At 48.7% G+C, this 112,456-nt stretch overlaps 1 protein-coding gene across 2 annotated transcripts; it reads right to left on the bottom strand.

The window, feature by feature from the left end:
- Positions 1-6,792: 6,792 nt before the first annotated feature.
- Positions 6,793-86,007, bottom strand: LOC144937228 (alpha-actinin-1-like). 2 transcript variants are annotated; one of them, XM_078864605.1, is made up of 21 exons: positions 85,655-86,007; positions 55,544-55,658; positions 50,498-50,617; positions 37,039-37,125; positions 33,755-33,842; positions 31,933-32,011; positions 30,918-30,999; positions 30,057-30,142; positions 23,868-23,960; positions 23,311-23,541; positions 22,515-22,662; positions 21,868-22,018; positions 21,237-21,345; positions 20,248-20,388; positions 18,417-18,599; positions 17,994-18,128; positions 13,795-13,974; positions 12,759-12,905; positions 12,150-12,230; positions 9,239-9,397; positions 6,796-8,812 (listed from the first exon to the last, which is right to left on the bottom strand). In XM_078864605.1, the coding sequence occupies exons 1-21, from the start codon at positions 85,751-85,753 to the stop codon at positions 8,654-8,656; spliced, it is 2,673 nt and encodes an 890-aa protein (XP_078720731.1). In that variant the 5' UTR covers positions 85,754-86,007; the 3' UTR covers positions 6,796-8,653. The 2 variants fall into 2 exon arrangements, with proteins under 2 accessions (XP_078720732.1, XP_078720731.1); XM_078864606.1 differs by lacking the exons at positions 30,057-30,142; positions 30,918-30,999; positions 31,933-32,011; ... (3 more) ...; positions 55,544-55,658; positions 85,655-86,007 and adding an exon at positions 24,875-25,014 and having other exon boundaries at positions 6,793-8,812.
- Between the last annotated feature and the right edge of the window lie 26,449 nt (positions 86,008-112,456).

The raw sequence follows: 112,456 nt of genomic DNA, 5'->3' as shown, positions 1-112,456 counted from the left end.
CCAAGCCGAAACATAACATGTAAAAAGATTGTTTAAAAATCTTTCTTTTTTATGTTTAATGATAGAATGTAGTATTTTCATCAGTATGACATAAGTATACCAAGTTTGCAGTCGATACCACATTGGGAAGTGGGTTAAAATTGAGTTACAAGATTTGAGGATATGACAACATCAACAGACAGAGTGAGTTCATAGAAAGCGTAATAAAATATTATTCGTTGACCGTATTGAAACGACTGTACGCCGTATGGACAAACTCAATTCCACTGGTAAAGTCACGTAGAAGGGAAATACGTGACTTTACCGAAAGAACCAAGAATATGAATCCCTGCAGTTACGAAAGCTTTAAATCGAAACTCAATTCCACTGCACAAGAATACGGGTAAACCGTACGGGTTGACAGGTGTGAGCACCTATGAAGGCCAGCACGGCACGAGAGGGGGTGGGTCGCCAACACCACGCCCGGCCGCCTTTGTCTCCCCACTGGCAATGTTTAATCACCTCCAGTGGCGATGTTGAGGCTGAGTTGACCTAGGGGAGGCCCAAGGCTGGTTCAGATAAATGTCACTAGTGTTGGTCGTGAGCGGGAATCGAAGTCGGGTCGCCAGGTTCGTAGCGCAGTGTGCTGACCACTACACCACCGCTCCCCACAAAGGTCGCAGTATCACACACAGGTCGTGGCTTATTGCGTGAAAATGTATCGCAGCCGAATACTCTGAACGCATCTTTTTGAATGTGGAGTGAAAAACCGGAGGATCCGGAGAAAAATCCACACAACAACGGAGAGACACGCGAACTCCAAATATACAGCAGCAGGCGTCAGGGTCGGGATCGAACCCACGACCTCCTGTATACCAGGCGAGGTAGTTAACATCTCCTGGCCACCGTGATGATGATGATGATGAGAGAGACTCTCAAACTCCAAATATACAGCAGCAGGCGTCAGGGTCGGGATCGAACCCACGACCTCCTGTATACCAGGTGAGGTAGTTAACATGTCCTAGCCACCGTGATGATGATGAGAGAAAGAGAGACACGCAAACTCCAAATATGCAGCAGCAGGCGTCAAGGTCGGCATCGAACCAACGACCTCCTGTATACCAGGCGAGGTAGTTAATATCTGGTCACTGAGAGGCCCCAATAGTGGAGATTTGAACCGAGGTTTGGAATTGTAGTCTGTAAGTTAGACAACTCTGGGTAAATTTCACCACTGTTTAGTGAGTGTAGGAATTGGCCACAGAGCATGGGATGAATGTAGACATGTTGGGTGGTTTTGTGACAAGTTCAGCAAACTTGATAGCTTTTGGAAGTTATGTCACAATCTGAATGTTTAATAAAAATGTACTGGAGATATTTTAACTCGGTGAAATAATTTTAGGTGTCTCTCTCTGCTTGTGTGTCTGTCTGTGTGTCTGTGTTTTGTCTCTCATCGCCTAAAAGATTTGTATTCCTATTAAGTCCACAGTGTTATTGACGAACCATCGGCGGCAAGACCTCCGAACCATCGGCGGCAAGACCTCCCAGACTCTATGGTCTTCCCAAAATCCATAAGGAAGGCACCCCGCTACGACCCATTGTGTCGACGATAAACTCTCCTACGTACAAACTAGGCCCGTTTTCTATCAGATACGCTGCTCCCTTTCACAGGCAAGACCTCTTCGGCAGTACTCAACTCAACCCAATTAGTCTCTATGGTTAAGGACATGGTACTATCTCCTGATGACATCCTCGTCAGCTTTGATGTAGTATCTTTGTTTACCAAAGTCCCAGTACCGGACACCCTAACAATAATTGAGGACTTAGTCCAACATGGATTGAATTCTGATGCACCTGCGCTGGTTAGGCATTGCCTCACCAACACCTATTTTACCTGGAATGGCACCTTCTACAAACAGAATGAGGGTACCCCTATGGGCTCCCCTTTGTCACCAGTTATAGCCAACATGTTCATGGAAAAGTTTGAATCAGACGCCATCCAGACATCCACCCTGCGTCCTTCCCTGTGGAAGAGGTATGTGGATGACACTTTCGTCATCTGGCCACATGGCCTCTCAGCATTGAACCACTTCTTGGACCACATCAATTCTAGACACCCATCCATCAGATTCACCATGGAAGTGGAGAAAGACGGTAAACTACCATTCTTGGATATTCTGTTTGAGAGGAGGCCTGACGGATCCTTGGGACATTCTGTCTACAGGAAAGCCACCCACACAGATTCCTACTTGAAACCGGATTCCCACCACCACCCATCACAAAAGAATTCTCTCATCAAAACGCTATACCACAGAGCCCATGGCATTTCTGACAAACACCACCTGACCGGTGAATTAAGACATGTACATCGGGCCCTCAGGATGAACGGATACTCTGACCGTACTATCCGCCAAGCTGTCTCTCCCACCACACAGAAACAGCCACAGGAAACTCCGACCAAAACCATCACGTTACCATACATAGCAGGCGTGACCAAAAATATCTCCAAAATTCTAAACAAACATAAGATCCAAGTCCGATTCAGTACTGTGCATAAAATCCGTGATCTGATTCCATCTGTGAAGGATGTCGTTCCTGACTTACAGTATCCTGGAGTCTACAAATTGAGTTGCATTTGTGGTGATTGCTACATTGGAGAAACGAAACGTCATGTTTCTGATCGTGTCCGCGAGCACAAGTCAGATCTGAAACACGGCAGAACTGATTCTTCTGCCGTTGCCGATCATTGCTACAACTCGGTGGGCTCTCATGAAATTGTCTTTTCCGAGACCAAGGTTCTCTGCAAACCTCCCGGCTACCATCAAAGGTTTGTACACGAAGCCATACAAATATACAAACACAGACATAATTTCAACCGTGATGATGGGTACAAACTTAGTAATCATTGGAAAGATGTTATCAACCACGCAAAAAAGACTTAATTACACTTTTTTGGACCATCTTATCTGACAGGCACTATTTTACTTTACTTTACCGAGTGTTAATATCCCCAGTTATTTTTTAACAGTACTCTCTTCATTGTTCAGCCAGCATTGGTATAAACATGGGCATTTTCGTTCCTTTGTTCTATCATGTGTATCAGACCTCCCCTCCCCCTCTCTGTCCATTGTGTTGGCGTGTGCAGCAACCGCGTCCAAGCTGTCGTCCATTTTTTTGGCCCCGCCCCTCCCGCCCCCCTCCCTCCCGATACGTTCCATTCATTGGCTACCACATTCTGATGAGCTCCCCCCCCTCCTCCCCCCTCCAACTTGCTTATAAGGGATTACATCTTGAATCATTGCCTCACTTGATGCAGCTAATCTGGCTGTGACGGTCCCACCTGATGACGGAGACTTGTGTTGACTCCGAAACGTCGTGATTTTTGTTTTATTTTCATTAATTTTGATGTTTTACCTACGTGACTTTACCGAAAAAACCTAAGAATATAATGTGTTGAGTTTATTGTCTATTACTGCACTAACAGTTTTAGAGTACACCATTGCTGATGTCTTCGAATATGAATCAGGAGGCATGCTGTGCAACCAGCCAATAGCCTGTCTGTATTATGACATATTTTTAAGCCTGGGCTGGGAAATGATAGGTGTATTATCCCTTCAGGTTCAAGGATGTTGCCAAATATGTTGGTGTTGCTATCAAACATTTGCCATGTCACCCAAACTTTACTTCACAGATTTAAACCCATTGGCCATTGGATGTATTTCAAAATTGACAATTGTAGCTAATGACCTGCATTAAATTGTACTTACATTCACATTGCCTCTGTTTATAATTTTACATTGTATTTTTAAGTCACAGTACAAGACAATGTGTATGATAGCATTTTACTGGTAGGAACCTCCTGGTTCCACCAGCCCACAGGGGGTTATTGTGTCCGTCCGTCCGTCGTGCAGGGAGGGGCTGGGTGGGGGGTGGGAGGGGTGGGGCTGGGTGGGGAGGGGCTGGTCACCCCGTGGTGCCCTTATAAAACTCAACGTTTAACCTACTCACGCCGGCTTGTGCCCGCCCTCACAGTCGGGCATATTTGCGGAATACACCACGCCGCCGTTGACCCTGGCCATTGACCGAGCAACCCAACGTTCCTACCAGCTCCCTCCGCAGGAATGTGTTGGACCTTACCTTGTCTCGTTCACATGCAATTACTATATATTTACAGTATATACTGCCAGCATATCTAGATGTATACACTTAAGAGCATTATTATATCTGAACTAATTGCTATTATTTAACGTAACATTTCAAAGTCTTTAAACGTTGTAACATGTCTAGCATATCTCTAGCATCTCCGTTCCAAACTACGTGTACTGCCAAGTAAGCTCGTTATATACGGAGAGTCAGAGGTATGTAAAGCTGAAATTAATTATATGGTGCATCTTTGTTGCATGTAGTACTGTTGCTGTCTCCGTAAATTGAGCAACAGCCAATTGGGGTGAATCTTTTCAATTATTGAGTCGAGGCTGGGATGGGCCAGACACTTTCCACCACCCTGCCCTCCTCTGTTACCTATAGGGTGGAGCCCAAAGCCCTTTCGCGATTTAGGAAATGAGTTATGGCCTATAGAAACATTTAAAAAAGATAAATAAAAAATAAAAATGAAAAATGTTACATAATTTGTGAAATATATAATTTACGTTGAAAAAGTAGTTTTTTATTATCTGCATGCCAACTCACATTAAGACACGACAGATGCCATTCCCGTCATTGTTGACATGTTACCGTGACAACCGTGTCAACATGAGCCTACCGACCTTCACAACGTGAAGGAAGATCCGGTAGTGTGGCGACGTGACAATATCCTCTCGCCTTGCCAAAGCATATTTTAAGGCTCGTCTGAGCGCAGTTGAAATGTTGGGAGCCCAAAAGCATTGCCAAGATCACACTTTTGCCTTTCGACAATCGGATGGTTGCCGACAGTCTTGAAGACCAGGACCCAGTCGGCCAAGCCGAAAACAAGGCTGGGAGGAGTCTCTTTTTGGTCGAGGCCAGAGTCACGGCCAGAGTCACGGCCGGTCAAGGTCAGCCAAGAACGAATCATCTAGACCAGTGCTCTTCATTGCAAGGCCACTGGTGGCCCCTGACGTGCGCCCCCCCCCCCCCCCCCGACAATACACAAATGTGAAAACACCCCCCCACCGTGCTGTCAAACCCCAATGGTTTCAAATGCGGCGGCCCTCACACCGATGTCGAACAAAGTCCACAACCCCGGTGCCAGTCAAATACCTGAAACGGGAAGATGTCCTCGAGCCGGCCTAGGGACCCGAGAACTGGTCTTGAGGACCCATCGCTGGTTACTGATAAAAGAGACCGTGTTGAGTGATTCATTGCCGAAGCTTCAGCAAGGATACCCCAAGAATCATGTCAATCAGGGCACAGGGGACTGGTGCAATTGGATTCCCGTGTTTGAACACAATTTGGACAAAGTCATCGCCTGAAACAACTTATTGGCTTAAGTTGGCACAACACGGAGCAGCTGCTGTATGGCGAAGCGCCAATCAGCCATAAAAAAAACTGACGAATGCTCTGGAATGCAGTTGCGTTATGACCACAGCAATAACGCTGCACAGATGGCAGGAGTTCTAACATTGTCAGCGATAGAGCTCTCAAGTCTCGAGTCTCAAAGCTTTCACTCTCACGCTTAGATGACAGCAGAACGGAATGCGTGAGAATTGGAACTTTGAATATGGAGAGCATAGTAATGTTTCCACCGAAATTTGTTGACCTCATGCCACCAAAGTCAACATGAAAACACCACAAATCTTCATTTATCCTGTCCCATCACTGCTGGTTTCACACCACCACCACCACCAGTCAGGTTAATGATGCAGCACTCACCAATTCACTAAAGTATCTCACTCTACATTGAAAACTAATTTCTTTAGAACTGCTTTTTGTATTTAGTTTGTCCTTCCTCCGTACCTCCGATTAGCACGGTTAGCTACATACGGTGCAACAGAAGTTCGACATACACTCAATCTGCGATCATTCGCCTCCTTATTACTCTTCTATCACTACTATGGTCATTGTCCCATGAACGTCACTCATTGGTGTACCCGACTGTTTTGTCTCACCCATACGGTTCAACCACCACACTGCTGGACAACACACTTATTTTTTCCCATATTTCCTTGCACTGCTCAACTTGGGAATTCCCTTCCAAGTTCTGATATAACTTTGCTCAATTCAAGACACTCATTCACCGCTATCTTTTATACTTTTAACAGAGTTATTTGCTGATGGCCACTTGGCATTCTGGGCTTTTGCTCAGTAACTGTAAAAACAATATTCGGACCACTTTCCGGCCATGACCGCATTGACAAACTTCCCACTTGAGAAGGGCCATTGCTCGAAACGTCACCTATTGCACGATTTCCTTTTCAGGCCAGTGTTATTGACGAACCTGTTGAGTCTGCAGTGAAGGATCCGAAGTGCGTGCAGTCCAGAGTCTTCAGCATCAAACATTAAATGTATGTTGAACTTCTTTTGCACCGTACGTAGCTGACCGTGCTAACCGGTGGTGCGGGGGGGGAAGAACAATTCCAGTTGACTATTATGGTGCTTAACATTGCAGTAGGGTCAACACATTGCACATTAAAGCTGCAATAGGGCACAATTTTTATATAAAGGATGGCAGAGCTTGGGCAATTGTTGGTGCCGGCTCATGTGGATGCCCCCCCCCCCTCTCCCTGTGGTTTATCCTCAGGCCTTTTGAGTCGTTCTCTATCTTCGAACAGTGTGTGGCGGTGGTGGTGCCACGTTACACGTTGAAACATGTTTCTATTACATTAATATTGACAATGTTTTTTTTATTTCGTGCGTGTTGCCCGTTTGAACAATGTGTGATAATCATAACTTACGAAAGTCCACTCGAGTACGCTCATACAAGACATTCCAGCCCGTTTTGATCCAAAAATTATATTTAACCCACAGTTGAATACACGGTTTAAGGAGCATGATTGTTATGGATAGCAATTGCATGTAGAAATCTTTTTAACGACTCAAAAAAAAATACGTCAGATTCTATCACATGCTCTTAATTGTGGATATGCAAGTACAATTACAGTAAATTGTTGCCCAAGAAGCTCAAAAAAGACAAATCCTTAATAAAGAATCAGAAATTACAGGAGTGCAACATCTTTTTACCACATGCAATGTCACCATGATAAAAAAAAATCTATCTAAAAGAAATAAAACTGCTCAATATTTTACAGTTGATTGTATTGACTGCAAATAACAAAATTACCATCGATTAGGGTTTGGGTGGAACAACCACTTAGAGCGTGACCAGGTAAGAGCACTGTGGAGCAGTTGAAAAGAAAACATCTAAAGAATGCGTCGGTAACGCTTGACACCAGCAGTTGAGCTCCCAAAACGGTGTGCGTCAGTCCCACCACCTATGTACATCGTGTATGAAAGTAAAGCAAGAAAATAATTGGCATAAAAACGGTGTTCTACACACAAAACAACGGTTCGATTTCAATGTGTCCCCCCCCCCATTTTTACTGCAAGCGCACACTTTTGTTTATTGTGAATAATCCGTTGTGAAGCTGAATATATAGTGTTCAAATTCATTGCATAGTAGAAGAAAAAAAAATACAAAACCACGAGCACAGCTAATGCCCCGTTTTAATTTGGTTAATGTGACCCCCACCCCAGCAACCACTCCTGTCTGAGCCCAGCCCGGCAAGCGGCCAATGAGCTGCCTGAAGCCTCTGAGAAGCACTCCGAATCGGGACTAAATCCGTTCCAAACATTTGCTAATATGATCGGTAGTGTTGTTGTGACGAAAAACTACACATAAATTTGCTCAAGATGTCGTTGTCCCAAATATAAATTTACAATAACTGGTGTCAGTCACAAGCCAAATCGTATAGATTTCTACACAATACATGCACCGTTAGCATTTCGATAAAGATACATCATGAGAATACAACAATCTGCGAGCAGGTGTTCAAGTGGTGATAAATAAAATTTAGGAAGGCTGGCATTGGCTATGGTTTAGGAATATATTAAACCTGTGACTTCCATCAGTGTGCTTGAAAAGGTGCTTGGATTGTTTTTTTTATTCTCTTTCAATTACATCAGCTAAAGATTTGCAAATGCGCAGGCACTAAGTGTGTATTGCTCTCGACTGAGAATAAATCATGTCCATGCGTTTGTATGCGTCCATGCATTTATGCGGGCCTTTCATAATAGGTGCTCAATAATAGCACTTAGCCCTACAGTCAACAAGGCTAACCGGCGGGAATATTTGTCTTTGTGCTTGCGTGCGGTAAGTGTGTCCGTGCATTTGCGCAGGTGTATGTGTGTGTGTGTGCCAGAAAATACGCGCGAGTTCATACATTTGTATGTAGTGTGTTATGGGATGACCCATAATGCCTGGGTCCATCCCATGACCTTCCTCCCAGCGGGCTTTCGACACTTCACCCGACCTCAAAGTGCACCCAACCTGGCAGCACAAGCGGTGAGGTGACCTCACCATCACTTAGCGGCAAATGGCGGCTGTCGATGCCATGCGTGTGCGTGCGTGCAAATGCGTGTGCGAATGCTGGCGAACCGTAGGCAAGCGCGCGTGAGCCTGCATGTATCTCTGTGCGCGCGTGCACGTGTCTGTGTGTGCGCGCGTGCACGTGTCTGTGTGTGTGCGAGCGAGAGCGCGAGCCTAGAGGTCGCTCTCCCCGTAGAGCGCCGTCGAGAAGGACATGTAGTCGAGGGCGCCTGGGACGCCGTCAGCCCCGCGGTACGGCGCCATGCGCGCGATGCAGTACTCGGCCTGCTCGGGGGGCAGCTCACGCCGCAGCTCCTCCGCCGTGATGAAGGTCTGCGATGGGGGAGGGAGAGTTACATACCGCACGCGGAGAGCATCCGGGTCTCATGGATTTGACATTCCTCCAAGAGACTGGGGTAACCATCTACCACGTCAAAACACCAACAGGCCGACGCGCACATCTTCACGAATGATTGTGGCCATGTATCTCCTGAAGCCATCTCACCGTGGCTAGCAGACCTGCCATTTAGCTCCTGAACATATTGCCACGTGCAAGAATCAAATATTCAGTTAATCTGCTCATCGTTGAAAACATTGGTAAGAACGAGAAGCTGAATTGTAAGTCCAGGAGGGCTGCAGTTTAACACATTTATTAACCAGTTAAGAAAAAGCAACAAGAGATTTTCATTTTGAAAAGCGTTTTGGGACATACGATCGCTCCTTGGGAATTGCGCACATCACAACCATAATAACACTGACCTTGTCTCCTGCCAGGATCTTGAAGGAAGCGATGACCTGGTCGGCCGTATCCGTGTCGGTCGTTTCTCGGGTCATGTAGTCGATGAACGACTGGAAGGTGACGTAGCCGGAGTTGTTGGGGTCGACGATGTTCATGATGCGAGCAAACTCGGCCTCACCCTACAGACGTCAAGCACAGCGGAGGTCCCGCCCAGTGAGTAACACAAACGTGTGATGTGACACACAAATCCACAAATCCCCCGTGTAGCCTCAAATAATTGTTGGGGCAAGTGCTGTTAGCAAGTACCTATGAAGGCTGGCACAGCAAACGAGGGGGTGGGTGGCCAACACCACACCCGGCTACCTTGGTTTCCCGAGTGGCGATGTTTATAGGTACTTATTTGAGGCCGAGTCGACCTAGGCGAGGCCCAGGGCCGGTTCAGATAATCATCACTGGTGTTGATGGCCGTGAGCGGGAATCTAACTCAGGTTGCCGGGTTCGTGCAGCACGCTAACCGCGACACTACCGCTCCCCACGCAAACGGACACACACAGCTACGGGTACACAGAAAACTCGTGAAACTTTGGCGGTTTTCGCGGCACTGTTGTACAACTCTCCGATGTGTCCGCGCGTCGTTGCTCGCTCTGGCAGATCGAGAACGACTCGGAGGCGCAAAGAACCGCAGTCGAGCGGGAAAGGAAGGCAGCAGCCACACGGTAAGCCAGCACTACCAACAATTGGCCAAGCGCTGTGGTCCTCTATCTATATATACAAGTAAATCCGTAAAAACAAAGTTTCTCACTCTAAATCCTTTATATGCGTGGCGGCTAGAGTCCTCTCGTCCTCTGGCTTGAGATGGCTGCCACCTATGGGTCAGATGATTGTCTGCCAGTATTAAGCAATTGGTAATTAAATATTTAATTTGTTTTCCCTAAACAGTGTAAAATTTTGGAAATTATTTTTCACGAAAATTAATTGTCACACACAACGAGTCTGTGTGGAAAATGTCAGCTCGATTGGATCATGGGAAGTGGGTTAAAAAACGAGCGAAAGATTTGCATGGTCCTAAGCAAGCAAGCGAACTTAATATAAAGGATTTAAAAATATATTCGCCTGTGCAGGACGTGGGGATCGATCCCGCGACCTTTGGCATGGGAAGCGAGGGCGCTACCAACTGCGCTACTCCGCCACGGCCTGTGGAGGGGTTACGCTCTGGGCTCCTACACTGTGACGTTCAGCCACAGCCATGAATGAGTTCTATTTGAATAAATGTAAAATACATTTTTTTTGCCTAAAAAGTGTAAAATTTTTGGAAAAAAATTTCACGAACATTAATTGTCTCGCACAACGAGTCTGTGTGCAAAATGTCAGCTCGATTGGATCACGGGAAGTGGGTTAAAAAACGACCGAAAGATTTGCACGGTCGTCAGCAAGCAAGCAAGCATGCAAGTAAGCAAGCAAGCCAACTTAATATAAAGGATTTAATAAAAGGGAAATTTGTGAATATGTGCCTGTTCAAAATGTTTAGCATACTTCCCGACATGCAACAAGCTTGAAATTTGGCATGTGGGTAGCTTCCAGACTGTACACAATGCAAAAAGTATAAAAATAGACTTTTGTATTTTGGGGGGCGGGGGGGGGGCGCAATAATGGATATATTTCGCACGCAAGTGAGCGGTGACGTCACATCTGTGATGTCACCCGCATGCGGCAGCGTCACGCAGTGTGCCTGCTGACGTCACGCATCCACCCCCCCCCCACCCGCCACGTAGGCCGTGTATTAATCCAAGACAAGAATCCAAGTCTCGGGCGAAGCCGGGCAGTAAAGCGAGTATATTATGGTGCGATCGGCCAATAAATGAGTATTCTTATTCTATGGTTCTTTCGGTAAACTCACGTAGATAGAAAAAAAAACCGAGTGTTTTTTGCATGTGGGAGGAAACCGGAAGAACCAGGTGAAAAGCCACACGGGTGAGAGGGGAAACTATGAGGAGTCCACATCTTTGCCGCACTGCCTCAACGTCCTTCAAAGCAACACAACCCGAGGGTACATGGGTAAACTGTAGCTATCAGCAGGATTCTTAATCTCACGGAAAAAAAATCACAATAAAATAAATATTTCTCACGTTTGCCCTGACAAGAGTACACAATGTGTGTATTTTAAAAAGTCAACATAATTCGTCAATAGCAATTGCATAGTAACACTTGGCAAGCAATGTGTAAAATGCTCCTTCTATATGAACTCGTACGGAAAATAGAAGAACAGTGAGCAACGGCACGTGAAGAGATGCATGATCATTAGTTGATGACGATAATGCCAATGATGATGATTATAAGCACACCTGAAAGCAGCACTCCAATACATGTGTGGCTGGTGGATCCTGCGAAGTCTCTAAAACCCTCCAGAGATGTGAAGGTGGGAAACCCTGAACTCGGATGCCATCGGGGTTTTGGGGACTTTGAGCACTCTCAATTATTTGAGCCGAGGAGCCATTCCCTCCCTCCACCCACCCACCCGGTTCATAATTCCCCCCCACCCCTGCCCCCTTGTGTGATATTGTTCTTATTTTATTTATTCAAGAAGCCAATATGCGCAACGCAAACATCAAAGAGCAGCTCACGAGCACGCAAACGAACCCGGAGCGACACGCCCTCAAGTTAGGGAGCGACTGGAGGACACTTGGGCTCACTGTCCTACCACCGTAGGGGGGAACGATCGGGTGCGGCACATTTGCAGGAGAAGGGAAGAAGGGGGAAGTGGGGGGGGTCTTGCGTGACATCCGTAAACTCGTCAACGCTTCACACTAACAAGTGTCCCCTCCGCGCGCATCCCAACCAGGTTTTGCGAACTTGCAATCCGCCAACTGCGAGTCGAACGCTAAACGTCAGCGCCGCGCGAGAAACTACTCCCGCATGTACCACCGGGCCCACCTGCTGGTCGTTGCCGACGTCGTAGCCAAGGCTGATGAGGCAGGCCTTGAACTCCTCGGCAGCCAGAAGACCAGAGTGGTCCTGGGAAAACAGAGACATACGGATTTGCATTTAACCACCAAAGCACGAGGGAATATGCATGTTTGTTAAAACTTCTTTCGCACCGTACGTAGGCAATATAGGACTAACAAAGCCAAAGATCACCCGTGCAACCTCTGACAGACTGTTGGGGCAAGTGCTTTTAGCGAGCACCTACGAAGGCACACGAGGAGGTAGGTGGCCAGCGCCACGCCCGGCCGCCTTTGCTTACCTCATGGAGATATTTACACATCACACTAGGCACTCAATCGAGGCCGAGTCGACCTAGGGGCAACCCAGGATTTGTTCCGAAAATCGTTACTGGTGTTAGCCGTGAGCGGGAATCCAACTCGTGTCTGAAGGGGTTCGTAGCGCAGCTCGCTGACCGCTACGCTCCGGACTAAAATGCACAGGCGTGGAGGAATGCCGCTCGCTCGTGCCTGGCGTGAGCATCGTGGCAAAGAAAAACGACCGCGTGTCTCGGCGCGTCCACGCGACTGCGGCGAGAGCGCCAGGCTCACGCGCAGGTACCTTGTCGAAGTGGTTGAACGATCCGCGGAACTCGTGCATCTGTTCCTGGCTGATGCCCTTGGTGTCACGAGTCAGGATCTGGTTCTCCACCTCGTTGATGGTGCGCGCGATGGTGGTGAGCAGCTGCTCCCAGCCCACGCGGATGTGCTGCAAACAGAGAAGAAAAAGTTCCCGCAGCTCACACCAAGAACACTCACTCTGCCCGAGTCTACACGCATAGCGATTCCCGGACTCGCCTGTATGTATATTTAACTTTTTTCGCACCATATGTAGCCAAACGTGCTAATCGGAGGTGCCGGGGAAGGACAACTAAACACAAAATGCAGTTCCAAAGAAATGAGTTTTTAATCTCGATTTAAATGCACAGCTCCAGTGGCTTCCTAATATTGGAAGGAAGAACTTTCCAGATGGCCGCAAAAGCGCATCTGAAAGCGGGCGATGCGGTGACCGTCTTTCTTCAATGGTGAGCTAAAATCCACTGCTGCGAGGATGACCGGAGTTTGCGCGATGGTTAATGCTCCTGGACGAGATCAGCAAGGTATTGTGGTTCATTTGTGGCAAGCACTTTGTGTAATGAGTGGGACCTTATAATGTATTCCTTCGGCAAATGGAAGCCAATCCAGCTCAGCGTGTGATGCGTGCATCGAGTCATGTGTACAAGAGTGAATTTTCCTTTTTTTTACAAGTTATATCCACAACTCTTCTGTAAAGCGTAACGGAACAAACAATACCGTACAGATCAGACAAAACAAATGTGACATGCAATGCAAATTAGCCAAAAGAAACCCACAAAGAGGAATACATTCTTAAATGTAAACGCGGTGGACAGTGTACGCTGTAGGCATGGTATGTGTGATGCACTTGTGGAGTATGTAATGTGTGTGGTGAGCGTGATGTGCTTACCTCCACGGTGTAGTTGGCATGGTGAGCGAGATGTACGTGGTGAGCGAGTGAGCGGTCCTCACCTCCACGGTGTAGTTGGCGTGGTGAGCGTGATGTACGCGGTGTGCGTGGTGAGCGAGTGAGCGGTCCTCACCTCCATGGTGTAGTTGGTGTGCTTGTTGTCGAAGATGAGCGCCTCCTGGATGAGCTGGTGCTCACTCTCCAGCTTGTCGATGTTGGGCTTGTAGTTGATGATGTTCTGCTCGTACTTCCTCAGCTGGTTCAGCTGGTCCTCCAGCGTGCCGTGCATCTCGATGGAGATGTGTCCGATCTCCTGCGCGAGGAATGCGGAGGGAGCACGCGCGTGCCGTCAGAGCGTTCCGACGCAGTGCTCACGACGCGGTTGTGCTGCGGAGTAGCTATCCGTCGTTGCTGTCGGGTTGCGCAGAGCGTGGTTCGGTACGATGTCCAACGTTCCGCCCCCGCTCGTCGAGAGCTTCTTCAGGAACGGAATTGAAAGCACTTTCTCAAGAAGCTCCCCAACAAATAGTTTTTTTTCTTTTTAACTTGTATTTGTAGGAATCCATACTCTTTGGTTCTTTCGGTAAAGTCACGTAGGTAGAAAATAAAATAAAGTCACGTGACTTTACAGAAAGGACCAAAGAGTATGTTTGTATAAATGTCAGTCAGTCATCTGACTGACTATTATTATTGGCCCTATCTTCACTATGCCTGATGTACCATCGAGTATAATCCGACTGCCACTTACCCACCACATCGCTCTGAAAATGTTTGTGCCCCATGCTCGTAAGACTAGGAAGTCACCGCTAATATTTGTTTTTCAAGTGCATCTTTTATAATTGTTTTCGTGCATAACAATACTATGCAGGTCAGTTACAAACACACGGGCCACTGCATTATCTTATCTTGTGTAGATGTACACAGCGCCTTACTCTGATGCGCTTTACAGCAATTGTAAAATTATACATAAGATGATAGTGGTTGAGATAAAGTGTGGGGTAATTAAAAGTGGTTGTGTCGTAATGGTGACAGTTATGAGACAGGCAGGAGAGGTTAAAGAGGAGTTGGGGTAGTGATAGGGGTTAGGGTAGTGATCAAGGTTGTGATAGGGGTTGGGGTTGTGATAGGGTTAGTGATTGGGGTAGGGGTAGTGTTAGGGGCAGGGGTTGGGGTAGTGATAGGGGTAGCCCTGGTTGTAGCTAGGGGACGGGGGGGGGCAGGGAGTAAGAGTAGCAGGATAGGCAGGGGAGAAGAGATGAGGGTTGTTTTAAGCGAGGATCAAAAGCAGGTTAGTGAAGATTATTGTTTCATGTGCAGTCGCAGTTGGTTCCAGCGAGTGGGAGCAAGAACAGCAACGGAAAGAGAGCGAGACTGGGCGCAGGGTGAGGAAGAGAGGGACAGTAGAGACTGGGCGCATAGAGGACGGAATAGGACAGACGATTAAAGCAAGATAAGCTGGAGCAAGACCGTGGAGGGATCAAAAGACTCGAGTGAGACATTTAAACGTACAACGATAGTTGACAGGGAGCCAGTGGCGTTCGGATAGTAGAGCAGAAGTGTGGTCAAATGCACCGCAAACGTGTAACCTGACGCTTGAATCTGTTCATTCTCGTAGCGTCAAGCAAGCGCGCATTTCTCTTCCAGGAGTACCTTGTGCCTCGTGGCGGGGCTGCGATTAAACGTGCCACAGCACGCGATTCCCGGCCACGTGAGAATCTCGACAGGCGATGGCCCGTGGCTAATTCTTATGTAAACCAGCAATGGAATGCAGATCTTGCTTCAGCAACTGAGCACTGTACTACACCGCAAGGCCGTAGCCATGGAGTCAACATTGGGGGGGACCAAATCTTCCAGGGGGTCTGGGCTCCCCCCACCCCCCCCAGAAAAAAAAAATCCAAATTTGAAAACGAATTTCCTGCCTAAAATATAAAAAAGTCACTAACACAATGGATGTACTTTTTTATTTATTTTTTACAATAATGTCTAATGGTGTATTGTATTACATTGCTCTGTTTTTTCTTTTTGACCTTTTCTTGTTTCATTGTATGTAATGGCAGAGATTAAGGATTAATAAAGTACAACCATAACCACAATCATATAAACAGAAATCTATTTTATAGTAATACATTGGGGGGGACATTTTGAGCATATTTGAATATTGCGGGGGGGGGGGGGGATGTCCCCCCCCCCAATATATATTATAATTATGGCCTTGCTACACCGTGGGTAGATTTGATTCAATAAACCAAATATTTCCAACCCACACGCGCAATGCAATAGGATTCACACTGCATTCTTACCCAGACACGGGGCACATGCCTTCAATGGAACCACCTAAAATAGGGAGGGGATACAGATGTATCATGGCAACTTTTTTTTTGGTCCCATGATTCCTTGCAAAGGGTTTCTATTTGGTGTTTGAACATATTAACACCTGTTTTATTTCTAGAAAGTGTAAAACCTATCCTTATTATTATACACATATGCTCTAAAGTAAGGTGTTCGATTATAACACTTTGGAGAAGAGAAGCCATAGGCAGAGGACAAGAGGAAGGTCTTGAGCCTGGACATGAACAGGGGCAGGGAGTTAGCAGAAAGGATGGCTGGGGGAAGGGCATTCCAGACTACGATGGTAGCCGAGAATGAGTAACTTTCCACTGACCCAGAGTTTGATAGAGGGGTTTTGCAATGACTTGATTATATATGTAGAACTTCTTTCATACCGCACGTAGCCAACCGTGTTTAATCGGGGGTTGCGGATTACTGAAGGTGAGGACATGTGGAGGGCATTAGAGTGAGATGAGATGTGAGAGCATGTGTGGAGGGGAGAAGGGTAAGATTAGACAGGATAAGGAAGGCAGGGGAAAGTAAATAATGGAGTATCTCAAAGACAGTGAGGGCGATCTTGTCGTTGGCTTAAGGTTGGGTTGGGAGCTTGTGGAAGGATCCCAGGATAGGGGGCGATGTGGTCTAATTCACTGTTAGTGTAATCACCACACATTCTTCGTGTGTATGGACACACTTCAGCTTGGATTGCTTAAAGTGATGAAAGAGAAACTCAAAATGAACCCACGCTTACAAAACGTTAAATGCCCCCGTGTGAAAATTACAGGGCAAAAAATGGTTTGAAATTTTGAAGCCCTCATCACCTTTAAATGCAGTCTTTCGTTTCTTCCCAAGCCACGGGAAATTATAACCGCACGGGCGGGCGAGTTGCAACGCCACCAATTACCACTGCAAGTGGACTGAGGCCAAAGAATTCACGTCCCTGCGTTGTTGCCTTAGAATGCATCTCGTCCCTTGCAGACAATGTAACATGTAAGAATATGCAGCATTGTTTTTGTAGAATAGCCTAACCCTACCAACATCACCCCATAACTAGTGAAATGTCAATTAATTACAGCAACTACACACGCAATCGAACCAAGCCACAAGGCGGACCAATGCATTTGGCACAATTGCTCAGAAATTGTTTTTTTTTCCCACGCCAATTGCTCAAATTATGGCCGATTGGGAGCTGTGGGTGAGAATGCACATCTCGCAATCAAGAAAGGCGCGAGTTAATACCCTGGGTCGGCTCGGGGTCAAACTCGATTGATTATATCCCTCCCCAGGACTCGTGCTATGGACAGTACCATTATAGAAAATCCAATGGTTGTCACACCGACAGTCGCCCGCAATGGTAATGTGGAATTTTCATCGCTGGACAAGGCCGGCTGCGCCACTGGACATGAGTGCTCTGCCCCATGACTAGAGACCTCCTCTTTATCCACGGCACTACTACCCGCAACTCGGAGTGTCGCTACCTCCTGCGTAAGCGTACGGGAGCATTATTACCCCGTGGCGCACCACGGGAAAAGGAGCGACAACAAAGAGGGCACCGTTCAAGATGAGCAGCAGGAATGAACCGCCAGGCAAAAAGGAGAGGAGGAAGGGGAGAAGGAATAAACAGGCCAAGATGAAAGGGATGTATGTTTATATGTACGCTGAATTTATTTCGCACCGTGTGTAGCCAACCGTGCTAATAATCGGAGGTGCGAGGGATCAGAGGGTGATGATGAGAGGGCTGGGAAAAGGGGGAGAGAGAGAAGGAAGCAGGGAACAGAAGTGAGCTGGACGGGGCAGCGTCTGTTTTCATAGGTGGGAGAGGGGAGAGATTCAGAGTGGAGGTCGTCAACACACAAGCCATGTGATTGATGGGAGGCTTGAGTTGACTGAGATCGAGAGACAGAGGGATTCAGTGTGGGGGGTGGCCACACAAGCCACGGTGATTTTTGAGGAGGCCCGAGTTAATTTCGATGCACAGACAAGCTTGCTTGACTCTGCCCTTACCTCCATCTTGGTCTGTATCCAGGGCCCCACCGTGTTGGCGGACGTGGCGAACTGCTTGCGCAGCTTCTCGTTCGCCTGCTGCTTCATGAGCTCGTCGTGCAGTGCGTTGTCGCGTATCGGCACCTGCTGCTTCATCTGCATGCGCGCGCCACGCGGGGGTGAGGGGGGGTGAGCGTCGGAGGGCGCTTGCGACGGTCGTGGCCGTCGCTGCTGAACGTGTAACACGGCACTCCGCTTGGGTGTTTTACGCTTAAAGTAAATAAAATCGCGCATGACGTTTGCGCGTACGTACGTACGTACGGGTGAGCTACTTTTGCACAGAACGTAGCCAACCGTGCTAACCGAGGGCTGTCGCCATTCGTGTCGTGCCGGTCATGGAGGGGTGGGGGGGGGTAACAACACGAGTGGTGCACGCGCGCTTACCCTGTCCCACTTGCTGGAGATGTCGTGTGGGGTGACCACGGTGTAGGGGTTCTGTCCGCTCAGCTTGATGTTGTGGGTCTGGGCCACCTGCTGGATCTCGTTCTGGACGCCCATGATGGAGTCCTTCTCCTTCCCGGCTTCCGGCAGCGTCTCCTTGAACTGCTCGTGAGCCGTGATCAGCCCCTGCAATGCACACGGAGTGGTGCTTAGTCGCTGCGCCCAGAGCGGACCACTGGCGCTTGTCGGGACCACGCGTGGCGGGTAAAAGTTACGAAAATAAATGTGCTTTTTTTTATTTTTCCTCGCTAATAATTTCAACAAAAAGATGTATACGTGCCAACTGCTATCTGTAACAATCACTGCTCCTTAAATCGTGTACTCAACTGCGGGTTAAATTACATTTTTGGCTCTAAATGGGCTGGGATGTCTCGTGTGCACGTATTTAATGGCCATTCGTAATTTATAATTATCACACATTGTTCAAAGCCAGCAACACACGCACGAAGTAAAAACATTGTCGATGTTTTAATGTAATTTAAAAAACGTGTAACGTGCCACCACTGCACACACGGTTCGCTCGTTCCCGGAGAAAACGAGGAACCACAGACAAGCGGGAAGGGCAGCAGCCAGGCGCTGAGCCGGTGCTGTCAGCAATCGCCCAAGCTCTGCGGTCCTCTATATATCATGTCATATATATGTTAAGGTGCTTTTAACCAATTAAGGAGTGTTTTACATGTGGGAGGAAACCAGAACGCCCAGAGAAAACCCACAAGTGTGAGGTTGCAACACATTTCGGACGAATCCCACATTTGCTCGACCGCCTTAAACTGGCGAACCAGGGTATGGGACCCCGACGCCCACCGGAAGGGAGTTTGGCAACATTTGTGTGGTGATCCACCAACCCTCGCTGCCTCCACAGTGCTGGATTACAGGCCACGCTCGGCTCAACCGATTGCTCCCGTGCCATAAGATTCACGCCATGAGAGACGAAGTGTTCATTCAGAACTCTCGCACAGCAGTGTGAAGAGGACAGCCCACAGAAGTGGATATCATAGAGCTACCTCTGGGATCCCTTCGAGTGACTTGTGGTCCACGCAATAGAGGGCAGCACTTGCCTACCCACTGTGCCACTGAGAATCATGTTTTATCACCCGACGGTCAGACCAACATTTTAATTCTTAAGTGATTACATTTTGCCAAATCAAGTGCAGAACCAAATCCAACACGATTCGCGATCGGTATGAGACCATCAACCCGCTACACTCGAGAACCCGGTTTAGTCACAGGGCGGCTAAAACCTGGATTCAAACCCAGGTTCTCAGCCTTGCCAGCTCAGCGCGTGTACTCTGACCTCCGAAGCCAGCCGAGGGATGGCAAAGCCCTACACCAAGGTGACGCACACGCCTGTGATCCGGCATGTTGGAAACGAGGGTTGGTGGAGTCATGGAGATGTGCGAAATCTCCAAACTCACTCTGGGCTTGTGGCAACAATTTGGCGCTAGCTATTGCAGAGCGCGGTCACGATGCCGCAGTTCTCTGCGGCGAGTAGAGTACAAAGAAAGTCTTTTAAAAATAAACGGCGCTATGCTTCTCTTAAATAAAATTAACGCCGAACCGCTCACGCGTTGCGAGATTCAGGCGGTGAAGGGGACCCACGCCCGGCGACTTGCAGACCTCTCGAAAACGGGAAAGGGTTGATGTTGTTATTGTAACGTCCTGACCTGCGCCTACTGGACATCTGTGAAAAAGAGCTTCATAGCCCCATTGGATTCCTCCAGCGTGAACAAATATTCTGATTCTTGTACAAGGTGGCGCGGCGCCGCGACGGCACCTGGATCTCGTCGATGGTGTGCACGATGAACATGTCCTGCAGGTCCTCCGCAGCGCCGTCCATCCAGGTGTTGAAGGGCGCAGCGCGCTTGGCGAACTCCAGGTACAGGTGGTCGATGGTCTCCAGGACCTTCTCCGTCCTCTGGAAAGGCACACAGGAGGAGGAGATTCCGTGTGATTGCTGGGTCCCGCAAACTCACAGCGTGCGTGTGTGTCTTTGTCCTTGCGTGGCTTTGGCAGCGCAGTGGTTCACGCACTGTGCTACGAGCCGAAATCGAAAGTTCACTTCTATAGAATTGCTTTTTGCGTTTAGTTTGTCGTCTTTCCCCCGCAGCTACGATTAGCACGGTTGGCTACGTATGGTGCGAAATAAGTACAACATACATGCCTGACGACCAGAGTGTGATTCCCACTCATGACCAATAATAGTGGCATATTTGAACTGGTCCTGAGCCTCAGACTTAAATGAGTACCTGGTGCGGTGTGAAAACATCAATACAAGATAAAGGTTGGTCGGGTGTGGTACTGGCCACCCACCCCCTCTCGTGTGCCGTTCCAGCCTGAAAGAGGTGCTCGTTAACAGCACTTGCCCTAGTAGTCTGATGAGGCTATGCAGGTGATCTTTGTCTTTGTGCATACAACTGGGGAACGGTGGCACAATACATGACGAATCTGATGACCTGAATTTAATTGCCAGCCATGGCTCGAATCAGTGGCAATTATTAATCATTACCAATCTGATCTGTTGTCTATCGCCTAAAGACTATCATAGGCCGGTCAGTCTACTGTCTAGAGACCCCACCAGAGAGCTCTTTGTCTATAGACTAAAGACCTCACCAGAGACCAGTCAGTCTATTGTCGAGAAACTCTGTCTGGGTAGCGTCTGCCATATACTGCTGCGGCTTCTCAACTCTGAGACGTGGCCATGCCCCGGTGTGGTGTCTGCTGAGACAGTGGGCGAGCAAGCCAGCTAGAGCGAGCGAGCCTTGCCTCGAGAGAATCCTTGCGCGTCTGAGTCCACTCGCCCAGGTCGTCCCACTCGTCGCAGATCTCCTTGCACTTGTTGTTCACGCTCGCCACGTCGTGATAGTTCAGGTCACTGCACGGGGGGGGGTGGGGGGGGAGTGGAGGCGCGAGAAGGTTGGGGGGGGGTGATGGTTGGGTAAACGGCTCCATCAGTCCCAGCTCAGCTCTCACAGAGCGGCGCAGCATAACTGTGCCGACGCACGGTGCGATTTACAATCGGCTCACAATCCACACCTCCCCACCATGAGCCTCCGGATAGCACGCGCACCTCCGATTATCACGGTTGGCTACGTACGGTGCAAAAGAAGTTCAACACACATACAATTGGTCATCGGTGGTGGCAAACTGAATCGCGATTGGGGGAGAATCGTAACATTCTTACCAAAGTTCCCATCAGAGACTGGTCTATCAAGTCCATTGTATAGAAGTTCAACGTACACAAGTACACACACGCACCGTTGGCTGCCGAAACCCGCGACCTTCAGGGCCGCGAGAGGAGATGCGAGCACGCGGCTAAACCCGCCCGCCCGTAAGGCACGATCCCCAAGGGGGTGGGCGGTGGCGGCAGCATCACCGGGGCATGCCCATGACTTACTTGAGCTCCTGGGCGATGGCTGCGATCTGCTCGACGCGGTCCTGGTGAGCAGCAAGGTCGCTCTCAAACGCCTCGTGCTTCTTCAGCAGAGCCTTGAGCTCCGCCAGCGACACCGACTCGTAGTCCTTCTGCTGCAGCATCTGCTGCTTGCCTGCGAGTACCAGTCATCATTAGCATCATCAGTATCATCAGCATCATCAGCATCAGTATCAGCATCAGTATCAGCATCATCAGCATCATCACTATCATCATCAGCATCATATCCTGCTGCACCATCTGCTGCTTTCCTGCGTGCCCCAGTCATCAGCGTCATTAGCATCATCATTATTATCAGCATCATCATTATTATCAGCATCATCATCAGAATCATCATAAGCATCATCAGAATCATCAGCAGCATCGTCTTCTGCTGCAGCATCTGCTGCTTGCCTGAGCACCAGTCATCATCCTATACCTACTGCTTTCTAGTGAGCGCGTAACCACTAGCATCATCATCTGCATCATCGTCATCATTACCAGCAACAGCATCAGCAGCATCGTCAATCCACGACTCATTCCATGCCAAATAATTAAATTAATTAACACCGTGAAGCTGGCATTTGGTCACTCAGCGAGCGATCTGGATCTCCGGCGCGCGCTCTCCATACCTTCAGTCCACGACTTGTGGATCTTGGCTTTCTGCCGGAACTTCTCGGCCAAGTGGTCCAATCGCTCCAGTCTCCGGATCTCGTTCAGCAGCCACTCCTCGTAGCCCTTCTCCGCCTGCTCCAGGTGCGACCAGGCGTTCCCGATGTCCTGCGCCGCGTGGCAAAAACACGGGCGGAGGGGGATCAACGGTCGCGTCGGTCGCTGGCTCCGCGATGTCCACAGGATTCTCACGCCGTTATGTAGAGTACACCCGAGGGATGAGTTTAAGATTTGAAGAGTTCAGGCTTCCAAGAGTTTTGGACATTGAAGGACCGTTTCGGAGTTTTTGGACCATTTACGTCATGTAATTACCGAACGCGTCTTGGTGCTTGTGAAAGTGATGTAATGTAAGTGACGTCATATACTGTCACGTCACACTTTCTAAATTTAAAACTCATTCGTTTAGAACAAACCAATTAGTATTTCCTGAACAAGTGCATTGTGGTCACACCATACTTTACGTCGCTATCAACATAAAATGCAAGCAAATGTGACCCAACTGACAGCGGCAATGATGCAGCGATAGACGAACTGTGGACCGGTTTCGGCACAATTAGGACTCATCGGCAGAGTATATCTACCAATCTAGATCGAAAACTCATGTTTTTTATTGTGTGTTTATTGTCCATCCCCCGCATCTCAGATCAGCACGGCTACGTACGGTGCGAAAGAGGTTCAACACACATTAATACATACACAAAGTCCATACGTACACAAAGTCCAAAAAAATGTTAAACCCCCGTGCCCAGCGCTCACCGACACGAGCTTGCCCTCGGAGGGCATGAAGGCGGGGCGGTTCATGAGGCGCAGCTTGGTCTGCAGCGTGTTGAAGTTGATCTCCAGCTGGCACTTGTCCCCCGCCTTGGGCGGCTTGTGCACGCGGCGGTAGTCGCGGAAGTCCTCCAGCTTGCCCTGCATGGCCGGCATGTTGTTCTGCGTGTTGCGGTCCTCCAGCACCGGGATCGTGCGGTTGATCCACTCCAGCAGCTGCACACGCACAAGAGAGTTCGACGCGTTCGTGAGTGACACGCACACGCGGAGCCGCTCTGCTCTGAGTGGCAGACCTGTGCCACAAAGGCGCCCGTGCGTACGTGAACAAAAATAACATTGACTTGACTTGTTATGGACGAATGCGTGGAGTTTAGTTTTCTCTTTGTCGTCGGTCCACAAGAGTGGCACTTCTCTGCCAAGAGTCGAGGATTGAACAAGCGGGACTCCATTGTCCCCCTCTCTACCGACGCCACACATAAGCGCCCGCGCGTCCCCCGTGTTCCCGTATACAGCGAGGAGGCCGCGCACGGCGCGGGACTCACGTTGCTGGCCAGGTGCTCGTAATCCTCCATGAGCCGCTCATTGTCCTGGTTGACAGCCAGCACCTTGCAGATTCTGTTGGCGGCCGTCTCGGCCTGAAAGTGCAGCGCCACACACAGAAGCCGCGGTGTCACGTGCGTGGACTCACACTCACACGGACATAGACATGGACGTGGACATGGACGTGGACGCGCGCACGCCACCCCCTCCCACTCCGGCGCACGGAAGCTTCTCGCGTGATTTGCGTTTCTAGGGGCAGTGCGGGCGTGCATGACAGGACGGGGGCGGGGGGGGGTGGCAGGCAGAGTTGGGGGGGCATAAGCAAAGCTCAGAGCCGCGCACATCAAGGGCCCGATTCGCGAATGGAGAGTGTTCATTTTCGTCGTCAGATGTGTCACGGGAACGTTGCCCGTTTTTTCCATCAACAATGATCGATCAGAACAAGGTTCAGCCGCGATGTGAATTTGGCCCCTGATGTGTTGGCGACCAGCCCTATGCATTCCCGCTTTCTCCCGATTATAAACGACGCACTTTTTGTCCGCTGCATTTTTAAGCAGTTGGGGTGGGGGAGGGAGGTGTGTCTTAGAAACCGGTCGGTGTGCGCGCACGATCAGATTTATGTAATAACGGCGCGAGATACTGTGTGTCGTACTTTCCAGAGTGTCTCACAATATGAAGAATACGGTAATATTATGAATGTGTCGGTGAGCAACAAACATTTTGCTCAGTTTTTTTTTTCACATAACCTATTTTACTCATCAAGCGCGTGACGTTATATTCAAATCATTAATTTCTGCGCGAGGAGTTTTATACGTAGGCATGCAAAGTAACTTAAGATGAGATTTAATTATCATAGGAGTAAACATTACTTTAAATGTAATCCCTGATGTGTGAAATGCAATAACGACCATTTTCCTAAACGTGCTCTGCCAACGGAGGCGCGCGTACATCGGCACGAATGGAAGGCCCGGGGGGGGGGGGGCAAAGAACACATGAGTGGAAACTGTACCTTGCTCAGGCCTAGCACAGAAAGAAGCAAGGAAGGATAAAGACACGGGCATCCTTTCCTCCCAGAGATTGCCTCAACTTGCAAAGAAAGAGCAGAAAGGGAGACAGAGCAGAGAGCACATACACACACACGCACAACAACAAAGGTTTGCCAAGACAAGGAATTCTTCTTGATCAGAGGGCATAGATCAGCGGCCCCCCGTTTGAAGTCGCGAGGCGCCGATGACATAAATCATGGACGATAGCAGTGGGCATCATGTCGGAGGTATGCGAGAGAGAGCGAGAGAGCGAGCGAGAGAGAAAACAGGTGGAGATGAGGAGCCAAGCGTGAATCTGTTTTAGACATCTCAGCAATCCCGTGCGTCTTATCAAAACCATTCGCGAATAGATACTTGCATAAGAAGTCTACGGGAACATAACAAGTCTGCGGGAACAGCTCAGCGATTCGCACAGCAAACTCTTCAAAACTTGGCTTTTTGAAGCACCATGGCAGTGTTTGTTTGTCATGGGTGTCGCGGTACCGCGGTACCGCTGCACCGGTCGACGTAGATTCCCAAACTCGCGATACCGCACATCGAATCGCAAGTGTAGCTATCAATGTGTTCTCGTCAAGGTTTTCACGTGATGGCCCTTCCAGCCACTAGATGCCGCTACATCCATCACAACGTTTAAAGATAAAATCGATTCCTGAATTTAATCACAAGGGGAGGGGGGAGGGAGATTTGAATAATAAAAAATAACAATATTTGAAAAGTCAATGTCCAATGCGTTTCACTGCGTTACCATTTAGAATTAGATTTATTGTAAAAAAACAAAAACAGCACTAACCCTAATCATTTACAGCCTTGGTGTGTGTGTGTTTCCCAAAGTCACACGCATAAACCTTGTGCAAACTCACTGGCGGATTAGGGCCTACCTACGCCACGCAGGTTGTGGGGATATTTGACCATACTTCGAAGCTCTGGTCAGTGCGGGTTGGGGAGCATAGACGTGGGAGCATAGCCATCGCACAAAGACGGTCACCGCATCACATGGCGCTTTCAGATGCGCTTCTGCGGCCGTCTGGAACGCTCTTCCTTCCGATATTAAGAAGTCACTGGGGCTATGGACTTTTAAATTGTCTAGATTGAAAACTAATTTCTTTTTGACTTCTTTCTAGTTTAGTTTGTTGTCCTTCCCACGCACCTCCAATTAGCACGGTTGGCTACGTACTGTGCGAAAGAAGTTCAACATATTTACACTACGCCGATGGATTATTTTTTTGCTCCACTGCCCTCCCCCGCTGCCCATATCGTCCACGCCACAACGGTCGCACGAACCCTTTAACTACTACACTCGCCAAACTGGGTCACACTCCTTCCCAATGTTCAATCACAGGCCTCTCGGCATCTGTACGAACAGAAGGGGTTTCGCTGTACACGAAACTTTCAGCGGTGTGAAAACAACAGCACTGGGGAGACAAAGGTGGCTTGGCGGGGTGTTGCAGAGCCGGCCTCGCGAACAGCACCTGCCCTAACAACCTGTTAATGGCTGTACGGGGGACCATTGAGGACATTCATCATCTTGGTGGCGAGATGTTAACTACCTCTCCTGGTATACAAGAGGTTGTGAGTTCGATCCAGACCCTGATCCCTCTATGTTTGGAGTTTGCATGTTCTCCACGTGGTCACGTAAATTTTTTTCCGGGTTCTCCAGTTTTTGCCGACACATTTAGAAACGTGCATTTCAGAGTATTAGGCTGCTACAAATTTTCACAAAAGCCACTTTGTTGAGCTATCATGTGGCCAGGTCGCTTCTGAAACAGAGCAATAAAGCTCAGGAGGACTTACCTGGCCAAATAAAAATGTTTTAAATCTAGCTCAAACTGCTGTCAAATTGTAATTGCTCGATAATGGACGATGCAATTTCTGCGCACCGTGTGTTAACTTGAGACTCGTCAAAACACCATGCCGAGGTGGGGTTTGAGTGTCCCATTTAAATCTCACACGGGAAGTGGCGCGGGTGGTTCGGGGGGGGGGGGTCAGAAGCTCTGAGCTGGCACCGCTGAGACCCTGAGCTCCAATCGATTTAACTGGGATCTCAAGCGGAGTGACCCGATGATGGCCTCAGTCCAGTCGCTATGACTGCATAAAACAAAACAAAAAAATCCAATCTCATTAAATGTTGGGGTTTTTTTTCCTCTTCACTTAATTTGGCTTATTCCAGCTTTGGGGAGAATTACAAACACACAATCGGTTTCAGTGGCGTGCGTTGAACATTCTTCACAGGGAATATTTAAGACGTGCGTTACTAGCGTGGATGAAGAGGCCCATTTATTACTCTTATCGCCGGATTATCGTACGGAGATTTTTTTTTCCAACTCTTTATTTTAAAGGAAAATTAAAAGTGTGTTGTTCGGGAAAACTAGGAGGAACCGGAAACAGAGGGAGACTTAGGAGAGGATGGCTTGAAGACATCAGAGATTGGTTGCCAGCAAGATGTGGCACTACTTGAACACATTGGTGCAAGAGAGGTAAGTGGAAACAAAAGACGAAATGTGCAGTGGACACCAACGGACTATCTGCCCATGGATCGTGATGATGATTATTTTAAACAAAAGTTGGGGCTGGAATCCTACAATCTGATAGGTGGGGAGCGATAGTGCAGCGGTTAGCGCGCTGCGCTATGAACCTGGCGACACGAGTTCGATTCCCGCTCACGGCCAACACCAGTGACGATTATCTGAACCGGTCCCGGGCCTCCCCTAGATCGACTCAGCCTCAAATGAGCACCTGGTGCGGTGTGTAAACATTGCCACTAGGGAGACAAAGGCGGTCGGGCATGGTGCTGGCCACCCACCCCCTCGTGTACCGTTCTGGCCTTCATAGGTGCTCGCTAACAGCACTTGCCCCTACAGTCTGTTAAGGCTATACGGGGGATCTTTGATCTTTGACTAGATTTATATCACGTTATTGACATCGGGGAGACACGTTTGGGGTTGCATCTCTATTCCTTGCAGAGCATCTTATAATCCCAAGAACAACAGGCGACGTGATTTCCCAAGGGATTCTGCAACCTGATTTTTGCCGGGGCCATTGCCTGACAAAGGGGTGATACACAGCTAGCCAAACATCTTTTAAAAATAATAGTTCAATGCTCCGCAGTGTCCTGTCTCCCCCTCCGCCCATCAATCAGGACAGGTCAGGTACATACACCTGGTGGATTATTCGCACGCGGTTGCGTTTTGTTACCCAACGTTCTTCTGCAAAAAAAATCTAATAAAAAAAAAGCATATTCAATGCAACATCTATGGCTGTGAATTCATAACTTGCAACCAACAAAGGGTGGCGTGGCGTGGCTGCCAAACTGTGGGGGCTGTGATGTTGGAATGTGCTCCCGTAGGGTTCATTAAACTCCCAGAGCGCATCGTCCTGAACCAACGATTTAGTGGAAAAAAACAGACACGAGGGGACAACAACGGGGAGGTAGCTCCACGCATCCAAGGTGGACGGTGTCAAAGGTTAAACTTTGTTGCTGCCCAGGGATGTACTTAATGCTACCACTACCTCCTACTTCTACTACTGCAAGAGGAATTATTTGGTGAAGCTGCTGCTGCTGCTGCGGCTGCGTTGGCAGTGGTGCACAAACACAATTAACAAAGAATCTCGACCATTATTAATGAGCTATATATACACTTTTCCTTTTCATGCCACAGTGTTATTGACAAATGTGTTGAGTTGTTTACTGCTATGAAAGGAATCGTCAAAGAGGCTCTGCCCTGCTTGGATGCCTGCTTGAGGTGGCCGGTCATGATGTGTCATCGGAGGATTCCAAAGCTGGTCTCTGTATGTTTTGGGGGATCAGTCTTGGTGACTTTTAACCGCACCTCTGAGGACTAGTCAGTTCTACTTTTATTTTACCAGGTAAGGGCCACTGAGCTCCGACAAAGCTCTATTTCATAAGCGACCTGGCCACAAACGATAGCTAAACGAAGCGGCTTATCGTGTAGAAATGTATTGCACCCAAATACTCTAAACGACCTTAACAAGTACCGCCATTAGGCTCCGAGTTGCTGGCCGATTTGTAGTAAAGGCCTCCACCACAGCCTCTGCTCAGCAAATGCGACAAGAAAAATCCTAAATAGGCCCGAGGAAGAGAGCCGTCATGTCGGTGTGCTGCTGTGTTTCCCCACACACACCTCCTCTGAGATTTCTGCACCTTTAAAACAAACGGCACTGACTTACAAGTACATTTGACCGCATTTGCGAGTTTTGTTTGAAAAGTTATTTCATGTCGTTGCAAGTTTTACGTGATAATTTTTGTTTTGTTAATGCTGCATTGAATTAATGTACGGCTGGCACGGCTGAGGTTCTGGGGTCACGAAAGCAGGCGTCAGCTGTCTGTGTTTAAACCGGGATGGGCAAGTGTGGCGAGGTGATAATCAATGACTGCATTGCGGGGAAAAACCTCCATGACGTTAATTGAGATTTTTCACCTAATTTGGACTTTCAAGCTGCGAGGACTAAAAATTGCTCTAATTTTTGGTCCCAACAACACTCTTTGCAGGGCCTACTGCAGTAACTTCAAAAGTAGTTCTATGACAACATCTTCCACAGAGAGCTGTTCCCCGACACAACTGTTCACCACGAGTCCCAAATCGAAATGACTTCATCTCACGACAACACCAGTGGGGGCAAAACAAAATTGTAACTATAAATAATTTAACTGGGAGCAAAAAAAAAAGTTTTTCATGTAAAAAAACTAAATAACCAAATGGATACACAATTTTGTTGAATCGCCGAGAGGAAATTACATTTAAATTGTGAGAATATGGACACTGCTAAAAATGCCTAAAACTTGCGTTTGTTATTTAAACAGCATTAATGAGAGAAAATGCCCATAAGCCAATGCAATCATGTTATTTCCTTTCCGCTGATTAAACAAAATCCGTCGCCTACTTATAAGAATACAATGAGGATTTGCGTTTTTTTTTCCCGGCGCTTAAATGCGCTGGGCTAACATTGGCCCAACCACATACCAACGTTGGCAAGTTTACTGGGAAAACTCGAATTCCACATTTAGTCCATTACCTAATAACGCAAAGCACCAGCGCCACGCCCGATTGTATCACTATAGAGAGAGAGAGAAAGAGATGTTCTCCAGCACTGTGGGCAAGAGGTTGGGTGCCGTGGCGACAAACGCACCTTCTGGGCCCCGGAGAAGGCGTGATAGTAGCACGACACGTAGGTCATGATGGCCTTCTCGTCGGGCCGCGCGGTGTTCACGATGTCTGCACCGTGGACAGAGAGCCAGAGAGAGAGACAAGGAGTTAACCCGCTGTCCTCCACACAACACAACACGAACATTAAACTTCTCAGAAGCCGTGACAGCGACGGACACATACATACGGCGCCTGTGTGCGCACGCTGCTGGATTGAGGGGCCTTCTCCTTCCCCCCACCCACCCCAAATGCGTATGGGTCGCGTTGGGGATTTTTTACCATATACTTCGCCCAAGTGATTGGTAAAATGAAGCATATCAAAGGACACGACTAGTGACTTGTATGAATTCACGCACAAAATATAATGGACTATTGTTCAGTAGGATCCTGCATTGGGATGTTTGGTCAATTGCCGTGTACAGCATAAGAGGGCGCCGTGGTGGCGAGATGTTAACTACCTCGCCTGGTATACAGGAGGTCGTGGGTTAGATCCAGACCCTGACACATGTATATTTTGGGGTTTGCATGTTCTTCTAGTGGTCGCGTGAATTTTTCCCTCAGGATGGATTTAGATTATTTGGCTTCTATACATTTCCATGTGATAAGCCACTTTGTTGAGCTATAATGTGGCCAGGTAGCTTCTGAAAAAGCTTTACATCTCAGTGGGCTTTACCTGGAATATTTTTTTTAAATAGAGTATTTGGCTGTTGTCCACATGCCATCATCAACCACCATGCAATCTCCCATCACCCGTGCATCAAGTCTTTCCATTATCCAAGCGCTCTGCATGCATATGGAGACGCCCCGTTTTGTCACGAGAGAAACCGAAGCACGCAAACGTCACCTTCGGCGTCCAACATCTTGGGGATGTCCAGGTATTTCTCGGCCACCTCGAAGGCATTGTTCAGGTTCCCAATGGGATCATCCTGCAAACCGAGCAAAGGGGCACCGCAGCCGGCCACGCATTCGTCACAACAAACACACGGACCGTACTCTCCGCTTCTCGTCCAATTGTTTCAAATCAAAAGTTAGCTGCACGTGCCCTACAAGCCGACGTGTGGCCTGAAACTTGGCACCTGGCCACGCGAGTTACACAACTGAGCTCAGAGCCCGAAATCTGCGCACCACTCAGTCCACGTGCCACTGAGCCTTGGTGCCACTAAGCGTCGGTGCCTCCCGGCCTGCACACCACTCAGTCCATGTGCCACTGAGCCGAGATGCCTCCCGGCCGACGTGCCACTCAATCCACGTGCCACTCAGTCCACGTGCCACTAAGCCTGGGTGCTTTCCAGCCTAGGCGCCACTCCGATGAGCATAGTTGGCCACGTAGTGTGCGAAAGAAGTTCAACATACATGCAAACATGCATGCATACTCAAGTCCACCAAGCAGATTTTATAAAGTCATTCAAGGGAAAACGTTGCTGACGAGATCTGACGCATTCCAGGTGATTGGGCTTGCAGGCTCAAACCAAAAATACCTGGCCACATTATAGCCAAGTGTTCATCCAGCGGTCTGGCCACCGCTCTAGTTTAAACAGCCGATGGCTGGCTTCCCCCTGCCAGGCATAGATTTCTTTTTAAAGGGTATTATTATCAACGTGCGCCATTGACCAAATCACCAGGAATGCGTCTAATCGGATCTCAGGCGCTAAGCAATGAACAAAAAAAAACCGCAGAAATCAAACAATTGCAGTTGCTATTGTCGTTGACGCAATTCAAGATTAACGCAAAGTGTATACAGGCCGGAACACAACGACCTTGTAATTTATTATCCATTACATCACCACGGGGGGCTGGGTGGTTCGGGGGGGGGATTATGCAAAGCCATCGCAGCAGAGGTGGCAATGGTCACACGTCACCTTGCGCAGTTTGTCGTAGTCGATGAGATCGGGCCGGTGGCGATGGATGAGGGCGTTGAATGCCAGCCCGTCCTTCCAGCTGTGACACGCACACACGCACACACGCGACGCACGCGGTGCATCACCAGCCAGCACTTGCCCCGGCGACCGATGCCACGCATCACACACGAGCCGCTCCCAGCAACGGCTGGGACACGGTTTCATTATTTGGTTTGGCAGCGTCTGCTACCGCTAAATATACGGCAACAATGGGAAAAGCATATGTTGTGCCCGTTCCACTAATCTGCCCCGGCTAACGCGGCGTGGCAGGAAGTGGATTCCAATTCCCTCCCCTTCCCCGCCTTGATTGTGTTTGGTGAATCCGTTAATGTTTAAGGACGTGTTGACTTTTACCCAACTGCTGTGAATACCAGACAACACAAGAGGCAAATTAAGCACACAGTCCCAGACAGAACCCAACAGGAGGAGCCACACGAGCCTTCATAATAATAAGACCGCCGTTTTTTTTCTTCTTAAAATAACTGATCTCGACCGCAATATTTTTTAAGATTCCGGGCCTCTCAAAACAGGTGCCTTGAAAACGATGCTAAAGGCCATCGTGGAAGGCTCGGGGATGATCAATGCGGCAGTTTGGAATAAGAGTTGGCGGGAAAGCACCAATGACGTCGTCGCAAAAGAGGAGGTTGTGATGATGGGTGGGTCACGTGTGCAGGGTGGAGGAGGGCATTATTGAAGTGGCAGCCAGAGGTTGGAGACCGAGGGGAAAACCTCAAGGTCGGGGGGTTGGACGCTGTAAAATGAGACCTTGGGAGTTGGACGTTGTCTTTAATTCTAGATTTGAAGCTATCGTGACTGCAAGGATTCATACTCTTAGGTTTTTTTTGGTAAAGTCAGATAGGTCAAAATAAAAATAAATGATAAAAATAATAGACGTTGTCTTTGTCGCAAATTGTGAGCTTCAGCGGAAGAGAGTGATTGGCGGAGCATGGTAGCTTCAATGGAACTGAATGCGATGCCATTCTGACAGTGGCTTGCTTTCTTGTTATTATTTTTATTAATGAACTCAATTATCCTCACGTGAAATAAGGGCACGCTCGTGGGCTTTCCTGTCGATTTTTTTTTCTTTCACTCTTTTCCTCCCCGCCACTGAAAAGCGATGGGCGAGGGGACAAAAACGCAACGATGGCGCAAAGAGCTTTGGGCCCCTCATCGGCGGCACTTCCTCCCGCGCTGAGGCGCAGCGCGGGAGGAAGCGCGGAGACGCTTTTTTTCGCACGAACGCTTGCAATGGGCTCCCTCGGATCACCGTCCACTTACCGTCAACCAAAAGGTCGACGGTTTTTCAAGGCCTTCCATTCATGACCTCCTTCAGCCATGTAGTCCATCGAGATCGGTAAGATCCTCAGGTTGTGCATTGCTCACTGTCGCACGGTCTCGGCTTCACACTCCAAGGGTGACGGTGCCTTTGCAGTTGCGGCACCAAAACTCTGGAACTCGTTGCCCTTCGAGGTCAGGGGACTTCCAAGACACTACAAACATATCTGCGTAAAATGGCATTCTCTTTGGTTTTGAAATTCAGCAATAACCGAATCCGTGCCATCTCAACACCACCGAGTGCGGTGAGTGGGGGGGGTAGTTCCCGCAAAAGCTCCAGGCAAGCACGGAGCAAAACGTCGGACATCGTATTCCGAAACCGCGTGCGGTGGCGGCGCTTTTGCGGAGCCGCTCCGCGCTGCCGTGAACGCAAACGGCATTTTGCGCGACGGGAGAGCGGGAGAGTGGGAGAGTGGGAGAGGGAGCGCCGCCACTGTCGGGAGCTCACCTGGTGTGGAAGTTCTGCATGTTGACGTTCTTGTAGGGGGCGGTCTTCCTCTGACACCACAGCAGCAGCCCCTCCTTGGCGGACGTGTCTGCACACGCGGACGAGAGCGGTGTCGTCATTGTCTTGTTTTTATTACGAGCGAGCGCTGTCGGAGAGGAAGTGCGCTCGCCATGTATGGTATACACTTTGTCATCGTCAGCAGCGGCAGCAGCAGCAGCCACAGTCTATCCACTGCTGGATGAAGGCCTCCCCAAGCAACTGCAGCCATCTCTCACTGTTTTCTGATGGAACAATCCATCTGGCTTCTATGCACCAAATACAAGAGGTTATTAATCCAAGGGCCAAGACCAAATATTATCCTTGTTGCTACCGCCTGAACCGGCAAAACTTGAGTCATATCAATATCTTTAAATCACCCATAAAAGGGACTTTGTGAAGGGTAAATTATCATGTAATTCACCTTTTACTGGGCGTATACAGAAACGGGTAAATATTTGGACTACAAGGCACGCACGAATCTGCACACGCAGTTGCAAGCGATGCTCAGAGGCCACCCAATTGCGTTGGTGCAACGCTAACCAAGCAAGTCGCGGCAAACTCTGCCAGTGACTGTTTCCATGGCCGGGACGTCAACGCAACCGCGCGTGTTGCGCCCTGTGTGTGACCGCGGTGCGGGGGGATGGGGTCTTCTCTGCCATTTGTGCTGGGTAATCGTAAAACTAGCGAGGCCCGTTGCACGTAACCGCCCGTCACAGAGGGCACTTTCTTGCCGGGGGAGCTCTTCCCAGTCAAAACGAATCGACGCCTGCCACCACGACTTGCACGCACAGCCTCCGCCGAACAAAAGCCACTGACCCCCAACCAACTGCTCACCCGAACTCCCGTTTGCACTAAATAATGGAATGCGTTCTAAAGTCCAAAACAACAAGCCGGTGGCCCTCTGCTCAAAGCGGCGAAGGGGTTGGCTGTTCTTCCCCATTCACGGCACTGGACCAGCGGCGGAAATCCCACGGTGCCACCGTGGGTGCCAGTTTATACCTGCAAAATGAACACTTGCTCACTTCTGACGTTGTCCAAATGTGATCGACTAGGACCACCTAAGCGATCAGCGTGGTTGGCTACGTATGGTGCGAAAGAAGTTCAACATGCATACACAGAGCCTAGAGGCACTGCCGGGCTGAATCGACACCACACTGGGGTTTAAACCGGCAACAGTGATTGCGAGTCAAGCACTGTGATCGCAGAGACACTCTCGGCCATACGGATTTGTATTCTACTCTCAGAAGATATTTTCGCACGAACTGAATGCAAGGGCAATGCCACCCCAAAGCAATGCAGTCTGGGACCCTGAGACCTAGAAAAAAATATATGTACGTACGATTAATTTATTTTGCACCGTACGTAGCCAACCGTGCTCATCGGAGGTGCGACAACAATAATTTTGAGCTCCTTGTCAGTTCGCTGCCGATTTGAAGGCCTCCTCGTGAATAGGTTGGTGACATGTGGGTTGGAGGCCAGGACTGGTTCAGATATCACTTGCACCGCCGATGCTACGGAAGCTGTGGCCCGGAATCCAACCGAGGTCAGTGGGATCACAGCTGAGCATGCTTAAGGATTGCGCCGCCGCCGCCGCTCCTCGCAGCAGACTTCTAAATAACGCGCACGGCGCATCGACCGCCGGGTTCTATTCATAGCTCCCCAGTGCATTTCGATCACCAAGCGTCTGGGGCTAATTAGGCGAAACGAGTGAACGGTGAAGCGACGGGGAAACACTGTGTACAACGGGCATGGAACAACAGCGTGCGTGTGTACGTGCGCGACACAACACACACGCACACCCACGCGCACACGCGCACACACGCATACACACGCACACGCGCGCACACACGCGCACACACGCACATACACACACACAGAATGCGCCAGCACTCCCTGTTGACTCTGTGACGCAAATATAAACACCAGAAGTGGACCGGTCTGTACGTTGCAATAACATTTGCGAAAAAGACACCGGCTCATCGCCTGGTGCCGAATCACCGAGAACACACGAGCCATCTCGGAAGATAAGCAGGGTTGAACCTGGATAGCACTAGGATGGGCAACCACCATTCTTAAAACAGGTGGCTTTAGGCTGCTTCAGGGCTACGTTGATGGCCGAGGGCTGTGAAAAATAAATCCATTGTTGTACGGTACTTCGACGCTCTAACGTATATACCCTGTGCCTTCAACCCACACTGACCAGCGTAGTGAAGTACAATCAAATAACCCCCATGACACACTCAGAACTAACGGTGGAAATTTCACATTTCTATGGCCAAGGGGGTGGTGCGGGTGGGTCCCAGTCTTTCTGTAGGATGTGCTTCTGTTTTGCGACGTTTTCTCGAAAACAAGTTGCAACAAAAAGGAACTGTACACGTTTTGCAGCGCGGTTGTCGCCTGTGCGATGAAAAAAAACAAACACAGAGGTCCCAGAGAATGTTTTGACTCGGCAGGAAGGGAAGGGGAGGAAACACGGACAATGGGGGCATTATGCAAAAAAAATGCGAACAACCGACGCTGTGTTTCATATCACGGTGGGCCGCAAGCCTGCGGTATATCCTGCATCATAATTGCAGGATATACCGCGAGACTGTACATTGAAAAATAAGAGGTGTGCCCTCCACTGGGTTATCACCGTTTCAAATAACAGACATCGATCTCATTCCGTCACAACGTAAATGATTAAGGTGCTTGCGCGAGACAAATGTTACATTTAAAAAAACAGCAATATTTATGTAGTAGCACCATGATTAATAAAAAAAACTCTTACATGTTTAACTTAGTAAGTCAGAATGTAAAGTGGCAGACAGGAGCACTCTAGCGACGCCACCGCTGTACGGGATGAACCACTACGGTGGACATTTCGCTCTGCAGTTAGCGGCGTAGCTGTTGAGTGTGCAGGCGGTGCAACTGCACCGGGGGCCCACGGGATGGAGGAGGGGGTCCCGGGCGCCGGGGCACGAGGAGGAGGGGGGAAGTGGGCATGGAGCCACCCCACTTCATGCCATGCGCCAGGGCCAGCGCCGACCGAGTTACGCCGCTGGCTACAAAGTGATCCTGGTCACGATTCCAGACGATCTCTCTCAATCACGAAGCTTCAAACTTTCGTGCTGAGCGGCTTGTGATACACAGCCCGCGGTACGAATTTACAAATGTGCAATATAGTGGGTTTATTTTACTTGCAATCTTCCACCGAAGGGCGGCCGTGAAGCTGCCTACATAGAATCTGTCGGTGCGTCACTCACTTTCTACCGAGATGTCCTGGATGGCAAAGCGGAGGATGATGGTCCAGATCATACCCAGCGTCATCTTTGTGTTTCCGTCCACAATTTCTGCAAAACAAGAATTGCAACGACAGACATTCAGCACACACACAACTCCCGTGTCGTGTGTCCCATTAAGCCGCGTAGCCAAATATGTGAACACACTGCACATTATTTTTAGACCTCAATACAATTCATACAATCGTGATAATCACGTCAGTTATCAAAGGATAGACTCACCGAGTCTTGAGACTCAAGAGCATATTTCAAGAGCATGTTTGGGTTAATTGCATTTTAATGTTGAATGCTTCGTTTTATATCGAGTCGTGGTCCATGCAAATTGCATCTCAAAGTCACTAAGACCACAGACCAAGCTGGAAGGCACCAGTCAGGCATTGAGCCGTCGCTACCAACAATTGTCCAAGCTCTGCAATTCTCTATACATTCATGTTTTGTATGTATGCATGTTGAACTTCTTTCACCATGATAATCGGAGGTGTGGGAAACAACCAACTAAAATGAGTGTTCACATGTGGGAGGAAACTGAAGTACCTGGAGAAAACCCACGCATGCGAGGGGGAAACACTCGATCCCACACAGAAGGACCAGATGACATTCGTCCACACTTCAGTGTACTGCCTTCTCCTGGTAAGCCAGGGTTTGACACCTCAAATTAGCACGGTTGGCTACATACGATGCGAAAGAAGTTCAATACACATACCTCTTTGACGCCCACGTGAAGGGAGTTTTGCAACATTTGAACAATCCACCAACCCTTTTAAGGAGTGTCATGCGTGTGGGAGGAAATGAGAGAGAGTCTGCTGCAAACACGCAAATGTAATGGCGAATGCTCAAAAGCCCACGCAGACAGGTTCATGCGCACACTTCTGCACTATCGTCTCAAGCCTCACGCACAGCCCGGCAAGTCTGGAAGTTTCACAAAGTTGTGCTATCTGCCAACCCCCTCCTCAAAACCGATGGATCGCAGGCGACCGCCACCACCATGGACTCACTGGTGAAAGTTTTAACAAAAACAAATCCGGACAAGTCACTCAACCATCCCAGAGTCATTAACCTCATGGCATTCTTGCATTATAAAACATTAATCAATTACAACCACTGCAAGCTCTGGTTTATGACGGGATGGGGATCTCGCATCCAGCAGCGGACTGTGAGCGGCCCACGACTTCATTTCACATGATCCGTGGCCACGTGAGGCCTACCACTTCCAAATAGCCTGCCAAGATTACTTATCCATCACAGCCACACGAATCGAGTGCGAGAGGGGTAAGATTTTGAACCCGGCAAAACTTTGTGTTCGAGTTGTCATATGCTCAGTCACCCTCTGTCATTGCAAGGGCCTCTTAGAAGTGATAATGGCACCTGTGAAGTGTGTGTGTAGGTGTGTGGGTTAATGTGTGTGTAGGGGAGTGGTAGCGTGGGGAGTGGCAGAGTAGCGGTTAGCGCACTGCGCTACGAACCCGGTGATACGCGTTCGATTTCCCACTCACGGCCACCGCCAGTAACAATTATCTGAACCGGTTCCTAAGTCGACACCGCCTCAAATGAGGACCTGGTGTGGGGTATAAACATCGCCACTGGGGAGACAAAGGCGGCCTGGTGTGGTGCTGGCCACCCACCCCTCGTGTGCCGTTCCGGCCTTCATAGGCGCTGTTCGCTAACAGCACTTTTCCCAACAGTCTGTTAAGGCTACACGGCGGGGATCTGTCTTTTTTTTTGGCAACCAGAGTACAATTCCCGCTCACTGCCAACGACAGTGTTGATTACCTGAACCAGCCCTGGGTCTCCCCTAGGTCGACTCAGCTTCGGCGATATCAATTGAGGGTGATGTATTAACACGGAAATGCTGCAGCACGCAAAATGCCCCATCCCTTTGCGAGGGCCACCATGGGACGTCCAACATCTGTTAGCCATCAGGCGTCTTTCTCTAAGGCAACATGAAGCAGCTGAGGCTTCTTCGAGGCAGCAGCACTTTTTATAATGCTCCGCTGGCACTGGGTCTTTTAGGTGGCAACGCTAGCAAGGCCCGATAACCGGTGAGAGTTTAATGGTAGCAACGGCAGACGGACGCCATTCATTCCTGCCACAGTCTGACCTCTCGTGGAGGTCCCCTGGAGGTCAGGCTGCGGCAGCCCCATCCCACACCCTCACTCTCCTCCTACCCAGGTGTCAGCCCGAACATCCACCCCCCCAACCGCGCTACCGAAGCCGCACAGATCGCAGCGATGGCAGGGAGCCCCACTTGACACGGCCCGCCGTTCTCGACTTGCACACACGCGCAGCAAACTCCCCGAGACCGTCATCGGGACCATTGCACATTTGTACGAAAAAAATTGAATGCGCGCTGCGGCGGAATGCGTACGGGCGATTAAACAAAAAACATTCTACGAACGAACAGGAAGTCCGTTGCAAACATTTTACTTTCCGTCCGTTCATTTTATGTTCACGACCTCCATGACTTCTTGGTCATTGTCACAAGAAGTAGACTGGTTGTGAATATATAATGCACGGGCAGGAAGGTCTCTTGAATTTATAATGAGCGGATGGGTAGCTGTGAATATAAAAGGACGAGAGAGGAAATCCATTTCTCCACGTGAAATATTTATTTTAGTCCATTAGAGCAATGGGCCTTCCCATACCGATGTTTTGCAGTGGCATTTGTTGAAAGAAGAATACTCTCTGGACCGGTTTAGACTTTCAGGGTCTCAACAGCAGAGTCAGGCCTTTTAAACAACTGTTCACCTCTTCATAAATGCAAGAGGAAGTGCATGTGAACACAGCCATTCCAGGTGTAAACATCTTAATTCGCAAATAAACTCAACACAATCATCAATAACACTGTGGCCTTAAAAGAGGACTACAGAATCAGAATATTTATTTATACTGGAGGAATCCGATGAGCTATATTGCTCATTTTCACACGTCCAGGATAACAGGCGACGTTTCAGGAAATGGCCCTTATATGTATGTATGTTAAACTTATTTCGCTCCAAACATAGCCAAACGTGCTCATTGGAGCTGCGGGGGGAGGGACAATAAACCTCTTCGTAGCACATTAATAGACAAGCCAGAGAGACAGCGTTAACAAGGTTCGGAGACCTAGGAACCTGAGATTGGCCGTGACTGATCGTGGCCTTGTAGGATAGCCGCACTGCTGTGCGGACGGCACGGTGACGCAGGACGTCTCGCTTCAGGCGGAGGCACCGTGTCCCAATGCCCGGCCACCGAGGCCGCTTGGCAACGGAGCGACGACGTGGAGTAAAGTTTCGAACGAAAGTTCACTCGCAAATGTTTTTCCCACTTGCACATCCGTGGTGACAGATGCTCTTGACAGCGAAGCATTAATAAATTAACAAGTGGATTTGACCTCCTTCAAATTTTTCAAATGCGTGCAAAGACTCTGCGCACTGCAGTGTGGACTGCTTGCTGCTGGGCCAGGGTCGCGACCTGAAACACTCGCCCTTCCGTATTTGTTCTCTATCACAACGCAGTGCTGATGATGACGATGGCAGTGGGAGTCAACTCCATTTGTTGCGTGCGCTCTCGGTATGTACTTGCCGACCATCGTTATTTTATGACCAACACAGCTGGCTTGTTGGTCTAGCCGGCGCGATCGATATCACAGTGCACGCATCTCTTTGACGGGGTCACCAGTTCGGAGGTCGTGCCCGGGTTGCTGACAGCGGACGGAACTCCCTCTGAAGAGGGGCTCCTCCGGCCACTTGGAGCCGATCGCGCGCACCGTTCCGATTGGGCCGACGTGCGAACAGAAACAGACAGCCCAGGCATCGTAGCTGAGGCCTGATTCAGTGCCAGGATGGTTCTCAAATCGGTTGTGGAAGCAAGGTATCGGAAGAGGGCTCAAGGGGTCCAACACCGTGCCAGAGAGGCGAGCGAGGGGTGCCGAGACCCTGGGTTTGAATCCGAGTTTCAGTCGCCTGCCATTAAACCGGGTTCTCAAGTCAGCAAGTGAAGGGGAGGTTTGATGGCCTCGGTCTGACTGCTTATAAAATCTAATTAAATGAGACATTTTATATTAATGTTCGTTTGTTCCAGGTCTGTAAAAATGTAATCATTGTTTTGACTGACACGCAACAAATACTCTGTGCGGGGCAATATATAAGGAGTGCCTCAAGCATTAATCAACAAGTGATGTCAGAAGCGGTTTGTGACTGGTCTCTGACAGAGAAGAGGGAATTGTTCTGTGTCAGAGTGGTGCACTGCTCACTGCAATTTGTTCCACTACCACACCACGGGGGTCAAAGTCATTCTCGCCTTTGGAATAGCCTCCCATCGTCTCGTCTCCCGAGTCCTTATAAACATTACCCCCTTACTTGAGTCCAGGAAACGTATTCACTCATTCAGGCCGAGTTCTCGTTCGAACGTCGCGTCCGTATTCACGAATAACGGCGTGCGTTGTAAACAGTGCTTCTCATCGTCGTTGCTATTGCCTATTGCGCTTACAACAGTGCGGTTTGTTACGGACCGCTTCGCGTTTTTGGACCACCGAGGCCCGTGTGTTCAGTTCGCTAAAACCGCGAATTAAACACGACCCGGAATAAAATTCGGAGAGAAAAAAAAAGATAGTAAGTGAACTGCATTCAAAGTTCCGTGCCACTCCCCCCGTTCCCCCAGGGGGCAGTTGTTTGCCAACCGGGATCAATAAAAAAAGACCCTGCTGCACTCCCCTCCCCCGCGCACCCCCCCCCCTCCACTGCTGCGAGAACCACCGCACAAAGTATGCGTTGTTGCTGTGAAGGTATGCGGCGGGCACTCCCCATTCCACGTGGGAGTTGACAGGTCGAGACTTTAGCCCCGCCAATCCACGCAGGGGCCCAATGCACGCAGCGCCACGGTGCCAGCCGCCGCCGCCGCCGCCACCACAACCCGCGCCGTGTCGCTTCTCCACCAAACATTTATAGCAGTTATACATTACAATGGACGTTTACAAGCACAGCCCCGGTGGCGAGATGTTCGCTACCTCGCCTGGTATACAGGAGGTCGTGGGTTCGATCCCAATCCCGATGCCTGTATATTTGGTGTTTGCGTGTCTCTTTCCCCGTGGTCGCGTGGATTTTTGTCTGGGTCCTCCGGTTTATCCCTCCATATATATAAACGTGCGTTTAGAGTATTTGGCTGCAATACATTTCCACATCATAAGCCACTTCGTTGAGCTATCATTTGTGGCCAGGTCGCTGCTGAAAAAGAGCGACAGAGCTCAGAGGGCCTTGCACCTGGCAAAAATGAAAAGAGTTTTTAAAAGAGCTTTAATTCCACTGCTGGGTGCGTGCCTCTGGGTTGTGGTGCGGTTTTTTGCATGCTGGTGAAGGATGGAGGCATAGACGCACGGCAGGAGCTGAGCAGAGTACAACGGTGGGTTTTACTGCACCGCTTCTCTGCTCTCCACCGCCACCACGTAGCACGGCCCCCATAGCCTTGCCAGCCCGGCAAGGGTGGTGGTCACCCATCCAAGCACGCTCCAGGCTCGAGCTTGCTTAGCATTCAAGAACGGATTGAGATCAGGCACATTCCGGGTACTTGAAAACGAACATCTTCTAAACATCGATGGGGTTTGCTTACGTAAAACAAAATATTTTAAAAAATCCGTCACGGTATCTCAATGAAATGTTGCACTGTGGCTCATCCCTGTTGGCAGATGAGCCCATTCATTGGGTGACAATTCCAACATTCCTACGGCAGAGGCCGGTCACCAGAATGGCGAGTCAACTGGTGACGTCTCTCAAAGCGGTTCTCCTTTTATGGAAGCTGGAGGACTCGTTCCAGCCATCCCGTACCACCGGTGAGCACGGTTGGCGACGTAAGGTGCGAAAGAAGTTCAACATACATGTATGCATGTTTAACTTTTAGATACTGACCCCACAACCTCCCGACAGCGCCGAGCTCAGCGCCAGGGTCACATGAACACAAATCACACAGCAGCCAGTGATTTTAGTTCAAATTACTTTCAATCAATGGATTTTTTTAAAAACTGACAATCCTTTCTGCGAGTGCGCGCTCTTAGAGGAGAGCGACGCCGACTGCGCCGGTTTCCCACGGTTGCGCTGCGTAAGCTCTCCGTTACGTTTTGGGGTCGTGCTACCCCGTGCGCCGTTCGGCGTCACGCCCGACGTTTCACTCCGTGTGCCGGGAGCATTCTTCCAGATCTTAAACCTCGTTCCTTGGTTCCTGCAGAAGCTCGCTCGGCGCGTCTGGCATCGGCTCCCCGGGCAACCTGCAGTACAGACCCCCCGTCGATGCGTGGCGATTGTAACTTATACCCTTGGCGTGTGCGCACCCATTCAACAGCGCAGCCAGGGAATGGTGCAGTTATCCAAAAGGGACTCTTAGGAGAGACATCCTGCCAGACTGGTCCAGCGTGTGGACGCTGGCCCGGCGCTGTAATTGCCTAATTGGCTCTGGGTGTGGCCACGGAATGAACGAAGGTCGGCATGTTGCAGCAGATGTCAACGCCTGCCCCATCCCGCCCGCACCCGACTCCAGCCCAGACTCTCTCCCCTACGTGCCGACGCGATTTAAAACACCTTGGCCTGCAGTCGTACGTTTATCATCGTCGTTGGCATTGTCATCAGCCAGGATTAACCTGCTTCTGATGGAAGAGCACCACCACTACCCCCCTTCGCCCCCCTCCCCAAGCCACTGCCATCTCTCACGATCCACCTAGCGCATGCATGCGAGCCGATTTCAGCGCTCCATCTCTCCATGTTACGTTCTCTTTCGACATATAACGAAAACATTATTTTGTAGGTATTATGCGATATAACGCACATACCCTTTGCCAATCCACTGCTGGATGAAGGTCTCCTCACTCCGCATTGGTCATGGGGGGTTGAGGGGGGGGTGTTTAACCATACTTCACCACGATGGTCAGTGCGAGTTGGTTAATTGGGTGGTGGAGGTGGGCGCAGCAGTGGTTCAGATGTCACTCGTTTCTCATGCTCGCCGTGGCCCGGATTCAAGTTCGGGTCGCTGGGCTCGTGGCGCAGTGCGCTAACCGCTGTACCACCACTCCTCACCGCTCCCCACCCCGTGGTTAGAGCTGTTCGGCATTAAAATGAATTAATTTTCAACCAACATAGTTAAGCTGTAAAACAAGTGCTTTTTATTATGGGGGGATTAACTTTCACTCCACGATGGAAATATATCTGGATAAAAACAGAGGGCGTTAAGCCACATTCAAGTTAAATTAAAATGTTATTATTCGGAGACGGCCAAAGTTCAGTCCTCACAGGATTGTTGTGAACATTTATTAATCCAGATTTATCGATTAAAAAAACATTCCTTTCATATTTACGGGGGCATAAAAACCTCAGCCCCCGCCAACCCAATACACTCAAAATGGCGGCCGAGAACGTAAGGACGCTGGGGCTGGAGTTGGCCCTTCTCCGCAACGCTAATTAAAATTCGGGATGTGCATTACAATTACCGATCGCGACGTCCATCTGTATGTGATGTTATTTCGTTTTTTATTCCATTAAAGTTTCCAAACCGCAAAGCATTTAATATTTTGTTTCCCATTAAAGCTGTGTGTGTGCTCGCTTTAGGAAAGCCTTCCGTCCGACAATAGGAAGCCACTGGAGCTGTGCACTTTTAAATCATCTACATTGAATACACGAATTTCTTTAGAACGGATTTTTGTGTTTATTTTGCTGTCCTTCCCCCACACCTCCGATGGGTGGATGGCTACATACGGGATACGCAAAGCTGAGAGCTATGCCCTACGCTGTGATGCAAGTGAAGCCTGGATGGTACACGCAGAAGACGACGACGATGATGACGATTTGTTTTTTGATAGAGCCACCCTCCTGTAGGCTGGGACATCTCAAACCGCTTAACGTCTCGCATCTCATTGCAATACTTTGAAAGGGGTGCCCATTGGCAGCTGTCCCTGCGCAACACAGGATAATTCGGCATCTGGCCTGCAAACAGGCGTTAGTCTACCAGCAGGGGGCAATGATTGCTTTGTATAATCCCAGATGGGTAATTTGGAGGGAGATCAGATTAGGGTAAGATAGGAGGAAGATCAGAGCCGCTGAGCTGTGCAGCTGGAGAAGTCGGCTGATTGCGTGTGTCCCATCGACAGCAGGAAGAACCAAAGGAAGCGTGCTCCGTGAGATCCGGTGAACAAGCAAATACTGTCCGCCGTAATAAAAAGGTGTGAACTAAAGCACTTGGACACAATGGCGGAGCCAGCAATGAAGAATCATAGGAGTTGTTAGTAATTAAGGACATGTCCCTCGCTTTTTATTCGATGCGTGTGCGGCGATGGCGCAGCCATCGATCGAGGGTCGAATTCGAACCGCGTGTGATCGGCATCGCGCTCGCTGAAGATGTTTGCCTTCAGAGAAGTCGCGTACTGTATACGCAACTGCGCACAATTCTGTTAGTCACTTATAACTGCGTTGCCGTTAATTATTGCCAATTATGGACTCAGACTATTGTCCGATCATCTCAGAGTCCCTGGCACATAGTAATATGCTACACAGTGGCAGTGTGGGTCACAAAATGCCGATTTATTACTAATATACTCCAATGATCTGATCGAAATTAGGGATTTCAAACAGATCATTGTGGGGGCACGTGCCACCCCACTCCCCCCGCCCCCCACTGGCTCCGCCAGTGCTTGGACACATCATCGCTGTGAATAGGTGCAAATTGTATTTTTTTATTTGTAACAAAAATCACAGTTGCCGAGCACAGGGCCTCAAGGCCCAAGAGGCTAAGTGTCCAGTGAGGGAGTTCTACGACCACCTGTGTACCAGGCGAGGTAGTGAACATCTCGCCACCGGGGCTGTGCCCGTAGACGTTCATAAAAACTTTGTAAAAGGGGGGGAGGGGGGGAGAGAAGCAGAGAGAGAAGCATGGTGGGTCACCTGCAGTGTGGTGGTTGAACACATTGTGGATGAGACAAAAGAGCCAGCCAGCTAGACCGAGTCCTAAAGGTGCGATCGGAGGAACACGCGGAGAGAGTCATGGCCTTTGGTAAAGTGGAAGGACATAAAGGAACAAAGGTAGGCAGAGATTATAACCGACTTGCCAGAATTGTGAATGTATCCGGGGCAGACAGTCTCAAACCAACGTAATATAGAATATCCCAAAATCAAAGAGAGTGAAATAATTTCATCATCGAGGTCATGAATACCCAGCCAGCAATCAGCACTGTACTTGTGTTGTCTATGTTGCATTGTGTTTGAATATTGTATTTGGTCTGCAATCACTTCCTTGCAGACTCATTATCTCAAATTACCCTTTGCTCCAGGCACTTCGAGTTGCACTGAAAGGGTGGCTTGTAAATGTTAACGGACGACGACGATGATGATGATGATGATGAAATCCTCGGTGCTCCATGCCGTCAGGTAAAGAACATACATTTGTGGCAGAGCCTACTGGAGTCCCCTGAACACATTTCCAGACTCCAACTCAGAATTAATTTCAGCTGGCCAAGGAAGGGCCCCATTGAGCGAAGCTGCTTTCTTACAACAGCAACCACAGCACCAGATCATCAGCAGTGGCAGGAGGTACATGGCATTGCAGTTACACGGTAACATAGAGATCCATAGAGTTACATAGAGACTTACAGACCACAGCCTAAGACCATCGGCAGTTACACGACATCACAGCGTGGAGGAAATGTGTGCGCGCAAAGAAGTTCAACATGCATACATACAAACAAGGAGCAACAAACAATACATTATTTACACGAAAACCACACTAGAACTTACTGCACTACAGGTCAAACAACAAAGAGCTTGAAAGCAAATAAAAACAGTGTCAAGGGTGCGAGTAAATCAACCACAGATACAGCCTCGGGACACAATGGAGCCGAGGGTATCTTGCGGGTTGAGACTAAGGTACGAATAAAGACAGTTGTCAGAGTGGGACCATTGCCAGGAATCTCACTGGAAGCAACAGGAAAACTTTGCAAGCTGGGAGGAAAAGTGAAGAGGGCCAACGTTTCTGGGTGGCAGGAATCCCAACAGCCCCTCGTGGTGATGTTTGACAGTTGGCCAAGGGAGGTCATAAACACGTGTTTTCTGGATCGTAAAGGTAAAAAATTCACGGTGGGAAGAAACATCTCGCGAAGATTATGCATAAAGGCCGCTCTAGAGCATCGAAGTGCAACACCACGGGGCAGGAAGGAAGCTTACCACCGAAGATGAAACCCCTTTCACGACCTCTCCTCCAGTGGGCATTGATTCTGAAGAGCATTCATGCGGGCACTTTGGCACTCCACCCCTCTCTCCCCTTCCCCCCTCCCCTGTTTCCCTTCTCCTACAGGGCTATCAGAGCTTATGAAGGCACCAGGATTGTACAATGTATTGAAACGGTTAATTGAAACATGCGGTTTAAATTGGTTTCCATACCGTGTCAACCCATACGGTTTACCCGTATTCTTGTACGAGGAAATTGAGTTTTCAGGTCCATACGGCGTACAGCCATTTCAATACGAAAAAAAATGATCTATTTGTTTGTGTTTCTCCCTTGCAATCGGACTTTATAGGATGAACGTTGAGATTTATAAGGGCACGGGGTGACTAATAAGGTCTGAATTGGTTTGTAATAAGGGAGGCACTGATAAGGGGTTGACAGGTGTGGGTTTGCATTGCACTGTAATCCGTAATGTGTGTTGTACTGGTGTCAACCCCCTTTAATATCCTTTGTTGTGTACCGGAATTGTCGTTAGTCAAAATGTTTTTTTTAAAGATCACACTTAAAAAAGCATATCAAAAAGATCGACGATTTGTCACACAACTTGACAGGGCGCTGAAACACACAACCCGTTCCTCACCACGGACGGTTGGACGTGACGGGGAATGTTTTTCACACGTTTCAATCGAATAAGTCTGCCCAAGTTTAAAATGAGAATCGCTCGCATGGAGAATTTGGCTCGAGTGGTGGCACAGTGGCTAGCGCACTACTACGCTGTTGACTCAGGGGTCCGAGTTAAATTTCTGGCCATTGGTGGCCAGTCATTTCCAAATCGATCCCGAGTTCCCTCTTCACTAACCTGCACTGACCAGCATGGGTGAAGTATAGTTAAACGACCCCCCTTGTGACCACTTACTCTGCGGGGAGGCCTTTACCCAGCAGTGGATGAACAATAGGCGAATAATTACTTATTGCAACGAATAATGAATTAATTATCAGTTGGAGTATCAGACCAGATTTTTTAATAACAATGTTTTTTTTACGTCAACGCGAAACGCGGCACCGCACGGTATCCACTCTTGTAGACTCAGGGGCGCGAGGAGGAACCACGGACGAGTGGGGAAGGCAGCAGCGAGACGGTGAAATTCACCCCGTAAGCTCTGCGGCCTTCTATGTAAATTACGTCGTTATCGCCCAATGAATGAGTGTTTATACCTGTGGGAGGAAACCGGAGCACCCGTGCGATGAATCTTGTGGAATTTAGCATTTATTTCTGAGCCGCCTTCTGGCGAGGCCAAGGTATGGCTTCCTCCTCGATGGCTACAGGAAGGGAGTATCCGTAACATTTGTGCGATCCACCAACCCTTGCTGCCTCCACAGTGTGTTGGATTACGAGCGCGAGCGTCCTTTAAATTCCATCAGCTGCACGGGCAGAGAGAGTGTATGCCTGTGAGCGTGAGCCACGCATTTCCCGAACTGTGCAATTCTCTCTACGCCAACATTGAAAGTCGCTGACACAAGGTCCAGAGTCTCGACCTCTCACGAACGCTAATCTTCGTCAGTGACAGCACAACTGCAGGGGATTGTCAACGGTTGACAGTAGACTTACGAGACTGAGAGGCATTATCGAGTGAGGAGATAGATGCAGGTGAGCAGTTCAGAGTTCACCTTTACCGGATGTGAAGGAGGAGGGTGATAATTTCCAAAGTTTAGCAGTAGAGCATAGAAAAGAGGGTTATGGGTTCCAGAGTTCATTAGCAGGGGGTGCAGAGGAGGAGGAAGCGAGGGAAACGGTAGTTCAGCAGGGCTGGTGAGACAATGAGTAACATGAGGACAGATGGGGTGCAAGTGAGCCTTCACACCGATGAGCAAATAAGGTCACTGCAAGAGAGAACAAGTTGGTGACGGAGTGTGGCAACGATAAACAAACTTCAGAAACATCTTTGCGGTTATCTCCTACCACATTCACGCAACGTGGAATGTCTCTGCCGGCGGGCACCGCATCTCGAGCCACGCTCGCGGGCTCAACATCTTTTGCGATAAAAGAGTCCGAAACGTGTCACGCGAGAACGCTCGGTATGCGGGGTCGTCACGAGAATAGACCCGCGTTGATTGCGAGCATTATCTCAGCGAGTGTGAGGTCACGCAGAAAAAATGCGCGAGTGTATATAACGTCTCCCGCCCGGTGACGAATTTTTGCGAGTGCCACACGACTCGGATGACGACAGAGGCCGCGAAGGTCAACGGGAGCGGGCAACTTGCACAGCTCGACGAAGGATGAGGGAAACTAGCATCGACGTCTGGCCTTGTACGCCGTGACATTTCCGCCCATTGCAAAAGAGGCGGGGCGGGGGGGCGGCCGAATAATCGTTTTTTGAAACAGCACAAAGCGGCGCGGTGGAGGGTGCGGCACGTTTATAAAAGCGGCGCGACGGGTCGCGCACGAGGGCGGCGTCTCGCACGCCACGGAGGACACCGCGGGCCACCGACTCGCCGCGTCGCGACCCTGGCGTGCCGACGACGACGTGCACGACCCTCGCGATTCATCGCTCGGATTTCAAAAGGCTGCCGTACCATTCACGCGAAGCGACCAACGCATTCCGGCCGCGGTTTCGAGATTCGCGTCCGCACGTGCTCGTTGACGTATGCGCACAATGGCGGCCGTATCTACGTGACGCACCAGCAGAGGCAGCGCAGGGCTGACGTGTCGGTTGGAAATACGGAAAATAACTTCTTGGGAAGTCGATCGCTGCTACCCTTATTCACAATGTATTTTTGGGTGAGATCGCGCGAGTAATAAAATGTGTGTCCGTACACCCTCCTCCACCCAACATATTCAACAACGGGATCAAACCCACAAACTTCTGGATACCAGGTGAGGTAGTTCACATATCGCCACTGTGGCGTTTACCATTTCAACGTCACTTAAAGCTATTTCCGTCCAAGTACGTCCGAAGCAGCGGTATTTTACGAGCATTTACTCACTATCAAGATGGGTGGTGGACACATTATTTGTATCCAAATCCCACTCCTAATAGCGCAACAAACCTCTGCCCGAGTGTAAAGCCACTTTATGACCGTACTGACGACGACTCGCCACATCTTTAAAGTGTCTGCAATGCTCCGAAATCGTGGGCCTGCCCTCCTTGTTCCCGAACACGACGCACTCCGGCCCGCAGTGGGAGGGGGGAGACCTCAGTCATATTCAGCCCCCCACCCCGACGCCACGGGGGCTGCTGTGTGGACACCTCACCCTCAGCTCCGATGGAGACCAGCTTGACGCCCTTGCTTGCGATAAAGTCCAGCGCCTTGTTGACGTTGTTGATCTTGTGGACGCGCATCTTGCCCTTCTCGGGCTTGGGAAGACGCTCGCCTGCGCGGGAACAACCACGGGTTATTATTTTAAATACGACGTCCCTCGGCAGAGCAACACGACGCGTGTGGTTTTGCCATTGCGTTGAATAGGGTCCCGCGGTTCATGTGGATTCTATAGATCGTGCACCGACAGATGTGCACTACTTGAGCATATTGGCAGAGGAAAGTGGAAACAAATGACGAAATGTGCAATAGACACTTTGACCGACATTCAATCCATTGTAGCTTCTAGATTCATACGACTTTAGGTTCTAGATTCACACACGCTAGCACATTTATTATGCAGATTCACACAAACGGCTGAACAGGTCACCTTTGTTTATACGGAGTCCTCTTGCCAATAACATCTGGCAATCCAGCAGCATTTGTTTAACAAGGCCGACTCTTGCTGATGACATGCAAGAAGGATCCAAAACCGGTCCAGAGTTCGCTTAGTTAAACAAATGCCATTGGGTACTATTGGTGTGTAAAGACAATACCCACCAATGGACTCACTTAAACATGTTTGTGTTTACACGTGGAGACAGAGCTCAGGAGTGAGCTGCTCCGCTCACACAGTGTAGATGCTGTTACCCACAATCAATGTGTGATACCGAGCGGCACCGGGAGACCATGGCGATGATCTTGCGCACAATTGGCCGTGTATATTTATTTATTCAAAGCTGCTGCGAGTCGAGCCTGAGTAATGACGCTGAACGCATTCGTTGACGGGCCTTGGGCTGTGCGCAAAAGTCTTCGAGCATTCGACGTTTCCCATCGGTGCCGCGCCTGCACGTCCGGTCATCTTCAGCGAGAGGACCAATACCTGTGGGCTGCGCGTCCGCGGTCTGTCGACTACACCGTGCCACGTCGCCCGGTACCGTTTGGTCAGCCGCTCTGACTTTAATTAATTTATTTCTACCGTTGTCGGTGGGGAAGAACATTTGTGTTCTTTGGGTTTTTGGGGGCTGCTCTGGTGACCCGAGCACCGCTGGGTGTTTCTGTCCAGGAGTGTGGTCACTAATTACGACAAAATCTGTCGGCCCCTGATAAATGTGACCGAGGCGGTCCCAGCGGGAAGAGCAGCACTTGCTTCACACTCAAATCCCAGTTCGGGGATCACCTTAGTCTGTCATCCTTCCATGAAAATGAGCACCACTTTGTTGGCGAGTCAATGGTGGCTGTTACAAGTTTTGTGACCTGCGGCGCGGTGGCTGAACACCGGGCGGATGAGGCGACACGGGTCGGTCTGATAGACCGAATCCTAGACAAGAGTGGAGGAATTGATGAGTGAAGCTCACGGGAAAAGTAACAACGGCAGGAGCGATAGAAGAGTGGTAAGGAGGCGGCTGACTGCCGGTGGGCGAGTGACGAGAGTGAAACGGTTGATTGCTGGATCGTCAACCAAACCTGACTGCTCCTTCACCTCGACTTCTATCGGGGGCAGCGGGGGAGAAACTGGGTTCTGCAACACCCCCACGAACATAATTTGAGTAAAAAAAAACAGATCAGTGTTGATATCATTGAACCAGAGCAGGCTACTGTGTGCCAATGTCATCGCCGGAAAAATGTCATTTACCCCGAGACCAATAGACTTTGGAACTGCGTGGCCTTTGGCAAAGCAAGCATAAACATTTCATTATAAGGCCCCTGCAGACAAAGCACGCCAACGGATATTCCAAATGCAGGCACACATTTGTCCTGCTCGCGAGTAACAAGAAGGCCTCCATCTTGGCCGAAAACTGGCCGGGCATGTTTTTTTTCTAACCCGAGGGTGCCCGACACACCTTTGTGTGGGAGTGCCGCACGCTACTCGCTACACTCCCAACTATTCTGGCCGGCATTCCTTCGGCCCAATAAAGACACAGGACCGGCGGGGGCATTCTGCATTTAAAACTGCGCATAATGGCACCACGCTAGCGCGCGTACACAAACACACGCACGCACAAACACGAACACACACAACAGGGGACTCTTACTTCAAAGAGGAGGCTTTCGTGAGCCAATAATTGAGTGCTGAAACATCATGCGCGCAAAGTGCTCTTTAAAACAACAACGGAAGAACGCTCAACAAGAGCAAAAAGGCACAGCCGCGCAATTGCTTGGCTCGGGCAACTGCTGGCGGAAGAGCTTTAATCTGGAGGGAGCTCTATAGAGAGCCACTTTAGGAGGGTATTTTGGTCTACTCCTTCCACGCTGGCCAGACGTCCTGGAAGATGTGGAAGTATCCACACGCTTTGAATGAATGTATGTTGTGGGGAGCAGTGGTGTAGAGGTTCGCGCTACGCTGCGCTACGAATTCGGCAACCCGAGTTCGATTCCCGCTCACGGCCAACAATAGTGACAATTATAGTTATCTGCACCGGTCCTGGGCCTCCCCTAGGTCGACTCAGCCTCAAATTAGTACCTGGTGCAGTGTGTAAACATCGCCACTGGGAAGACAAAGGCGGCCGGGCGTGGTGCTGGCCACCCACCCCTTCGTGTGCTGTGCCGGCCTTCATCAGTGCTCACCAACAGCACTTTCCCCAACAGTCGGTTACAGGCTATACGGGGGATCTTTGTCTTTGTTTTGACCTTCTTTTGCACAGTGTCGTACATAGCCAGCCATGGTGAAACCGTGGCCGGACCAGATTCGGGGAGATTGATTTAAAAAATTTAAGATGGAGAAACTCGTTTCGACTGCCGCACCGGGACATTGAATGGGACCGGTGATCTCCGGATCGCAAATCCGGCGTCCTAATCGTCGCAGCGTGCCAGCGTCGAACATTGAACAAAGAGTCATCGCCAAACGTGTAAAGTGGTCACGTGAGCCCGTGCCCGGAGCTGCTGTAATTGTGCCACACACGTAGCGCAACCCCCGCGCCTTCAAGCCCTCACAGACCAACATGGTGAAGTGCGGTCAAATAACACCCAAGACCTGGGGGGCGGGGGGGGCGGTGGAATTGACAAATGGGCTGTGCATGTAGCAGACTAAAACACAACCCGCCTGAGTAACGGGGATTTTTACGAGCCTCTTTGCAAAGGACCGAAAGTCAATAATGGGGGGGGGGGGGTCCCATGGAGAGACTGGCCCCCTTCGCAGGAATGTGGAATTTCCAGCGACCTGGGCCACTCAAAGTCGTTGAAGGTGACGAGGGCTGCTCGACTGAGCTGGAGGCGATCTGACATCTTTCGTTTTTACGCGTGCGGCTCCCCCCCCCCCCCCTCACAGAGCGATCTGCGAAATATTTGGCCCGGCTCAGCTATTACTGTACGCAAGCCTCTGACCACGTCACCCGGAACGCACCCAATCTCGTCTCATCTTGAATGCCAAGCAGATTGGTTGCTGGATAGTGCTCAGACGGACGACTCACTACGCACGGCAGGGCGTTTATAGGATGAGGGGTAACTTTGTGGGCAGCGTAGGGCGGTGCGGCAAAATCATTCGTCGTAATGAACTTATAATGCTCCGTCCCCGCACTGACCAGCGTGGTGGAGTATGGTCAAACAATCCCCTCGATTGGCGTGACGTGGGTCAGACCTTCATTCATCAGTGGATTGATGAAGGGCCATATGATTATTATCATTATCGACACGTACTCTAACCAGCAGGTATCGATGACTGCATCAGAGTAAATTGATCAGGTGGTCACGAGTGGTGAGGTCAAGTGTGGGTATCCCCCCCCCCCCACTTCTTCCATGACATCTATCCAGTGTGGACGAGGAGGTCAAGGTGCCCTCTAAACCAGTGGCTCTTAATTTGACTGCAGCCTGCACCCCCCTTTGGTTCTCAATCGTAAAAAATGTACAATGTTAATAAACGCACAGGTTTGATGAAACAAAAAGTTGTACTTACACGCACCATCCTAATTTGTGTTTCAAATTAGTTACCTTCTCAAAAATATCTGGCCATGTCTCGTACGGGCATCTCGCACCCCAGGTTAACCACTACTCTCTTGCGAGTTTCCTCGACGGAAACCCTTCCGGCAGCTGTGGCACGCGCAAGCAATTGCAGGAGTGCGCCTAAACTTTTGCGCACAATACAGAGGCGATGACATGGCACGACACATCTCCGTGTCCGTAATGTGAACAAGCGCGAGCCTGCAGAGTTCCATCGCCTCCGTTGCACAAGAGCCCCGAGTGACTGCTGTGCTTGCGCAAGGCGCAAACGTCGACCCGTTTAGTTGCGGGCAATTTGCGAATGTAGGGCACCGGGGTGCGCGGCGTGAGATCACACGGCGAGCGACGCCAGCGAACGATGTCACCGCGGCGATGCCCCCACTTTACATAAACCCCGAGCACTTTGGAAGTCCCTCTCCAAAGAAATGACGAATAATAATAATAATGATGATGACATCTTGTCCCACGCTGTTGAACCAGTAGTCGCTCACTCTCGACGAGAGAGAGAAATAGAGAGGAGGAATCAGAGGCGAGACGGGCGGGAAAGCAGCAGCTGGTCGGCGAGCCGGCGTCAACAATTGCCCAAGCTCTGTGATCCTAAATATATATTAAGGTGTTACTCGCCAATTCATGAGTGTTTACATGCGAGATGAAACCGGAGCACCCGGACTCAGTTGCCTCTGTCAACTGGCACTGCGTGGGATCACGTTGACCGCCAGCGTCGCCACCCTCGTGAAATAAGTCAATGGTCATCATCACTGTCATCATCACTGGCACCCATGCACCTATCTCCCCCCCCCTTCCACAAGCTGTGGCCACCTCCCACAGTTCCGTGATGCAACAATCCACCCAGCACCTGCACAGGAGCTGATTTCATCGTACCTCGTGCATAGTATAAATATTGCCACTGGGGAGACAAAGGCGGCCGGGCATGGTGTTAGCGACCCACCCCAAATCGTGTGCCGTTGCCGGCCTTCACAGGTGCTACTTGCGAACGGCACTTGCCCCGCAGTCCGTTAAGGCCACAACACGGGTGTTTAGTTTTTCCTGTTGTGTTCCCACTCACTCGAGATGACTTCAAGCAGCAGCATGAGCTTCAGGCCATCCCGGAAGTCCTCGTCGATGCTCTCGATCTGCGTGCCGGCCTTGCGCAGGTGGGAGTTGCACCATGCTGTGAACGTCTGCGGAACACACAACGGGCAAAGCGATCAACGCTCCGTGAACATTAACTCGGAAACCCGGAATGCAACTCATTTGCAAGAGACCGACGGGTCCCCTACTGCCGTGCGTCGATTGCGAGCACGCTGGACATGCCACGCAGAGATCGCCGGTTTACGCTTTGAATTCCTAGCGCGGCAGTTGCAACAAACGGGGCCCGTTTCTTAAATCCCCTTCCCCAGCGGTATAAACAGGCACGCGTCACAGTTCATCGGAAATGGGCGCCACGGTGGCGAGATGTTAACTCTCTCGCCTGGTATACAGGAGGTCGTCGGTTGGATCCTGACCCTGACATGCATATATTTAGAGTTTTTATGTTCCTCCCATGGTTGCGTGGATTTTTCTCCGGGTCCTCCGGTTTTTCCCTCCACATTTAGGAAACACGTATTTAGAGTATTTGGCTGCTGTAAACTCCCACGTGATAAGCCACTTTGCTGGGCTATCATTTGTGGCCAGGTGGCTTCTGCCTTTTCTGATCAAATAAAAAAATGTCGCGTGTGTGGGGGTGGTGGGGTAAAGTACGTGTGCCCACATCTTCCAAGACGTCTGGCCGGCGAGGACAAGTGGCTCTAGAGCAGAGATCGTCAACCTGCGGCTCCGGACCCGCATGAGGCTCTTTACGTGACCTAGTGTATGTATGTATTCACTTGCATTGCGACTCTTGAAATATTGAACTTTGTACCGAATTCGAAAAAAAATGCCTCATCTTGTTATTTTTGTTGCCGACCCCGGCTCTAGAGCTTGCTCTAGCGGAGGCCCCTTCCACCTGCAACGGCGTGAGCGGAGTGCTTGCAGGGCTGCACCTTTGCCTTTATAACAGGCACAGGGAACGACGCTGCAGCGGGCGTTGTTGTATCAACAATCGTGGCTGTGTGGCACAAGCGGCCGCCGGGTCGCAGCTGTGTTTTCGCCGTTGTTTTAAAGGCCCAGTCCTCAAATTTAATTCCACTCGAACAGCGGCCCACGTAAAACCCCGCTCGAGACAACTGCCCCCCCCACCACCACCTCCCACCTCTGTACGGCGAAACCGGTAGCTCCGTAACGACCCCCACTTTAACGAGTGCAACCGACACCCTTTCGTTCGAGGCCCGCAGAGAGCCGTCATTAAGTTCCAACAATACGCCAGCTACACGGGGCAGCCCTCCATGAGAGACTGCTCCATTGTGGGCACAGCCAGGATGGCTTGTTGGTACAACACAATCATCTGATTTGCGAGCGAATGAGCCGATGTAAAGCGTTTCATTACTCCCCGAGCCATAACGTTCCACACAATAATGCTACAGATTGAGCGAGAACACACAAACACAGAGCACAACTGTGTTCTGTCGAACCCCAGGCATTAATAAATATATTTTATCGTCGCCGGTCTTACTCGGGCAGGCGATGCAGAAAACAGAGTTCGGCTTGTATGTGCATCGAGCCGTAAACGCGCCGCAAAACCGCACGCTCGGTTTGTATGGAATAAAAGTTTGAGCTTCCTTGTCCCCGGGGATGACCTCCAGTTTTGGGTGATGAGCCCAGCGAACCGGTCGTGGCAGAGGGACGACACGGCCGGCAGAATTGGCGGATTCATCCGAAACGACGAGCCACTTCGTTGAGCTGTCATTTGTGATGGCCAGATGGCTTCTGAAAACGGGGGCTAACGTAGCTCAGTGGGAGCCTTACCTGCTTAAATAAATAAATAACTTTGCCCTCGCATGTCTCGGATGTTGTTCTCACCGGCGGTCAAAATTTGCTACCGAAAATCCAAAAGAAGACCGCTTGTGTTGCGATCGAAACGTCGTGGGGTTTTTTTTTTGCCTCGTTTTTCTTTTAATTTAGCTTTTTTTTTCTACGTCACTTTACCAAAAGAACCAAGACTATGAATTCCTGCAGTCACGAAAGTTAAGTCTAAATTTGCTCCAGAAGTTAACAGTGTGCTTCATATGAATAGCACTGGTCTCTGCCATGGGAATGTGGAATTTCCACCCCCCCCCCTCCCCCCGTTCAACCCTGTACCAGCGTGGCCTTGTTTAAAGGGAGGAGTACAAACCTCTGGAGCGGGGTGGGGGGCACGGCGGAGGTCGATGTCAAACAAACGTTAAACAAACGGTAAACACCGAGCAGAATGAGTTACGATACGATCTCTGCTCTTGCCTATTGTGCATTCTGCTCTGGCCCCCCCATTCCCCCACCACCACCCTCCCCCTCCATGCGAGGAACGGCTGTCGCTACGCCCCCATTACTTCCATGTGCTCATTAGTGCAATTTGTCCACCTCCCTCCGGCTACTGCAGACAGTTTGCATATCACCGTCATCATAATAAGAAGCAGATAACCATAATAGTCATCATCATCACCGAATGAAGTATGCGAATTAAATCAAGGACACCGCTGAGAGGATCAGTCCGTGTGAGTGGGCATGGGTTACACGAGAAAAACCCGCCATCGGGGGCATTCATCATTAAAAGGGGGTCTCTCCGAGCCCCCCGTAACCCCCATCCCCGGCGTTACGGGTCTGTCACGCCCGATGTTGGGTCAGTTGAGCGGCGAGACGTTGCGACGATTTAAAAACAGAACGCCTCTTGTGTTCCCACTGCCCTCAATTCGCCCGCGTATTAAACAAAACACAATGGGCGTCGCTGTGTACGCGTGTCCTATACCCTTGGTACACACAGCACGCACGCACGTACAGGGCGTACACAGCGTACACACCGCACAGGACCTTTAATTAAAACGAGGTGAGAAGCATATTCTTGGTTCTTTTCGTTAAAGTCACGTAGAAGGGAAATAATAAAATAATAAAAATATAAAACAATAAAAATTCTCACGACGTTTCGACTGCAACACAAGCAACACAGCAAGAACATTTTTCAAATTTTCAAATTTTTCAAAATTTCTTGCTGTGAATTTCACACCTGATGACGATTGCTTGTGTTGCAGTCGAAACGTCGTGAAAATTTTTATTGTTTTATATTTATTTTATTTTATTATTTCCCTTCTACGTGACTTTACCGAAAGAACCAAGAATATGAATCCCTGCAGTCACGAAAGCTTTAAATCAAAACTAGGTGAGAACCCTTTAATCGTGGGACAGCGGTGCCTCGTTTTACGTGGACTGTGAAACATTACAGAGCACGGTGAGGACGGGCTGATCTACAATGTGAATGCTTAACACCTAATGCGGCGAGGTTTGTGCGAGTGAATATAAAATGGAATATCTTGCAACTGCGCGATTGTGTCAAGGTGAAAATAGCAGGCAATCCATTACATGTTCACGGGCACATGACGCAACTTATTAGAAATACTATTGTCATGTTCTCTCAGAGTGTTAGTTTAACTAAAAGTGTTTGATTTGTTCGTGTTCATGAACAGTAGTTTTTGTCATTAAGCTACAGAGGCATTATAACCTCAATGTTATCTGTCAGGACGTAAATGTAAGATAACTTTATGATCACCTAAATCCAACCAATAATCGGGTGAGGGGTAGCGCGTCCCTTTCACAAGCAGGAAATAAGATTGTCGGCTATTTTAAAACTTCGCTTTTGTCCTTTTGCTTTTTATCACGCGATTACATCACTGCCGAGGCAAGGAGGACCAAAAGAAAAATGCCTTTCCGGAACGATGAAACGACTGTAAAGGATGCGGTGGCGGTGGTGCTGGCCAATGACTCCGGAAAGAAGGACCCCATAAAGTCGCCTCCACTGCGCCCTCATTCCGCAAACCGCCCTCCCCCTCCACCGTGTGCCGCAAGAAACGAGCGGTTGCCTCGCTCCGTTGTCCATCGTTCGAACCCCAGATTCCTCCTCATCTTATCCGTCAGGTGAATCAACGGACCCGGCTACTTGCCCGCATACGCGCCCCAAATTTTTTTTCTCGAAGATAGAAATCATCACGGCGGGCCCACTTCTCACGTCGGTGGCGAGCGGGTGTTTAACGAGGTCTTGGCTTTGCCCGCACCTAACGCTGCCATCGGATAAACACTGGACATTTTCTTCCTCTGATTCAGCATCGAGAATCAATTCTCTCTCTATAAATAGGTCTTTGGATGTAGCGGCCTCCAGTGACTGCAGGGGTAATGTGAACCAATGGCATGCGGTGCAAAACAAGTTCAATGTACATACATACAATGCTTAACAATAACAATAGTAAGGTGAAGGTGTTTGTCAATCCACCGGGGGATGAATGCCTCCCCAGTACCGTGTCACGCATGGGAAGTTGTTTGACCATACTTCACCGCGCTGGTCACTGCGGGTTGATGAAGCGGCATACCACACAAACAAATAAAACACGTCAGCTCTTACGCATGGGATTCGATGCACACACCATGAGCAAAATAACAAATTTAAAAACCCAATGCATTGTGCCACCCCCCCCCCAAGTTGTGGACCGACGGCCAGTGACCTAACAGAGGGCACGAACACAATGTCCCATATCATGATCTGTCCTCTGCGGGCTGCCTCCCCGTGCCGCCCCTCAAGCCACCTGCGAACCTCGCGACCCTAAGAGCCAATCAGGCAGCAACCCCGGCGACTAAACCCCTCCCGACCTCCCAGCATCAAACCCCTTTCCCTGCCACCACCAGCGACCGCACGCAACGTACCTCGATACAAAGTGATCGATACGGAGATACATTACGATGTAATATAATGTACAGCCCCATTTCCAATCCACTGCCGGACGACCGTACCTCACCACGCTGGCCTGGTGAGGGTTGGTGTAGGACAGAAGAGGCCCAAGGAGCCGGTTTAAGATATCGCTTGGCATCGACAAAAGCCGCATCCGGGAATTGAACTCGGGTCGTTTGAGTTAACAGCGCGGGCTCGCCAACCGCTCCACCCCCCCCCCCCCCCTTCTTTTGAGCATAGTTGAGGGCTCCTTCAAAACTAATTTGCATTCGAGCAGGGAACGCGGACCGCTTCAAGACTGCCGCTGACAAAAGCTAAGAATGTGCGATATTTGTACAAAGATAACGCCAGGTGCCTCGCAACACCAGGGCGCACGCACATGCGTTTTGTTTCCTCACTCAACGGTCGGACGACAACACCGTTAATATATCGATTTACCGTGGAGCTTGGGAAATTGTCGGTCGCGTCGGCCCATCGCCTAGCTGCTGCCTCATCTGTGGTCCCCCCTCGTGCCTCCGAGTCGTTCTCCCGCTTCGAACGCAAGCGAATACTGTGCGGCGTGTTACAAATTTAAATCACTATTGTTGTTATTTTTCCTATTTAAACTGTTAAACAATTTTTTTTTTACCAGGTAAGGCCCACTTAACTATATAGCTCTCTTTCAGTAGAAACCTCGCCACTTATGATAGCTCAACGACATGGCTTATGTGGAAATGTACAGCAACCAAACACTCTAAACGGATCTTGATTCTAAATGGAGGAAAGAACTGGAGGATCCGGAGAAAACTCCACGCGACCACGGGGAGAGAGAACAAATTCACAGGCGTCAGGGCCGGGATCGAACCCACGATCTCTTGTGTACCAGGCGAGGTAGTGAACATTTCACCACCGCGACACCTTTGTGAACTTGCACCGCCTGCAATGAATACCATTCCCTGCCGTGTGAATACGGGTGCCAAAGTGGGGTCGCGAGGGGCCTGGTTGTACGCGGCGGCTTTTTCTGGGAAGGAATTTCAATGATTTGGCGCTAAACTTCCAAAGCCCTCATCACCCGAGCGCTTTTTGACTTTGAACGCCACGTTATCCAAAACAACGAGCTGTGGGGGGCAAACAGCTTCAAACCACAGGGGCGCCTGAGCCACAAGTATTCGACCCCTGGCAAAATGTTGCATTTTTTGCAGAGGTCGAAGAACCACCATGATCAATGCCAACCATCATCATTGCGCTGAGCATCAGTGTCAGAACAAGCACGGTACATGGTGCTCAACTGATACCCCAACCAAGCACAGATGTTATCGGTAAACCTCCCCACCAGGCCATTCCACTACCCGCTTCCAGTGGCCGAATATTTTTTCGTTTGCGAGTTTATTTCCCCTTTTTAACTTTTGGATACAGTCGAAAACTGTTCATATGTAAACACGTTATTTGGTGATGCTGCTGCGTTGGCAGTGGCGCACGGGCGCAAAAAAAAAAGTTACTCGACACGTTCGTATGTTAAAATAAAAACTCTAAACTGTCAGTGTCAACTCTCTTTTTGACATTCCCCCCCAGCACTTCCAAGAAGGCCACAACCTCCTCGTGTGGTCTTCAAGCGTAAGTTACTCAGCTCTCTGATGCGTGTCCAGGTGACATTTCGGCTTAATAGTCGCCAGCACGGGGAGCAAAAACGTTGGACATCGTGCTGAACAGCACGCGGTACACAGAATACGGTACGCAGCGAGCGGTACACAGCACGCGGTACACAGAATACGGTACGCAGCGAGCGGTACACAGCACGCGGTACACAGAATACGGGACGCAGCGAGCGGTACGCAGAACGCGTTACACTGCACATGGTACACAATATGCGGTACACTGCGAACACACTTCAGAACGCACTCCAGCAGCACCACCACGAAAACCTACGCGGCAGTACAACTTATTCCATCTTTACGCACTCGCTGCTCTGAAGAAGGGCCATTGCCTGAAACGTCAGCTTACGACAAGCTACATATTTACGTAATAGGGCAGCATCAATAACGGAGCCGGGTGAGTGATATATATCGGGGGGGGGGGGGTTTCTGGGCTGTCCCATCGCAACATTTTTCTGCAATTCCCAAAGCCACTGTGAACGAACGATATGAAGTATGTACGGCTCCTTCTCCACTGTGGAACACGTGCCACATTTTCACCCCCAGTGTTTGCTGGAATCCGTGAGGCAGAGCCAAAGGCATTACTGAGATCATGCGGAGACAGGGCGGCTCCGTGAGTCAGCTTAAGGGGAGATTACTTGCCCCGGTGCTCGCTGTTACTGTTAATTCCACTTTAGTGCAGCAGCATCATATACAACGTCAACCAATTATACGCTCCCCTATTAACCCGCAGTTCCCATTATCGAGAAACCTATTATCCACGCATTCATTGTGCCAATTATTCACGCCTTGTCCACAGACATTTGGGAGTACACTGCTGTATTCCCAAAGTGCCATCGAAACTTCGTATGATCCACACGTGTCTCTGGATAAAGGGAGCCACCCACAAAAGGAGAAAAAAAACATCTGATTATCTGTGGTTTCTGCAGTTACCAGAAATTGGTTTCGTGAAAGCACCAAATTCGTGATATTATCCAAGCCTGCCGATACGAGGAGTTATCCCAGAAGTGGCGGCAACGTCATCCGATTAGCTGCCATCTTCTGCCAATTGCCGCGCAGATAATAAAAACACGGAAAAGGCAAGCTGCACTACGACATGATCGTCGCGCAAGCATCGCGATGGCACACGCACTCCGCCATTCGCGAACGCCACGAGCGCGCCCGTGGCCACTGTGTCGAGAAGAACTCTTCGCAGTTATCATGACGAAAACTATGAAACTAAACATGTTTTATATTTTACCGGTTTCAGAAGCGACCTCGCCACAAATGACAGCCCAACGAAGTGGCTTATCAGGTGCAAAATGTATCACAGCCAAATACTCTAAATGCATGTCAATTATAAATGTGGAGGGAAAAACCGGAGGACCAGGAGAAAACCACACGGCCACGGGAAGAGAGAACATGCAAACTCCAAATGTACAGGCATCAGGGTTGGGATCGAACCCACGACCTCCTGTATACCAGGCAAGGTAGCTAACATCTCGCCACCACAGCGCCCAAACAAGCTTGACTAACTAAGCGTTGTTTACCCACGAGGGCCCTCGCTCACCGAGTCTCACGACACTTTTCCAGGAGGGTCCCTGCCAAGTGGACGCAGTAGGGGAGCGGGGGGGGGGCAATGAATTGCTACGTAAATTTCAACTGAGCCATTTGATGGCATCCCTGCAATCTCAGAGAATTTGACTGTGGCCGAAAGCTAGCCAGCGTGTGCAAGCACGCTTGTGATAGAAAACAGGTGCGTGCCTAATGCGTTCCTTGCTCGGTGCAGGAGCACACACCCACAGCGAGATCCCTCGTGCACCTCCGTGCGTTACACGTGGGAGGGTTTTGCAAAAGGGCTCGGAATTTCGGCCGCGTGAAATTTTCACGGTCGTGCCGAACCGCACTCTCTCCCCTCTCCCCCCTACGTGTTTTTTGGGCTCATGCCGCGGGTCGGTCCGTCGTGTCGTCCGACGTTTCGCTCGACTGTGTGTGGAGGAGCTTCTTCAGGAACTGACAGCAAGAACGGAAGGAACTCCTCAGCATATAGACCCGAAACAACATGCGGTGCAATCCGAAAACACAGATAGCAATCCATGGGGCCAGAGAGGATATTGGTACCACCTTAGGCAGCGAAAATGTAGCAGTACCCATGTATTGGTGTGGCTGATACGAGGGACTTACTTTGGTAACCCCATTCATTTCGAATGGTTATTACGTAAATGACTGTTTATTGGCCACATCAAGAAATTGGAACCGCTGAAGTTATACCACTTCTGGTGGTACGAACAAGTACCTCTAGCACAGTTGCTAATCAGCAGCCACTGAGCAAGCCCACTGCACCCATTGTCTGGATTGCAAGGTTGCTAGGACCACACCAGAATCATCAGATTCACTCAAGAGACCAGAACAACTGTCAGCACCTAAAGCTTTGGTTTATGTCCGAAAATGGCCTGGGGCACATCGGCCAGAGGGCAGTTGAATGACTTTGGGGCATACTTTGCATTTCGTACTCGATAATTGGCTTCGAGCTGAACGCGTAAGAGTGGATTATTATTACGGTTCATTTAAATGATAAGACTAACGTTGCATGAAGGCTAAATGAGGGTAAGCAAAACTGTACCAAGGCAACGAAAATAACGCGAACCCGTACAATCTGTGGACGGTGATAAATACGACCAAAAAAACGATTAATTCTTAGATAGAATCACGGATCCTAATCGTGACAATTCATCAAATCCCTGTGGTGCGGGAGAGGTTAAGTGGGGGGGGGGGGCTGAATCATCACTGGTTTACAAACTACGACACTCCCAGAGTTTGTGACTCCGGCTCAATCCTCTGCGTTTTCCCCACTCTTGTCCGTCATTCGGCCATTATTTCAGTTTGGCCCAATGAATTGCCGATGCATAGCGTGACAACAACACGGGTCACCACCTCTGTCCTGGTTTTCCCAGCATCGTCCTCTTGTCGTGGTGGCTCTTCCGCAAAATCTGTCAGTCTTCCCGTGGCATTGCAAGTCCCAGATGTTGTCACTTGCGTGGTTGTGATGATAATAAAACGGTCCTCAAGGGAACACATTGCCAAGTTCTCCCCCCTCTTCCAGTAATGTCACATATTCGCGTTCTTCCCGTGACGTATCCGAGTGGCAACTCGAGCTCGTCACTGCACATTCTGTCCAAACGCGACTTTGTTTACCCAGCGCACGAGATGCTGCAACTCGGTGAAAAATAATCTCCATGGGCAACCAACCACATTCCTTCAAACATCATTCGACAGGTGCAACCGACGTGGTATTGGTCTAAAGTAAACTATTCTAACTATAAACTATTTTTATTTTACCAGCTAAGGCCTAATTGAATATACTTGGCCACGAATGATAGCTCAACGAAGTGGCATATCACTTGGAGATTTATAGCGGCCAAATACTCTTAACACATGTTGAGTTTGAATGTGGAGGGAAAAACTGAAGGATCCGGAGAAAAATCCACGCGACCACGAGGAGAGAGACATACGAACTCCAAAAAAACAGGCGTCAGGGTCGGGATTGAATCCACGACCTCCTGTATACCAGGCGAGGTAGTTAACATCTCGCCACTGTGGCGTCTACATGGCCACAGTCGCACACGCAAAACACGATACCGTCATCGACAAGTGTCATCTTCGGACTCGAAGGACGACGAGAAGCTGCATCGACTGGCGTTACGCATTTTCCACTCGTCCTTATGCAACACCACAGGCACGCATATTTCCTCCGTAGGATTTTTCATTATTTTGACACTTTTATTGTTACCAGTGACCCCGTAGTGTGTGATGATCCGTGTGTCAATGTCGGCTGCACCCGGTTAGCTCAGGACTTTGCTTATTCATACACTATAGTTTATTTTATAACATTGCGATGAACTTCTGTTTTTTTAAAGAAAAGAAGATTGCGCACACCCATGAATGCATTTGCCCTCCTACGTTTGGTCAGCGCGACTGCTTTCACAACTTTGGTTTGATGATACCGTGCACTGTATTGTACCAGCACGTTGGCTACGTACGGTGCGGAAAAAGTTCAACAAACATACGTACATACGTTATAAACACAATGAAGACGTGGGAGAGCGGTGATTTCTAGTGAAGGGCCACTTTGCCAATAAAACATCGGTGCGAGTGCCACGCCACGCATTTGAAACCATTGGGGTTTGACAGCACGATGATGGGCGGTGTTTTCACATTTGTGTTTCGTCGGAGGCCGCATGTCTGGAGCTGCACTGAAGGCCACCAGGGACCACGAGTGGCCCACAGGCCTTGCCATGAATGAAGAACACTGGCACAGATTATCACCAGTTGCATGGAAAATGAGGAATGTAAAAAGTGCGAACAAATTTTTTTAAGTCCAAGTGTGTGCCCACTAGGCGAAGACCCGGGGCCGGCCTTGGACACGCTGGCGGGACGATGTCGCTCGGCTGGTCTGGGAATTCTCCAGGAAGAGCTAGAGTCTGTGTATAGTAGTGTGTAGTAGTGTATAGCTAGTAGTGTATAGTAGTGTAGTAGTGTATAGTTAGTGTATAGTGTAGTGTATTAGTGTATAGTGTAGTGTAGTAGTGTGTAGTAATGTAGAGCTTGAGTCTGTTGCCAGGGAAAGGGAGGTGTGGACCGCCACTACTCAACACGCTGCCGCCGCGACCCTCACCAGGACAAGCGGACTGAGAAACGAACGAACGAAAGTGTGCCCCGGCTCATACGAGTGGCTCTAGGCCAGTGGTGGAAATTTCTCATTCCTCTAACTGGGGCCAGTCCATCCACGATGAACAACTTCTGACAAAGTGGTAATCTATTCCTATTATTGACCCCCGACGGATGACAGGCCAAGTGGATCCAGTGAGACCTGGTCTGATAAAAAGTCAGAATAAAAAAATGACATTTTCCTAAATGACTGCACCACGGACAAACCGACGATTCCACTGAACCGATGCATCCGGACTCCACTACCATACGACCCGACATGAACTTCACCAGTGGACTCTACGGCAAAATTAAAAAGGGACAGAGAAACTAACGTCAATCTCAATATAAAAGATGACCATCGAACTCCGCTGCAGTACTATCTACCTCGCCACACTCGACCTGAGCTTTGCATCCGTCTAAGGGTATAGACTGCACAGTTGTTTTTGTTAATCCATTCGTGAATCAAGGCCCTTTCATGACATGTCAGTTTTGGTAATTGTCACACCCAGTTCCGCCATCAGTCACCACTGATGTTAGCCCGTGGCCTGGAATCGAACTCGGGTCGCCGGGCTCATACATTGGTGGAGTGTGCGTGGCACCACAACGCTCCCACAGCCCTCTCTCCTGTACCAGACACCGTTATTTCCTCCCACTGTATGCGGCTGTGCTACCACACTGAGATTAATAACTGGTTTTTCAAGTCAATCAATCAGGGTGATTTTTTTTTACGACAAACTGGATCAACAAAGACCAGGCTCATATGTTGTGCACAGTAACAGGATCAGACTGGACACATTTGAAGGACGGACAAGAGGAAAATGAAAGATGTGTTGTTCGGGGGAAAAATGGAAGGAACCGGACAGAGAGGAACACCTAACAGAGAATGGCTTGACGAGGACATCACAAGAGATTGGTGCCGCGGGATGACGAAGTGTGCAGAGGACATCTACGGGCAATCTGCCCATAGATCGTGATGATGACGGTGACATTGACAGGATTGGACAACGCCAAGATAATTTACAGCTCTGAGCCCTTGGGTTTGTCCACTGTGAGGTACAAAAAATAATCTAGGACATATCATAAGAAAAATATCTCTCCGATTGCCAGAGTCGAGGAACAGTGGTGGAAATTAGATCTTCCTATGGCAGGAGTGAATCATCCAACAGAAAGCCACTAAGGGGACAACCCACTGCAGTGACATCTGAGGAGTCAAAATTGCGAGTGTAACACAAAATGGATGGATTCGTGGATTTAAAAAAATTATGTTCTTCAAATTGTGTACGCGGTACGATCGTTGGGTTCAGCTCCAGCCACGAGGTGCCGCTCGCGAACATTCACCGCAACGATTCTTGATTCGAAGCACGACCTGGAATCGTGAGAACTCGTCAATTGCGAGGAAGGGTGATTAGGCACAGCCCAATTTATAATACAGACCACAGCATTGCAGAATGTCACTCAATTACTTCCGAATAATAAGCTGAAGGATTTCCTCTAGATGGTCATCCGTTGTTGCTGTGCTATGCATTGACATCTTCACTGACGGGCCTGCCACAGTTGAGATGTTTGGCCCATTCCATTAATGCGAGTTTGGCTTCATGTGCGAGGAAACCGGTGAACCCGGAGAAATCCCATCGCACACACGTACAAGGGGGCAACACTCACCACATCAATCTCTCAGTCACCTCGCAAGCCCCATGGCTACAAACGCCTGGCAAGCCCTCGTGGTCATCATCCTATTCAGGCACTAACCAGGCTCAAACCTGCTTCACCACCATCGTCATCATTACCAAGTTTGCTTTGATATAATCATCATCGTTGGGTGCCAGGGTGGCGTAGTGCTTTACACTTATGCCTCACGGAAGAAAACCCTGGGTTCGATCCCTGACCTGGGCACCTTTCTGTGTGAGGTGTGGATGTTCTCCCGCTGTTCTCCATGGGTTTCCTCCGGGTTCTCCGGTTTCCTCCCCTTGATACAAGCCATACGATGTACACTGAGAGTGTCCAGACATCCTCATGCAGGACCTCCCAAAAATCAGTCTTCGGACTCGGTAGAGCTTTTCCTTTAGAAAAGAGCAAGAAGCCAGTAAACATAGAATGTTTGCCCAACCTTGGCCCAATGTCGGCTCAACGTTGCTACGAAATTTTATGTTTTATTTTTATTATTTTATTATTTCCCTTCTACGTGACTTTACCAAAAGAACCAAGAAGATGAATCCCTGCAGTCACGAAAGCTTTAAATCGAAAGTTGCTCCAATAGTTTCAAGCCACGTGCCAACGTGGGCCCAACAGGCACTGTGCCATGTTTACGGGGACAGCGCTGTCCACCCAGCAAAGGCCTGGGGGGGGGACCCAAACGTGGAACCGACGGGTGGTTTCAATGTGGAACGCGTAACCTTCACAGTGACACACAACCCTCGTTCGGTGCGGAGAAGGAAGACGCACACCCGACACGGCCGCTAATGTTCTTGATAAACGCCACTTGATGCACGTACAAGGTTGCGCCCGCCCCAGTGTCAGCGGCCGCCGAGGGTTTTCCATTGTTTACACAACGGAGGCTGTGGGGCTGTGGAATTTCCGGGCCCTTTCAACCTCCCTTGGGTGAATTTAAATATGCAAAGGTTACGGGGGGGAGGGGTGTTGGATATTATGCAAGGAATTTTTTTTGGAACTCCCCCCCCCACTATACAGTGCTACGTGGTAATAAGAAGCATCAATGTGTAACATGTGACAAAATAAAATTGGGTGCGATATTTTTCAATCGAGCTGGCATTGTCAGTTTATAGCCACGATTTGTTTTTAAGTCTCCTCACAACTCCACCTGTTTCTTTTTAACTGTAATTCAATAATTAGCTCAACAAAACACTTCAAACATTTAATTTACCAAAGAGAATATGGTTTCAAAGCCACGTGTATAGCAGCGGTCACACACCTCCAATTAGAACGGCTGGCTATGTGCAACGCAAAAGAAGCTAAACATATATACAGATGCGTTACAAATAGCCCTTTTCCACTGGCACATCTGAGCCGAGCCACCAAGGCGGTCTCACGGGCATAGGAGGTTTTTCTCCCGGCTATTTACCGTGCCAAGACAGAACCAAACCATGTTCAGGTTGGCGTCACAATTAGCCAACCGTGCTGATCACACCTCCGATTAGCACGGCTGGCTACGTACGGTGCGAAAGAAGTTCAACGTACGTACGTCGGTATACATGTAACAAGACAGGCGAATGTAGCCCGGGGCCGAAGCAGGGTCAGGATGCATGCGGGGGCTAATGACGCATCACTGCTTGCGATTTTGGTCAGTGCGGCCATGAGGACGCGGCGTCACCGCGTCACCGACACGCGTCACCGTTCGTTCATAGCGCTGGACGTCAGCGGCACGGCTCAGGCTTCTGCAGTGGAAAAAAACGACCTTGTGCCTTCCGAACCACGTGCCAGGCCGGCTGGGCAAACTTTGGTTGTAAAGGGAACGAGAGTTCACAGTTTCAGCATTTTTGATATCGCAGCGGTGTCCCAAAGTGACAGCGAAGCAACGGGCCACTTGGGCCAGCCGTGTAAGCCCGTCCTGGAAGGCTCAATCATGAAGGAATTCTACGTACAATAATTAACCACGACAGCTACCAAGGAGATGACATGAAGCCAAATGACGGGATACACTTTCAAAGTGGTCCTTGGAGGCCTACGGCTGGTTGCATAAAACACCTCGAGTTTAATTCCACTCGAGGTGATCCACTCAAACGCCGACTTGTCGACCATCCAAAAGCTGAAAAGCTGCGACAATAAGTCGACGAAGTTGCTTCATGGACGAAATTGAATAACTAATTGACGAGCCCAGCAGCGTACTGACGAAAGAGCTGTACGTGTACAAACAGGTCAGGACATTATGAAATGCAAAGTTTGGCATTCGTCTGTGGAATCTTACGGGGGAATGAAAACCATGGGACTGTGATCCGCTCCAGAAGGTGCATGATGCAAGCCCGCAGGCATCTTAACGATTCATCGCCACAGCGATTTGATAACTCATCACGGTTCAGGGTTGCGATTCAATCCAAGAATAATCTTTTGGCTTTTGTTGTTGTTCAGCTTTTGCATTGATTTCACCATCTCATCTGGTGGTGGCTGTGGTTGATTTGGCTCGCGTCCTTGTGCTTGTAAAGTTTACGCTCGCTTCACGAGCCCACACGCAACACCGGCGCGTGAAATTGCATGTAAAAAAATCACGGTCGATCCTAGCGTGCGCGTAGCCGGCGAGCGCGTCGCGAGCGTGCGAATCGCCGCATCTTTGGACGTCTACAACTCTCGCGCCTTCCTGTCCTCGATTCTCCCACACCTCCGATTATTGGCCTTGCCCGCTCCCCTGCACCTCCGATTAGCACGGTTGGCTACGTACGGTTGTGAAAGAAGTTCAACGTAACATTCATAAACTGTTTCATTTCGGTGAGGTCGTGTAGAGAATGTGTCATAAACCCTCCTCCACCCGAAATCAACTATTTATAAAAATGTGCCACGTGACTAACTCCCCAAACCCTTCGCCAACCCGGCCCTGGCCAGCGCGGTGAAGTATGGTCAAACAATCCTCACGACTGATACAACGTGGGTGGGAGGGGGGCAGAAGGGTCTTGCAACCAGCCACAAATTGACAAAGGACTGTAATCTGTCATTATTACGATAATTAACTTTTGGGCACATTTCAATAGCCGACAATTTTTCCACTTGTGTGCAACAGCAGCATGTTACTTGAATTATCTCATACGCGCACAAATAGGTGGCGCGCTTACAAAATAAAAGCAATAACGTGATTTCAGAACATCTCCGCTGAATTGTAGGGACGATAAAGACGACGAAGATCGTCCGCCGCCAAATGTTAAAAATAAACGGGAGCCACCGTTGTTGTTTTCTTGGCCCCATTCCAATGAGCACACTGTACGGAGCTGCTTTTTGCAAGGGTCACATGCTGGGTAAAAAACACAGGATTAAATATTGAGACACACAATACACACCACCCCCGACACGATGGGGATGCTCTCGCTCTCTCTCTCTGCTTGCCATCCGCGAATGGGCCCCACGGCGTGGATTGTGGGGACTCCACATACACGGTTTCCAGAAGCAGACTCTGCAGCAGCGAGCGTTGTAATTACGTTGAACTTCTTTTGCACCGTACATAGCCCACCGTGCTCATCGGAGGTGCGGGGGAAGGACAACAAATTGAACACAAAAAAAGCAGTTCTAAAGAAATACGTTTTCAATCTAGGTTTAAAAGTGCAGAGCTCCAGTTGCTTCTTAATACCGTATCGGAAGGAAGAACAGCCCAGACGGCCACAGAAGCGCATCTGCGGTAACCGTCTTTGCTTGATGGCCAGCCAAAAGCCGCTGCGAGGATGACCATAGGGTCCTGACCCGAGATATTTGGCCAATTGCCATATATTCGTGTTTGGCTGTCATCCGCACTTCCTGTTATCCATACACCATCATGAAACCATGCAATCGCCTATTACCCGTGCATCGAGTCTTCTTATTATCTGCGATTGTGCATGGAAAAGAGTGATCCCAAAAGCGACAGAAAACTCATTCCCTTCATCCGAGCCTCTGCGAATAAGAATCACATAACCGCTCCGATAATGAGGAGTCATTTTTAGTTGTTATTCATCACGGCTACTGTTAACAGGGCCCAGGCGCAAAGCTCAAACCAGAGACCCCCCCCCCCACAACAAAGCGGATGAGAGGCGTTCCAGTGTGCTACTGTAGAGCGCATAGAGCCGGTCTCTGCGGGCCATGTGAAGCCAAAGTTAATGAATATTTCTCTAATATTCACCACGAGACACCCCATTAGCCGCGCACAATGTCCGCATTGTTTCTCGCAGCGGAGAACTTGTCTGGCAACATCAAGCCGCCAGAACGTTATGAAAAAACACATTTGAGGGATGGAGGTGGAGAGCGAAACACTTACTGCTGGCCACGGGAAACTGTGAGCTCGTACAAACGTCCGGAAACAAGCCAAGTGGATGGTGAGGATTATTAAGGCCATTACACGCGTGAAGATAAATGATGGGACTGACAACAAGGCGCAGCGTACGGGTTTTCTCTATCATAATAATAACTAAACTTAAGTGCATTTGCTATCCGCGTAATTCTTGCCACACAAGGCTGTCACAAAGGCGCTGCGTTTCAGTTGAGTGAAGACTCCCAGTCAGGGCGGGGGGGGGTGACGTTGCTTTGTGGTGTTTTCCAAATAAGTCATTTTCCAAGCAATTCTCAAAATTTGGCCCATGTTGCTGGTACACGCGAATTCGCCGAGCCGCCATTTGTGATAGCCATATTGCTTCTGAAAAAGAGCTACACAGCTCGGTGAGCCTTACCTGGAAAAAATGTAAATAGTTCAAGTTAGTTATCTGCATTTTGCTAAAAACGTCTTCAACGGCCACTGTGAAGCTGACGGTGTGTGTGTAAGTATTTTTATGGTTAATTCACACTGCAGTATTAACCAGGGCGACCGCTTGGGCTCAACCCACGGACCCCCTCAGCGGCGACCAACTTGTCAGGGCGATATGAAAGTAAAGATATCAGCGTCTCCCCGCTCCAATGGGCACGGGCAGTAGGGGTGGAATGATGCATTGATTCTTTGTTGATTCTTTTCCCTCTGCGTTTTTAGATTTTTAAAGGTATTTGCAATGGGTGTTCGTCACCCCTGCAGCCACTAAATGTAAAAAAAGAAAATCTAGAGAAAATCAAGTCTCAAATGTGGCCATGTTGAACTTATTTCGCACCGTATGTAGCCAACCGTGCTAATCGGAGAGGAATTGTGACACCAAATCGTGAAAATTCGTCAAATGAGGGGCAGCAGTGAATCACCGTTCCGCTGCTCATGGCCACACAGCCCGTCACTGCTCACGGCTCTGAGCCAGCGGGTGAATTTCCACAGTCCCCTAGCAGGGGCGGGAGGCTGTTTCTCGAAAAGGACAGCCACCGTTCCAAGTTTCACAAAGTGATTCTTATTTCATAGACCGCGGAGGATAGGATGTGCAGTCACAACCCCACCCCTGCCACCCCCAAGGAAGAATTTAAAACTCGCAAAAACTTCCAACTCGGGAGTGAAACGCTCTTCCAAATAACAGCGCACACACTCGGTGCCAGAAAAATGCAAAATGTTTTTTTGCCGGAATTGTCTCTGGCATAACTTTAACGTAACTTTAATTCCAAACAACGCCAATGGGTGCGGTGATATCATCGGCCCAAGCCAAGTGGTGATGTTTTATTATCCACACACGCGTTTCAACGGGCCGTTTGCTTTCTTTCCCACGGTGCTGCATTCATTGTGCTCGAGTGCTAACACCGTGGTTGCATCCGAAAACTATCCCCTAAATAATACACGCGTTGGCGATGGACTGCAGCATCTTCGTACACAGCAACCAATGCATTTAGGGCCTCCAGACAAGATATTGTTGTAATAAGCTGTTGCGTTGGTCAGTGGTGCACATGGACAAATAAAAAAAAAACTTTCATCAAGAGGCAAATATGTTTATACCGTATATACCATATTCTCTGGATCCTAAGACTTTCTTCCCTGTATTTTACTGCAATAGTTGGAGTATTCTGTGTGTGTGTGTTTGTGAGAAAGGCCATAATTGTGTAACTTTATTCACACCAGCCACAAGCTTTGGGGGTAAGTCTTATTTTCCAGCGCATCTTATAATCCGAAGAAAACGGTGTTTTGGTTGGTGTCCTTCCCCCGCGTCTCCGATTAGCACGTATGGCTGTGTATGGTGCGGAATAAATTCAACATGCATACAATAGGGTGACATTTCGGACACCATGAAGTAGTCTATATATTCGTTATATTTTTGCCCTCTTCATGGTGGAACAAGATCATCGATAGCATTGCTGCGGAGAACACGAGCACTGCGATTTACCTTGTTACTCTTTGGATCAGCGTCACTGACAAATGAGTATCGTCTTAATTCGAGCACACTGTGTGGGCCCATGCACGCTGCACCAGAAGTCAATCGTAAAAAAATAAACCCACCGGGAGATGTTGACTGGTCGTGAAACACTGACTCGCACCTAACATTGAACCATTAGAAATTTCTGCCGCATCTGTGTCAACTGTTATTAACTGTCGCTGGTTTGCTGCTGCAATAAGCAGCAGCAGCAGTTATTGGGTTGGTGGGTGCCTGAGTAAAGCTTGCACATCATGCAATGGGTGCCGCCCTACCAACCTCCCCCCAGCATCCCCCACAGGGGATCACACACGACCTCCAAATTCCTCACGGGGCCCCGTGTGGGGGTATTGGACGGACAACAACGAGTTTTAGACAGGGTAGGCGGGGGGACGCCATTCGGATCGCCATTGTCACAATTGCGAACGCCTTTGTTATGGAAGGACGAGTAAGCTGGGTGTGTGTCAATGTTTAGCGGGCCAGACTCTACAGCCTTTTGGTAATCCTTTTGTCTCAGAGAATAAGTGATAGAGGGCCCCCCCCACACACACACACAACACACACTTTGACCTTGAGGAGTTTCACGAAAGGGCACGTTTGGGCCTTCAATAGGTAATTATTAATGACATGACTGGGTCGGTGCAATACTGAGTATCGACACAGTCCCGTGCCGCTGACCTAACGTTCAATAAGGGGTTCATTTTGTTGGGTTAGATCGCTCCCCTCGCCCACACAGCCAATTAGTAAGAATTGTCACGTAAACCTTTTACAATTCGAGTACTTGACCTAACGTTGTGCACGTGTATGTTGTGTGCGTGTTACACGCGAACCCGCTTTGCGGTGGCCAGATCACCCAGAATGATCACTCCAGAATGCACCCAATCTCAAAAGATCTCAAAAGCGAAGCAAAGTTCAAACTGGATAATGCTTGGATGATGGGGAGGGGCGGTACACACGCATACCGAGTTGTCATTGGTGCCAGCGGTGCTGTGCTTACATCGTCGAAATCCATCCTTGTACTGTGGTTCTATGCACTCGCCATCTATGCTCCCCACGCTCACCAAACCCTTCACCCACAAAAGCGTGGGGAGGATTTGGGCTGTACATTTGCATGTTTTCTCACACCGCAAAGTTAAAATAGTCAAACAGTGGGCGAGGCGCGTTGCTTAATATACGGAACTGTATGCGCGTAACGCATCGCAGGTATGTTTCAGCCGCAGAAATGCACCGTGGCCATGGACTCTTCTCCCAATCATGTTCAAATCCCGGTCAACGGTCGACTTGAACCCATCATCGTCCATCCCTCTGTGGTCGATAAACGAGAATGATTTTGAGACAAGCCACCAGTTGCAGTTGAACGGACGAGAGAGACCCTGTCCCGTAAATGTCGAATTTCCAACCATCGGCTTAAGGGACCGCGAAATGAAACGCGTTGCCGCCCCCCTCCCAACTGCTTCGCTTGACCAAAATACTTGGCCATTTTTTTTGCTTTTGAATTGTCTTTAAATCGGAACAGAGCTCCTAGCCTCACCAAAGCTTAGGCCTTATAAGCTTCAGCTGCACTCGAAGGTGTGCAAAACAAAAAAGGTAGCAAGTCTTCGGAGAATGTGCTCAGGGCTAAAGAGCCTGGGTCGTCACGTGATTGTGACGATCACTTTAACGGCATCTTTTTGAAGCCTCACAACCCTTTCAGGTCTGCGAGACCACACCCTTTGCCAGAATAATTCCTCCACCATTCAATTGTTGTCTATTGCTGCACCCCCCCCCCAGCATTGTCTAAGGCTGTGCATCATTTGCTATTCACTTTGGATCATCAACACAAAAGGAAAAAAAAGTAAAGCATTATTGGATTTGTTTTGTAACAAAAAAATACATAAACACTGCCTACGGTTAATTTAGAATGTGCGTTTAACAGTAAATGTCCAAATGACTTTCCATGGAATGACTTAAGAAATGTAAAATACAATTATAGACTGTTACTACTTTCAAACGCCATAAGAACGAAGAAAATATATCGGAATATATTGGCTCCGTACGGCGTGAAAGAAGCTCAACGCACGTACGTGTAAATCTAAAACACTCTTTAATCAGGACTGTCCCGAATTAAAAAACAAAACCTACGCAGCCTCTAGAGGTAGCTTCGATATTCAAAACAATGCAAAATGTAACACGGCATATCAATCACTGAGCAGAATCGCAACCCCCTGAAATCGTGACAATTCATTTCATCGCCGGGAAAGGGGGAGGAGGGGGGTAAACTCTCAGTGAACCACTCGTCCCGAGTTCATTCTCCAGCCGACAAACAAGTAGCCTGCCCGAGACGGCTCGACGCTTCTATCGAGGCCCCCCGTTTTTTATTTTGCAGGTGGCAAGTAAACATTTTTTTTTTCAAAAACGGCCGAGTATCAATTACAATAACCCATTAATCAGAGGTCCCTGTTGGCTTCATAAAAACCGCCGAGCACGCCTGCCCGCCCGGCCGGCAGGCAGCCGGCTGGGTTCCTGCTTGTTAAAAAAAACCCCACTCACTTTACCCCAGCGTGGCATGCCGAACAATGCACATAAAAATAGCACGCATGGTATCACTCGATCAATGCTCGAAGGGGAACGCATTCCAAAAGGTCTAGTTGGGGCAGGGGGGGGGGCAGGCTGGTGATGGTTGTGCTGACGGGCGGACAGGCTGGCTGGCTGGCCCGCTTGGTCGCTGGAGAAGTGACGGGGGCTTGGCGATACACACACAAAAAAAGAGAGACATTCGTCTGTTGGTGACCCCCACCAACCGCTGGAGGTCAACACCGCGCCTTCTGCACGCTGCTAAGCGGAAGCGCATTCCAGCGCAAGACGGCACAGACTCACGGAGCTCCGAGCATCCCTGGTCCATGTTTGACTGCCCCCCACCACCACCACCCCCCCTCCAAGCTTTTATCAGGGCCACAGAGTAACATCAGCTCACGCGACGTTTCTAAAAACTCGTGTTTTATAGATGAACAATAACGATGCATCTGGCAAGGAAGCACTTTGTACCGTGACAAAGAAGTCGCGACAGCGGGTGTCGTTAAAACTTGACCGCGATGTAAAACAATAGCGCGGAATGTGACGGCATATATATTTGCATCGTTATTTATGACGCTGCACGACCCGTGCATGTGGCGTACACAGCTGTGGCGTTAACAATGATAGATCAAAGAGCTCGCGATGACGGCAAATTCACGAATTCCATCGTCAGCCAAAGGTTAGCCGAGGCCATCGGACCTTTTTAGTCAATGATGTAAGTATCAACATAAAAGGCCCCTGCCGCAGGAATGTGGAATTTGAAGCACCAACTCAAGAATTACATGTGGAGATGAGCACCACTCGATGTTCGCTTTATTAGAAAGACAATAGTTCATTCCCGTGACAACAGGCAATTGTAATTTAAGTCTCAACAAAGTGCAAACATTTGATACATTATCTGCTGAAACCAGCACTGGAGTGGCACTGATCTCCATTGGCAATTCTGAGCAAAGATGTCAATTCCATTTTGCCGTGACAGGCCCAAATTACTTATTTAGGATGATACAATAGCAGGGAATATAATATAACGCGGGGGGGGGGGTGCAGAATAACAGTTGGAAACAAACCAATACCAACATGTCAAAGGACGTATAAAATGTACGCTCAAATGTGAAACAGGAAAGGATATTTGCGAGAATTAGCTGAAGGGAAGACGGTAAGAGACGGGTATTTATTGCTTTTAAACAGCTGGGGACGTTGTGTGGTGGGCAGCGAGAAAGGACGGTGATTTTTGAGAGGAGTGTGGAGGAAGTGATATGACGGAAGTAGGAGACAATGATTACAACATGTGTAGGTCCATGGGGGTTGTTGATCATTCTCCTCCACGCTGGTCAGTGCGGGTTGGCGAAGGATAATTATAGGGGGGGGGGAGGGGGGCCTAGGACCGGTTCAGTTATCACTCGCCGCTGATGTTAGCCGCTGGCCGGGAAGTCGAATTCCGGTTGACTGTGGGTTTTTACAGCAAATTGGGCTAACCACTGGCAGGAGGTAATGTAGCAAACTTGAAGGTCAGTAAGGAGGAATTGATCACTGGTGTAACACGAAGCCGCCTCCTCCTCATGACTCCACTGGAGATCTGTGAAAAAGAGCTTCATAGCTCATCGGATTCCCCCAGTAATAAATAAATGTTCTGATTCTGACACCGTGCGAGTATTTCACTGCAAAACACAGCCCGCCTATGGGGGAATGCATCCCGGCGATGAATACCAACCGGACTTTGCAAAGACACGCTATGAAAAAGGGCCCTTGCCCAAAACGTTGCCTATTAGAAATGTGTTTTGCTCCCCTTAAGGCCACACACAGTGTGCTGAACGAATTTGTCGAGTTGTGTTTGTTTCGTTACTCTGGGAGGAGACAAAGCACGAACAAATATACCGTACGGGGAAATGTCTTTATACGGAGGAGAGAAAGGACAAATAAAACACTCAACAAGCCTGGACGCGCAGACCAATGACGAATTGATGGAAATTTGCTGCACGGTGATGGAGCGCACAAGCAACTGTTTATTTTTTGTTGCAGCTGCACTCGACTGGACCAAACAGAATAGCTTCGCCCAAACACAAGACGAAGCCCTGCACCAGCACAGTGGGTGCAGGTTCTAATTGTGCCGAACAGAGAGGGCCTCGCGTTGAAAGGTCGCGTGGCTCAGGCACGAGGAGACAGTGTAGTGGGGCAACGCCACAGACGCCGTGCCTATCACACCTAATCATCCGGAATGCACACTGGTCTCGTCAGAATCTCTCAAGCCAAGTTGCGTCGATTCTGGATAGTGATTATATGTAGGCGTATGCAGCAGAGCTCTTTGCTAAAAAGGCTGTGGGCCTGCGTGGTGGTTAAACTTAGTAGCGCTCTGTGTAAACCCAACAGCGGCTGTCCTAGAGAGAGACTGGCGTCCACCATAGCAAAGTAGAATTTCCACCGCTGACTCGGTGATGGAGTTGATCGCTTCGTGTTTCAGCGATGAGACACCCTTGGGACGGCCCAGACGTTGTTATGACATTGCATAAAAGCGGTCACTGCATCGCCTGCTGTCAGATGCTCTTCTACGGCCGTCTGGAATGCTCTTCCTTCCGATATTAGGAAGTCACCAGGGCTATGCATGTCGACATCATCTCGATTGAAAACTCATTTATTTAGAACTGCTTTTTTGTGTTTAATTTGTTGTCCTTCCCCCGCACCTCCAATGAGCACGGTTGGCTACGTACGGTGCGAAAGAAATGCAACGTGCATACACGGCTGCCTGTTGAATCACCGTGATTGCAAGCTGCACACAGGAAGGACTGCGCTTAAAACTCGACTCTGACCCTGGAAGAAGGCTGCCTCCCTCCTCGGCGCCCCCTCCCACCACCACCGTGACCCATCACGTCCGTTGGGGCACGTCCCACCGCACTCCACCCAATCCCATGCAGTGAATCTTTCAGTGAAAAAAGTCGGTAGCAACAAACAAAAAAACCACGACACTGTACATCAGCGCCTTGAGACGTGATCGCATTTGGGTGCTTTATAAATCCACAACTACAAAACACGACTGCCCAACATGAAACTGAGTAATACTTTACCTCGTCCCGAGGACTTATTTTTCAGGCGGGTCCTGCATTATTGGGATGTTTGTCAAATGCCGCATTCATCGGTAACTTGGGTGTGAAAGGGGGACACCAGCAAAGCGACACAGACAAGGTGCTAAAACAGCACACATACGAGGATGGAAAGCAAAGATTCAAGAATCCACTTGCTTCACTGACAGCAGTAGGAATCGCGGCCTACGAAACCTGCAACATCCCAATAGTTCCTCACCCAAGCACCAGCCAGGCTCCAACCTGCTTAGCCTCCAGAGTTCTAACACAGATCGAACGCTTTCAGGAGAATTTGACCAAAGGCAATTGCGTGACATTAGGCGGCTTTCCGTCGGCTGTGGTGTGGCAACAGAGACTGAAAGATCCTTCACCGCCACCCCCAGGAAAGGCACGCCTTAAATAAGGTCCACTGCCTGAAATGTTGGCCTACATATGTGGCACGTGTGTTGAACTTCTTTCGCACCATACGTAGCCTACCGTGTTAATCGGAGGTACAACTCTTATTAGTGCAGGAGTTCCTACAAGGTCCCGAGTGTGAACGGGAGATGACTGCTGGATGAAGGCCACAAACTTGACTTTGTTATTAGAACAACAGCACTGTAATGCGATTCTTGTATTCACGTCTTTTTTCATTTGGTTCTGTAACCAAGAAATATTTTCTAATAACATTGAACAAATCATTCGGCGATCCTGCTGCTGGTGCGTTGGCAGTGGTGCAGCAAGCACAATCGACAACAAAAGAAACTCAACAAGCAAAAGGGGCAATGACCCTTCTACATCCACCTGCTATTAAGTAGAACCATTGCCCAAAACGTCACCGAGTAGATACACTTACTTTCTTTTTAAGACCCACAGTGTTAATGACCAATGTGGTGGACTTGTGTTTTTTTTAAATAACACTCAAGTTCCGGTTTAGTGTGACGCGAGACACATTAGGAGTTGGACTGCTTCTGTAGTGGAGCAGTAAATCAAAGCCAGTAAACTCCCAAACTTAAGAGACAAATAATCCTTCGTGATACACGAGGGAAACGTGTATGTATGCTGAACTTCTTTCACACAGTACGTAGCCGACCATGCTAATCGGAGGTGCGGGGGGGACAACAACAAAGCTCGACACTCGGCTAGCTGTTTTATTCTACTCTTAAGTATGATGGCAATGTGCAGGCCCTAAGTGCCAATGTCGAGGTGTGCTGGCCATGAGAGGGCTTCAGGAGAGCGTTCGTGTCGTTGTTGCTGTTCCTCCTCCGCTGGAGACGCACCGATTCTGGTGGGTTTACTTAGATGGTCCTTAGCTTTTTATGAAAAGAATAAGCGAATTGGTGACCCATTATCTCATCGGGATTTAGAATTGTTTCATATCGTGCCTCTTTTGATATATGTTTGCCAAATGGCTGTGGCATGAGGGCGGTTGAAGCAGCCATTCGTCGTGAGGAGTGGCGAGCCTCAGGCCAGCCACTCTTATCCTGACGCCCTACGAAATACCGCTCCCTCCTAGAATCCGCACCCCCCGATCAGCAGCAGTAACCCGCGTTACGACCTCGAGCATCAATTCTTCCTCGTATCCGCATCGTTCCCGCTCATCAGTCGCCGCCAGCCAAAAGTTGTGGAACATTCCCCGCTCCTGTTATCCGCGCTTATCCGCAGATTAGTCAGCCAAAAGTTGTCTACCCCTGAAGTTTAACTTCTTTTTTTGGGGAAGGGGGGGGGAAATGATTTTTTAAAATCCTTCACAGATCTTGCTGGATACGGTATTAGGAAACAATGGACTCGACTTTATGCGCGCCAACATTTTCAACTTTCCAACCCTTCCAGAGCGTCACAAGAATTGTACGCGGTTTCCTTGAGTCACGGTTTTCCGTATTGTACGAGTAACGTAGCAGACATTGAATATCCACACAACAAAAGATGGGTGCCCACCCGTTGATGTGATCGCAACCGCTGCACCGGGAATGAAGCCGAGAAACGCCGTGAAGAGTACACGCAGTGCCACAGGCTGCCGTGCCATGAGACGCATTTATGGCAAGGTCTCAGAGTACGCAGGCGTGGGGAGGGTTAGGTTCCGTGTATCCCTGCGTAAGCGCAAACCTGTCAACCCACACGATTTACTCCGTATTCTTGTGCAGGCAAATTGAGTTTTCAGGTCCATACGGCGTACAGCCGTTTCAATACGGGCAAAATTTTTGTGTTTCTCCCTTGTGATGGGACTTTGTCGGATGAACGTTGAGATGTATAAGGCGCACGGGGTGACCAATAAGTTCTGAATTGGTCTGTAATAAGGTAGGGCACTGATAAGGGGTTGACAGTTGTGTGTTTGGGTGAGGACACTTAATGATACGGCCAAATGTCTGTCGCAAGACCCTCCGATTCATGCTCACACTTTGTGACTCGTACTATCGCTACACACGCACGGGGCGAGAAGCGAGGAGTCAAATCACCGCCCCGCCATCACGCGAATGATGGATTTGACTACGTGCAACACAATCGCCCGCGCAAAGGAACGAGTCCAAATAAAATGTCGTGTTCTATCCGACCCGGATGCCACTGATGATTAGTGAATTATTTACTGTACAGTACTGTACTTTATTAAACATTTATGTACATTCATATACATTTTATATGCACTCGTATAGGCGAACCCCAACTTACGCGAATTCGCGCTTACAAACCTAGTCAACCCCTTATCTGTCAGTGCCCTGCCTTATTACAGACCAATTCAGACCTTAATGGTCACCCCGTGCCCCTTATGAATCTCAACGTTCATCCTATAGTCCCATCACAAGGGAGAAACACAAACAAAGACACATTTTGTTTGCCAGAATTATGGACCTGAAAACTCAATTTCCCTGCACAAGAATCCGGGGTAAAAATCGCATGGGTTGACAGGGTGTGAAGTATGAATCGGATGAGTTTGGTCGTCTATGAGCGGGTCCGCGTACCCTGGGAGCCCGCGTACTCCAAGACCTTCCTGAATATACACACCAGGTCCCTAACGAAGGTGTTCACAATAGGGTCCGTGTCAGAAGTTGAGCTGGCGGTGTGGGGGCCCATGGTTCGTGTCAGCGAGATGTGGTGTGCGTTAGGGGTCGGTGTAAAATCAAATAAATCACGACGTTTCGGGCGCGACACAAGCGTCCGTCGTGATTTCCCACCTGATGACGGACGCTTGTTTGTTGCGCCCGAAACGTCGTGATTTATTTTAGATCTACGTGGCTTTACCTAAAGAACCAAAGAGTTAGGGTTAGGTGTTTCAGGGTGGGGTGAGTCGAGTATTGGGGCTAAGTTTGGCGGTATGGTTCGCGTTCGGGGTGTGCGTGTGTGTGTTGGGGATGAGGTTTTAAGACTGGGTTCGTGTTTGGATAGGGTTACTGGCATAGTTAATGTTGGGGGGTATGTGTTAGGAGTTGGGTAAGTGCTAGTTGTATGGCTAGGGATAGTGGTGGCGTTGTGTGATCCTGAGGAATAGTGTGTAGGCGAGTGCTGTGTTATTCTTTGTACGTATCTACGTTGAGTTTCTTTCGCACCGTACGTAGCCAAACGTGCCAAATCTGCCGCGGTTACGCACAGGGTAAAACAAACCAAAAACTTCGCGTGACAATTACAGCGCAAGCTATATACAAATCCCCTTTTCTCGACGCCAACCCCCCGCATTACATGAAAAGGCTTGTCTGTTCGCATAGCGGAGGCTCTACACGCAGTTCGTGTGCAGGTGAGGGAGGGTTGGCCAGACGTAAAATGCCTGACGCCAGGGCGGGAGACGCCCCGTGTCTCTCATTCCCCTTCCAATCTTCACCGAACCCCTTTCGCTCATACAATGCCCCCTATCTATCTCTCTCTCTCCTATCCATTCGGCCCCTCTCCCGATAGAGGCCGCATATCCTGTCAACCCATATGGCTTACCCCGTATTCTTGTGCAGGGATATTGAGTCTTCAGGTCCATACGGCGTACAGCCGTTTCAATATACGGGCAAAGCAAACAATGTCTATTTGTTTGTGTTTCTCCCTCGTGATGGGACTTTGTAGGATGAACGTTGCGATTCATAAGGGGCACGGGGTGACCAATATGGTCCGAGTTGGTCTGTAATAAGATAGGCAGCACTGATGAGGGGTGCACAGGTCTGTAAAGGTGAACGCATCCATCCACTTTCCTCTCTGGCATCTTTCCGGGCCTCCACTCCCCTTCCGCTGTCCTGGCGTGTCTCGCAAGAATTGAGAGGGCGAGCGAGCGGTTGAATGCCTGAATGGTTGAGTCACTTGGGTTTGTGTGACTGGGTGGATGGATGCGTGAACGAGCGAGTGGGTGAGTGAGTGAATGAACGAACAGGCAAATGACTGAACGAATCGACGAGTGAGCGAGAGAGTGAAAATGTGATGGAACAAGTGAGGGATGGATGAGTGAATGGGTGAGTGAGGGGGTGAGTCGGCCAGTTTGGGTTGTTAAGTTTGTAATGGAGTGGGATAGGCGAAGGCGAGCGAGTGGATCGGTAATCTGTGAAGAGAGTGCGCGCTACACGTGTAAGGGAGTGGATGGGTGAGGGTGTGAGTGGATAGGTGAGTGGATAGGTGAGTGGATGGGTGATGGTGTAGGTGAGTGGATGGGTGATGGTGTGAGTGGATGGGTGATGGCGTAAGGGAGTGGATGGGTGAGTGGATGGGTGAGTGGATGGGTGAGTGGATGGGTGAGTGGATGGGTGAGTGGATGGGTGAGTGGATGGGTGAGTGGATGGGTGAGTGGATGGGTGATGGTGTAAGTGAGTGGATGGGTGAGTGGATGGGTGATGGTGGGCGTGAGTGGATAGGTGAGTGGATGGGTGATGGCGTAAGGGAGTGGATAGGTGAGTGGATGGGTGAGTGTGTAAGGGAGTGGATAGGTGAGTGGAAGGGTGATTGTGTAAGGGAGTGGATGGGTGAGTAGATGGGTGATGGTGGACGTGAGTGGATGGGTGATGGTGTAAGGGAGTGGATATGCGAGTGGATAGGCGAATTCGTGATTAAATGCGAGTTAGTTTGAGTCGGCAAATATCTGTTGATGTGCATTAGTGAGTGTTTAGGTGAGTGTCAATGTGGATGGGTGAATGGGCTGTGAGTGGGTGGGCGAGTGAGTAAATGAGTGTCTGAGTGAGTGGATAAGTGAATGAACAAGTGAATTGGGGGGACAAATCATTGAGTGGAGGTGGCGAACGAGCGTTTGAGTGGAGAGGCAAGTCGGTTTTGGTGGTTGTGTGAGTGAGCAGCCGAGTCTACTTGCCGACCAGACCGTCCTGGACATGTCTCAAAAACAAATATCCGAGTGGCTCATCGAATTCCACCAAAATCTGCATTAAAGATTACGAGTTAAAACGCGCGTGGGGAACCGTGCCAAGTTGTCTCGGGCCGAGCCAGCGAACCGAATTGAAGATTCTGGTCCGTCAAATCGTGCAAGCGATGGGGGCCAAGGTGCTGCTCCAGGTGTGTCGGCGGAAGATGCTCGCTCACCTTGCGCTGCTGCTTCTCCCAGGCTGGGTCGAGGAGCATCTCTCTGTCCCAGTCCTCCTCCTGCTGCAGGTGAGCGGGCAGGACGTGCGAGTTATCCATCGCGTCGCTAGGTTGCTCGCCTTTTCACACCTGCTGATGATGCTGATGATGCCGTTCGGCTTGCCGCTTGCTGGATGGTGGGAAGGGGGGGGTGGGGGGTAACGCTTTACAGCCGCTCTCCGTCGCCTCGGAGAGAGCTTTAGAAAGGCGCTTGTTTGGACGCGGACGCGACCTACCGCTGCTACAAACAAACCCTGGGCCACCTCGGCTGAGCACACAGTGAGAGAGGCGGGAGAGCGCAAACACACCAGAGAGAGAAGAGGGGGGGAGAGGCAACTCCCCTTTGGTGGCGAGGCCACCACGAGACCACGCCTCGCCCTCCCTCCTCCTCCTCCCTCCCCTCGCCCTCCTTCCCCCTCCCCTCCTCCTCCCCCCTCCCCTCGCCCTCCTCCCTCCGCTCCCTCCTCGCCCTCCTCCCCGCTCCACTCCCTCCGCCCACGTGAGCGCGCCATCTCTCGCCCAACAAAAGGCGGCGCTCCCTCCTCCCCCTGCCCCTCCTCCTCCTCCCGCACGGATTTTCTTCACCCATCCCCATCTTCATTTACAACTTCGTCCAACTCCTTCTTTCATCCTTCCTCCTCAACGCGCAGCTTTCCTCCACGCCTCAAGGAACATAAAGCATCGCCACGTGAACTCCGGTCATCTTCACAGCAGCGGCTTCTGACCGGCCATTGAACAAAGACGGTCACCGCATCGCGCGCTTTGAGATGCGCTTCTGCGGCCGTCTGGAATGCTCCTCCCTCAGATATTAGGAGGACACTGGAGCAACGCACTTTTAAATCATTTAGATTGAAAACTCATTTATTTATAACTGCTCTTTGTGTTTAGATTATTGTCCTTCCCCCGCACATCCGATTAACACTGTCGGCTATGTACGATGCGAAAGAAGTTCAACATAAATTTTGATTTAAAGCTTTCGTGACTGCAGGGATTCATATTCTTGATTCTTTCGGTAAAGTCACGTAGAAGGGAAATAATAAAATAATATAAATATAAAACAATAAAAATGCATCAGGTGTGATGATGATTACTTGTGTTGCAGTCGAAACGTCGTGAAAATTTGTATTGTTTAATATTTTATTATTTTCCTTCTACGTGACTTTACCAAAAGAACCAAGAATATAAGTTTAACATAGTACATACATATTCTTAGGTTTTTTTCGGTAAAGTCACGTAGGTAAAAAATAAAATTCATTAAAAAAAATGTAATTTAAATGTTTTTTCCTACGTGACTTTACTGAAAAAACCTAAGAATATGAATCCTTGCAGTCACGAAAGCTTCAAATCTAGAAATAGTACATACATACACCGCTCCCTCCTCCACGACCTCCTCCTCCATTTGAATCCGCATTTCTCTTCCCACATCTTCTTGTGTTTAGTTTGTTGTCCTTCCCCCACAGCTCCGATTAGCACTGTCGGCTACGTACGATGCGAAAAAAATTCTATATATATACTTAAATTTCTCACCTGATTACACGAAATCAACCCGAACGTATCCCCCTACGCTTCATTCCACCTTCCTTAGTTTTTCTCTTAATTCTAGGGGTATCACCTTTTCTACAGCCCGGACCTTTCTCAATCAGCTGAGGTCTATGATCAAAAGTGTGTGGTCTTCTTCTTGCTCCGTGCGGCCGATGGAGATACAGAGCAACAACTTGCAAATTCACACTCAGGTGGTCAAGCCAGATAACCGCATGAGAAGCAGCTGAGTGTCTTTAACACAAGTGTAGTGACATGGAATAGGTCACTTTGGCTCAGCGCCGATTGCTGGCAGAGAAGGGGAACTGCAGTTGTAGCAGCCCTGTCTGCCAGCAAGTCACGTGACAAGCAGGGATGTGGGGTAAAGGTGATAGAGGGGGCACGTGAGGTAACGCCTGAGAACCTTCCAGTAGGTTCTAGAAAGGGGGCGTGGCCAAAGGCGGAGCGAGGCCACGCTGGGTGGATAAAAGGGGGACCCCGAGCAAGGTTCGGGGCTGTTGTTTGGAGTGGAACCGTCGTGCTGCTGGAGTCTTCGTCACCGTCTTCACCTCCTCGGCGTTGTTAGGCAGGCAGCCTGTTAGCTGTCCTGTCCTTGTACCTGTGAATGCTGTAATAAATCGAGTGCCTCCTACTATTAGTGTCTCTGAGTGACTCACTACACAACTACTGCAGTAGATCTCAAACACAATCACCGGTAGCATATCTCCGTACAATTCTATTCCTGCCACCCGAATGCTGATGCCAATGCACGGACTGTGCGGGTTTAACCTGGACAGGCGGCAACCCGACCCGAACCCGACTTGTCCACCTCGTTGCCTCCACAGCCTTCCACAAAGTCTCCTTCACATCGAACTGCATCCTCCTTGTGAATATTCTCTTAAAGTGTATTTAGGTTTCTGCACATGAAAGGCAACCATGTGAACTAACACGTAAATAACTTTTTTCGTTTCTGGGTCTGCATAATACTGGAAAAATAATCAACTCATAACGCGCGCATATTTCATGAATCGGACGCAATGTTCTATCGAAAACTTGGAGGCTTGGAGCCAGAGCTCAAAGTCCCTCATGCGGAGCCTGGAAACGTGAAAGCCTGGATAGGTGAGGGCCTGGGCGGAAGAGAGCCTACACCTGGTGAAAGGCTGGATGGGTGAGTGCCTGAATAGGTGAGAGCCTGGATGGGTGAGAGGCTGAACAAGTGATAGCCTAAACAGGTAAGAGCATGAACGGATGAGAGACTGGACTGGTGAGAGCCTGGATGGGTGAGAGCCTGAACAGGTGAGAGCCTCAAGGGTGAGAGGCGTGAGCTACTGCTTGAAGGTGGATGATGATGATGATGATGCACGAATGCTTCGAATATGCAGTGGGAGAGAGCCCCAGACGATTGCCGAGTGCTGCTGCAGAGAAACGCCACTCAGCCAGTAGGGTGCTGGTTCTGGGTACGATGACAATGTTGGTAGGTGAAGTGGTCAGTGGAGTGAGAAGGGTGCGGAGGTGTGGCAGGAGAGACTGAAACAGAGCTCGATGACACAGGATATCAATGTTGTACTGCAGCCTTGATTTGATGGGGAGCTGGTGCAAGTTTTTTTTTTATTATCGAAACCACGGAAGCCAAATAGCACCTCCAATTAGCACGGGTTGGCTACGTACGGTGATAAAGAAGTTCAACATACATACATATGGCCGTGCGTAATGCCTAATGCCCATCGAAATGCACGTGACTTTATTTCCAAATGGATATTTACCTGTGCCAAAATAAAATAAAGTCTAAGACAGCTCGAAACAGGTTGTTTTGGAGCCAACGTCGTCTTTTTTTAAAGATTCGAGTAAGGGCGGCGTTGCAGTAATCGAGCCAAATGTCACCAACGTTATAAGACAGAGTGTTTCCAGTGGCTGTAAGTCAACGTTGGGCGGATGTGACAGCCCATCGTGCCGGTGGGGAATTTCAGATGAACGAAGACTGCCATCTCCCTGCTGTACCCCAAGTCATTATCATGAGCGCTCATGTTCCCAGTGGGCCTTTCTTTTATGCAATCGATCTGGAGATTCCAGTAATGCTGTTTTGTCTTTTGAACTATTTACGACTAATGCTGAAAGACTCTGTCCGTAATAGGACGGCCATGATAACGCGTATACGCATTTGTTGTGTTGCTATTTGGGACTTACCAGATTGAAAACTGGCCAAATTGATCGTAGTGTTACCCACACTTTGGAGACACGAAAAGTCCAATATATTCGTTAATAACACCCTGTCTTTAAAAGAAAATATATGAATTAGGTAACGTTTCAGACAGTGGCCCTTCTTCATTGCACATCATTGGCCCGATACGGTTTTCGTTTACAGTATTTGGCTGTTACAGATTTCCGCATGATAAGCCACTTCGCTGAGCTATCATTTGTGGCCAGATCGCTTCTGAAAAAGAGTGATACAGCTCGGTGGACCTTACCTGGTAAAATAAAAAGTTATTGACAGACGTGTGGAGCTTTTGCTTTGTTAATTGTGCTTGTGCACCAATGTGAACGCATCAGCATCACCAATTAATCAGTTTCATTTTCCAGTTAGCCATCGGCTTCCAGACGGATAGTTATTCAATACTTACGGAGACAAACACATTCTGGAAAGCGTTCCATAGATCCATGCGTTTGTATGATTTGCCTTACTTGTTTGAAAATCAGGTGGATTTTCTTGTTCTTGTGTTTGTGGCAAATATAAAAATGTGTCCATTCTTCTGGAGTCCTTTATTGTGGTGAAATGTTATAGGGCCACCACGGTGACGAGATTATATTTCCCTCGCCTGCGATGCAGGAGGTTGTGGCTTCGATCTTGACCCTAATGCCTGTATATTTGGAGTTCATGTGTTCTTCTGGCCGCGTGGATTTTTTTCCGGGTCCTCCCAGTTTTTCCTTCCACATTTAGAATCAACGTGTCTTTTGAGTATCTGTCTGCTATAAATTTCCACGTGATAAACCACTTCGTTGAGATATCATTTCTGGTAAGATTGTGTCTGAAAAAGAGCTATACAGCTCAGTAGGCCTTATCTGGTATAAGAAAACATATATTTTTAGAATTATTGTCAAAAGCTGCAACCGGCTAACCCGAGGCCACAAGGCTCCACGTGGCACGTTTTGGGTGGTGCTGCGGTGGGCGCGAACCAGTCACTCCCAGCTGCTGCTCCCCTCCCTGGGGACCTGATTCAGCCTTAGTTGCTGCCCAGTTTGATTGATTTGGAATTGTTTACGCAGCGTTTCCACGCAAACTTCTGGGCTGTTGTCCATCCCTCTGAATGACGGCGCTTTGTAATGGATGTGGAATTTGGGGCGTGGATGAGCAGACGAAACAAAGTCAGGGTTGGGGTAGGGGCAGACTGCCATAATTAAAAATTGCCAAGGTTGTGCACTCTTAATTCAGTGCAAAGCTGCGTGATTATCCCTGTCAGCACGCAGGGATTGTGTGTAGGGCCTTTAAAAAAACTATCAGGGTATTCTATCCTCCCCGTTTAAATGATTAATGACCACCGTGGTCTTAATAGCGCGTGCACGATCCCTGACCAACTGCATGCCTGTCACCCACCCAGCTGGAATAAACGTTCAGAGCTAACTAAAGTCTTATAATAATGTGTAGGTTTACCGTAGCCCACTGTGTCCAGGGACCTCGCATTGACAATCAGATGGTTACGAGTTCTAAATCCAGTCAGGTTTCCACTCGGCTAATCATCATTTCCAGTGGCGATTAGATTGGTACCGTCCTTTTCGGAGAAATGCGAGTGGTAGTCCGATGTGACAGAATGGTTTCTGCCACCCCGATATGGAATTTGTGCATCTTCACCTTCAATGTAACGAGGTCGCCGAGTGATAGAGTGGCTGGGTGTTGAGTCACGGGTCTGGGCTAAATGTGAGCGTTGAATTCAAGCTTTGTTGTCCTACGTATGGTGCGAACGAAGTTCAACATACTTACACGCATAGGTCTGGGCCGTAGAATGGGTGTTGAGTACTATATGTGGGTGATACATTGCATACACTGTAGACTGGATGTTTGGTTTTGGGTCTTGGTAAATAGAGTAGCTGTTTGGTGATTGGCCAGTGACCCGTTGTATAAGGCAACTCGTTGATTTGTTTTCATTACAAACTAGGGTTTGACAATGCTCCTTATGTCATTTTGCACAGCGGTGCAGAGGGTGAATGTTGTGGTTCTCAGTGACGCTGCATTCCCTCCTCGCACAACATTGGTTCACTTCCTCCGACTAAAGTCAATGGGGATTTAGCATAAGCATACAGCCAATGTGTAGATTACCTACCATTTGAGCGAGTCCATTCATACGCATGTGTACGTGCTTGTAGTTTTACAGTGTCAATAAATAGAACACGGCATGCGTAAGCAGAACGCCATTCCGTGTCTCCGCATGTAAATAATAACGTGTTTCTTTTATCTCGCATTCACACTCAAAATCATTTGCTCCGTTGGTATGTGCACTGCAATCCTGTAACACTGTACACAAATATGTACCGTCTACCAACATCTCAAAATCGGCACGACGCGTCAGCTAAATCAACAATAAGCACATCGATGCGAATTCTTTAGTTCCCGACATTTTACGCGACCGAACGACGCAACTGTTCCACACGCCTTTGGTACAGTTTCGCTGAAAAAAAAAACGTGTCTGCAGAATTCAGGTTGCCGAGGAAGCTCCCACACATCGAATGGAGCGAAACGTCGGACGTCGCGCCGAACAAAACTCGAGGGGTGCCAACCCGAAAACGCATCGGGCAGAGAGCCGCACAAGCGCAGGCGCGATGATCTACGCAGCTGCGTATCAACAGTGTAACTTTGCCATGTGACATCGGTGATAAGCGGGGTTAAGGCGTAAGGGGCCGTCCATAAATGACGTCACGCGATTTTGAACGATTTTTGACCCTCCCCTCCCCCGTCGTCACACGGCGTCGCAAAAAGTCAGACCCCCTCCCCTCAAATATGACGTCACAAAGCTCTGCCCCCCCCCCCTCCAAAAATAAACCATGCTTCAAATCGCTTTAAACTATTGTCATTGTAGTGCGTATTTAATGTGGCGCTGCACTCTGATGTTGTAGGAGAAAACATTTATTAAAAAGTATATTTAATTCAGTATAACGTGTTGTCTATATTTATTAAAAGTTGCGCATTTTAATGTGACGTCACATTTCTGACCCCCCCCCCCTCCTCACACATCGTCACAAATCTCTGACCCCCCTCCCCTAGGTGCGTGACGTCATTTATGGACGGCCCCTAAATTGAAACTCGGCCACGATGGCGCCTTATAAACTTGGTTTCTGTGCCTGGCAGGGCTCGTGACACAGCTGCCTGGCCCCAAGTTGTACCCACGAGAGCATCTGATGTGTCTTGGGGTTGGTGGCTCAAAGAGTTGCCTAGCGATTGAAGAGCTGTTGTGACAAGTCGGCAGTTGTCAACTTTAACGGAATGCCACTGTGGCCCAAGAGGGGGGGGGGGGATGGGGGGCGGTGGGGAGAGAATGGATGTCACGTGGTTACAGGTCGATGCGCATTCGCTGTAAGAAATAAACGTGATAAAGGTCACTTGGCAATGGCACGCGCGCGTTGCATGGAGTGTTAGCTCGTGGATAAATGTGCTGCAGGAAATAGGGAAGACGAGCATTCTGGAACACGAGCCCACGTTGATAAAGATCGCCGTGCTAACAAAGTGAGCGGCTGCTACTGTTGGACGCCAAACTTCGATCTTTTGTTTTACGTCGAATGGTCCGGGTGGGTTTTCTCAGTCCCATGGATCTGCGCTCATTCAGAGGCGAGCAGCGACGTTCTCTCATCTCTTCACATCCAGCCACCATATACACAGTGTGCTCTCGATAATTATCCACGATAATGACGGGGAGGACGACCGCGGCTAATTCAACATCGCGGATAATCCAAAAGTATCCATTTTCCGCGGATCTATATGCCAAAAAACACGAACATAGGTATAAATTCCTGTATATTACATTACTCAGCTTTCCCTCAGGGCTCATAACCCAGTGGTGTAGCGTTATTGGCGTGGGCCTTGTGCGAGGAATGAAATGGAAGCGCCCTGTCCCAATTTCTGCCATCATCTCGCTCTTCGTAGCCTGGCGCCTGTGCCCCCTCGATACCCACGGGCCCCTGTGCAGCTGCACTGCCTGCACACTCCAATAGTTAAGCCCCTGAATCGTACCAGACCTGATTGGTGTATTCTGAAGAAATAGCTGTTTAACACGTAGGCTTTCGCGACCAATATCCATAATAACGTTTTTTTGGGGGGGTTAGATCTCGGAAATATAAATGTGTCGTTAGCCCGCCACCACCCGACACAGGCAATTGGTAAGATTGGCGACATAAACAAAACGTAAACAAAACGTGCCAATTAATCACCAGCGGAACGTCATAATAGTTGAAGATTTACTCTCCGATACACCAGTGTGCTGAAGTAGTAACTAATTGACTGTGTCGGGTGGTGGCGGGTGAACGACACGTTTACATTTACGCGAACTAATCCATAACAAACCTTTATTAAAGAAATACCAATCACTAGTTTTCTCATTATAATTTAACCCCCCGCCTCGACCCCGTGCTGCCAGCTCCAATACAGTGTGTGCTCTTTTGAAATGTTCAGCACCTGTTAATAGTCAACATGTTTTTGTAATAATTATGTGGGGATCTGGGAGTGATACTAGTGAACCCTATTAATGTGCAACCCACATTTGTTAAAAGAATGTCCACGCGTCATGACAAGGTTGTTGGAGATCCACACTATGGAAACAGCACACAACTGTAAAAGCCACGTTGGCTGGTTTTGCTTACATGGATTTGTGGAAGAAAAAGACCCTGCATCACAGTAGCCTAAACTTGGCCCTTTGATATAAACACGAGTTTGCTGCAAACTATAAATATCAAAAGGAGATTAAACAATGCATGAACATGTAGTACACAGACACTGTAATTCCAGCTTATATTATTTCAGCTGTTCCTCAAATGTGCTGTTTAGTGATCAAAGCAGTTTTGACACTTGATCTGCCTTACATTTGTCTAATTTGCAATTCTTTGTCAATCAACTGCTAGATTAAGGGCTCCCCATGCCTTGTCAGTCATAGTGGTTCTACGATCATACTTCACCATGCTGGTCAGTGCGGGTGGAGTGAAAGGGGTGGCCAGGACCAGTTACGATATCTTTCACCGCTGATGTTAGCTTTCACTGCTGACGTTAGCCGTGGCCAGGAATTGAACTCAGGCGACCACGTTCTTAGCGTCAGGCTCTAAACTGCAGTGTGAATGGGATGGAGCAGTTTAATAATAAAGACATTTATAATGTGCCAGATTTTGCAGACAAGTCAATAACTCAAGAGGCGGGGAGCCAAGCTCAGGGCTGCTTGAAAGCCTGTCCCAAACAGATGTTTCTTGAAAGTCAGAGTGCATTTGATGTTGCGGATGTGCAAAGGGATTAGAGAGTTCCACACCGAAGGGGCGACAGCAGAGAACCGACGTGAGGCTGTAACAGTTGGAGACCTTCAACGTCAGTGGCGAGCGTTATCTGAACCGGTCTTGAGGAAAATTGATGTGGCAGCCACAAACGTGTGTTCAGATGCAGACTGCTAGGCACAACAACAAAAAATAGTCTGCAGGTTTCAGCATGGGCAATGAGACCTATCTCAGTATTTCAGCCGTGTCCACAGCCACCCAGAACTGGGCTGCGCTGGCCCAGGTATAGCCCCGGGGTGGAACTCCACACCCACGTCCTCTCCGTTCCCCATAAATTAAAAGCAAATGAGACCCCATGAGCTTGGCCTCTTCAATTCCATTCTCTCTTCGAGGTTTGCCACCTGTCCTCGTTTTTTTTCTAGGACCATCTTTTTTGAGGTAGCCATTCTGAGAATGACTCTTATGTCTACTAAGTCTTCCAGGAACTTTAAACGTCCCAGGTTTTTTCAGTCGTAAACATCCTTCCCATGACATACCCCCCTTTTTGTTGTACATTCACCTCAAATGTGGCAACCCTTTGATCTCTCCCCCGACTCCCCCTCTCTTTCTTCACACTCCCATTCCCTCCCGCCCTCCCCTTACCCGCTGTGGCCTAGTCAACACGCCGAGGAGGGCACACCTTCACTGGGCAGAAATCTAGGCGAGGGTGGGAAATGTTGGTCGGTGAGGAATTGACTATGAAAATCACTTCTTAGAATACGTTTATAATCATCAGTTTTACATAGGCCTTTTTCAATCCACTGCTGGATGAAGGTCTCCCTGTGCATTGTTGTTTAAGACGACTGTTTGGATGTATTTCGTATGGGTTGGTGAAGGTGATTGCCAAGACGAGTGCAGATGTCAATCGCCATTGATGTTAGCCATGGTTGTGGGAATCCAACTGAAGTTCCTGGGATTATCGTGCAGTGCACTAGATGCTGTGGAACCATTTTACCACGAAATAAAATTGTAGATTCACTTAATTTAAACAACCAATGTAGTCACACGTTTGGTTATGCCACTTTAAGTTAGAATCTACAAGTTGTTTATATATTTTTTGTCCGAGATAGTTTAAAAACACGAGAGGGGCGCGTGACATCACGGCACGGGTTTATCTTTGGCACGGTAACCCTGCTGTGATGATGACATGACAGGTTCTGGTTTTGGTCCAGCTTTTAGCGGGCAGTGCTCTTCTGTACATAGGGTCAAAAGTGAACTAATCGTGAACCGTTTCAGCAAATCAGGCAGGTCAGGTGACCACACGGCTCTCTGGTCCAGTGCCAGCATGGCGCACATTGAGCAAGAAAAGCATTTATCGATAGTTGAGCAAATTATTACGTAAGAATCTATAATGACAACCATACACACAATGGATCTAGGTGGCATGCAAATTATTTATATTGCTCGCAAACACTGCTGGTGGAAGGGCCTCCGCTAGAGGAAGCATTCCAGAGCCACGATAGAGGGGTACTTTTTGGCCTCCTCTACTATAGGGGCCAAACTTTAGTGGCTTTTGGCAATTTATTGAACAAAGGCTAGTCATCGAACAAAGACGGTCACTGTATCACACGTTTTCAGATGCGCTTGTGCGGCTGTTTGGAACGCCTTCTTTCCAATATTAGGAAGCCACTGAATCTATGCACTTTTAAATAATCTAGGTTGAAAACGAATTTCTTTATAACTGCTTTTTGTGGGATTGTTGTCCTTCGTCCACAACCTCCGATCAGCACGGTTGGCTACGTACGGTGCAAAAGAAGTTCTACATACTTACTTCTTGGAAGAGGCTAGAGCACCCATGCTTTATCCCACTACACACGACCTGCAGGTTAACTAACTGGTGCACCCAATCCTCGTAGGTTGGCAGATGCGAGGGAATTTAAGAAACTTGCATCATTGACAGTTCAAGAAATGGGATTTTTTTTAATGCCCAGGAATATATATTTAAGTACGGCGTAATTCGTTATAATTTCAGGCATGAGAAATGAGAGGGCCCAAGTGTGCGATTCCACCCAGAGATATTCTTGGGCGAGCACACCTCAGTTTCTTTTATCAGATCAGTTCAATGGAGAGAGCATTTAGGCTGGGTCCCAGCAGATTACTTATTATGACCTATGCAACCGAAACATGGGCACTGACAACAAATGTAAGCATAGAGAGGTAATTTCCTGGAATTAAATTGAGATGCAATAATAAGTAATATTTATAAAAAAACTTTTTTCAAAACACGCTTTAATGAAATGTACCCTACTAGTAATGGAAGAACTCCACGACTCCAGGAAGTGGCCCCAAAGCTTGCCATAACGTAAGGGACCGTGGTGATTTACAGCCAACGTCAGTTGAGCGTGGACAACTAGACCCAAGCCGAAACATAACATATAAAAAGATGGTTTAAAAATATATATTTTCATGATATAATATAGTATTGTCATCAATATGACATAAGTATACCAAGTTTGCAGTCGATACCACATTGGGGAGTGGGTTAAAATTGAGTTACAAGATTTGAGGATACGACAACAATAGACAGAGTGAGTTAATAGAAAGCATGTAAAAAGGGGAACGTGTGGATAAGAGAACACACGAAGGATAAATGCATCACTTTGCTAAGAAGAGTACGTGAGCTCTGGCAGGACACGTTGCTCGAAGGGATGGTGGTCGGTGGTCCAGAAAACGATGGAGTATCGACCAAGACGGGGGTGGGGGGGGGGGAAACACACCCATTAGCATCCCTGCTCCGAAGATGGAGCAATGAAATTAGCTCATATTGAGGTGTTTGGTGGATTATTACATCGCAGAATCGTGAGAGATGGTTATAGCATGGGGATGGCCCTCATCCACCCCTCGTCAGCCACGATTGATCAACTCTCATCAGTCAAAATTGATCTTGGCTGATGAGAGGTGATGATGACCCAAATATAAGTTAATTTACTGCTATCGTAAGAAGTACACACGTACTTTTTCAGTGTCAAGTTTAAAGCATGAAATCCAGCAAGCAGGGCCAATCGAAATCATTGCATGCATGATTTGTTTTACAAGCATATGCAGCCAATGCCTACCATGGGTAATAAGTAGACCCTGTGAATTAATAAACAACTGTCACCACAATAAATATAACCAACCACTCAAAATGTCTCCACACGTGTGAGGCGAGCCAGTTTCTCTACGGTACTAGTTGACTGCGGAGAAAGGGGGGAGAGACATTTCACATGGATTGTTTAAATTCCTCAGGGAGCTGCAATGCACCTGCAGCTCCCCTCAGGCGCAAACGCGAAGAATGCGTCGCACGTACAAAAAGGTGTGGTCAAACTTTGCATCGTAGTGTAACTTAGTTTTCACATTTTAAAAAAATCGTGTCTAAATGTGACTGCATATATAAAAAAAAAAATTCTGGAGGGCACGTGTTTGGGAGGAGAAGTGATGGTCGATGGTGTAACGTGGTGACGGACAGAGAGAGGAGGAAGGCTCTAATCGCAACCATAATACCTCTGGCATACCAGGATGACCAGAGGCTTGGTTGCATAGAGTGTCAATCTTGAATTTGGAGCTTTCGTGACTGCAGGAATTACTCTATGGTTCTTTCGGTAAAGTCACGTCTAAAGATAAAATAATAAGAGTGCATAGAGTGTGTTGAGAAGACTTTTCCGTTTGTTCTTTAATTTAAGCAGTGGAAGTTAAAGTTAGGATGGATGGAGGGGAGAAGTGATGGCGCGCTCTGACCTATGAACCCAAATTTGATTGGCGGGCAAGGCCAACATCAGTGACGAGTGACATTTTAACCGGTTCTGTCCCCCCCCACCAACTTCATGAACCTGCATTGGCAGGCCATGGTGAAGTAAGATCCCACGATCCTCATGACCAACAAGGTGTGATAAGGTCTTCATCCTGCGGGGGGTTTACAAAGGACTGAATATTATTATTAACTTAATAATATAAATTAAGAACAGGGTCTTGGTATTGATGGTCCCATACGATGTCACAGGCGTTCAAGTTTACACTTTGTTTGTGTAACAAGGAGAGAACTCAAGAGATCAGAATTAGTCTCATTTGCAAGAGTGGCCTGGGTCACCAAACTGACCAGAGCTAAAATCTATAAAGTAAGGTGGAGGTGTTCGTACCCTGAGCCGCGCAGCTACGCAGTACCGGATTAACCTAGTAGCAAAAAAGTAGCATATGCTACCGACTGTATGCTATGATTTTAGCACAGACATCTACTCCAAGTAACTTTCACTGTAGCGACATTAAACCCCATGACCGCGGGTTTACAAAGAATAACACTCACCCAACGAGAAATGCTGTTCATAAGCATTTGCCTTCTGTGTAAACAGTGACTGCTGCAACTAAATATTGCATTTGGTCTACGGTCAACAAGATACAGTATATAAAAGATGAATGTTTTATCCTGCCAGAACACAAAAAAATATAAAGGTGGTCACGTGAATGTGTTTATTCAGTTTCATGTTGGGATCGCAACCCAACACTAAGCTTGCAAATTGCCATATGTAAGCCTAATTGCCAATAACATTCCAAACGATGCCACTCACTCACACACTTGTCATCAGCACGGAGTTTTCGCAGTGGTGTGCATTCCTGGAATGCTGCAATAGCAATAAACACGCAAAACGGAAGCATATTTATTTTTTCAACGTAAAGACATAAATATACGATATTGAGAGAACAATTAGAGATAAGTCATACGTTACTATGATTTAAACCTCTACTTTTAATGGGCATCATCGGCCATGGTCAATCTGCTGCTGAATGAAGGCCTCCTCTTTCAAGTCGTCGCCACCACCCCTCGTGATTCTCCGATGGAACAATCCACCCAGCAACTACCTTCCTCTACACGAGCTCATCATCCAAGGCACCAACAACGTATGAGGGTCAAAACAAAATAAAACTCAAAACAAGACAAAGATTTGTAAGTGCCCAGGTTAAGCAACTTAAAATCAAAGCAAAAGCAAAACGGTGGGGCTTGAAATACATTGATGTGCAAGAGACGGTAACTTAAACACATCGTTGGACTGCTTCTCCCTCCTCGACGAGACCTCAAATAGGGCATTGGGGAGACAAAGGTGACTTGGTATCATTTTTGTTTTCATTCATGTCGAGGACAGGCCTGAAGGTCTATAACACAAAGGGTCCTGCAACAAAGGGCACGCCAGTAATTCAGACAAGGGATAAACACGGACAGGTTTCTTGAAATAAGCAAGATTTTAGGAACTTGGAAAAAGTGACCATGAGTAGGAGCTCCAAACTAGCTCCGGGACGACCGCCAGGACCTTCTGCCGTGTGGCTCCCCCAGCTGTGGAAAGCCGCCGCCCCCCCCCCCCCCCACGGCCGTTTTTTATGTCACTCTGGGCCCTGTCGATGTCACGACTGAAAACTCGCGTCCATGCTGATGCCCGTGAAGCCACGAGCCCAGTGACTCGGTGCAGGGTGCAGTCTGCTCACCCTCATTCTGTTGTCTCAGGAAAGCACTTTTGTGTGTTTTGTATTTGTGGAGTGTTAAAATGTTCACGTTAAAACTAAAAACTGTTTTTTTCGTTGACCAGGTAAAAGCCCACTGAGCTATTTTTCAGAAGCGACCTGGCCACAAATGATAGCCCATTGAAGTGGCTTATAATGTGGCAATTTATAGCAGCAGCCAAATGCTTTAAACAGTTTTTTGTGATCTTTCAATGGAAGCTGCTATGTTTAAAATAAATCACGGGTGGAAAAACCCCAATTTTTTTACACATTTTATCGGGTTATTGGTTTAATAAAAAAAAAACGATTTTGTCGAAAAAAGTCACGGTTTTAATCCGGCAAGTCAAGTTGTCGTCAATCGGCGCCAATCATCGGATTCGCTATCCTCCTCGATCATCTCAATCGCGCCGTCAAAGAAGGCGGGAATGTTGCTCTCGATGAAGACGACCTTCTCCACCGACTTCACGCTCGGGCTGCTCCTCAGCTCGGAGTGAACGAAGGCCGTGGAGGAGAAGAAGTTCCTCTCGGACGCGGCACTAGACGTGGCAATGCTGAACAGCTTGCCGGCGATCTTTTGCCATCGGACAGCCAAGACTCCGTCAGGGTCTTGCGACCTTTGACCATCATCTTGTAGCGGAACGTGTTGTTTGCCTTCTCTTTGGTGGGGGCTATAATGATAGGGATTAACAGGCAATAAAACCGGATTTTTGGCCTTATTTCAAGGCTGCCAGCCTTGAAACAAATACATTATTAATATTATTAAGTGTTGCATCCTACTTTGTGTTGGCTGAACACAGCAGGGTCGAGAGGAAACCGCCAATCTTGTGCAACGAGTCGTTTGACTTTTGTGGCTGCGCCAATGCGTGGCATTCATGGGAGTAATAACCAAATCAAGATTAGGGAGCGAATGAGGGTGACAGAGCGAGCGAGTGGAGTGAATCGGCGAGAGTCGGGGCATCATCCAGCCAGGCTGCTGTCTACGCTGGAGCCTTTCAAACACACAACACCATGAGGTTGGACAGATTTTTCTCATCTGTAACGCCACACCTCTGGAACGACCTCCCCCAAGCAATCCGCACAAACAACTCCATCACTACATCCAAGTCACAACTCAAAAAACATATTTGCACTTGCATACAAATTCACCTCCACAACTTGCTTTTATTTTTCAAATTTCAATATCTGTAGATAGAATGTAAAATTCTATTTTTTCTCATTGTTTAGAATGTTAAATTGTTATGTTGAGTATTAATGTAATGGTGGCGCTTTGATTGCCAGATTTTGTGCCAGGAAGGCGTCAGATGTGTAAAAAAAAACACTTTACTTGACTTAACTAAACTTGTTTTTTTCATTCCTTAATTGGCTAAAACTTTAAAAGATAAATGTTATATTTGAAATTATATAATTTCTTACCTTTTTATTCATTTGTATTAATTTTTTTTCTCTGATGTGTCATGTATGTCATTGAAACGGTGTGTTTTTAGGGTACTTATAAATAAACTGAAACAGAAATAAGTCCCACTCCCAGATGTGACCGGTTCTCCAACCTCAGCTCCATTTGTGTTGAACACAACAGCGGTGGCAGCAAAGAAGGATTTGGCACAGAAAACTCACCTAAAGATTATTTAACGCCGAATAATCGAACACATTCACGGCAAGTCAGATGAAACAGCCGTGCCAAAAAGACTGATGGATTCATCACAGATGAGATCGATATCAAGTTCGCATGCGATTCGTGCCTTTGGCATTATTACGTGGATATAAACCTTGGACGAGTTTGGAATCTGTCTACCAAGGCATGCTCTACAGGTGATGCATACTGTGTCAGCATTAACAGCCATTCCTTAACATCACTTGTCCCCTGTGCTATAAAGCACCATGTACGGTGAAATGTGGCGTCTGTCTTCGTTGCCTCGTGTCTTTAACCGTGATTGGTGTATGATGCCGATAGCAATTACACTTGTCAACACACCTTTTCTGGCATAAGGTATTCCAACGGTTTTAAGGTAATTTTGGGATGCTGATTCCAAATCTGGCATCAGTTTTTGTCTATCACATCAGGTTTTTGAGATATCAAATATTGTATTTTCAATCAAAACTGCAGAAGAAAAATATTAAATAAATGTGGATATCTACATAAACTGTTATTATAAACACACTATCCTAAAATACAGCACCATATTTTAACACTAAAGCAGACACTGACTCGCAACAACTTGCAATCATAAGTGACAGAGTTAATTTCGGGTAAAAGAAATGAAAATGGGGTATGCCGATAGCATAAAAATTATGTGATATAGCAAATCTGAGATCAGATTTGGAATCAGTACCCTGAAATTAGTCTAAAACAGCTGCAAAAGTCCAGGCCAGAAAAAATTGTGTTTTTTTTGTTGACCAGTGTTATGCTCACTCTGGTACTAGCTGACAGCCTACTTACCTTAATGGCTGACTGCATTGCAATACTGTGCCTAACTTTACTATAGACATACCGTAGCATTCTCTGGGGTTGTTAAGCTTACACGATGTTAATTTTCATGAAGCCTCTAAAACACGCACAGTTCCTTTTGTCACAGTAAATACCTTTGGCCCGTCGTCAGTTACCCAAAACAGCATCAGTTAAACATTCCATCACTTTGTCATCTAAGCCGTTGTGATGTAAATTCTAGCAAGGTGTTTTTTTCTTCTATTATGCAACCAGCCACACAATCCGCAATCACAAGGCAACCCATCTTTTGTACAACTCTTCCCACGCAAATGTGTGCACAATTGGGCAAAGTTGAAATGAGCTTAATTCTTTAATGCATTTTAGTCACTAGAGCACCAGTTGTCAGCTTTGATCAATTTCTATTGTAAAAAACTAAATAAACAAACAGTTGCCCACTTTTTGGACAATCTCTTACCACTGCTTCCCCGAGTGGGCAAATGCTTTGGCCTACTTCCAATCAGATGACAGAGGTCATATGACTACGCAAGGATGTGCGCCCAAATCATTGTTCATCCAACGTGCTTTTCAACAAACTCGGTATATATTGGCGAGCAGCAACTCTCACACTCGATACCAGGGGTCGGCAACCCTCAACTCCGGAGCCGCATGCGACTCTTTAACGACTGCCTCGTGACGTTATTTATTAAGGATCACCGTCTCGTATTCATATCCACCGCGGCTCTTGAAATATTGAGGTTTTTTTTTACCTAATAAAATAAAAACCTCTTATACTGGTAGGAACCTCCTGGTTACAGCAGCCCACAGGGGATTATTGTGTCCGTCCGTCCGTCGTGCAGGGAGGGACTGGGTGGGGAGGGAGGGGCTGAGTGGGAAGGGTGGGGACGGGCTGGGTGGGGAGGGGAGGTTGGGGAGGGGCTGGGTGTGGAGGGGCTGGGGAGGGTGGGGCTGGGTGGGGGCTGGGTGGGGGGTGGGAGGGGTGGGGCTGGGTGTGGAGGGGCTGGTCACCCCGTGGTGCCCTTATACAACTCAACGTTTAACCTACTCACGCCGGCTTGTGCCCACCCTCATAGTCGGCTATATTTGCGGAATACACCACGCCGCCGTTGACCCTGGCCATTGACCGAGCAACTCAACGTTCCTACCAGCTCCCTCCGCAGGAATGTGTTTGGTAGTTTGCTTGGCGACTCCTCCTCTATACCATGGCCACGCCAGGTTGCTAATTTTGGCAAAATTCACTCCCCGGTGATTCAATTAATTATCGCAATTCAAGGCCTCAACTTTATTTCAGAATATATTTGTGTTTGACTCATTGTTACCGCTTAGCTTATATTGTTTCGGTGTTACTTAGACAGTTATTGTTCACTCCGTTTATCCCAAATATACCTTAGCACGGCATTTGCATATAGTTTTAACAAATCGCAAAACATAAATTCGTACACAAGCGATCTGACCATGTCTGGTTGGTCTATCTTGACCAAATTATTCGAATGCACCAACTAAGCAACATTGAGCCTGAATAGTGCTTGGATGGGTGACTACAACATATAATACAGGTGTTGGAGGCTATTGCTGGGTTACATGGGGCACCCGGGTGGCAAAGTGGTATCTGCCTGGCCTAGTGTTGGGTTCCATCCCGACCCTGAGGCCTGTATATTGGAGTTGGTTGCGTGAATTTTTCTCCGGGTCCCCCGGTTTTTCCCTTCACATTTAGAATCAACATCACGTTTACAGTATTTGGCTGCTGCTGCTGCTGCTACTATACTTTTTCACGTGATCACCTGGTAAAATAACAAAAAATAGTTTCAATAGTAAAACATTTTCTTGGTTCTTTCGGTAAAGTCACGTAGAAGGGAAGTAATAAAATAATAAAAATAAAACATAATAAAACAATTCTCACTTCTGTGAGAATTGTTTTATTATGTTTTATTTTTATTATTATTTTTTATTACTTCCCTTCTACGTGACTTTACCGAAAGAACCAAGAAGATGAATCCCTGCAGTCACGAAAGCTTTAAATCTAAATTTAGTAAAACATTGTGAGCAGCAAAAGCAGTAGTAAAATCCGTTGTCATGTTCTATACTGCCACATCTGTTCTCCCCACACTCACAACCCCGCATGTGACCAGAATAAGTACCTGGGGCGTGTGTAAGCATCGCTACTGGAAAGACAAAGGCGGTCGGGAGTGGTGCTGGATACCCACCTGATCGTGTACCGTGCCGGCCTTCATAGGTGCTCGCTAACAGCACTTGCCCCAACAGTCTGTGAAGGCTACACGGGGGTTATTTGTCTTTGATGTGCGGGTCAAATATCCTCTGCGACCTGCACGCGGTTTGGGACGGCCCTCATCCAGCAGTAGACCAACATGTATTCAGTGAGCCTCAACTCGATAGTAATAGGTCACATCGGTGGACGGTGACACCGCTGCAGGATGACATCGTTGTACAAAGCGAACGCGTTGCCAGTGACACGTCACGGAAACAGCTGCCGCAAAGCTGTGAGTGCATCATCGTATTCCGGTACTGTGCAGTCATCGGCAATGAGTCAGAATTACGCAGTTTAACCCACACATCGCACGGGTTTAAGCGTGCAAATGTTTCAGGGGGGGGGGGGGAGTAAACTTGACAGCTCTCAGGCAGAAGATAACTAAATAATAAAAGTAGGCGGTGGGGTAGGTCAGCATTTTAACAGGTAGACGTCACCGTGACTCGTGGACCGGGTCGGGGTCATATCTGCATTGTGTGTTACTCAATTGCCGGACACACTAAAATAACGAATTGCATTGTGGTAATGCTGGGTAAATTAATTGAAGGTGTACGAACATATGTAAACTAAACTATTTAAGCCCTTTTTTTTTAACCAGGTAAGGCCCACTGGTCTTTTTCAGAAGCGACCTGGCCACAGATGATAGCTCAACGAAGTGGCTTATCACGTGGACATTTATAGCAGCCAAATACCCTAAACGCACGTTTCTAAATGTGGACGGAAACCCCCGAGGACCTGGAGAAAAATCCACGCGATCAGGGGGAGAACATGCAGACTCCAAATATACAGCAGGCGTCAGAGATTGGGATCGAACCTAGGACATCCTGCATACCAGGCGAGGCAGTTAACATCTCACCACCATGACGCCGCCATCCGTAGTGCGTGAGGGGTACTTATTTTAGTTCCTTCAAATATGTCGGCTTAAATTTCGATTTAAAGCTTTCGTGACTGCAGGGATTCATCTTCTTGGTTCTTTCGGTAAAGTCACGTAGAAGGGAAATAATAAAATAATAAAAAGAACAAAAAAATTCTCACGACGCTTCGGCCACAACGCAAGCAGGTACGGCTGCTTGCGTTGTTTCGGCCACAACGTCGTGAGAATTATTGTATTATGTTTTATTTTTATTATTTTATTATTTCCCTTATACGTGACTTTACCAAAAGAACCAAGAAGATATGTCGGCTTATTCAGTCAGCCGATTAAAGGTGAAATAAAACTCCGCGACGCAAGCAGCTGCAAAGGAGTGATGAATGTCAGGTCACGTTGAGATATTCCGAGGTCTGGTGAAAAGAACGTGGAGCAACGAGCCCACGCTCACCTGAGCTGAACTCATAGCGCACCTGTAATCTGCCGGCTTAAACTGGGCACAGGTGTATGCAGCATACTGAGTTTATTGTAATAATGTAACAGCGCTTCATCAATCCACTGCTAGATCACGGTATGCAAACGCCACGCCGGTAGAGAGGGTTGCTTGACCATACTTCACCACGCTGGTCACTGCAGGTTGTTGAACGAACGACCCAGGATCAAATTTCGCTGTCTTCCCGACAGACCAGTTCTTCACCTGAGGACGCCTGCTTGCGTTGTGGCCGAAACGTCGTGAGAATAATTTTATTATATTTTATTATTATTATTATTTCATTACCCTTCTACGTGACTTTACCGAAAGAACCAAGAAGATGGACCCAGGATCAGTTCGGATATTAACCGCCACTATTGGTAGCCGTGAGCGTGAATCACTGTTGGACATCTGTGAGAAATAGCTGAAAAGCTCATCGGATTCCTCTTAGTATGGATATTTATATTCTGACTCTAATCAAACTCGGGTCACCCGCCAGGTTCGTAGCACAGTGCGCTCGTCAACACAGCAATACACACATCAAAAACCTCAATGACTTTGCCAATAAAGTTTTGGGCAAAGGAACCTTTTCCGAGCAGCGGTGCCATGATAAAGGGAAATCGGCCAAAGTGTTCCTATGTACAAAATAAATAATTTCGAGATGTTTGTCGTTCCATCGCTGAATGAAGGCTTGATCATAGAGTTTCCCCTTTTTTATGGCAACAAAACAGGTGTTAAGATGTTAAAACACCAAACTGAAACCTTTTACAAGGAATCATATCTACATTAACCACAATGCTTGTGGTCAGAATGCAAACAAAACCATATCAGTTTCAAGGACAATGCATATATTATCAGAGTATGTTTTTTGTTTGCATTCTGACCACAAGCATTGTGGTTAATGCAGACATGATTCCTTGTAAAAGGTTTCAGTTTGGTGTTTTAACATCTTAACACCTGTTTTGTTGCCAGAAAAAAGAGGAAAACGCTATCATCATATTTTGGGATTGGCAAAGAAGGTCCCATGATGAATGAAGACGTCTCCACGTGCCCTATTGGTCATGCGGGGGGGGGGGGGGGATTTTGACCATACTTCACCATACTGGTCAGAGCAGGATGGAGGAGGGGAATGACCCAGAACTAGTAAAGACATGTTAATCTTCTATTTATCTCTCTGAAGGCAGTGTGAATGAGGAATGTGTTCATGTTTATATCTCAAATGTTTTGGTTGTGGCCTCACTGCCAATTACGAATTCCACTTATTGATTCGAATGCGTACAAAGTGTGCAGTCGTTGTCAGTGCGAAAATGAATGCACCCATTGTAAATCCGTGGCCACTTAAGCCGAACTTAATTACTCTGCATCCTGCTGCTGATGGCCTACGCCCGTTGTTTCGTCGTCCAGGGCCCACATTAAGGTTATTTTGTTTACACCTCACGATGTGAAAAATAATCTCGCGAGCCCAATGCGCTCGCCAGTTTTAAATTCTGCAGTGTTTTTAATGTGTCGTAAACCTCCACCACCCGACACGGCCAATCAGCAAAAAAGTGTCACGTTGACAAAAGACAAATAGTTCACTACTATAGCCCACTGGTGGCGAATTGCCCGATGATGCTGGATGCAATTACCAGCGAAACGTCGTACTCAAAAATTGTAAATGTTGTAGATTCACTCTTCAACACACCGATGGGCTAAAGTAGTGAACTATTTGTCTTTTGTCAACGTGACACTTTTTTGCTGATTGGCCGTGTCGGGTAGTGGAGGGTTACGACACATTTATAAATAACGCGATCTAATCCAAAAACGTTTATTATGAATAATATTGGTCGCGAAGGCCTACGTGTTAAACTGAGTGTTTTTTAAGTACAAGTTGAGACGTGCCAATCAATGCAAGTGCCAACCCCCTTGTGTGTTTTTCCCTGCCGCGATTGTTTTCAAACAGCTGTTTTCGCAAACTTTAGCACGCTAAGTCTGGGGGGGGGATGAGAGGTGTGATAAATAGGTGAGGGGTTAGGGGAGACAGAGTGAGTGGAGCGAGAGGGTGAGATGAGAGAGAGGATGAGAGGGTGAAGAGAGGTGAGAGGGAATGGAGATGTGAGAGAGAGGAGAGATAATGGCGAGGTGAAGTAGAGGTGAGATTTGGTCATTTATGGAAGAGGAAGGTGAGAGAGGTGTGGTGGGTGAGGTGTGATCAGAAAGGTGAGTGATCCAGTGAGGTAAACATGTAGGCGACATGCAATAGGGTGGGTGAGGGGTGAGAAAGAGAGAGAGCTGAGGTGAGAGGATGGAGGCGAGCGAGTAAAACACAAGGCACGTGAGATCGGTGAGGATTAAGAAAGGATTGAGGTGAGTGTAGTGAGGTGAGCGGGGCGGTTGGTAAGACATGAGTCCAGTGGGAATGCGTGAGGGTGTGAAGACAGCGGTGAGAGAAGGAGAATGGAGGTGAGCGAGGTTAGTAAAGCAAAGGTGTCTTTCAAAATATACTAAATGATTTCGTCGTATTGCGTTTGGTCGTGGTGCAACAAGCATAGCTAACTCAACACATTCGTCAATAGCACCGTGGCCTTTAAAGGACATATCCATAAAAGGCGACATTTCAGGCAATTGCGCTATGAAGAAGGGCCGTTGCCCGAAACGTCGCCTGTTATGAATACGTTTTTCTTTTAAGACCACGGTGTTATTGACGATCGCGTCGAGCTTTCGTGTTGTTTGAACAAGGTGCGATGGGTAAGTCACGAGAGCGTGTTCAGTTTAATCAGCAGGTGAGGGCGAGAGGTGAGCTCAGAGACAGAGACGTCACGGTGGCTAGGAGATGTTCACTACCTCGCCTGGTGTGCATGTGGTCGTGGGTTCGATCCCGACCCTGACGCCTGCTGCTGCTGTATATTTGGCGTTTGCGTTTCACTCTCTCATCTTCATCATCACAGTGGCTAGGAGATGTTAACTACCTCGCCTGGTATGCAGGTCGTGGGTTCGATCCCGACCCTAACGCCTGCTGCTGTATATTTGGAGTTTGCGGTGTCTCTTTCCCTCATCATCATCATCACGGTGGCTAGGAGATGTTAACTACCTCGCCTGGTATGCAGGAGGTCGTGGGTTCGATCCCAACCCCGACCCCCGTGTATTTGTGGTTTGCGTCTCTCTCTCCCCGCCCCGTGGTCGTGTGGATTTTTATCCGGGTCCTCCGGTTTTTCCCTCCGCATTTAGAATCACCCTCACGTGTTAGTGTAATTTGGCTGATATACACACACCTGTCAATCTATACGGTTTACCCCGTATTCTTTTACAGGGAAATTTAGTTTTCAGGTCCATACTGCGTACAGCCATTTCAATACGGGCACAATGTGTTTTGTCTATTTGTGTTGTGTTTCTCCCTTCTGTCGACACTTTGTAGGTTGAACGTTGAGATTTATAAGGGCACCTGGTGACAAAGAAGGTCTGAATTGGTCTGTTATAAGGTAGGCAGCACTGATAAATGGCTTGACAGGTACGTATACATTTCCACACGACGATAAGCCACCGACGTTGAGCTCTAATCAGTAGTAACAAACAAATAGATATATAGTTTAATCTTGATTTGAAACAGTCTGCCTCAGCAGCAGACCATGCTTTCCAACCTGACGACGGACGCTTGTGTTGCGCCCGAAACGTCGTCACTTATTCTATTCTATACCTACGTGACTTTACTGAAAGAACCTAAACGAGTATGGATATAGATTGAGTTGAGGTGAGCAGCAGGGTGAGGTGAGGGGTGAGGTGCCTCGCCATGAGCCTCTCCCTCCACCCCACCCCGAGGGAGGGAGGAGGGAGCGGTGCCGTGACGCTGGCTGGGCGACTTCCCTCCTCGCCCAGACCTTCGTCTGCCTCCTTATAAGGAAGAAAACCGCGTGGCGATGGCGCTGCCAGGGTGCGGCTTTTGTAGTCACCGCTGGCTGGAGGGAGGGGAGGGGGAGGGGAGGGGGAGGGGGGGAGGGGGGGAGGGAGGGGAGGGGAGAGGGAGGGGAGGGGAGGCGGCTCCCACTCCACATTCCCGCGCCGCCCATTCACAGGGCGCACACACACAGGTAGTGACACACACACACAGGTAGTGACACACACAGGTAGTGACACACACAGGTAGTGACACACACACACAGATAGTGACACACACACACAGATAGTGACACACACACACAGATAGTGACACACACACACAGGTAGTGACATATACGGGTAGTGACACACACACACACGTAGTGACACACACACACGTAGTGACACACACAGACACACACACACACAGGTAAGGCAAAGATCACCCGTGTAGCCTCAACAGACTTTTGGGGCAAGTGCTGTTAGCGAGCACCTATGAAGACCAGGCTGGCACACCAGGGGGTGGGTGGCCAACACCACGCCCGGCCGTATTTGTCTCCCCAGTGGCGAGTTTAACACATCGCACCGGGTACTCATTTGAGGCTGAGTCGACCTAGGGGAGGCGCAGGACCGGTTCAGATAATTGTCAATGGTGTTGACCGTGAGCGGAAAACGCCAAGAGTCGAACTCGGGTCACTGGGTTAGTGGCGTAGGGCGTCTGCGCTGACTACTGTGCCACCGCTCCCCGCTGAGGCATGCGTGTTCCCACGCAGGTACACACACAGGCACACACAGGGAAAGCCAACCCCCCACACACACAGGTACACACACACAGGTATAGCCTACCCCACTCACACACAGGTACACACACACAGGCATAGCCTACCCCACTCACACACAGGTACACACAGGTACACACAGGTACCTTTACAGACTGTTAGGACGAGTGCTGTTAGCGAGCACCTATGAAGGCCGGGACGGTACATAAATGGGTGGGGTGGCCAGCACCACGCCCGACCGCCTTTGCCTCCCCAGTGGCGATGTTTACACACCGCACCAGGTACTCGTTTGAGACTGAGTCGTTCTAGGGGAGGCCCGGGACCGGTTCAGATAATCGTCACTGGTGTTGGCCGTGAACGGGAATCGAACCCGGGTCGCCGGGTTCATAGCGCAGCGCGCTAACTGCTACCCTACCGCTCCCCACACAGACGCTCACACACACACACTGGGTACAGACGCTCACACACACACACTGGGTACAGACGCTCACACACACACACGTGGGTTCAGCCCCGCACACACGTGGCCATGCCGTGCGAATAACCACGGGCTGCCACACCTTCCCTGCCTCCACAGTGATGGATACACAACACAGCTCACTGCTCCCTGTGTTGAAAACAAATCCTGGATGTGGTCATCCTATGCGAGGGACTGGCCCCCGCCATGGAGCTGTGGAATTATACCGATGGTTTGCATTTCTGCCTCTTCTGTTTGGATGTAACCCGGTAAACGTGCAACGTTGATGGCCCTACATTCCGTGTCCACGGGCTTATAGCACTCGATTCATAATCGGGAGGTTGCGAGTTCAATCTCGGTTAGCAGACGATTTTTCACATCATCGTTCGAAATTAATAAAGTATCACGTGGAGGACGTATTCAGTGGGTCGCTTTATGGATGGACTGTCCTCCGTCATGGGCATGTGGAATTCCCACCTATGCTTCAGTGCCTCTTAATTGTATACACCTGTGATGGGTATCCGATTTTAATTAGCAGTTTAATTGTCCACCAACAGCGAGCAAGCAGGTAGCAAACGTCTAAACTGGTAAAAGTCAATAGCCAAAGTATGTCCCTTCCCAACCCGTGGTCGGCACAGCCTTGGAGGACGAAACGTGTCGTGACGTATCGCCTGTTTGAGCTGTAAACCGCAAGCCCTCTCTAATTAGACACCGGCAGACGACCAGAGCCATATTGAAATTGTCCACGATTGTTGCCACAAGCAGTTGGGGGTAAACACATCTGGTAACGAGGAACAGGTCCCCCATATGCCGTGGTTTTTCACATGAAAGCCACTGCCCACAATTGACACGGCTGTACCAACAGAACCCCACCTTCTGCGTCGAAAACTTAATTAGTGGGTCAATTTAATAATCGTCTAAGGATGATGCCTTTTAATGTCAGAATTGCTTACAGTCCACTTGCCTTGCGTGGTGCCTTTTATCGCAGTATGACTTCCTTTATGGGTACAAGGTTGTTTGTCAGAAGGAGGAAAAGCATTTATTACCCTCCAACGTTCATCCTACAAAATTTATGGTCGAGTTTTCCAACGCCATGCAAATTTTCTGAAATGCCTTCAATAATCGTGGTCATTTGACGATTAAAGCGT

The sequence above is a fragment of the Lampetra fluviatilis genome, chromosome 18 (assembly GCF_964198595.1).
Source record: "Lampetra fluviatilis chromosome 18, kcLamFluv1.1, whole genome shotgun sequence".
Classification (NCBI taxonomy): Eukaryota; Metazoa; Chordata; class Hyperoartia; order Petromyzontiformes; family Petromyzontidae; genus Lampetra; species Lampetra fluviatilis.
Note: the sequence above shows the minus strand (reverse complement) of the source record. Positions and strands in the feature narration are given on the sequence as shown.

Bases quoted from the DNA above. Each gene is read 5' to 3' on its own strand.
- LOC144937228 (XM_078864605.1), bottom strand. From the start codon at position 85,753: ATGGATAACTCGCACGTCCTGCCCGCTCACCTGCAGCAGGAGGAGGAC. The intron at 31,000-31,932 runs GTGACGTGTGAC...CTCGGTTTGCAG, and splicing joins ACTACGACAAACTGCGCAAG to GATGATCCCATTGGGAACCT. The intron at 21,346-21,867 runs GTAAGTCATGGG...CCCCCCGTGCAG, and splicing joins GCCATCGCCCAGGAGCTCAA to TGACCTGAACTATCACGACG.